This window comes from Leptosomus discolor, chromosome 8 (genome assembly GCF_034619465.1).
Source record: "Leptosomus discolor isolate bLepDis1 chromosome 8, bLepDis1.hap2, whole genome shotgun sequence".
NCBI classification, from domain to species: domain Eukaryota; kingdom Metazoa; phylum Chordata; class Aves; order Leptosomiformes; family Leptosomidae; genus Leptosomus; species Leptosomus discolor.
The window spans coordinates 41,686,268-41,796,815 of record NC_141398.1 but is presented as its reverse complement, the minus strand read 5'-3'; the positions used below and the strand labels follow the sequence as shown (position 1 = coordinate 41,796,815).

The window sequence follows — 110,548 nt, the reverse complement described above, 5'->3', positions numbered from 1 at the left end:
ACATAATGGCAGATTTAACAGCTGCTCCTTACAACCGTTAGATGTGGGCAGGAAGAAACATGCATTAATCGCAGGCAAGATTTAGAAGAAAATGGGAGGAGAAAAAAGTATCTGCGGATAGTTACCCATTGGGTCTGTGTACCCCAAAAGATCATGGAATCTCCATCAACATTCAATCTGGGTCGTATATTCATTCCCTTTCCCTCCTCCTCAACCCCCCCAAACCCCTTTATAGGTCTGACAGACATTTTGTACTATTGCAAGTCATACAAGCTGCTGAGGTTGTGCCCAGCCCCACACATGCTGCAGTGCCCCTGCCGATACCATTGCCCCTCACACTGACAGAGGCTGTTCCAACCTGCGAACCCAATCCATCCGCCTTCACCATTTGCTACGTCCTCTCTCCCTCCTCCCTCCTGACCCACAGCCTCTTCAGGGTGGAAGACTGTCACCATCCTGTCTTTTACACAGCACCTAGTATTACATTGCCAAGGAAAATGGTTCTTAGGCACCAAGAATGATCTAAACAGTGAACTAATCAAGGGGAGATTAGCTACAGCCTTCCTGTGTGCTTTAAAGGATGAGATAATTGAATATGATCACATAAAATAACGGGACATTTTCCCCACGTTCTTATTAACACATTCACTTTCAGCTGGCTTTCCTGTCTTTAAATGGTGTAATTCCTAGAAAACAGCACTTGCTTACTCTGTTCCTCTGCTAGTGTCCGTAAGCTGAAGCTTCACCTTCCCTCACTCCCCACATGAGCATCTTATACTCACCAACACACACCTGCAGTTTCCACCACTGCCAAGTCCTCTCTTTCCCTTTTGTGAGTAAACCTTGGACGTCTCCAAAGCCAAACCCAGCAGAACAACTCCAAACTGCTTCAAGTGCCAATGCTACAGCTGGAAAGCCCAGTGTGTCATAACATCCTTTATCTGTATAAACACTGCAACAAAAGCCTGAAGCTTCATAGTAGTTTGCACTGTTACACTACATCTGTTACAACAGGTTTTCTGCAAAGCTCTGCTAAAGCTCCTCAAGTCCCAGCAGCCTGTGTCCAAACCAGCCAGAAGCCTTAAAAGTACCATTCCTATTTGCGAATGTTTTGACTCTTCCAAACCCCAGCAACAAGATGTGTCAGCCTGATGAGCTCAACAGAGGCCTTAATGTGATCCTGAATGCCGCAGTGTCATTAGTATATCGACTGTTGATATCTCTGACCGCTTTCACCCTGCTAAAATGGAATTTGCCTCACAGACACATACATTAAACACTGTATTAGCTAGTAACTGATATAAATCCTTCTGCCTTAACGATACACAACGGAGGATGGTGGCTAAAACATTGCAGCATTAGACCAGAGAAACAGAGTTGCCTGTACAAAGGATAGCAACATGTTTGTAAAGCGGGGGGATGCACACCCTACACATTGAACCTGTGAGCTGTGACTCCACGAATGCCTAGCAGGATGACTCACACAGAGTTCAGGATGCAACTAAGGTAAGAACCGCTCTATTCCACAACCATACTTTGGTAATTTTAAGATTCTGGATGATGCAGTGAAAACAACTGAAGAGGTTTCCAATGCTGCCACAGCATCGCACGCTACGGCACCTGCACAGGCAGCCTCTGAAGACTTTGGTATTTGAAAGAAGTGATGTGGGAGTTCAGAACCTGAAATCGCCCAATTGCAGTATATTCCGAACAGATCCCACTGCAAGGAATGGAAAGAGATGAGCATGATGAGGGGAAGATGACGACTTTCCACATTACATGTAATTAAGTACCTTTGTTCTCATTAAAGAGGTTCATGAACTTCTAAACTAGCAGAAGACTGTGCGCTTGAGCACCCTGGCCATGCTACAATTTGGGTAACATCCTCACTACCTTTTCGGATCTAACTTGACAGAATTGTTACCTTCTCTGCATTTGACTACAACAGCTTCTTAAATGCCTTTCAAACGCCAATCCAGAATTTTAAATACCCAGCAAAACACAGCCGGACCTTTCTCTACAACCAAAAACTTCTCCTGAAGTGAACTGCCACACAGTCACCAGCTTCCGCAAAGCCAACACTTCATATTGCTTAGTAAGGACCTTCAGGATACCAAGGAACAAAAGGCAGTTGCAAGGTCTGCAAGACACCAACTGAAAAAAAATCCTAGGCCTAGCATGGTGCCAAGCACTATGCTAAATACGTCTCTAACGAGAGGTGTAGCTCACAAGACAAACTAATGCTCAGTACGCAGCCTGGTCTATTATCTCAGCCCCAAAATAAGGCTGTTATGAAACAGGTATTTAAACTCTATTTTCTGTCACTCCTTGGTTACATGAAATTCCTCTTTTCCACATTTGCCGAGAAAGCTACTTATAGCCACAGCAAACTCAGACTTTCAACAAAACATGTCTTGTATCACGCAATAAGCACATGCTGTAGCTACTTCCTTAATTATTAGATTGGTGTTTTTGGAACTCTGTGGCGTTTCTGAACGGATGGTGCTTACTCTGGTGAGATCCCTCTTGCCCACAGCTGACCTGGAGTGTCCTTCCACCTCACTACAGAAACCTCAGCCTCACCGTTCTGCAGCTGTGTGTTCCAATGTCAGAGCAAATTAGAAGCTGTAAACGTAGCCTTTATCATACACTGACAGAAAGAAACGCTGAGTCTGGTTAAAAGCCGGGCAGAGGCTCCATACCCAGTGTGAGAGGTCCTTGTCCAGGCCTGGATTCCAGGGCTGACAATTAGAAGAAGGTTTGTGACCACAAGACCAAACAAGTTCAAAACCAGCTTCCAAATTACCACAACGGAATGCAAAACAAACAAACAAACAAAGAAACAAACATTCCTCTCTGAAACCCCACTGCTTTTAAAACAGAGTTTGATGTATTTTTAAGGAGATTATATGCATAAGCCCTACCACAGGAAGGGACTACACAGAGCAACCCAGACGGTCCCACCCGGTCCTGCATCTGGTTTGAGGACAGGGGAAAAGTACAGAATTTCTTCTGCTTCTGGGTACTGACTATTTGCAAGTGCAAGCATGATTATCTGTTTGGGACCTTCAGTTTATTCTTTAAAAAAAAAAAACCCTGATATTTTTATTCATTTTTTAAACATGGATATAACTGGCACTTACTAGCGGGAACTGTTCAAGTATGAATAGCTACTGTCAGGGCTCTCTGTTAAGAGGACTGTACTTAAAGCAGGGGAAGGGAAATGGAAACAAAAAAGGAACGGAAGGAGGAGAAAATTGATCTGCAGACATACTATAAAGATACAAGAAAATCTAAAAAAGAAAAAACACCCACAGCAACAAAAAAAGTTAATAACATTAAGAAAGATTAAATAGCCTTTTGTTATTTCAGAAACATCCCACAGTACGTACACTGCTGACCAGTTCTGTTGGTGAGAAGCATGCCTACACCTTGCCTTTAGTTTTAGAGATACTTTTTTATTAAATCTGATTTTAAACGTAATTATTTGATTAGCTGTTGCCCAGCCAACCCAGGGAGTGCAAATACAGACTGCCTCAAAGAGAGAGTCATAGCTCTCAGCTTTTAAGGGGAGGCAAACAATGGAGCAGTGTATCTAGTTCCCAGCTACAGACAGAGACGCAAGTGGAATATTCTCCGTGTAAGCAAAAGGAGACGGGCAGCGGCATCCAAGAAAGCAGCAGGAAGCTGGCAGTGGATGTAAGGCATTGCATCGATCTGAACAGATGATCTCCTGTGAGAAAATACCTTTATTTATTCAATCAGACTACATGACCTAGCTGACTGGCACCGTGACAAAGACAAAAGTGGCAGCATTCTAAATGGGGACATATTCTGCCTTCGAGGGAGGCTTCAAAGAAAGAGAACAGGCTAAACAGCACCTAAAAGGGCTGCGTTGCACCCTTATCGCACAACTCCTGCTGATACCTGATGACCGCCACTGTTGAACGAGGAACATGCTGCCAACTGCATCTGTACATTAGCATATCTGCAACGGATAATTAAAGGAGTTCAACTCTCCGTAATGCGACCCTGACACTAACCTGGTTTAGGAAGAACTGCTTAGACAATCCGAGGTGCTGGTGCCCCTTCTGGAGGGGAAGCGCTACTTATATATACCTCCACCCTGCTGTTTCATTCATATAATATATAAACATCAAACAAAAACCATAGCATGGTCACGCAGGCATTGCAAATGAATACAGTAGGAGACTGGCCTTGAAGAGCCTCCTGTCCGTGACAAGCATAAAAGAAAAAAAAAACACAGAAATTAAATGTTTTCTCAGTATATACCCACGAAACCTGTGGAGCAGAGCGCCCTGCTACAACAGGCAGTAAGCCTATTTTGTAGTGGCATATGAAGACATAGTCTTTCCTAGATTCTTCTCTGCCTTATTCCCTTTTTGGAGACTTTTTTGATGTATATTACAGGGTATGTGCCAAGACAATGCAAGAAAAGGTGAAAACGTGGAAGTTGACCTTATGGTTAATTTATCCTGCTGCGCAACATAGAAGGAACTGCTACCTTTTGTTGAGCAGTACCCAGTACTATGCAAAAAGAGGATGGGGGGGGGCGGAGGTGTCCAAACCCCGGAAATCTAAAAATAAATGTATTTAACGCATGAAGGAGAAGAGATGCAACTCCTCTAACAGGTTCCTACAAAACACATACTAAGCCATCATATCACACTGTAACAGCACAGTCTTCAACACAAGACTGTAACGTATTAACATGCTACCTCCACCAAGATCTTCAATCTTTGGCATGCTATGCCTGGAGCGGGATTAGTGCTCTCTAATGACACACAGGCTGCACGAAGTAACTTTGTTGTAATCTTGCCACACTTTCCCTATGCCTCATCAGTGCCTTCAGATAAAGTTTTGGTTTTATGGATGAGCTCCAGAAGCCTAAACTTTAGATGAAACATTTTTGTAGGCAGAAATACCTTTTGCTGAAAAGAGGTGTGAGCCCCTGCCCAATTCTGGGAGACTTCCTGGCTCGCTTTTCTCTTAAGAGTTTGAAACCTCTGCTCTGCTCTCAGGACAGCCTGCCTGGTCAACAGGGCACAAGGGAGGCTGGAGGAACGAACGAGATGGCCATTGATTTCAAGAAAGGCTGAGGCTTAATGAGGAGTGATGCCAACAGGGTCGCTTACGGGACCATCACTTCAACTCTCTTAACAGAATAAAACTACTAGATTTGGAGTCCAAAGACCACTTTAATCACTCAGATGAGAATGCATTACCAGAGACACTTGGCAATGGAGACAGCTGTATATGTAGGCAGCTAAGGCTAATCTGTGTCACTTAACATAGGAGGTATGATAAAGCTGCTACAAACGTTGGTTTTTAAAATCGGTGTGTGTGTTTTAAAATGAATGAGAGATGACTATGCTTTAACACAAATAACACTTCCCCTGAGTCTTCAGCCTTGCATGTACAGATTACCACAGAATTAATACTAAATTTAACCCAAAACTGGCCTCTGCAACTGCAGGAAACCTACGATACAAATGCTAGCCGTGACACAGAAAAGTATCTTACAGGGGTGTGGAAACAACAAAAAAAACCCTTACATACTGTTTGCCTTTTTTGTCAATCAGCATGGCTTGAAAAATAACTGTTTAGACTTATTTTATTATTTGTAAAGGCGTATCTAGAAGAAAAAATAGTTCACAGCTATATCAGACTTAAAAGCAACTAAATGTCAGTGATACTAAAACAAAAATTAAGCCTGTCATTTTATACCTCTAAAGAAAGAGGCTAAGCATGCTGAAAACATTTTTTCCACTTCATACGCTTTCCACTAAAAGGCTCCACTCACAGGAAACAGGCTATGAGCATTATCACGGAGAACCCTTAAACGACATCGGCTGAGGAGGTAAGAGACCCTAAACACCACTGCTGTTCTGAAACACCGGGGGCTTGAACATTCAATACTAAAGCCACTGTCTTGGTCATCAGCTTACTTGGAACGCCATCCCAGCACACACATGGCAAAACAGCAAGCAAAATGATACGGTATGAGTATTCTTTTCATACCAGCTCATCACCCATGTGTGCGCTTGGTTTCCTCAGTCTGAGAGTCACGCAGGCACACTTAACACATCACCTTTTGTTTCTGCAGCCCCTTCTGAAACACAGCAGGCCCCCGAGCCAGCCAAAGTTCGCTCTCCCGTGCAAACCTGTGGACTGGAAGCAAGTGCCGACACAACTTATTTCACGTAGGAAACCGCCAGGTTCACCGGGAGGCGCTGACCCGCCGGGGCAGCAGGGCCGGCGGCTGCAGCAGCGCCGGCCACAGCCTGGTAGGAATGGCCACGCGGCCAGATGGCCAACGGCCCGCCCGGCGCCCCACGGCGGCAGCCCGCGCCGCCCGGACTGCAAACCGCTCGGGAGCTTGACCCAGGGCCACCCGCCGCCAAACGGCCGACTCACTCACCCAGCCCGGCCGGGCTCGGCCCGGCCCAGGCCACCCGGCCCGGCTTACGGCGGCCTTCCCGCGGCGCACACACGAGCGGCTGCTGCCCCGCCGCCTCCGCGGGAACATGTCCGACCCCCGCCCTGAGGCGGCAGGCGGCTAAAATGGCGCCCAGCCCGCCTGAGAAGGGGGCTCGCGCCCCGGTCAGGTGTGGGCCGGCGCGTTCCCGAGAGAGAAGGGGCAGCGGGTCGCGCGGCCCCGCGGCACGGTGGCCCCGCGGCACGGTGGCGCTGCGAGGCCCGAGCGGCTCCCCGGGCCCGGCGGCCGCCTCCGGGCCTCTCCCTCGCCTCCTGCGCCGGGGTCGGCGTATTGCCAGTTCCTTCTGGGTGCACCCAAGGCCCCTTCTAGCTCAAGCGAGGGATGCGCTCACCGGCCCTTCATTATACACGGCCCTGTAGTTGCCCGTGAGGTAGGCACGAGATTATGCACCTACAGCACAATCACTTCAACCATTCCTAGAAAACACTGCCGTTGAGAAGAAAGAGGAGCTTTTCAAGTGCTGCAGTGAAGGCTGTTCGTGTCTCCCTCCCACCCCATTCACCACCACAGCTCGATTTATTTGCTGATTCTCAGGCCTGTGAATAATTGGTTTCTTAGATACTCTAAGAGGAAGCCAGCAGTCACTTTATGGCAGTACAGGTAAGAGCAGGACTCATCAGCCCTGAAAAGCAGGAGCCCACTTGGTACACTGCAGCACCCACTCTCTCTTGCAAAGCACGAGTGCAATGCTTCACATAGACAGCCACGTGCAAGGCCGGAAAGAGCAGAGGCTGCAGGAGCGAGAGAAAAACCCACAGTAAAGAGGCTGCTGCTGCGGTACGTTATGCAGCTGCACCAAAACCCCGAGGAAGAGCAGGACATTACGTGGCCAGTCTCGTGTGTGTAACTTAAGAGCTGAGATACCCTGGGACTGTGCCCATATCACTGTGAACAGCACCATCAGATCTGCAATTGCAGGGCTTTCCCTTTGCATACAGGAGGATAATCACCTCTCCATCTTTCATTAGTGCCCTTATCCACAAAAGAGGCATCTTTAAGGCTCTCAAATCCTAGACAGAATCCTGCTAGGGGAAAGAAAAAAAAAATTTAAAAAATGTGGGTCATCTTCATGACAGCCTTTCAAAACAAAAAGAAAGCCCTACAGCTTTGTAAATACATATATATATATAATCTATCTTTTAAAAATATAGCTTATACATGATATATAATTATATATTACAGATATATAGACGTTAAAAACCCCATAGTTTTAATTACTGAGGTATCCAAGGATTTGCTGCCTCTGAGCCTTTATCTGCTGTATCTCGGTCAAACCTCATAAGGCTGCATTTGAAATCACGCTGTGCTAAGAAAATGAATGATTAAAGCCGAGCAGGGGAGTCAGGGGATTAGTTTATTCTGCGTGGCCTTGAGCAAGTCATTTTTAGCTCTGAGGCCCTAATCTTATAGTGAGCCTGGGGCAGATGAAACACTTGAACACCCACACAAAGCACACTTAGTTTTTTCTCATCTGAAAAACGGGGATAACACCCCATACCGCTCTCCAAGAAGCATCTTAATCATTAATCTGCATTAAATGCTTGGAAATGTAAAGTTTTACAACGACTAAGTACCAAACCAAATTAACATTTTGCAATGCCATCAGAGTCAATAAGGTAGAATGACAACACAAGCACCCATTGTATTCAGCTCACAATAGTCACTGGAAAAATCTAACACGAGGAAGCTGTAATAGTCTCTTCCCCTCCTACAACCAGCTGTAACTACAAATAGAATACAACAGATAAGTGACTAAATGAATTAGTTCTGAACTGCATCCTCTATCTTGTTAAACACAGGAAGCCTACACAGAGCAGTTTCAAAGGGACTAATGAAGGAGAAAAGCAAGCTCCGGGATCTCAGTCCTTGAATTGCCCAGACTTCAGACAAAAGGTGCCAGTTCTGCAAATAAAGAAACAAATCTTGCAGCTGCCACGACTTAGAAAACACCCGTTAAAATGCAAGACTTGGCCTTCATGAGGACCATGACAATTTCACTGTCTTAAGAGTATTATTCACTCTTGTGTACTCAGCACGAGACACTTTGTTGCCTGCCTGCTTTTTATGGTAAAAAGTGCAAGTCCCTGTCAGTCTTACTAGCAGTTGTCGCTTTTTGTACTAGTTTTCCATTTCAGTGCATTTATGTACAGTGTATCTCATACCATCACAAGCTATTTATTTGCACATGCATTGCAAGTCTCTGCACTTTTCCTTACTAGAAGTAAATGTGATCTGAAATGCGCTAGAAATTTAAAAGTGGATTCTCAGCACCCTCTTGTGGATTTGTGGTGTGATAACCAACAACTATGAGTAAAACTTTCATTACAATTCAGAGCTACAGAAAAGTTATTATTTTTGCAGCAAAACTACAACAGGGAAGTGTGAATGGCAAAACTCTGTAGTTTATTATTATTTTTTATACCTGAATAAAACCTGAATCTTTAGTGCAAGCACCTCTTGTGCCACATTAACAAATCTGCCAGTTAAACACTGGCCCTCATGCAGTACATGCAATACTGTTAGTTCAGTGGTGGCAAGGGATCCTGTTTCTATTAAATCATGCATCTACGCCTGCAGGCCTAGTCAGGATCAAAGCTGTTGTCATTTAGAAAAAGAACTGCCTGTGGTGGCTGCACAAAGTAAGTTCCCTCCAAGAGAAAACAGGATTCTCACTCTGCTTATTGAGACGCCAGTAGCAGAAGCTGTTCCAGCTCAGCACATCATTGCAATGCTTCTGTAGGTCTGGGAACAAACAGGAGTCCGAATGCTGCTACTGGGCAGATGTGTTTTTCCTCCCCCCTGTGCGGTAAAATGCCCTGTGGAAGAGGGCAGACAGAAGTACTTCTTGTTTCGTTTTTGCATACATGCGTAGGGAATGGCCAGTATCCCCCTAGAAGCAGCTGTTTTCCACATGATTTACAGATCACACTAGGTTTTTACATCTGACCTGAAGAATCCACAGCAGCCAAGGAAGAACCAATACATACACTAAATACTCCTAATTAAACGCAAACAAGTCTTTCCCCAAGTCACCCATATTCGTATCAAAACAGCTGTGTTTTCTATGCACCAGAATTTAATGAGTGGTGTGACTTATGTGAAAACATTCAAAGCACACATGTAGTAAGGGTCTGCATCAACATATCAGCTTCCAGCATGTTTTAACCAAATCCTCAAAGCAGTTTCAGCGCCTGTCTAAACGCATAACCATAACCAGCAAGCATTACTAAATGCTGATCACACTCACAGTGAATTAAAACATGCATAAGATTTCTTGAGCACATCCATCAGATTTTGTTCCTCTAAGGAACCCACAGGTGCTAATACACGCCCATCGTTACAGCTTCCCAGCCTTTTCATTTTTTTGGACAGCAGTGATACAATTACTGCTCCGGGCATATTGAAATTTAAGATGTTTTTCCTCACATGTAGATAATATGACTCATTAATTACCACAGTTCAGTTCTGGAAGTACAGTTCTGCAGATATGCCAGCTACTACATCTAGCCTATGCCCTTCACTTTCGCTACACTCACCCCCGAGAATCTCAATAGTCTCAAGTCCAAAATACCAAGAGGGTTTAAAAAGGACACGTCTCACTCACCATGCCTAGCATCTACCGCACTGCCCACATCTCTTCAAAATATACAACACTGATAACAAAATACAAATTCCCATCAATGTGGATTTCTTCCCTTTGGCATTTTAGCAAATTTACCTGTTTTATTTTTTCATAGAAGTATGATGCAGGTATCTCTGAGAAAGTTAACACTAGACATTAAAATACTGTAAATTCAGTTGTGGTTTTGCTCTTACTTTTATTTTTCAAACATATAAATTCGAATATATTGCTCTCTGTTAGTTCTGTGTTCCCTTTGGAACATCGTATGCTTCTCTTTGATGCAGAATCATTTGTGCCGTTAACTGCAAAGCACCTTCAGAAGCCCTTCCTACTGCAGAAAGAACAGCAGCTCATGCTTTCTGTGTCAGGCCATGAGCAAACACAGGAGGCAGCATCTAAGTTTTTTCTGCTGTGTTATCTCCTCCAGGAGAACAGAAGCTATACAATGCAAGCCTTGTGCATTCAGACTTGCACAACTGTCTCTGTGTCTTTTCTTTTTTCCTTTTTTTTTTTTTTTTTTTTAAAATAAAGGGCCAAGCCTGTACCATTTAAAAGGTCTGGCCATATTATTGTTCTCTTACAACTGTACAGCTTATGTTCTCAACATATAACAGATTTGTGCCACCATACTTTCTGTGGGCTAGGCGCAGTGTATCAAAATTAGAAACAATTGTTTAATGAACAGTAACCTGTATGTTCCAACAAAGTCTGTGAGAAAGGAGAGTCTGAAGTTAAGCACCTTAAAGGCACAGTTTTGAAAAGTGAAATCCACAGATCTCAGTAGGAGCCGCGGGTTTCTGTTCTAAACATTGGTCATGTATTTCATTGCTTCCTTACATTGATTAAGCAGGTCTGAAGATCTTTGTCAGGAAAATAGTTCTGAAATATTTAGGAATTTTTCAAAAGGCTTCCAGGTCTATAAATACAATCACACTTTTAGGAAGAGAAAGAGGAAAAATTCCTACTCACCAGAATTATACATCATGGTGACCAGGAATGCAAAGCAGCGTAGGCTCCCGCTCCCACACAGCTTCTTTATGGCATTCCCTTCACTTTGCTGAAGCTGCTGCTCGAAGGAAACAGGAGTAGCTTTGGTAAGCAGTTATCCCTGCACCTGGCTGACATAATTTAGGACAGGCAGCACTCTGATCTTCTATTTCCCTTAATAGGTCACACATACAAAACGGACAAACCAATTGATTGTTCATCTAAAGCAGAAATAATTGCACACACATGGTCACACGCTACAATTTCTGCCAACGTGATGCGGAATGCAACTAAACCCTCAGTTGTAGACATGTGCTATTGCAGAACAACATACAACTTAGCTAAACTGGCAGATACTATTTAGACCTCTGACAGAGTAAGGCCACATTTTGATCACAGAATGCGTATTACATATCTCCCGAAGATTTGCAAGGGTTTTTTTTTGACTATAGCTCTTTTCCTTTTGTTTCTGGTCAGACTACCACCAGTTTGTCACTTCCAATTCATCTGAATACGTACATTTTCTCATTTCCAGTTACGCCTTTCCAGACTTTGGTCACTGTTTGGCAAATGTCTCTTCAGAAACACAGCATCTCAGACTCCAGCAGAACGTCAGTGCACTGACCATTTCAGTGTAATACTAGCCACAACTTACACAAGTCTGCCAGCAGCTAAACCGTCTCCTTCTCCCTATTAAGTGTATTAATATACATATGTAGCTTGACTTGAGATTTCTTTTTGTGCACTCTGAAGATTATTTCCCATTTCACAGTGACAAGAGCAAAGCCCAGAAATAGGAGTTTAACTCACTTGTATCTAATGTTAGCCTCAGGTTTAGTGTCTTCATCCACTGCTACGCCATGCAATAACCAGTAAGTCAGTTTTGTAGCTCCATGTTATTCAAAACCTCAAAATACCAGAGTTTCACACTGAAACAGAGGATAACGACTATGTGTGCAGATGTAGATAAACCCTGTCAGGAATACCTGTTCTTGAGAAAAGGTTCCTCTTCTCTACCTCATGATCTTTCAAGATCCTTCCAACACCTAACATTCTGTGATTCTGTAAACTACGTATTTTGAAAACAAAACCACAAAACTTTAATGCATATTTCAGAACAGTCAGTTTGCTCTCCAAAGCACAATAAAAAAAAAATCCCTCTGTCATACAAAAAAATACTATATATGTTTATTATAATTTAGGAACATGAGTAAAAGTAGAGTATTTTACAGTAGCTTAAAATCCATGGCAATCTCTCCTGTCTTCGTGTTGAAATTTATCGTATACATGACAGCACTCGGAAGGCCTGACAGAATTTCTGATTCAATAACAGAACTGAAGAAATAGACAGCTTGCTTGCAGTGGGGATTCCATTCACAGTTTCCCTACAGGAGAGAGTTAAAAGTGAAAGCAGTCAAAACTCTACAATATTACTACTAGACAGTAATAACGCAGTAAGAGTTCCTGTTCCCAGTTCAGTATACATCAATCAGATAGTTACCCCTTCCATCGCCATCCGTTCCATTACAGGAATATGCAAGTTGAAATACCACATGCTACACTGCACAGCGAAGCCGTAGAGGAAAAAATGGATTTGGTCACAACATTTAGACAAAATACCAAAAATACTTACTCCTTCCCCCCAATATTTTTGTTAAACTGAGAAAAGTGATTTCTATGAATAAATTCTAATTTGAGCTAGCATCATATTGAAGTTCTAAATGCAGTTCCAAACTATGGGAGCATTTGGATCCAATTCAGACTCTCCTATTTTAAGGTACATCTCCTGCTCCCCCCAAAAATATGAACACACAGTTCGACTAGTTCTGCCTACATAATATTCAAACAGCGTAACAAAGAGCACTACATAAACCAAGCATGGCCAACAGAGACTCATTTTTCAGCACTGTAATCCTGTAGATTTGACATAATAAATTAGACTGAAAAAATACCTTTTCATTTGAAATTTGCATCAGTCCTGTACTAACGGAGATATCAGCAGTAAGATGATATTCCATCCACAGAACTGCTCCATGGCTTGCTCCTTTCCTGGGGAGAGGCGGAGGATCAAAACCTGTTACTTTATACAATACTGACAGCTTAAAGGCTGCACCCATTCCTCACAGAGCTTAGGTGGGAGCTGTAAAGCATGAATAACTTGTTTCCTTGAAAAAAAAGTTGAACAGCTGAATGATTTGGTAAATGTGTAGCAACTTTTAAAGTATTTGCACACAGGAAAACTAAAAAAGGCAAGGAAGAGGAGAATATGTCATAACTAAATCTGCTCAGAACCAGAGTCTTTTAACAGGCACTTGATAACATGGCATGAATTATATGCCACATTTGGAGTACTTCTTCCAAAGACCCCAGCTTCTATTGTCCATGAATTTTGAGGAGATCTTTACCACACATACCATCTCACTTCAAGTGTCTGCTCCTCAAGGGGCAGAGGTCATGCTAGCTTGTTGCCTGGAAATACAACAACTGGTGCAAGGGCACAGAAACCCCACACAGATGGTTCTCCATTTTGTGAACCCTTGAATTTTGTTTCACAAAGAGAAATACATAATTACAGCAGTGTTCGAGTTACATAAGTTCTAGATAGCTTAAAATAACTTTCCCCTGGTTTTTATTCTTAACAGCATTTCGAGTTTGAATAGAATTAAGTACAATCTGTAGTGAGATTATACTGAAAAATATCTCAGAAGACATGACAACTATCAAGATTGTCAGAATTACAGTTAAATGGAAGAATAGCATACACTTCAAAGCTATTAAACAGAATAATCTAAATGGGAGCTTTTTCTGCTTTTTCAGCAACAGGGAACAAACAGAAAAACATCCAGACTGGTTTATTTTCTCTAAACTATAAATTAACCTATTTAAGTTTTAACTCATGGTAACATCTAGAAAAATGTTATTTTTGAAATACAGGCATATTACCTAAGAAATTAGCCTTATTGTTATAGCTTATTGAGAACAGCCACGGGAAATTTGTGTCAAGAGCATCCTCCACAACTTTAGGTCACATTGCTAAAAACTGTCAAGCATATTCCCCCCAGTTAGCTGTAATACACAAAGAGCTTGCACATGAAGTAAAAAAATGGATGACAAGAGTATTTATTGCTATGAGAAAACCCACCGTAAAAGATTTACAGAACCCTCTGTGTTGAGACAGTGTTGCGGTACAGTCTTTCTGAAGTCAAACGTCAAAACTTCCTGGGGGTCAGAGAGCGACTTGCAAGGATATTCCCACAGAGGGTGAGGTTCTGCTTCCTTGGATTCCCTAAAATTTAGAGAATTCTGAAGAAAGAGAGTAACAAAACTATCTGAAAACAATCCAAAGGCAAGCAATCCTTGTTTGCAAGTTAATTATATGTCCTGAACCCAGAGTATTTAAGCAATAAAGCTGCAAGAGGACAGGACTGCACTTCTTAGGCACAAGAGAAAATATGTAGTACATGCATTAACTAATGGCTATGATTGAAAGCCCTCACTTGTGAAACAGGAACAGGCAATTTCAAAATACAATGCATTTAACTCTCCTTCTCCCTTGAGATGCATTCTACCCTAGAACTGCCTGTACCCCTCCACAGTGACTATAAAGGCAATCTAAATGGCTAACTCCAATACGGACATTGACAATACAGCTCCAGAAATTGATACAAATAAATCTCACCCTTCGCATCTATTTCTCAGAAGTCAAAAAGCCTTTCTCTCTTTCAGAAGTTCCTGCAAGGGCGCCAAGTAATGGCAGTGGGACTCATCTATGAACAACTCCCAGATTTGTTGATTTCAAGCTCAGAGTAAAATTTTGAGAACAATATTTTTCTTTTTCAATGAACAGAAGTATTTTCCAAAACAGTGCAAAGTACTGAAGAGCTTGACAAATGAGAAGAAACATACAACCCCAAAACCCATGCCACAGAAGTTACTGTTTTGTAAGAACTAAATAGCCACCATATTTATGAAAAACTAAAACAACAGTGTTCTGCCTAAGATACAAGTTTTTCAACAGTCACTAAATGCGAAGGTGAGTTTTGTTCCATTTTGCTGAGACTTGTGCTGAAACTATTTTCAGTTTTCTTACTCTAATCATATCATCCATAGTCTGGACATCAAAACCTTCACAGGTGCCACATGGACTCCGGATTCTCCATAAGTCCTAAAAAAGAAAAAAAGATTTTGTTTGGCTTTACTAAAGGAAGCAGAAAATGTTACAATAATTTAGCTGTAGATTAGACATTTGATAACAACACAGAAAAAGACTCTTTACTATCTACACATTCCTAAACCATTAGAACTACCAAGAATCAGAAGGCACTGTAATTCTGGGAAAGTATTTTGCAAGTCAATTAATGCTTTAGCCACTGTTTTCAACTCCTTTAAAGAATCTACCACATTTCCTACCATCTCCATGCATAGTTTACTTTACAGCAGGTATGGATTTGCCACAATTAAACCCTTATAGCCCCCCATTTCCACTACCCAGCACAGGTGAGTGCTCCCAGCTGCATCAAACATCTTGCAGCCTACTGGACTACCATACTTCCCCTTAGCACTCCAAAGATTAGTAAAATCATTTTAGGCACTTCACACTATGTCTCTCATTGACTTCTGCAATCCACTGGACAGATGACAACTCAGTTCAACTTTTGTCTTTCTCAGACCACATTAATGGTCTCTTAAAGAACATGAACATTCCCATGGATATATACATTTTATTACCTGTTCATTGTTGCACTTAGCAGTCCCTAATGTTCCTGCTTTACAAGATGGCAGCAGGACTACTACTAATTTAAATAAATGCTGTCACAATTTATGCCTGAATACAGTATGAACTAGAGTGACTATAAAGAATCTCTGAATGGTATACCTGATAGAACTATCAAATCAGATAGGCAGCATCCTGCTCCCTAAATGCAACTATGGATTAAACAAGTTTGTAACTGAAGTAATTTCACCAAGTTCTTTCTGACAAGACAGAACAGCCTACAGAACCAGTTCTGCAGAACACCTTACAACACTATGTCTGTTCCTTCTAAACAAGAACTGGTAAATGCAGAGGTTATTTAAAAAAAACCCACAGATTCTAGTCTTAAGAGTTTAGATTCACCACTGAACAAAGAGGAAAACATAAAATTAAAGCAACAACTTTTGGAATAGCTTAATGGAACAAAACACAAGTTAAATGTCCCACCAAAATAGCTCTGTGGAATCATCTCTGAACACAACCCTGTACATAAAAGTGTAAAACTGAGGTTCAGGTGACAGGAATGTTACCCTACATTCTGCTACTGGATTGCTGAATAATCTTAAGTCATCGCTCTCTATGCTTCAGTTTCCTCATCCAGAACATGAAGAGAATAATGCTTTACTTCCTTACAAAATGCCTTGAGTTCTAGAGAAGTAAATCCTCTAGATAAGAGCACATGGAATTAAAATTAACCGCTTATTTCAATCTGATTACTGTTGATTAGCCTTAAACATCTGCTTCCTATTGTAAGATTCAGATTTACATTATTTACTCAGTATATATTTAAATTCTCTACATTTTTGCAGAAAACTAAAAGGCATGTAAAAAAACACATTGTGGTTGGTTAGTTTCAGAGGGAAAAAGAGCATACCTATTTTCATATGCATAAATCAAAGGCAGAAGTAAGAGAACAAGTTATAGAGCATTCAAATAAGGAAAGTGTTAAGGGAGAGAAGGCTCAGACACAAAACTACACAGCTGGTGAACCAGAGGGAAGAAAAGAGAGTGAAAAGACCTGGCATTTTTAACAGATAAACCAAAGGTCACATTTATGTGAAAATTCATTAGATTATAGGCAAATTTTTTTTTTATTTACAGTTATGTATAGTTTAGTTACACAATTTCAAACTAAAGAGTTTCTTCACTTAAGCTACCGGAGAAAAACTTTGCATATTAATTATGAAAGTACTTATTTAATTTCCATTGTCATTGTAGATGAACACTTCACAATCTTTACTGACCAAGTCTTAGTAACTGCAAAAAGTTTATACCTTTGTATAACTTCTGAAAGATGACTTTTCAAAGTATTTTTAAGATGTGACCCCTATCATGCTCAAATTTAGAACTGTGCACAGCCACAAGTGGTTAAAAAAAATAAGAACATGCAGTTATGAATCCTGCCTACAGTCTCAGACTCATAGTATCATTTTAAAAACTGGTATTTTGCAGAGTATCTAATTTATAAATAACCAGAATTCTCACATACTTCAGCAATATCTCTCTAACCTAAAGAAATACTTTAAAAACATTCAGCCCTTTCATTTAAAATGGTAAAATTACTTGAGTTAATTTTCTGACAAGAAATGGCTGAAATAGCAAAACTCATCTTTAAGATGTCAAATACTCATTTCTCAGGTGGTCAGTGCAAAACATAATGAAGTGGACAGTATTAAGATGAGATAAACTGTTTGTTAAAAAGTCCTGGAAGATTATTCAATTTTAAGTGGATTCGTGTAAATAACAAATGGATAGTTCTAAACAATCTCACCTGAAATTCCACAATCATCATGTGTAAAGAAGCAGACTGAGGTAGGACAGTGACATTGTTGGTAAGGTGACTGGTCACAGCCGTCCTGGCATACCAGAAATATAGATTATGCCACGGCAGCAAACTTGTAGTAAAAAATGGCTCTCCCAACAGAACGGAAATCTTGGCAAAAAAAGGAGGAGATAAAAAGCATTATAATAAAGAACAACAACTTGATTACACAGGCTGTTTATACCTTCAATAGTTGACAAGACAATGCAACATAGCAAGTGAAGTCATCTAGATAAAAAACTTCTCCTGCTCCATAAAGATTTAATTACTGCATACTGCATATACTGCACAACAGATATCTTTTTGTGGTTTTAGTCAGCAAATTTTAAAGTGAATTTTCCTGCCACAAAGTTTGCGGGAAAATATTGCAGTTTTACGTTGGAAGGCTTTGTAGTAAGACTCATAACATTTTGGAATTTTTAATTTAAGGATGTTAGTACTTCCAAATCTCCTGAGCTAGGTTCCACATTAACATAAGGAAAAATTGCTTCACTGTGAGGGTGACAGAGCACTGGAACAGGCTGCCCAGGGAGGTTGTGGAGTCTCCTTCTCTGAAGACATTCAAAACCTGCCTGGACGCAGTCCTGTGTGATCTACTTCTAGGTGGTCCTGCTCTGGCAGGGGGGTTGGACTAGATGGTCTTTCCAGGTCCCTTCCAACCCCTAACATTCTGTGATTCTGTGTGAGTGGCTTAAGGAAGACGAGCTAAAGCCTAGTAGAACATATGCAGTTAAAACAGTTCAACTGCCCTTACAACTGGTGTAGATTATGCAGGAACGGAAAGTCATACCCTTTCAAAAAAAAGTGAAAAACCTCCCACAGCCTTTTGACTAAGCCTCATTTAGTTTCAGTGGGACAAATTCTGAACCATCCACTCATTACACTTTACATGAACTGGGATATAATGGAATTAGTTGTGGTTATAGTAGCACAGTAGGAAAGCAAGATTCATTTTCACCTTCTGCTCCCCACCACACCACTGAAATTCAGTATTGCACAACTGTAACATACCTTTTTATCTTCCAAATGAGAAGACGTCAGCAACTCAGGACGTGATTCTATTATTTTAATTTTATCCTCAAGATGATTTGCTTTAAAAAACTAAAAAAAAAGTAGCATATTGTCTTTATCGAAAGCTACAGCTGAGATTCAAACCTATACCAAAATAATAATTTTATTAAAAATAAACAAAAAATAAACCAATAGCCCAAAGAAATTTTTAAAAAACGGCCTACCATAACTCATCAGGATGATACAAGTCTGTTCTTGAAGGGTGCATGCACTTAGAGCCAGCATGTCACCCCTAGTGAACTAAAGCACATGCCCTATGCATTCCTTCAATTAAGTATATGAAAACACAGATAACACAAAAGTTGCTTCATCTTCATTCATTTGTACCTTGAAACGTATGGGAAGGACAGTCAAGAAAAATAAAAATTACTTCAACTATGAACACACTGTGTATTTGGCTTCCATTTGAGACCAGGTTGGCATCCTAATTTGCCTGCTGTTCATGTTTTTGTACTCCTAAGCCACATGCTGAGATAGACCCCTTTCAAATGCATAGTGCCAACTACAACAGACACGGCTGGACGGTGACTTCAGGAAGCTGCTTCCAGTCACTTGTTAGATGTTTATTAGCTGCCTCTCCTGAACAGCTTCCACTCCACGGGCAGGGCCTTCTCTGCTTTACCCCAAGGAAGCAGCTGAAACATTGCTTGAAGTTAAGACCCACTACCTACTGTCTCCAAAGAGCCAAACAGCAGAGCAGGCATCCCCAATTTGTCTCAGGTGGAAGACAGACCAGCTAGATGCTACCCTCCAGGCAAGACTGATGTAAGCTACAGGGTGCTCTCACATTCTGCTAATCCTCAGAAACAAAGAGCTTGGCTTTTATCACCAACATAATGAGGGACCAGAGCAGCAGGTCAAGCAGACAAGCCAACAGGCATCTGCAAGAAAAGATCAAGCATTGGCAACCTTAATTCCCACTGCTCAGCTCAACTTCCCCAGTGGGCTATTCAGCTTCTGGCTAAAGCTATGAGATTGGATGTATCTCCAACAGGACATATTCCTCCAAGTATTTGCATAAAGCTCTGTACAAATACCAGGAAAACATAAGAACTCCTCCCCTCCAACATATCCCACCTCCCACAGTCTTGTCAAACTGTATGGTCAAATACATTCACTAACCGACTTGACCTCCAAGCAGCTGATACGACGACAATCAAAGGCATCAGCTCTGGCCTTAGAAATGCTGTGAGTTCATTTACTGCTTTAACAGAAAACTGAATACTCACTTTTTCCATGACAGAAAGGGACACAGCAGAGTTTTCTAATGTAAATACCTAAATAAAATACGCAACAGTTAGTCAAACTAGCTTTATAATTTTTAACTAAAAGCATCATGTAAATGAACAACAAAGGAACTATTTTGATGCCCTGGTGAACACAGCATGTAAGAACCATGCACCTATTCCACAGCCCACCGTGGAAAACAAAATCACCCCCAGTAACTACAGGCTGAATAATGCTGTTTCCACAGCCATACGAGGAAACACCCAACAGAATGCAAATATTTATTTTCCATTTTTAAGATGCACATAGCATATTAACATTGACTCTAGGCATATATATACTCCTGAACTAACGCAAGAATATTGCCAGCATGCTGAATCAACCTCCACTAGTGCTTACTCATTGTGAGCGCTGTTTAACATGATCTCACTGTATCAGCTGGGAAGAGCTCAGGTGTGCAATGCAGCACACCAGCCTTTTGAAGTAAGAAGACAAAACAGGTTTTATTCAAAACTGGTGAATAGTTAGGCAGTGTGCTGCTACAGGGCTAGGAAAATATAGAAATCTCTGTGTCTGCCCAATTAATTTCCACTCTCCTGGTCGTCTGTGACTAGCCACTACTAAAGGCAAAAATACAGAGGCCATGGATCACTGGTTTAAGTCAGTATGTTTGTTTATCTCTATGAATTGCCTAACATCTTCCTCAGGATTATATTACATTACACATTCACAGATATTCAGTCCAACTGTAACAGATTTTAGTTTGAAGAGCCCCATGAAAGAACACATCAAGTATGGTACATACGTAAGTGAGACAGCCAGGCAGCTCTCAGCTTTCATTTACATAGACTTGGTATTCTTACTGCTTCCTATCTTGCTGTTACAGACCTTCCACTTCAGACTAGATAATGAATGTAATTATGGAATTTGAGACGTAAAAGAAGAAAAAAAGTTGCCGGACATTTAGGTCGGTAGAAAGAGTATTTCCAAGCACCAAGATACAAGATGGCAAAAAGGAATCAGCGGGGAATGAGGAACACTACTTTCATTCAAGGCTACACACTGGTAAACATCAGAACTGGTAATTATTATGTCCCTAGACTTCAGCTTGATCAGAGATTAATTTAACCTCCACTTCAACACAATAGGAGCCTCTTTCTCATATGTCACTAACGAAGCACTGGAATTAAATAGTGGTCTGGAGATACTGAACTATGAGAGAACCAAAAAAACCAAGCTAAAATGCAAAGATCAGAAAAACAGAAAGAAGTACTGTACCTGCTTTGCTCCAAGATAGTGAGCCAGCACAGGCAGCAGACTGCCATCACTGATACAGAGGCAAACACTATCTGTTTTCAGAATCTGCAGGAATTAAAATAGTCATTGTTACTCCTATCCCAGATGAAAAAAATTTCAAATTCTAGACATTTTGGGGGCGTTTTTTCCCATTTTATACACTTCCATATCAAAAAAGGACTGTGAGACATAGCGATTAATATAACCACTGCAAGCAGAACAGAATAACATAAATGTTTATGTAATCCCTTTGGTTTAGGTCAGAAAAAGCTTGCACAAAAATGTATTGTCTTTATTCAACTACCAATGCTCCTTCAAACACAGCTGCTAAACGCCTATGCAAAAATGGCTGCTTACAATTTGAAAAAAGTAATATCAAAATTTTAATGACAAAATGTAACTTACATCTGCTAACGTAAATAAAATATACTTTGTGAGCAAAGTCCTTTAGGAATGAAGAAAAGAATTCCATAAATAATTACTGCAAATAAAACAATACACACATATATCACAGAAGCCAAAAGCGCTACAGGCAACATGCACTCACTTTCATCAAAGCCTTCATGTATTGGCGTGTTCGGTTCTGATCATTTAATTCCCCAAAGCGCGGTCTATTCCAAAGAAGATGAGCCTGACATCTACAAACAGGACTCTCCACACGAACATCTGCTTTATTCTTCTCTCCTCCTCTGCAAAAAAATTTCAATGAAGTATTAACTACAGCATCAGTAACATGTTTTCGCAAACAGGTACATTTACACATTTTAGCTTGTATGCACATCAACACGTACGGACTCCACTCTTACTTGGTCAAATTTACTAGTTCTGTGGAGACCTTTCATTTAGCTTTGCATTTCCAAATGAAAAGAAAGGCAAATTTTCATTTTTTTTAAAAAACAAAACCAAGAACCCCCCAAACTTTCCCAATGACTGTGCTGGTTTGGTATTTTAGGCTTTGACCTTACGGAAAAGGGTTACTCGTTTGGACTCCTAAGTGAGAGAGGCACATAAAATTCAGGCATTAACTTTTAAAGCTGGCATTGATTTTTAAAATGTCGGCTGCTTTTTTGATCGCAAACCAACATGATTAAACTCCTTTTAATTTGAGCAAAAGGCATTAATCTCAAAACCAGTGCTGACTAAGAAAATAGAAAATGAAGAGACAGAATGGCAAGTATTTCACCCCTTTACCTACAGGCTAGCTCAGCCGAGCTATACTTCATGATTTCCAGGAATCTACCATGCGTGGGTTTTGTGTCTTTGTCACAGAATGCCACCAAGTATAAGGAAGGAACCTGCGGTCCAAACCTCAACTGTGTTTTTATGTATCACGTTTTTTTCACCTGTGCACTGCCCGTGAAGTGGCTTTTAATCATTTTCTAGTCTTTAGGTTCTTATTTTGCTCTTTGATAAAAAAGCTGCTCTAAGAGCAGCAAATACTCAAGCTTGGAATAAAATACCACCCTTTTTCACACACAAGTATTGTTACCTGGCTTTCTGCAGCTTATACCACACAGAGTACTCATCACGACAGGCAGTCAGGTACACTTTCTCACCCTGGAGAACTGGCTCCTCATTTGGAAGAAAATACACACATTGCATCCAGTGATCTCTCCACTGAAAAGGGTTGATAAACAAAACCTTAGGAATTAACTCATAAACAGTAAATGGAAAGTAAACAAATAGCAGGAAATCAATTAGTAAGAATAGGCACAACTTTGAAGCACTGGTACGACTAGTTGAAAGAATCGTTTTCACATCAGGAAGGCTGAATAATGACTAATACTGTTTATTGAATAAACATACTTTATTATAGATTTCTTACAAGAGAATAAGTCTGAGACCACTGGTTTACTGACTAGCTACGCTTGCATTTTAAACAAATGAGAAACAAGTCCAAAATATACTTTGCATTTATTAATGCAGTTTCGCCTCTATAGTTCACTTACGTTAGAAACCTGTATTGAATTGCTGACAGTGATCAGTGGCTGGAGTCTTATGCATCAAATGAGGTCATTTAGTATCGCTTTGATATGACAGCACAACTATTTACTGTTTCAAAAAGCTATTTTCTGCACTGCAAATATTCCAAGCTGATTGGTCATTCCAAGCAGACTGAATGCCCTGAAGCTTGACAGTATTAAATTTTAAAAACACAGTAGCGCAAATAATCACTTTGTAGCTTCCTTTTGACTAAGCTGATCCTACTAGTAAAAACATTCATACAAAAACACAAGATCTGATTCAATAGAATCTCCTGTTCCTCTAAATATCCAGTATCAACCCCAGCATTTTCCCACACCAGCCTTTTTTATGGGAGTATAAATATATTACCATAAACTTAACATTTATTTGGAAATTTAATAGAAGAACTACATTGAAGCAAACCACAGAGTAATATTTTGACCAGGGACAGAGACAAGTGAAGGAAAAATATGTGGAAATCTTTGGTTTATTTCTTGAAAATAAAATAAAAATGTCCTGAAGACAGCTTTTTAGGCTTTACATTAAAGCTTACATTTAAGTTTTACATTAAAGAGAACCTAAACCAGATGCATACTAAAGTTAGCATTTCTATGATTTGCTTATTTAGCATCTTCCAATATATAAAACATTAGCAAAGTTCCTACACAGTTTACGGGACAGCTGCTTAAAACACCCAGTATGGTCTTTACTCAAAATAATCACTAGTAGTCGTCTGATGACAGTACCTGAAGGCTCAGTATTTTACCTGCAAAGCAGAAGTGGATTTTGCCCAGTATGGAGCCATCGTGCAATTTATCATCCCAGAGGGGTCCATGTCAATATCCCACCAGGAAAGCACGATTTGCGCCTTGCCAGACCTTACAGGCTCCAGCTGCACTTTATAGTAGGTAGAAGCACTCCTTACTGGCTTACTGAAATCCACACTGCAGAGAAGCATCAACATTGTAAAAAGAAATAGTTCAGCCTTCTTCGGAAATTCTCACTAGCTTAAGCTTAATACACAATTTACATAAAAGGCATAACAGCAAAATTTTGTTTTGAACGAAACAACGCCTACCTTACCTGAACATTGTCACCACATCACTAAGGATAGTGAAGTCACTTGAAGGCATCTGGTTCAGCTGGATATCACAAACAGAAGGAACACCAGGACAATTCTCCATTTCTGAAGGGGAGACAATAATTTTTTCTCCATCCTCTGCTTCAACATGAACAGGAAACAGTTTGTTCCAGGACCACATTCTTTTGGACTCCACTAATTGGATGTACACCGTTGCCCTGTGAGGCACTGCCTCACATCCTTCCTGAGTGTTCAAAACAAAGGGTAAATGCATTCAACAAACCTGACTTATTAACGTGCATGAGAATCAAACCAATTGAAGTGCAAACCTATTTAAAGAAAAGTTGGACTTGGAATTCTGAAGTCTTAAACCAAATTATTGCAGAGACTTCTGTAACATTAGAGCACTTCCACTTTTTCTATATCTGTGAAATACAGCACACCTATCTGTCCTGTTCAGTGTGGTTCAGCAAGGCCACATTACTTTACTGGCCATGCAACACTATCATTTTACTGGCCTCAGCTGAACATCTATTTCCACTCTCGTTCTGAGATGAGAGCTCTACCTTGAGCTTCTCAAGGCAGGTAACTACTAAACTACCAACATTAAACCAGAGTTTGTGATTGCAATGAGTAAGTAAGAAAAAAATGGCTCAAATCTTTATGCAATAACAACTCTGTATCCATGTTTAAGAAGTAGAAAACATCTAAGTTGTTCTAAAAAAGCACAGTGAACTAAGAGCTAACTGTGAAGTCCAAGAAAAACACTTTTACAAGAAAAGACCAATTACAACTTAGAGTTCCGTATGGAGAGCAGGAAAAAGTTATGGAGTGCTATTATCTTTATATGTAAAACTAGTGAATTGAAACTTATAAACCTAAATAAAGTTTTGCCACCCACATTTTAAGTAAAGGGAAAAATTAGGGTAAAGGAGAAAGTCCTAAAATTATACCCATAGATTATGTGTCAAAAACCCCACTGGGTATTAATTTGGTAACAGTATTTAAAGTATTTCCACATGCAAAAAAAAATGCGGAGTAGCAAGAGCTCCTCAGAAAAAAAAAAAAAAAAACAACCAACAATCAATGCCTGGAAGGTAAGACCATCAAATTTAGGAAGAGAAAAAAAAAAATATTTTTTTAAAACATCTTGGGACCTATTTGCCATTAGAACAAACTCCTAAGGAAAGCTCCAAATCAGAATTGGATGCCTTTCTGAAAGACACTTGTTAACCAGCAAGTTATTGGTTTTAACACGAAGCAACCAAGTGTACTTTCAGAGCCTGTGATTTACAATATGTACTCCGATAGCTTTATTCTAGGAATGAATCTAGTAACTTATTCACCGAATAAGAAATCAGCACTTTTGATGGCGTATTTACAAAGGATACAGAAGCCTAAATCAAGTATAGTATCTATTCTACTCCAAAAAAGGCAAAAGAGTTTCTAGAGAAATAAATCTGACACGTTATCAATTTGTGCTTTCTTACCTGTACAAGGTATTTGTGTGCATGCTCATAGGTTGGTAAAGCTCCTTCTCCTATCAGCTCTGTATCAAATAATTCCGTCACCAGGATGTTTGCACGGCATTGCATATCTCCATCTAAAAGACACAATTTAACACTGTAAAATTAAGACTTTATGTAAATCTTTCAAGAAGATGCTATGCTGCAAACACAAGTTCTTATTCAAATACTTATTCCTGTTAGATAACCTGCTGAAGACTGCCAATTATTTTCCTTTAGAAGTATACTATGAAATACAAGTAACTACTGAAATACTATTACAACACTTCCTCTTGAAGTAAATCTCCAGTTAACTTTCTAGAGAGTAAAGGATTTGCTTGTTTAAATTAAAAACATTCAGAAAGTAAGAAAAAGACATACTCCTTCAAGGTTTTGAGGTACTTGACAATTTTTTTCACCCTAGACTATTTTACTCACCTGGGCCAATTGTGACTTCAGTGGAGTGCTTGTTGATCACCTTGATCTTGTCACGAAAACCATTTTTCTCCACTATCTTCACAGCAGCATCAGCCATGGGCTTGAAAACCTGTAAATAGCAAGTGTGTAACAAACTAGTAAGCTAACGTTAGCTTTCCAAAACGAAAGGGCACCAACACAAAATGCAGCATATTTAGTCCTGCAAAAATTTTAACATCTTCTGTATCTTTTCCTATGTTTTAAGTTCATTACCATGAAACAAGACAGCAAGCCTCACTTCGAAAGTTCATGGAGCTCCAGTGTCACTGTTACAAACTATGAGCTGTCTCCAAAAGCTACTCCAATTTAACTTTTGAAAGACAAGAATATATGTTAAGAATATTTTAGCTTTTACATTAAACAAACTTGCTATTTTTAAAAATAAATATGCACCAACAGAGGCCCCAAGAGACTTATATGTGCTCAAGCTATAAAACAAATGAAGACAGAAGAGAATCCAAACAACCAGCACTGAAATGGTCACCGAAGAATGCCAAAAATATGCTTTTATTAGCAGCATAACTGTGAAGCTAATTTTGATTTCATTTAGAACGAAGAGAAGAATAGAGAAAGTATATAGCTTGAAAATAGCAGAACGATGACGAATGCGTTTAAAGGGCTTAACATCCATATCCATTTTTTAAACTCAAAAATTTTAAATATTCTACTCAGCCACACAACCTGACTACTTAAGAAATCTGTGGCCACTTTGGAACCTAGCCCAAGTGGCAGAATGGGAATAATGTATTGCAACTAGAACTCCTATAGCACTAGCTCTCAGGCTTTTCAGATTAGGCTTTTATTTTTCATCACAGGCTTCCCACAAGCTAGTGATCCTCCTCTGCCAGAGTGGTCAATAAACTACTAAGCAGAACATAAAAGACCCCTCCTACCACATCACTTCTGATACTGTCTCTTCCCTATGACTGGCTGTGAACAGATTTATTCTGGAGCTTATTGCTTCCTGTGCCTGTTTGAAAGATGATCGTCCCTGAAAATAATCATAGGACAAAATCCTTGATAAATAAAAGGTAGATTTTTACTTGGATAAAAATCACAGTGCACTCTTTCAACTTACCTACAGACAACTGAATCTTCTCTTCGTTTCTTTGAATGTGTAAAAAAAAAAAAATTAAACTGGCCCAAATGTTCCTATTATCCTTAACTTAAGTAATGACCATCAGCACGTTTCTTAACTGTCAGTGGAACAGGAGATGCTCTATCTAATCACGAAGAGATGGAAAAACAAGTTTATGAGACAGTCTCTTTATCAAGATGGGGTCCACATTATGACTAAATGGTCTGAGAAACCACCTCCAAGAGCAATATAAAGATTGCAATATGAAGATGAAGATCAGCAATATAGTTTCAGAATACTCGTATTTTTCAAAAACATTAATCAAGTTTTCCATATTACACTTGAGTTTTGATAAGCAGAAAGACAGAATACCATAAAACTTGACTCAGTACTGTTAATCTGTACATCTGGAGAAGCTATCGCAGGATTGAAAAATGTATTATGCCTTTTCAATGACATTCCTGTAAGTTCTAAGTCTTTTTCACACACATAAAACCTCAATACAAAATAGCAAACGAATCCACAGCACTGATCACTCAGACAGAACAATTGCACTAAAGCTCTAAGAAGAGCTTTATATGCTTACGAACACGCATGCAAAAGTATGTAACAAACGCTCACCTCAACTGCATAGCAGAAATCTGCACCTGCTGAAGCTGCCATCATAGACAGGAGTCCCGTGCCAGTCCCTATGTCGAGAACAATTGCTTTCTCGCCTCTGTCTTTTACTCTGCTCACTGCAGCACGAATACCTTGGTAATACTTCGTGTTCTGTGGAGAGGGGAAAAAAGAAAAAAAAAAAAAAAGAAAAAAAGAGGAAAAAAAAAAGGTATCAACAACCTTTTATTTACTTATATTTTTAACTGTTGTGTAGAAATCTTGCATTTTCAGACTCTGAGTTTATAATGAGAAAAAAGCCTCCAGACATTCTTTATGCTACAGTCATACCAAAGCCATTTTCAGCAAAAGCAAGTGGTTTTGGAGGGATCAATCCATTTAAAGCACAATAATTTTTATCACACCATTCATGACCATTTGGGTCTGGTATCTTAAAGGGTACAAATTTGATTACTTCATCTTTCAGAAACCTGTACAATCATGCAGTGACAGCCATTCAAGAGAAAGGAAATGGGTACTTTCTCACCATTCAGAAGTTTTTTGCTTCCATACTTACTCTGTCTTTATCGTGAAGCATATCTGCATAGCGTGACCTACAATAGAAAAAAATTCCAGTCAAAATACTACATGCTGCAAAGCACAACAAAACTGGTAGGTCTTATATAGCCTCCTTTGTTTTTTCTTACTAAGGCAACTGGTCCCCGTGGCTCATAAATGCACAGACAACCGTCATGCTCTTTGAGCATCTGAACTGTTTCCCAAATCTAAGGAATAATGTAATTTCAGTGAATCGGCATACAAGTGAATTTATTAACTGCTGGCATGTGGCCTCTCTTCAGCAATGGACCCAATTCATAGACCCATGGACAAAGAGCTGTGAAATAATAGGGGGACAGACGTAAGTTCACACAGAACAATACACAGCAATGAAAGACAGTCTGCTAATGGTCTATCATTTGTTTACAAGATTTAAATTTCTTCAGTCTTCATTTCTTCACAGGTCACACTACCTAAAAATACCCCAAAATCTAATCTTCCCAATTTCTCTGGCTGTTATATTAAGCTCTTAAAAAGTTACTACAGGAGCAGACAAATGGCAATTATTTGTTGCACTGGGACTTAAAATAAGTTTAGTCAACGCATTTTGCCACAACTCTGTCACTGTCAGTATTGAAATCTGCACCTCAGAAACTCTTTAAAAAAACTTTAGAAGGAAACTACTTGGAGAATACAAAATTCTACATTTACAGTTCTGCCCTGTACAACACTGCAAAATTTAGACTGTCCTACAGCCTGTTCATCTCACGCCCTTGGAACTTCTACAGCCTGGTGATAAACCCAAAATTTATCACAAAAACAAGCTGGGCTTGCCCCTTTTTGTAGCTTTAGTGGAACACCAAACTATTTTTTTCAGCATACCTTGCTATTTCCTGATGGTAGTCATAGTTCTCATCCTCTTCTAACCACTCCATTGCACCAGTAGTTGGATTCGCTCTTCCACAAAAGGTCTTCATGATCAAGCTCAGTTTGTGTTACTTATGTATTCTGTGTAGTTTTGCTCCTTTGGCTTCAGTGGAACACCCAAAACACTGTCTGTGAAAAAAAAAACAACAAACCAAACCAAACCCCACAAAACTTCAAGTGACAACAACAGACACCACTTTACCTATGGATACATATATATACACACCTTCCCTATTACACCTGCCTCGGCCAGAAGCACTGGCCACTGCCTTGCATTTTTTTTGTAAGAATGTTTTAAGCTCAAACCTGTCCCCCGGCCCTGTTGAGGAACTCAGCCCAGAAAAAAAAAAAAAAACACCAGCAAACTCTCAAGCAAAAACACCTGTCCCCAAGGCGATGCACGCCGGCCCGAGGGAAGCCAAGCACCCTCACCCGGGGGTCCCCGCACCCTGTATGAGGCGGGACCTGCAAACTCGGCAGCGGCAGAGGCGAGTAGTCCGGCGCCCGCAGCGCCCTCCCCGGCTGGGGCCCCAGGCCTCAGAGGGGAGTCCCAGGCCAGAGCCACGGACCCGCTCGTCGCTCCCCGCGCCCGGGCAGCGGCAGTCCTGCCGGGGCGGGCGCCACGCTGGGTCAGGCCCAGCCGCGAGCGGATCAGCCTCGGCCCGGACCTTCGCACACCTCAGGAAGGAGCCGCGACAGGAGGCGGCGAGAACGCTCTTCGCTATCCCCTGCCCGAAACCAGCGCAGCGGCTCCGGGAAGCCGCTGCCTCATCGCCCGCGTACTGCCCCACGCCACAGCGGCGGCACCTCCGCACCCCCCAACATGGCGGCAGACGTCACCCACCCCTCAGGTCGCCCCACGGCGCGCGAACCGCCACCTGACCGGCGTGCCCCGCGCGGAGGGGGCGGGGGCTCCGAGAGGGCGAGCCACCGGCCGCGCCCGCCCCTTCCTGCCGCGCCGCGCGGGCGCCATGGAGCGGGCGGCGGTGCTGCGCGTCAAGCGGAAGCGCGGCGGGCCGGAGCCGGCCGAGGCGCTGCTCCTCGCCTGCAAGCGGCTGCGCACGGAGGGTGGCGACGCCCCGCCGGTGGAGAGGAGCCTCTTCAAGCTGGTGGCGACCGTGTCCTCCAAGGTACCGAGGCCCTGCCGCCGCGCGTCGGGGCCGGGGCCGGGGCCGCACGTCAGGCGGACGGGGGCGGCGTCATGCAGCCGGGGCATTTCGCCGTGCTCCCGAAGGGGCTTTTGAAAGCAGCGAGCTCTCGGTAGGCTCGCGGTGCGCCTCCTTTGTGGATGGGAAGTCCTTGCCGGTAGCCTGGGGAGTAGCGTCCCGGTGCGAGGCGCCGGCCTGTCCTGGTAAACGAGGGTGCGGTGGTTTCTCTTCCCCGCGGTCTGCCCGCGCGAAGCAGGCCGTCAGTTAAGGACTGTAGAACGGAGTGACCGCCGTGAAAAGCTGTGTTCAGCACTGGCTTTTCTGTACTTACAGCCTGTTCTTCGCTTACAGGCTATGGAATGGTTAGTAAGCGAAGCCTGAATTACTGTTGTTTGAGTGCTGAAGCTCGGCTCTACAAGGCTAACGACGTCCATCCACCGTACAGCCTTTTATATGGAATAAAACTGGTCTTTCTTGGGAACTTGCCTTTATGGGAGACTGTAAAGGATATTATCTCTTAAATTTACAGCCATCAGTCTTCCAAAGGCATGTGTTACAGTTTGGAGGGTGATTCTGTATCACAAAATATAGTGTTTAAAAATAAAATTGAAACAGTCTTACAATTTACAAGTATCTTAATTTTTTTTCCCTGTATCAAGAGAATATTATGATAGTTGTGTTGCTTAAAGCAGTAACAGAAGTTAGTTGAATGTAGGAGCATTGTTACTGCAGTTCTCAAATAGGCAGCACCTGTAATAGTAGTTATTAATTACTTCTTGGAAGGAGTATGACTTACTACATTGATGGTGTCATTATAGTCCTCCTTGGTTTTGTTCCTCTACCCAGAATGAACCAGTTCAGAAATACGTTCAAGAAGTGATCACTCGAGACAAAGCAGCTCAAAGTTTGCGACCCTCTTTAGGAAGCACTCAGCGAATCATTCAGGAACTCCGCGCTTCGAAGCAACTGAAAAGGAAGGAAAACCGTTACCGTGTGATAGCCAGCCATCGACCTAACTGTACTGAGACAGTTGCAGCCGTCATAAATGGCGAGGTATCAGTTGATGGTGACAGATCAGACTCTGAAACAACGGAAGATGCTTCACAAAAGGAGAGTGGTGCTGTCCATGAGAGTTCGGGCTGCTGTGGGAAATTCCAGTTGTTTGATATTGTACAAGAAGAGGAGGTGGTGGGAGACTCTGTAACTGCTGCAAACGCACAGGTCAGCAAATGAACTTAGCGTACTTGAAGCACTTTGGTATCACTGTTGACTGGTACATGTGGGCAAACTGACTGCTGTGGAAGTTTTTTTGCATTGTAAGTATTCCATTATTTAATAGGAGCTTTAACTAGATATTTGCAAGTTGGAATACTGTACAGGGAGTAACTTTTCATGAGGATCCTTAAGTGCACTAATGTTGTTGAGACAGACAGCCGTGTGGAGTTGGCTGCTACAGGAAGGGGTCATACCACCCTATTGTTTCTGTACCTGGTTCTGATGTGTAAATTCTCATGTTCAGCTGTTGGGTGGTCTCTGAGGGTTTTTTATTAACTTCTTCTCTACATAGAAAAGGAATAATCTAACTCAATGTCTTCTTATCTACCCAGATGCCTCGGAATGTTGCTTGTAGGCAGGATTCACTAAAGGAAAAGATACTTTTTGACCCTCCCCTTCCCATAATTCCATAAGGTTTTATTGCATATTTTGCTTTTAGCAGAACTCTAGGTCTTTGACCAGCTGCTTAAGCCCCTACATCCTGTTTTCATTTGCATTATGAGTTTTCAGTTGGAGGAAAATCTGCTCAGTATCTAGCATGGTTTTAAGTATGAAGAAGCTCTGCCTTCTGTGTAGGGTTGCCCTGCACACAGTATTAAGAGGTAAGAGGGCTGTGTACGCTTTCTTTAGTAGTTCCTTCACTGTATCTAAGTACATGTGGCTGCTTTACTTACACAGCCCATCACAGCTCTGAGTAAAACTTAAATGCTTCATGTTAAAGAAGATACCTGGGTGAGGAGGAGCCCAACCAGCTGTCATCCTTCAGCATTTCTTACAGGTTATCAGGGCTCTGCCATCAAACTTTAGTATGAACTCTTGCTTTCTATTAAACAAGTAGTTCAAACAGACATTTGAGATCTGTTAAGTGTTACCTATCACTCTGCTGAGCAGAAAAGCAGAATTGAAACAGGTAGCATCAGAATTTCCTCTTACTCTTCTAGAGCTCGCAGTAAGTATTGAAGGCAAGAAGTAAACTTTCTTTTTCATTCTGTAAGTATTTAGAAGTGAGTGAAAGGCTGGTCTGTACCTGTTCCTCAGAATTACTTAAGTTGTTCAGGAGACACCACTGTGGATTGGACAAGATATTCTTAAAAGCTTTGGCAGCAAAAACCTGCCTGTGTAGACCTTCAAGTGCAGGTCTCTAAAGCAAATGCATTGCAAGTAATTTATTAGAAGGGAGACAGCAGAAAGAAATTTCTTGTGTGTTAATGCTAAAGTAAGGAATTAAAGGAAATAAAAAGCGTATCTGTAGGGCCTGTCAGCCTTTTCCTGTTAATGTCACATTTTCATTCTTTCATCTGCCCACTTTGTATACTGTAATCCGCTTGCATATTGTCCACGCTGCTGTATGCACATCTTTCCTGCAGTGTTGCAATGCTCTACAGAGCACAGGCTGTCTTAAAACTTGTCTTTTCAACCAACATGTCATCAGAAACAGATGAACAGTTCTATGGGATTAGACATATCCCCTTCAGTAGTTTCTAATGAACTTGTTCCAGAAGTTTTATTGTATTATCTGAAGCAAGGCATGGCTGTACAGTATGACGGTAATTGGAAAATTCTTTGGTGTCTTTCTGTTCTAGGTTGCAATGTTCTAAATATCAGCATTCCAATGGGAAAGTGTTTTGGTCCAAGATTTCAGAATGTCATCCTTAGCTAGCTGTTGGCTACTGTCTACAAAGACAACTGTGGCTGTAACTAAGACTTTGTGTGCATGACTTCAGTGGAAATACACGTCTTTTGTTTTTTCTCAGCAGAAGACTGATCCAGATGTGATTCTTTGCAATGCAGTAGAGATGATACGTGAGCGTTTAAATGTTTCTGAAGATGGTAAAAAAGAACACCATGAGAAGGAAGATGAGTATGTTTATGACATCTACTATATGGAAACATCAGTCCCTGGTTGGATCCAAAATATCCTTTCTGTACAGCCCTACAGAGAAGAATATGAACTGGTGAGGGCACAGGAAAACAGATATTTTTTAAATAGAAAGGTCACAAATAAACATGCTTGAAGTCCTATCATTAAAGTTGCCATGGCAAGAAAGATCCTTTGAGATACAACACATATGCTCAGTGACTTCTGTGTTAGCCTTTTTGTAACTGACAGTCCCCTGTTCAAGCAAACTATGATATAACAATGAAAACTGAAGGGATAGAATTTGTCTGGCTTCAAATTGCCAAATAAACTTTGGCATGCAAATGTAAACCTTGAGTAATTCAGGTCTCATTTGTGATTAGGAGGTAGCAATTAAAATGTAATTGTAAATACACTTGAGTGAAAAAAGAAGCAAGGGGACACACAAACAACTTCTTCGGTATTTGAGGACTTGACTTTAATCTTAATACAAGGTACTTTCTTGTAATAGAAGTGTCCTTCAGTGACTGGAGTCAGAAAGTTAAATGTAAGCTTTAGTCTTTCATTGTGTAGATACTGTGATCAATAGACTTGTGTATTGGGAACCTGAAGCTACTTTTTCTTTATCTATTACATTAGTCCTGAAGTGAGTAGATTTAATTTAGATGTTAACCTCAGCATTTAAATGCTGAACTGGAACATGTAAATGCGTGACAACTGATTTTTCACCTAAAGCAGATTGCTATGTTATGGTGAATATGCTGACAACACAAATTTTCTGCGCTGTGTTTTGTGCAACTGCAGAATTACTTATGTGTGCAGTAGCTAAGTATTTCTTGTCTCTATGATCTGTACAGTGTACAGGTGGATGAAAAACTGCTTAATGCCGAGTGTCCGTATTTATAGTGAATGTTTTGTGTCGACATGCAGGTAGATGATGATCGTGTTCCTGAGGAAATATATGAAGATGAAGACGATGAAAATGATGAAAACAACTGGCGTAATGATTATCCTGATGAAGATGAATTCTTACCCGAGGAAGATGGTGATGGAGAAAAAGGTATGCCTGTCATAAATACTGTTTGCTTTCATGCTATGCATATATAAATCCCATGATTTTTACATGCCATCTCTAATAAAGCAACTGAGTGCTGCTGGGGTAGTGTTTTGCTCTTATAAGGGGTTAAACCTGCTTAGAGAAGGATCTTGTGGCTTGGAACTACAAGGGACCTTAGATCTTAGAACTCCATTTCAGGCTGCTGCAATTGCAAAGGATTGCGTTTTTGAGATGGAATAGATGACTTGGTTCCACGTGCTTGTGAAACACTGCCTCTGCTTTCTGAACTGCCCATCCCAGTGCACTCCAAGCACAATTCAAACCTTGCCTAATATAGAAGTTGTTCGGACTTTGCATTTGTTAGTTATTCAAGAAGCTTAAAATAGTCTGACTAACCTAATTGTTTAACTAAAAAAAAAAAGGGATAATTGAAAAGTGTTGATGCTTTTGCTTTAGAGTCTGAAGAGAGCTTCAGTGATGAGGACCAAGGTTACAGGAGAAGAACATGGAACAAATACCAACAGGAGGTTCTACAGGAGTTTGGATATGATGAGATCCAGGATTTGGATTCTGACTAACAGCCCTTTTTTGAAGATGAAATGCATTCTGAAGATGAAATTCTACTGTTGCAGTAGAACTGAAAATCCAGACAGCTGCTGATAGCTATTTTTAAGAATGTTGAACTAAAAAAACCCCAAACCCCAAAACAACCAAAAAACGCCAAACAAAACAACAACAAAAAAACCCACCCCAAAAAACCCCTGGAAAGCCACTTTCTAGTGAAAGTTGTGCTCATTGGGACAGCAGGAAACCAGTTTTTACATGGATGAGCTTTAAACTAAATTTTTGCTTGTCTGGCCTTCCGAAACTGTTGGTGGCTAGCATGGTTCACCCTCATGCTTTACTGACTAGGCTTGAGTGTTAGATACTAGATTGGGACTCCAGTAAATGCTGAAACCTTTTACTATCATCTTAGCTGTTACTGAGCAGCCAACTTCAGCTGGTAGGTATTAAACAGATGGGTGTGAATGTGGCCAATTGACAGTACAAATTTTTGTTCCAAGCAAAAGTTACTATATGCTTTAAAATAAAATTTTCTGCCCATGCTGTGATGCTGAGGTTCTGAAGGAAATTTTTGTTGTTGTTGTAAAACTGCATGCCCAAGCATTTGTACCTGTACTGACAGTACCTCCACATTATATATGGAGGCACTGTTGGCAGGAGCCCTTCTGGTCATGACCAGTGTGTCAAGTTTCACAAGATCAAGGTGTCTGCCATGATGGCAAGTGGAAGTCTTGGAAAAAGGCACCCTGTCCTAGTGGTTTCTACTGTATTTGTTCCTAAATTTCAAGTTACATTCTTTTCAAGTGTTTGAGCATATGAAATGCCTTGACCTGTCCATTCTATTGCTGAATCTGTCTCCAGTAATTTTACTATTGGAGTAGAACAATATATGTGCATTTAAGTTGTAAATAAAGCACTTTTGACTATGTTTTCCTTACTCTAAAATTAAAGGTCATAGGAGTTGGTACAGCTGAAGCCATGTCAGCATTTTAAATTTCATTCATACATGTTTAAAACATTTTAGTCTTACCTGCTTGGACACACAAAGTATTTCAGCACTCTTGTTGAGTCTAAAAAAATAGCTAATAGGCTGTTAGATCAACATCATTCATGAGCTGTAGGTTGCAGCAGTGACTTCGATCAATTAGTTCTGGCTGGTGATGTCAAGGTAATGAAGTATTTTTTTCCTTGGTTTCACAGAAAGGTTAATAGGGCTGTTAACCTATGCCGCAACCCTAGCCTGTTAAAGCTATGCTTGCCCACTGGACAGATATCTCAAGACACTGAGTTCATTCTAATCATATGTAAGATTAAAAAGCTCTATTATAATAGCTAAATGCTCATTTTCATTAAATACTAAAAGACCCTACAGTGCACAAAGTTCTTCAGCTAGAATTTAACTATCTTGAATCCCAATGCTGCTTCATAAAGGTAGCCTAAGACTCCATTTTATGTTAGTCTTCACTATCTACTACCATTTGCCATTATCTGTAGCTTTTTGTGTAAGGTAAACTTGGCCAGAGTCAGTGCAAGAATCCAGATATTCTCACTATTATTCAAGTGGCTGATGCAAATGTGGTGTAGCATTTGAAGTATGTTGCTTCAGCCATAATCTTGTGATTAAATGCACAGAAAACTGCATGTGGACAAACTCGAGTCAACTGAGGTAAACATTCTGAACTAAGATAAAAATTCCTGGTATGTTTTTAAAGTACATCTCACTCTGCTAGCCACACAGGATGGCTTCATATTGCCATTTGCTGCACCAAAATTCCATATCAAAGCATCCTGATGTTAGGTTTACAGCTTTGGAATTACAAATACTACTAATTAGCATCAGTATGTATTGCAATACTACTTTTTATTTCTGTTTTTATTCCTATTTTCTCTCCCTGCTACTTGGCTTTCAATATATAATTGCTGCCAGAGAACTTTACTTCTGCTATAGAAGACAAAAAAAGAAAGTGGTTTGTTCTGTGAGTTTTCAGATGGTCATTTTCCTGTGAACAGCACTGAAATTTAGAAAGAGAATTTTCTGACAGCTGAGGTAACACTGCTGTGTGTTCACTGAAACAGTTCAGAAACAAATGCTTACAAGCTTCAAACTGAACATTTTAATTTTGGAAGTTTCATAAAGCCTATCAGAAGTTGAGCAAGAACTAACAAGCTAACAGGAAAGAATCATCAAATGTTAGTCAGATCTTTAGTGCCCAGGTGTTTTGTGATTAAATCCTTGCCACAGTCAGATACTACATTTCCACATAGTGTACGGAATGAAATACTTATCTTTAAGGAAGAAAGGTTGGTTCAGTCTTTAAATAATGTAGCACAACTTTATTCATTTTTCTGATAATAATGACAAATTAGGTAATTTGTTGTGACCAGTTTTCTGGGGTAAGAACTGAGATAGCACAGCAAATCACTTCATGCAAACATCCATGAGAATTAAGCTGGCAATGACTTCTGGTCTTTTGAGTCAAAGTGGTTTTCAGTCTAACTTAAAAATGCATTACTTCACTTCCTGGTTCTGCAGAAATCCAATCTGATCCATTAGCTCTTACCATTTTAATACCAATTCTGAAGAAGGAACAGTACTGATGCATAGCTTGTGTGCCTGAAATGAGTAGGTAATCATTATCCAATGAAATCATGCCCTGAAAATATGCCACAGTTTGAAGGGTGATGAGACTGCACGATCCGTGTGGGAATCCAACTGCAAGTAAGTACATTTTCAGTGTTTCTGAAAGACCACTGGTAACAGTTTGCCTGCTTTTTCCAGTTCCACCTCTTCCTTTTGTTGTCATAATTGCTTTATTCTCCCTCCTGTTTCTTGTAATGGCTTTGACATTTTAGTTGGATTTGACTTCTAACTTCTTTTCTTCATTTGTGTCTATCTCTGTTAAAACACAGTAACAGAGCAGCTGCATATTTCGTGTGACTGCACCTGCATAGGAAATTGGAGATTAGAAGAATATTCAGATTAGCCACCTATCTCAACCCTAATTACACAACATGCATGTGACTAATGAAAGTTGTCAAGAATGCTGCCACACTTCTCTTAAGGGAAACAAATGATAAACAGTTAATACAAAAAGTGTCTTCCATTCAATTCTTTTACACAGATAATGTTTAAAGCTTCTGTTGATATGCAAGGGTGTTTTTTTCTTAGGCACTCTGCCAAGTAACTGAAGCAAAATCTTTTCTCTCTATAATTAAGCGTGTAGAATTGGAAGAATAAAAAAATAAATAGCACACAGGAAAAGTGACAAGATTACTGAGTATTTACATATTCACTAGCTGCTGCAGTACCACATCCTGTTGCATTCTAAGATTATGCTATAAACCTGCTGGAGAAAAATGTATAATTTAACTGCAGCAATTCAGTAGAAGGTAAAACTCCTGAATGACTGACATAAAACCTATCCATCTTCAAAACAACTGATTCAATAAAGCAAAACAGTTAGTTTGCATTACCAAGAACATCCAGCCCTTTTACAGTCATCAACCTTGCTTAAGAAAAAGACTTATCAGGTGCTTGATTAAAGAGAAATGTATAAAACCAGGACATCAGCTGTAGAAAGTGGATGGTCTTTTAAATACAACCTGGGTGTAAAACCATATATATAAAATCAGATACCCCTTTACTGGGTCTGGCTGGGATGCAGTTAACATTCTTCATACCAGCCCATATGGGCTGTGTTTTGGATTTGTGGCTCAAACAGGGTTGGTAACACACTGAGGTTTTGGCTATTGCTCAACAGTGTTTGCACAGTAACAAGGCTTCTTCTTGCTCTGACCTCCCCACAACCAGCAGGACGGGGATGGGCAGGACATTCAGAGGGGAGATGGCCAGAACAACTGACCCAAACTAGGCAAAGGGACATTTCATCCATATAATGTCATGCTCAGCAATAAAAACAGGTAGAGGAAGAAGTGTGTGCATGTGGGAGGGTGTCTTCCAAGGTAGAAGTTGCTTGGAGACTAGTTGTGCATCAGTCTGCTTGTAAGAGGTGGTAAACGGTTGCCTTAGCAGCAGCAGGGCTTTTTTCCCCCTCTTTCCTTCACTTATTAAATAGTCTTTATCCTGACCAACAAGTCTTCTCACCTTTTTTTCTTCCTCATTCTCTCCTTCATCCCACTGGGGTTGCTGGTGAGCGAGCGGCTCTGTGGGTACTTAGCTGCTGGCTAGGGTCAGCTGACCACAATGCTTTTCATCAACAAAATGAGATTCACTTACTTAGTTTTCCTCTTTCCTAACAACATCTCCATCTACAAAGAAACTTACCTAAAATCTTGTTGATAAACTGAGGTCTTCTTGATGCAGGTAAATAGACTCCCAATAAAAAGACTGGAATTCCAGATAAAGCAATGGCAATTCCAATCAATGAATTTATAGTGTCACTATAGAGTGGCACTACCACGAGAAATACCGTGCATATACAGAATATTATTGGGAAAGCCACACTCAGCTGGAGACAGAAAAACAGAACAGAATGTTATTGAAATATTTGTTGTCTACAGTTACAAACATTTTGGTGAGAGCCTTCTCCCTCTCAACCCCATTTTGTGAAATTATCTGCTCTTCCTCTTACACATCTGGCTATTTAGAACCATAAGCAAATTGCAGAATTATTCTTGAAAGAACTGCTGCTAAAAATTGCAAAAGTAATCAAGTATGGTAACTGTGCTGTGTTGAAAGAAACCGTATAGCAGCAAGAAGTGTTTTTAGACAAATCGAATATGCAGAAAACAGGAATGACCTTTTTGTGTACAATATCAACTTACAGTGTGAAAAGGTAGTAAGAGGATCAGATACTGTACTGAAACACCATCAGAGCTAAATGTGGCCCACACTGACAGAATTGACTCAAGCATTCCTAATTAGAGATTTCTAATCCAAGAAAAAAGGTTAACTACTATGTTAGCCTATTGAGATATTCTCCAGCTGACAGAAAGAAGGAATACTGATTGAACTAATGTACAATAAAAGAGTATACTATTACAACAATCACTTATTCTTATCTAGCAGACAAGCTAGCTTTCATGGTGCAACAGAAAATGGAAGCCATGTTTTATGTCCTGATCAATTTGTAACCTTTAGACATAACATGTATGGTCCAGAGTTTAGACAGTACTTCTTACATTATGTGGAAGACAGCAATTTTAAACAATTCTGCAGTAAGTGTTACCTTAAGAGGCCTGGGTCGATCTGGTTCCTTCCAACGTAGATATAATTGCCCGGCAATAGACAGACCAACAAAAAACCAGTAACTGAAACTGAAGTAATTAATAAGCTTGAAGACATCTTCCACAGCCAGGTAAATAAGGGTCATAGCACACTGTCAGAAAAGAACAAGAGTGAGATGAACAACAGAAGTTTGAAACTTCCTGTTTACACTGCTTTTTGCCTTAAAGTAACACCTTACACTCCTTGGTGTTTGGCATGATTCTATGCCTCAAAAATCACTCTCTCAGAAATCACCTCGATGACAGTAAATCTGAAGTTCTCTCTTGTGATTTGTTAAAACTTTTCCTTTAAAATAATTCATATAGTCACATCTAACAGCTGAAAAGAAAAACAGTAACTTACATTGAAGAGCAGTGCTGGCACAGGTGTGAACCTCCCTATGTGGATCATAGACAACAGATCAGGAAGGTGACCTTCTCGAGATCCTACAAAAAATAGCCTGGAAAAAAATATAGTCAGAAAACAGATGTTGAGAATGTATTACAGTAAATCAAAGAACAATACCAGTCAAAATAACTATTTACACCACTGAATTTCCATCCTTCATACTGGAACATGGATTCAACCCTTCTTGTAAAGGTGTACTGTACAACAACCAATAAAAGATATATAAGCTTTTAGAAACATGCTGTTAACACCCATTTTTAATAAAACAATCCTACTGGTAAATAGAAAACAACTATTGTAAGTGAAATAAATTTCTATTGTTTTAAAAAAATTCCAGAAGCTAGCACTGAAAACTTTCCAGCTTATAGCAGAATAGTTTTCAATGCCAAACAGAAGAGACTGCCAGGTCTCTAAAGAGGTCACTCACCCAACATGCTCCAAAACCAAACTCACATAATTTTATTATCAACTGCAGATTGTTCTATATTGACTGCTTCACCAGATTATGTCCATATTTGTTCTCAGTACAGAGGCATTACGCATACATTCAATGGACAGGAAGGATGTTAAAGTGCCTGAATAAATCTATTTAAAACTTTCACTAGTCACATCCATAATCAGTACTCAGAGGAAAGCTTCTGTACTGTATCCTAAGCTTTTTGACTGCAGCTTAATAGCAGTAGCAACTTTTAAAACTTTTTACTTGGAAAAAATGTTAAAGATACTGATTTTTTAAAGTCACTAAGTTTCAAGTAAATACATTTGAAAACAAGAACTTGCTGGATGTATTGTACCAAGTAAAATGGAAGGTAACTCAATCTAAATAATCAGAAGACTCACCACAGAGACATCATTCACTTGATCTTTAATCATCCTCTGCATACAGCTAGGAACACTTTGCGGAAGTGAGGTAGTGTTAAGGGTGTATGTACACACACCCAGAGGTTTATTTTATTGTGGCTATTCATTATAGGTTCAGTTACAAAAGTATTTTTGCCACCCTCATAATAGATGAGCATAAGAGTAACATGTAAAAATACTTATGAACATTTGCCAAACAGGAAGAGATATGCACTACCTTGATGATGCTAGAATTGAAGCATTAAGTCCACCAAAACAAGAAAAGGCTACAGCAATGGGAATTGTCCAGCTGAAGATACCAAATACTCGGTCAGCAAACGTCTGATGAAAGGGAAAAGAAAAATCAAACATGAAAATATCTGCAACAAAGCATATGTAAAACAATGACATCAAAGCTTTTGTAGTAATTTTGTATGGAAAAATAGTAATATAGTAAGGACAATCCACAACGCAGCACAAAGAAGCACACAGCTTTTTTATTTATTTATGGATTCTAAATAAGCACAAAATTCTTCAGCCAAGCACCTGAAGTCACATTTTCTGCTCACAAAGGAAAACAAAATGGGTTTAGAATTTTCTCATCAATTCTAATGTATTTTATTATTTAACTGAACTACAGAACTCAAGTGCAACATAGTGACTACAGAGAATATAGGACAAAAATATTATTACATATCCAAAAAGGGAAGTGCCATATTGCAGATGATAAACATAGCCACTGTCAAACCTACTGTTTATAGACACTATTCCAGGGGTCTATTTTATCTTCCTTCTTTTTCAATTTCCTAAGCAACATCATCTTTTCCTTTAGCTCCACCAGCAGAGCCTCTGGGCTCTACTCTCACAACATGACAAATGACAGAGCAGGTATCTTATTAGCAGTCATTTGTTAATGTTGCTAGACAATGCTGCAGGCCAACTGTGGTGACTTTCCATGATAGAGCTCTGAAACCAAGAAACCAGGAGCATCCAAGTTTCACAGCAAATGGTAAGAGCCCTCAATTGTCAGTGAACCGGGACCTATAATAAAAACGGGTAATAATTTGCAAGATACTGTCCTGGTCAATTCTGTTCAGCCTCCTGGATGGAGGAAAAAAGGGAGAAAGACAGAATATCAGACAAAATGGTTGAAAAATCTAGAAAGTTAATACATGAAACCTGACAGCTATTCTAAATCCCATCTCGGTCCGAGAACTGTTCATGTCTGAACATTAGCATATTTGGAGTTAAGCAGAAGTCTGCTCATGCTGTGTTCAGAGGACATGGGTGGAAGCCTTCCTATCCCAATTCTACCTCCTGATAGGCTAAATTACTTCCATGATTTCTTTTACAGAAGCAAACTAACAGTCATAGTAGCAAAAGGATCACATCTATGTTAGACAGCACGAAATCACTATTAATAGAAACAGAAAGGTACACTTATGTGTAACTGGCATTGAAACAAACCCCAAAGATTTTGTTGGTATTAGAACATTTTACAGCTCAGCAGGTAGCAATAACCTAAGCCGTTTTACGAACCCTTCTCTAAATCACTTTCTTAGTTCTCTCTTGCTTTATCAATGTCAAGGTCTTCAGAAATAAAAACCATATATACTAGTTCAGCTTTCTGCAGGTCTGTCTTTTCTATTAAAAACATTTTCAATATTTTAGTATTTTGAAACCTCCCCTTTAACTACTGGTCCTCATCATAACATTTATGAGCTAAGCAGTTTGGTCAAAGTGGATTAACATTCAGAACTGGCCTTTGTTTGTAGCATATAAAGTTATCTGGATTTAACAGTGGTCAAATTTTGATTTAACTACTCCAGGAACAAGATCACCAAGAGCACTGCATTATGATCTGTCTTCTGAATGTTTCTGTAGGTCAAAAAAGCCTCAGTGACTTAATATAGATTTTGGTTTTTTCATTAAATGAGTGATTGATTTTCATGAAGCAAGACCCTGCACATAATGTCAATCTTTAATCCATAAAATGCAGAAAAAATTACTCACATAAAAAAAAGCTTGGCCAGCTAAAATTTCCTGTTCTTTGTCTCAGCTGACAAAGTGCTTCATTCAGCACGTTATCCAGGTTAAGGTTCAGAACCCAACTCTGCTTAGCTCTATACCACCACCTACACTAAAAAGCAGGATTTATTCCATCCTTTTGTGTAATTTAGTTGAGCCTCAGCAAAGGCAAATAGGATTTCCTGCTGCTAAGGGACAATGCAAAAGCATATAATCACTTCAATGGGAACCTTGCCAAAAGGTTCAAAGTCAATGGACCAACTGTGTTAGTCACCCTGACTCTTACTAAAGTACCTCTCTTCCTGAGCTCTTTTGGTTCATATGTATTAGCACAGCTTCCCTCCAAATGGAGCTTCAACACAGGGGTGGAAAAATGCACACACACATATTGCCACAGAAATTACAAAAAAATCAACACAAATATAAAAGAACTAACCCATGTATGAATTCTATTCCATGCTGAAATCAGAACATCAATTTAATAAAAAAACATGCCATAAGAAATGTGTTCTGTATACCATGGATCACCCTTTTTCAGTCAATCAAAATTGAACAACTACTAATTCACATCATTACATATAAAAGATTGCTGCTGCTCAAGAATAAATAATTACTAGAACCCACAGTGCTTCTCCCAGATCCTTATTGGACCTAGATGCAGTTCTGAGAAACCTGGAATCCCAAAGCAGAATGTAATTCATAACGATCCAGTGCATGAATTAAGACAACTTCTCTAGAACAAGTAAGAATGAGGACAAAATTCTAATAAGCAACTGTTTTAATATTTTAAAGGATGGTTTAAACTGTTGATTTCCGAAGCCAAACAGTAAGTGAAATTACTAGGTACCAAACTTAAAACTGCTAGAGGATTTTATTTTTTTTTTTAAATATACAAAGATAAGATACACAACTCACTCAAGATGTTAGAGAATTAAGATGTTTAGTATGGTTGCCTAAAGGGTAAGCATTAGGTAAGTAATATTAACAGCTAATATCAAAGAAGAGAGAGAAAACATGAATGTAATCTTATGCTACACGATGCAAATCAGCTAATACGTCATTTGGAGAAACTTTTTCGCCCAAAAGGCAGGTTGGCATTTGTTCTTTGCAAGCATTCCCACTTCCTTTCAAAACATCTAATAATGGGTCAGTGTGGAATGCCAGATGTGGGACTAACTCAAAGGCCATTTCCACCCTAGAATGTACATCCAATCTTTCTAAGATATGCTACTGTTTCCCACAGCCTAGAAAACAGCAATCATTTGCACGAGCAGTAAAACTCACAAGAGTTAAGGCAAAGCTACGGTATCCCTGCCACAAACTATACACAGATCAAGACATAGAGTCAATGTATCCTGGATGCAAACTATATGATGTAGAACAACTGTTGATTCAGCTCAAAGTCTAAATAATTAATTTCCTTAGATCTCTACAATTTAGACTCTTCAAAAGAGAGAATAACCTAGTGTCAGCCTTTACCAAATCCTGTTATTTCCAACGTACTTTCTAATGTTGTAGTTGGGATTCCTGAGAGAGCAACGGGTGGAGCATTAACTTCAAGAGCTTAACTTCTCCCTAAGAGAGGTAATGCAAAAGAGTATTTTAACTGGGAATGATCTAAAAAGTTCAGCTTGGTTTGCCAAGTAGATCTGCCTGCAAAAAGATCTTCTAGCAAAACAACGTTGAAAGATACCTGAAGTTCGGCTAAACTTTCTAGTTGTATTAACTAGCTGAACATGACAAGTATAGACCCACCTGCCTTTATGCATGTGTTTTCTGACAGGGTTTCACCCTCATTTCTAACATAATAATCAGCCAAGTTCATATATCACTACTCAGACAATAAACACACTTTTATACCTCAGAGTACACATTTATAAATCCTTCAACACTCCCATTTTAACAGATGCCAAGAAATGTCTTCTCCAAACCTGAGCTACATCCATGTAAACAATGACAAAACCAAAGGTCCCTACAGTGTTTCTTGCAGAAAGTGTTACTGAAGTGTAAATAAAAGTGGCAACAATAAACATCCAACTGTGTGCCTGTATCAGAGGGTTATTTTGCATAAGAAAGAAGGGCAGAGAAAAGTACAAAAAGCAATCAAGTTATCAAGCACATACATCATGTGCGCTGTACCAAGAGAAAAAAAAAGGGGGGGGAGGGAGAATAGTTAGTAGCTGCTTTCTGCTAAAACTGCCGCTGTACAATCTCAGATCCTCCACAAATGAGCTAGACCTGGGCTCTGAGCTGAGTACCTGACCACTTTAACTACCACTACTTCTGGGAGTAGCGAAGTGGATTTATAAAACAAATGATCTGGCAACAGGGGAAAGAATGGAGCATTCGCAAGGGTATGCGGAGGATGACAGAGGAGCCTACCTGGAGGCAGCTATAGCAGAAGCATTTAGTCCACCATAACAGGAGAAAGCCACCACTATGGGGATGGATTTCTTCTCAGGTTTCTTCTGAGAAAGTCTAAAGAGCAAGAAGGATTAAGAGATTAAATTGTCATCTCTGCTACAGTCTGACAAGTCCTGTAGTCCAGACTTGAACTATAACTGCTTCTAACAGCTAGGAAACAGCAAGAGAATTCAGTGGCTGATACAGCACTTGCAATCACAGACAAAGTCCTTTTATGCCCTCCCATCCACTGGACATGTAAGATATACATATATATACACACAATGTAGAAAGACATGCACCTGGAATTGTTCCCTTTAGTTCTGATTTTTTTTTTCCAAATCATCATCAGGGAATAATAATGGAGGAAGAAGCTTCCAGCCATGCACTTCTCAAATGAACTGCCTTTATTTCGTCATGAATAAAATGTTACATTACTCCCGGAAGAATGGTCAAAAACTGAATTACAGCTTTGTTTCAAGACGTGAATGACTGATTTAACTATATTTTATTTTTATCTTGTGTTAGTTTGATCTTATGATCATCAGCTAGTAAGTTGTGACTGGTTTGCAAGAACGCTTCTTTGTCCTTTTAAAGGTCCAAACAGCAGTTCCATACAAACAGGTTGAATTAAAAGCAGTGGGAATTGCCCTGCCTAAAAAGCTGCCACAACAAACACACTGGATAGTGCCTCACACCCAGTAATTCAGGCACACAGATGATTAGAAAGACCCACATACAGGTTGCACATCACAAGCTGAGAACCATTTCACCACACTTATCTGTACATAAAAAGTGCGCTTAGAGGTGCACAAAATAATGTCAGACAACACTGAGAGTATACGGTGGTGTGAGCACATGCTAGGCTGGCAAAGCACTAAACAGTATTGATCAGATGGATAAATGCAAAGAGAATATAATCTATGTGAATAAGAAACTTATACGAAACTATACCCAAAGATTGTGAGGCATTTCTATTAGGAAAGATTAAAAGCTATCTACAGAGCCTCTTTATGTAGCTCATTTCAAGATCCTATCGCACATGCGAGCTTCTCCAGGCTCAGTTCTGTAACATTCTTACCCTGGAAATCATAGAGCAGTAAGGAGATTAATATATATGAGCAATTTGACTAGTATCTTGGAAGTGCAATTAATTCTGCTTCAACTTTTCTCTTGAGGCAAAGTACAAATACATTGCCACATTACAAGAAGATTTGACACTCAGAACTACAGTCTGTTTTCTCAATTTTTAGCTTCTCAGGCCTTTCAGGAGCTATTTCATAAAGGAAACAAAGAAACTCTGATTTATGGCAATCAAGAAGCCACACAGGCAAAAAAAAAGCCACTGAGCAGATGAAGTTTTCTTCCACTGCCATATATTAAATTTGTCAAGATACTGTGTGACATCTGTTCAGTTTGACCAAATTAGATTTAATGTCACATATATTGAAGACGGGAAAGAGAATGCAATCAACTGAAAACAAGAGTTGGAAAACTGTAAAGGTACAAAAGAAAGCAATTTAAATGCTCAGGTTTCCTGTAATTCTTGTTTCAACCACCATTCTGTTGATCAATCCTATTCAGACATCATTCTCTCCTTGTATTATTGGCAACAGCTTTTCTTGGAAAAAAAGGTACCAGTGCAGTGCAAGGTCTAGCATGAAACTCTTTTCATCTTTACGTCGCTCAATATAATCTCATGGTAAGAGAAACCAGCACTGCTCTACTGCATTAATATATTGCATGTCTACTGCATCTAACATGTCTCTTCTGCATGGCCCACACAAACTTTACAGATGCCAGCTCCAACAGTAAAACAGTTTCACTTATGTCTTCATGGAGGGTGCAGAAGATACTTGAACTAAATGTTCTCAGGTGTTTATCCTGTTCTTAACATTTTTAATAGCCAGCTGTAGGGTTCAGTTTTCCAAAGCCTCTTACCTTTCTCATACTGAAAATAACTACGTAGCACTCTTTCAAATTCTGGCTCAGTTTGTCTTCCAATGCCAGCAACAGGAGTGCTGCATTGGTAGTGAATTACAGCTAGCTCCAAGAAAGAAGGTAAATTTCTTACCAAACATCTCTCTCCTAAAAGAGCGCCTGGCTCTAATGATGAGTTCTTCCATTATAAGGTACTGAATGTGCATTTCATCCAAAGAAACCTTACTGGGAGGTGCCAGTGCAAGCACAGAAGGGGGACATGACACTGGCAGCCAAAGACAAGCAGATTTTCCTCTTCAGAAAAGAAGCCAGTGACTGGCCAAATGAAGGAAGAGACGTAACACCCAAAACGTCTAAGATTTCTGACTGAATTCAGTTAAAAGAAAGAGCCTCATCATTTGTTAAACTATACACCAAAGAAGAATAAACAGCTAAAACACACAGCCTCCCACATTCCTCGTTCATTGAGGGAGAGGACATGTTGAAGTACAGTAAGTCTGCTCTAGCATATGAGTACACCAGGGTAAATTGAGCTGATCAGTGCTGGACTAGCCAGACAGTATTCCAAGATGCAAGTGAAGTCACCATCTTTATCCCAAATCTACTAACAAAGTTGTACAGCTCCAAGAAAAAAAGACAGCTGGCTCTGCAGGACAACCAACTATTTGCTTCAATCAGGAATAATTTTTAGCTTTTCCAAGTAAAAGTAGTAAGCTGCCAAATATCACCTACCGTATGAACTCAAATCAAAAAAACGCCAAACACAGGAAGCAGGTAACAAGGTATACACAGGCAGCCAGGATGTTCCTTCCTGTTAGAAGATGAAGCAGCCCAAAAAGTGCTTGTGGAGCCAGCTGCCCAAACAAAAAATACAATGGCTCTCCCAGATGCAAAAAAATAGTTGTTCAGTGACAGGGGAAGGTGAGATAAAGTTTCTGCTTTCATTTATTTTAAGTGTGTTTGTGCTACAGAGTAACTGCTTCATATGTATAAAACTTAACAGTAAGGGTTGCGATGGTTTGCATAATGAGGTAAAATAGAAGTCAACTGTGAAACTGACAGGAATCTTTGAAAAAGGAAGTGATTTTTACATGATCAGCAACTGTCTGAAGAGCATTTGCAGAACTTCTAAGCTAGCTGTTGCTGTAGTACTTGAATTACTTCAACAAAAAAGAGCTTAAAAAAATAAGTTTCATAGAATCATAAGGTTGGAATAGACCTCAAGTCCAACCATTGACCTAATACCACCACGCCCACTAAACCATGTCCTGAACAGCCACGTATACATGTTTTTTGAACATCTCCGGGAAAGAAGCTAATCATCGGCTCACATCGTTTCTTAGCTCCAATACTATACCACAATGAAGCTAATACTGAAGTAAAACAAGGACATAATTTTGTTCCACATCAGCCCTTGGTAAGACTTCTTTCACCTCCCAGCCACCAAGAAAAACAGTATGCAAGGTGATGTCCAAAGATACACTATTACTAGTATTTCTTGTACTTAAAACTTTTACTCTCATCATTTAGAAATTAGTTATTTCCAATTTCTATTCCCCCATCTTTCCAGCTCAAATCCTCTTGACTGAAATGGAGAAAGCTACTCCATTCCTTCCCAAATTAGGAACAAGGAAAGATTAAATTTAACTGCTGCTTTAGTTCACAAAAGACTCTAAAATGCAGCAATATTACTGCCATGTTTCTTAAAAAAAAAAAAAAAAATCATTATCATAATTTTCACCCTATTAACTACATAGGGGGTAATAAGGAAACTACAGCATTCTGTATCACATGTAGAATATGTGAGCAGATCAAAGTGGGTCATTTTCATCTGATTAGTTTTTCGAATGGCTTAATTCTTATCTCCTCTTCATTCATCCACTGATCACAATGACATACGACTTCTTAAAGATTCCACTAACGATAAAATTCTCTTCCACTACCCAGAGAAATTTCACCATGAAGATTTTTACATTTCTGTATTATAGGAGGGTTTTCAAATACAGACCATTACAGTCATTAGCACTTTTTCATTCCCTATTTGCTAGAAAACTATGGGTGCACTATGAGTGTTTCAATTTGGACTGCAAGTGCACTTTTGAAGCAACTCTCCCTATTATCGCCACTTACTGCTTTTTGGTTCACATTGTTTAGCATCGGAGCTAATCTGTTTTAGAACAGGTTAAATTGAAAGATGAACTTCAAGAACATAGCTACTGCATTCCCACCACACATAAGCATTCGGTTCATGGGAGCTCATTCGAGGTAGTCCAAAGTAAAATGCACCCCTGAAGTACGTACAGTGCATGCGCATCACATCCCCAGTGCCAACTGTTCCACTCTACAGACATCCTTACAGAGGTCCACATTACTTGCTAAAGTATTAGTAGATCAAGCTTAAAGTTGGTTTCACAAAGCTGGACAACTAAAGTCATATCAGCGATGACAAGAAATCTCTAATGAGTCATGTGTTAAGTATTAAATCTCAGCTGCACTTTCATCTTATCGTTCTAAAAGGGATATAAGTAGTGGCAATCAGAAGACCATTGTTTGCCAGCCAATGAGTCATCTCAGTAAAAATGCCTTTAGACAGAACATTAGTTAAGTTTTTAAGTGCAACATTTGGCAATCCTGAGATCTAGTGAAAAAGCACAGTTCTAGACTTCAAAAGTCATTCATTCACTTCAGTTCCACTAAAACTAGCACAAGAAGTAAATCCACTAATAACTTTGGAAATTGCAAACATTTTTTCATTCTTATCCTGGTCACCCAATATCTCTGCATGCTATTAGACTGACTAAGGACTTCATATTATTCTTAAGTCTTCCTTTTTTCTCCTCCATGTCTGGATGCATCCTATACTAGAGAGGAAGACCTGATATGTCCAGTTCTGAGTATTACAATTTCATGTAGAATTACACAGCATGCATATATACACTAATGTATACACACACAAATAAATGTATACTCACTTTTGGTCAAGAACAATGTCAAAGAACAAGTAAATGAAGTGTATATAAAGTCATAAAAATTTAGGCCTGGGTTTCACATGCGTAGGCATCTATCATCCCTCCTTTATCTGGCCACCAATTGTTGCTGCAGTGCTACCACTTGCTCTGTACAGCAACACAAATTGGACAGACCCACAGTGAATCATTCCCTCAATCTCCCAGGGCAGATCAGTTTTCCTCATCCCATTCACCTAACAGCTGTATAAACGTCTGTGATGACAAAGGGCAGGAGCAGTAACAGTAGAGCAGGCACAGAATACTCTTAGGGAATAGGCTGGATTGGAGAATTTCACCACTGTCAAGGAGTGTATTTTCTGCGTCTTTGTTAGACAAAAAACAATAGTGTGTTGCTTTACAGATGTCAGTATGGACAGTGGACTCTGTATCGGCTTTTAGTTTTGTCTAGATTAATTAATTCTAGACAAGAATTAAAACTTCCATTATCAGTAACTGGAAGGTACTTCATATGGGATGCTATAGCCTACAACAGAAATAAATATTCCTGGAGATTTTATTACCCCTTAGCATGTGCTTATTCAAAATCAAGTATTTTCTGTCCTTGTTTTGTTTCATTTTGAAGTGTTTTATCAAGTTTTTCACAATATATTTTATGACAACTTTGTATTTCCATATTCCATCTAAAAAGAGGCAAAGAATTAAAGTTTACTTACTTTCAATACATTTTGAAATAACCATCTGCATAATTACACTTGAAATAAGTTACAGCCCACATTTACCATAAATTATTTTGAAAATTTATATTAAATATAAATATTTCTCAAGTTTGAAAAAGTCAAGTAAGTGCTTCTGCGGAAACCTGAAACAAGAATCTGCTGATTTTCTAAGCCAGTTTTTAATCATAGTAATCCTCTGTGGGAACAGAGCGAATACTTCCTTCGTTTGGATGTATTTAAAATTCGGTCCATTGTCTGACTACTTAAATTTTAGAAGCCAATTTGGAATCTAAAAGGGAGGAAATCTATTTCTTTTCCTCCCATTTAAATAACCAAAAAGAAGATTAAATTTTCCAAGTCTCAACTCTAAAGGATATAGTAGCCAGAACTATTCAATTTATTCACTAGCTAGAGGGCAAAAAAAAAAAACCGAAACCAAACACCCTTCACTTTTGTTTAATGATTAGCTTTAAGCATAAAACATGTTTTGACGAGCTTTTACTTTAAAAAGCTTACATATTTCAATGGATTCAAACTTCCACCCATATACAAAAATAATGAATTTTAAAATATTAAAAGTTGTTGGAATTCATACAGGGTTGGGAAGAGAGTGATTTAAGTTATTAAAAAGGAGCTACAAGGCTAAACTTTGTCATAGCTGAGCTGCAACACATCCACTTACAGACATGCCTTGCACTCATTATTAGCCCAACAGAACACAGCTCAGTTCAATGCTGTTCTGTATACTGCTCCAGCTTTCTAAATATTGCAGCATGAAGAAACAGAGAAGACAATTATGTACTAATGAGGCTAATTTACAACCAGCTCAAAGTGCACAAGTCTAATTAGCATCTTTGCAAAATACTTAACAAGATGCACCTGTGCTTGTTTTAATAAATCTGATAATATATTATTATTCTATGTGATTTCATTAACCACTTTTCTATTTAAGATTAAATTATTCGTGATGAGTTGTTCTGTCCTCCTGTATTCAGTGAAGTACTATAATAAACTAGGGATTTTTCCTGGTTTGTTCCTCAAAACGAAATGCATCCCTAAAAGGTGAAAAGTGAGTAATTTAGCAAAATACCACATGGTCAACTTACCACTGCCACAGCATCACTAGAAAGAATGGCTTCGACATCCAGCACTGTATAGTAAGCTATATTGGTCATAATATAGATAACAGTGACAATCGGCATAGACACTGCAATAGCCAGTGGCAAGTTCCTGTAAGAAAAAAAACAAAAACAAAACAAAACCCACAGCCCAGGGAAAAAAAAAATCCATTAATAACAGAATAAACTTATTTATTTGCATCCTTCACCTTAGCAATAAAACATATGAAGACAGAATAGAGATTTCAAAACAGGTGTCTCCGGTTCCTTTTAAAACTAGAAATTCTAATAGAGAATACTGGAAAAAATATATAGTTTTTTGCAATAACTTAAAACCTAAATTATGTGTAAAAACGGATTCTATGTAACTGCTCTTCAAGTACCCTAACTTCAGGGTTTCTAGATCCGTAATAATAGCCTTCAAATTTACATGCTTTAAATTATTTCCTACAGGCCAAGCTAATTACCACAACTAGAACCCAAAGGGGCAGAGCTCAGAGTCACTGCACTCATTCTCCCTGGGGAACGCTGCTGTTGTTCTAGCACCTACTTCTAGAACTGATGCAGAGACATCCACTAAACCAAACCAAACCCCTGATCTTCTCATGTGTATTCATCAATGTAGAGAACGAACTAACTGGGCTGTGTAACTGCAGAAAGTAGAGATGCAGAGGGCAGATCCAAAGCAGCTGCACAGCTGTGAATCTTGGGATGTGTTATATCTTACTAGCAAACCCATGTCTAGAAAGTAATATGAAAAAAGTCTAGAGTAACATGGAAACAATGAAAACCTCTAGATGTAAACAGATAAGATTTAAAGTTGAGATGAACTCACAGTCCTGAGCCTGCAGCTCCACAGGGAAAAACTCTGCAGAGCAGAAGCAAACTTTTAATATTAGGCTTTGGCTTTTCTCAGCCTTACTCTTTTGCCAAAGCTTGCAGGGATATTCAAATGTCTCAAAAGGGAAAGCAGAACTGAGAGTGTTACTCTCACATTTACCTGGTTTGAAATCAAATACAGCACGGTGACATGGACGAGCATTTGCCATGAACATGGTTTTCAATAATAACAAGGAAAAAAACAACAAAAACCCCACAAAGCAGAAAAATGAAATGCACTTTTGAAGTTTTCTCAAAAATTTCCCGAGGCACAGAACTGCAGCTGGGTCTGTCTGATGCTGTGGAAGCACAAAAACCAAACACACATCACTACCCCCCATATAAATCAGTAAATTAGTAACTGGGAGTTCTGACTCTGCTTCCAGGTTGCACACTCAGGAGTAAGGGACCTGTGAACCTCAGCACAGAGAAGAAACAGAATTAGAAAACGACTTAGAAATTAATTCAGAAATGTTACATAATGTAACAAAAAGCTGCAATGGCATTTTAAGGACTTTGCATCACCTAAGATTAAAGCCAAGGGACTATTTCCAATTTAACTTGTGGATTGCAACTTTTGACTAGATAAGCAGAAGGGCACTATGAATCAAGTGAATATGAAAAATATGTAATTCTTGGAGTAATTTTATAGAAGTCTGGAACATCTCATTATTCCCAAGAATTGTCAATGTAGAAAGCTAAAATTTAAAGTTCACTTTATCAGTTGCAATGTTACCAAGAACAAATTTTGTATTAGGCACTGATGCCTACAAATAGCAAATGAATCTAGAGAAATTTGTGTCATCTAAGATTCTGAGTGAAAAATTATTTTTGAAGACAATACATCTAATACAAGAGTTATCCAAGTGACAACACAGAACAATACACTAACTGTAAAAACATGAAAAGGCATTGCAACAGCACTCAAAAGGGAAGCTCTTTTTAGCAGAAAAAAAAACAATGCAAAGGACCAAATGACTGATGCAAACACAAAATGTATGTCTCTTCTGAATACGCATAACAAATCTTTGCAAGACAATTTAAAGGAATACTGTCAATCTGAAATTCAGACTGACTAAAAATAGCTATTTTTAGAGTTAAAATACTTATCCGCTATTTTATCTTTTTAATAGATAACTTTCCTGGTTAAATAAATGCACAGCATAGAACTCGGGGCTAATGGAACAAATGCAAAAGTCAAAATCAGTTGGGAGAATTGAAAAAAAAAAATCTATAATTCTTTATCTTTCGGTTGAAGCAATCTGAGCTGTTGCTTATAATAGGAAGTAAAAATGATCAAAGGGGATTCTATTTTTAACATAAAGGTGTCTGCTTACAGACTCACAACTAAACAAGATTAGTCAGTCACACTTTTAGAGCATACATTCATGGAAAAGATAACATTCCTAATTATGAAATCAGAATTATTGCACAGATAAACACAGCACAGACTACACTTATGTAACAAGTTTCACTGCAATATTAACACCTACTGTAACAAATAGTAGGAACATCTTGAACTGAAAGCTTATACAGCATCTTATTTTTTTTAAACGTTTTTTTTTTTTTCCTTTTCATTTTTAATGGAGTTTAAAACTAAATCTTTGCTAGTGGCTGTTCACAGCCTTACCATCTAAGTATAGAGCAGTTCTGTTCATAAGCTCAGGACTCACTAGTGAAAGACAGCCACAAACCAAGCAACTTGGGAACCACTCAGGTTTAGAAAGCTCAAATAATTTACCTTTCTGGGTTTTTGATCTCTTCTGTTACGTAATTGAGTGTATCCCACCCAGAGTAAGAGAACAAGGCAGAATAGAGTGCAAGGGAAATGTCTCCAATATCAAAAGAGGATCCCGCAAAGGAGTTCTCAAAGTGTGATGAATATCCTGTGTGTGGAAGAGATGCAATGAAGTACAGGATAATAAAACACAGCAAGTCATTTTTTTTTTCCAATTGGCACACAAAGGCAAAAACCCCACCGAAATCCTAATTCCGTCAAAGCTGCTTATTAAGCCCTTTTTCCAATTCTACTCTGTGCTTCAGCCATGAGAATAAGCATGGCATCTAAGCCACCAAAAATTATGCTCTGTGGATGATACTGTTCTATAATTGAACACCTAGTTTGTCCACAATGGAACAAAAAGTTCAGGAACATTAAGTTCAGACTAAGCTACAAACCACTGGCAATGACAGTACTCGGGCTAAGGGTATTTTTTATAATATATACGCATAAAAAAATCCACTCTATCCTTCTATATCCTTTTAAATTTTCAATTATTTAGCTTATGCAGAAAGCAGAGATTACAGTCGGTTTTAGGTAACTGACCAAAAGAAAACCCCAACCTAAATGGATTTTTAAGTTTTAGCTATTAAAAACAGAAAACAATTAACAGAACATAAAATATTATTGTCATTTGAGATGAAATTTTCCCAAGCTAAGAGAAAAAGTGTATGGCTTTTTTGCACCAGTTTTTGTGAGAACTTGTGCCATCTTTTGAATTTAAGCAAGTCAAGACAAGCTCAGCAATGGCAGTTTTATATATTCAGACTGTTTTACATATACACACACACGAACACTGAATACAGAAAGGTGAGTTACTATATAACTCCAAAATGTGCCCTGTACTTGCAACCTGAAACGTCTAGACTTCATCAAATCTGGTCAGGCAAATATTTGAGGCCTCTCAAATATCTTCACTTATTTCTCTTCCCTACTTTTTATCCTAATCAGACATTGCTGTTCCCTTGGCACAGACGTTGGCAGAGTAACTGCTGAGTTAGAAACAGAGAAGGGAGAAAACATCAATGAAGTCAGTAGTGAATGAGCTCAGTATGAACAAACCAAGAGATGGGCAGATGTGCTAAGGATTAAACACTCCAGCATGGTGCTCACATATGTGTATTCTTGTTCAGTTCACAATAATTACCTTGCTCATGGACTTTCTACAATAATTGGTTAGAGCAAAGGACACAAACTACCAGACTGCCAGGGAAAGACTTTTATTGCAGCTTTGAAAGTAGGGTGATTTTTCTTTTTTTAAGCTAACACACCAATAAATTCTCCCCAAAGGAAGGGCCAAGAACAAAACTAAGTTCAAAAGTTCCTCTAACTTGAAGGCACAATGCCCAACACAGACAAATTAAAAAAAAAAAAAAAAGTAAAAAATCCAAAACCCCAGCAACCTTCTAATTCTCAACAGCTATAACAGAACTCAGGATGTGATCAAAAAAAGAGCAGCTGTTTCACAAATCTACTTACATGTTCTTACAAATCTATTTTTGCTTTAAGATGCACAAAATACATTTTGTAAAAAAAACATTCAGTTGATCTCATTGTGAAGTAGTATGCTCCTTACAGAAATTTACAGCTTTCTCCGCTCCCATTATATTTTGCTAGCTCTGTATTTTGCTGTTTCCATTCCCTTTATTATTCCATACTGCAGGCCGTAAATTGCACAACATTGCTGAGCAATCAGTTATCTTCTTTTATGCAGTTCAAAGTCAACTCAGATAGGGTAGCTTCTCATGATATAATACCATGATAATGCCCAACATTGGTATTATTGGTGTTTTCAAAGTGCCTATATTATGCACTGAGGCATCGGGTAACACATACAGAGGTATTTTACAGTCTTTAGACCAGTTATTCAGTTTAACTGATAAATACAAACCTTTGTTTCAATTATATAAGCTTACCCTGGCATATTTTAACAAGTCCAGTTGTGATGATGACAATAAGAGCAGCAACTTTAGCATAAGTAAATACATCCTGCACTCGTGTTCCCCATTTAACGTAGGCACAATTTATAAATGTTAGAAGACCTGGGGGGAGCGAGAAATGAGAAAGAGAAAAATCAAAAGATTATTTGAACAAAATTCAGTTTAATTCGTTTTTCAAAGATTTTAAAGCATAAGCTAAATATGCACTTACCTGTTATACTAATACTTAGTTAAACTAAGCAGAATACACTGGTACTGAAAACACACTGGTTTAAACAAAACAGTAGGAAACAGATGTTCTAAACACACTGTTTCAAAAGATGGAAGGAAAGACCTTCCCCTTCTCTGGTTACATGCCCATTTTCCTAATGTTACCCCTCATCAGCTGCACTCTGCAACTATCCTGAAGCTATTACTTGAAATAATTAATTTCAATGTATCCATATTGTTCTGATAAATGAAGGATTATCTAGAAATTCCTTTAGGCAAACATTAGTGTTTGAGAAGTTTTTTATCCTTCCTTGTTAGGTTGAGGATGAGTTCAACATTCATGGAGTATCTGCAATACTGAATACGGTCACAGGCAATTCAATACTCTTTCCCAGTTGTGACTGGAGTTTATAACAGATCTGACCAAATAACATATGCTTTACACCTAAGGCAACATTAATCTGGATTTTTAAGAACTGGTAGTAAGCAATGAGTATTCTGAGTATATTTTTCCCCTCTATCCAAAAATAAATTAGTGTCAGTCGTTTTTAACCAGATTGTAATGGAACTTGAAATGAGACTTTAGATTCCACTAATATTTTATTAATGGTGGCTGACTAAACTTACTCATATGATCAACAAACACGTTTCAAGCTATCATTTAAATACACTGTTCTCATGGCTGTCAACATTTTGCTTTTGCATTTATTACTTTTTCCTCAAGAGCTAGACAACCTCTGTCTGAACTCAAACGCTGAATATTGAATAGGATTCAGTACCTTCAATATTCTTTATTGTACAAAATAATAATTCAGTGCATATTTTTCTTATCCAGACTATCGTTACATTATTGATCCCAACTCAGAAGTTTAAATATTTCCCCCAAATCTCACTTTGTTCTCTAGATAGTAAAAATAAAAATGTGGTTTTCTACTGTACTTTTTATCTCCAAACAATTTCCCTGTACTATTTATTTTAAATATGCATATAAATAAAAACTAAACTTGACTGTTTAAGGGGCAAGGTAGTAGCAAATCAAAACTAAATGATGTGACAAATGTTTTCCTTTCCCATAATCCAAGAATAATCTGATACCATTAAGATAAAAATGTACTTAGCACAGTTACCAAACAGAAAAGTAGTAATTTTTAAAAGATAACAAAAGAAAGGTAATGATCTCAAAAGCATGGCACTAGTATACTAGACATTTGGGCTAAGTGGAATAGCTGAACCAGATTCCACTGAGCTTGGCAAGACGAGGGGGGAAAAAATAGTCATATCAAATTTCAAGTCAGAACTGCTGCGGCTCCCAAAGAGCCCTCAGGAAAAAAAACAACTCTGCCTGTCTCTGCTCTTTAGTATTAATGATCGGTACTACCCATGGACTATTTGCTCACAGGGTTTATTTTGTCCATTTCTATTTTTTTTAAGCAACTTCCATTGGGAGTAATTATTATTAACTCCTTATCTTAGTGAGTTAGGGCTTGGTCTCTACTTCAGATAAAATGCTACTCTGTCTGTAACATTTTAAAAGGAAAAAAAAAGATAATCAAGAATCAAAATAAGCCACATCCCCTCCCTCTTTCTTTTCCTAAAATTATTCTCTCATGTTTTCTTCAACTTAATTATCGTTTAGGTTCTTAAAGTTCCTGAAACTGTCAAGTTTAGTTCTGTAGCACTAGATACCACACCCATTGCCAAAATGACTGACAAAGGAATGCTGTATAACAGTAAGACTGATTTCACATTAGAACTAGTAATTACTACAGTTTAAAAAAAAAAACAAAACAAAGCAAAAAGAAACCCCACAACAAATCCACCCATTCTCACATACAGTCTGTACCTAACCAATGCTCAGACTTCCAGTCCCAGCAACTTTATCAACAAAGTATTAATCGTATCCAGAGTTAAGGATTTAACACATAACATCAGCCCTGCCAGGCCAGGGAGAAGTGTAAGCTTTAACAGGAACAACTAACTGAACTTGTAGAGCAGGGGTGAGAGTCTCAGCACTGATACCTAGTGTAGGGCAAGAACAAGCATTAAAACCATAAAATGGACAGTTCAAGTTGTTACACCTACATGAGAGCGAACTTGATGTCACATGTCTCCACAGAAGAAAAAGGTGCCAAATCCCCTCTCTTAGCAGTAAGTGTAGAGGACATCACACTGTCTTTCTACATCTACTATATAATCATTATATTATATACTATATGTAATCATTCTTGTCTCTAAACTGGAGAGACATGGATTTGACGGATGGACTACCCAGTGGATCAGGAATTGGCTGGATGGTTGCACTCAGAGAATCACAGTCAATGGCTCGATGTCCCAGTGGAAACCAGTGACAAGCGGCCTTCCTCAGGGGCTGGTATTGGGACCAGTGCCGTTTAACATCTTTGTTGGCAACATGGACAGTGGGATTGAGTGCACTCCTAGCAAGTCCGCTGACAACACAAAGCTGTGTGGGAAGGTCGGCACGCTGAAGGGAAGGGAGGCCATCCAGAGGGAGCTTGACAATCTGGAGACATGGGCCTGTGCGAACCTCATGAAGTTCAACAAGGCCAAGTGCAAGGTCCTGCACCTGGGTCAGGGCAATCCCACAGATACAGACTGGGTGGAGAATGGATTGAGAGCAGCCCTGCAGAGAAGGACTTGGGGGTGCTCGTGGATGAAAAACTGAATATGAGTCAGCAATGTGGGCTCGCAGCCCAGAAAGCAAATCACATCCTGGGCTGCATCAAAAGAGTGGCCAGCAAGTCGAGGGAGGGGATTCTGCCCCTCTGCTCTGCTCTGGCGAGACCCCACCTGCCATGCTGCATCCAGCTCTGGGGCACCCAGCCCAAGAAAAAAAAAAAAAAAAAAAAAAAAAAAAAAAAAAAATCGACCTGCATGAGCGGGTCCAGAGGAGGCCACGAAGATGATCGGGGGGCTGGAGCATTTCCCCTGTGAGAGTAGACTAAGAGATTTGGGGTGGTTCAGCCTGAAGAAGAGAAGGCTCCAGGGAGAACCTATAGCAGCCTTCCAGTGCTTAAAGGGGGCCTGCAGGAAAGGTGGGGAGGGACCCTTTATCAGGGAGGGTAGTGACAGGACGAGGGGTAATGGTTTCAAACTGCAAGAGGGGAGATTTAGATTAGATATTAGGAAGAAATTCTTGGTGGTGAGACACTGGCACAGGTTGCCCAGAGAAGTTGTGGCTGCCCCCTCTCTGGCAGTGTTCAAGTCCAGGTTGGACGGGGCTTTGAGCAACCTGGTCTACTGAAAGGTGTCCCTGCCCACGGCAGGGGGTTGGAACGAGATGATCTTTAAGGTCCCTTCCAAACCATTCTATGACTTTAATTGAATCACTTTGTCTTAATTTCTTGCTTTTTGATAAGCTGCTTCTTAAAAGGGCTAACTCCTCTCAGACGTGAGATACCTCAAACGGAAGAGCAGATTCCCCCACACTTCTGAATCTGTGCCAGGATACCCTAGGACACTATCTATTTAAGGAATGTCAACATGACATTACAGGTCCCTCATTTCTTTCCTGAAGCTGTCACAACAAAACGTGGACACACATTTGGAAGGGAGGAGGGAGACTGAGGGAACAGAACTGATTAAGCTGACAGATTTTTTGGAAGAAGTTTGTGATTATTCTTCCCACTAACTGGATACCGACCAGACATTAGTGCTTTCCCAACAGTAACAAATTAACTTACAAAAATGGAAGGGGAAGCTATGTGTTCACAACTAGTTACAGAGGTAAAGTATTTGAAGCACACACTACTGCTTTCTCTGTCTTTTCCCTCTTCTAGTCCTACACAGACAACTGTAATAGGAACATTAGAGCTATTTCAACAGACTCCCTGTTGCGTCAAAAAGGAACCAGGTAGGAGCAGTACATCTCCTCCCTGTAAGCATATAGCTGGCAGTAAAAAAGCCCAAGTTGTGTATCAACTTTATGATAAAAGCTTCACGTCAATAGGAGTGGCAGGCTCCACAGCACATGGTGACTGATCAGTACATGACGAAGGACTGCCATACAGACTTTCTGAAATGTATTTTTCACTGTTTACTGGAAATATAAAATAGGTACATAAACACTTTTAATAGGTAATACCTAAAATTAAATAAGACACACAGAGTACAATCGTACAGTTTCATTCTCCTGATACAGCAGAACAGTCCTGATTTGAAGCAAGGGCACAGTTCTTCCTCTATATTGATTAAACAGAGCTGGCTATCTGATTACAAACATTTCATGGGGGTTTTTATGTGCACACAGCATTTACACTTCTCAAAACAGCTTTACAACAGGTACTGTTGTACTGATGTTATAGTCAATCACAAGCATGAAGAATAATCTTTAATGAATGATCTTTCAAAATCCTACCAGAGTAATTACTTCAGCATGTCTACATTAAGCTATTGGAAAATAAATCACACCAGAATTTATAGCTTAAGAGCTATTCTGCAACAACTCTTAGACCATACCAAAAGCATCTTGAGGTTTGATTTAATATACCTCTCTGAAGGAAAACAAACTTTTTCCCTCATTTTTGCCACATAAGTAAACTTGGAAAACACCTTGTTCTGCTTCTGAATGAGAAAATGCTAATTCACTGACTGAATACCTGCAAGTTATTCATGTACTGGAAATAGTTTTCTTCCCCACTGTAACTTCCTGCAGTGTTCTTTTCCCCAACTGCAACACTGCAGATTTAGTATACAACAACTCTGGGACTTGGTAATATTTGGTTTAATAAAACTTAAACCTGGGTAAAAAAAGTACCACAGTAAATTTCAAGAAATACTTACATTCACAAGCAGCTGCTATGAAACGGCAAGCCAAATACGGAGGATCACAAGAAGGGAAGAAAGGTTGAACTATGTAGTTAGCAAAGGTGATGGCAATAATTGCCTGGCTAGTTGGCTCAACAATTAAGAGTGAGGTCCACAAACGAATAAAAGCAATGAAGCTCCCAAAAGACTCTAAAATATATGCGTAGCTGGCTCCTGACTTTGTAATAGTGGTTCCAAGTTCAGCATAGCAGAGTGCTCCAAAGACTGAAAAAATCCCTCCGATTGCCCAAATTACTAGAGATAATCCATAAGATTTGCTGTAGATGAGAACTCCTTTGGGAGAGACAAAGATACCTGAACCAATCATGTTGCCTACTATAAGGCTTATCCCATTTATCAAAGATATTTCTTTCTTCAGTTGCATTGTATTTTGGTTTCCATCCTGCGTTTCACAGCTGTCACTTGCATCTGTCCTGTCTGATTTACTGACGGGGCTGTATTCAGCCAATGAACTATGTGATTTCGTACAATCTGTCCTTTCTCCCATTGTAGAAAGACTGTGAATTCTCCACGACTCCAAATCACAATCTAAAACAAAACACAGACAGCTGAAATAATTATAAAATTTTTTATCCCAGGACTTTCTTGCCAAATCTTCTTTCCACCTTTTTACCCTATGATTTACAAATGTCAATCGAGAAATTCCCTTTTGTTGCTTCATATGTTTTCATACACAAAGGTAAATTCATGCATAGTTAAAATAAACAGAAAAACCAACACACACAGAGCAAGAGACAAATTTCAATATAACTTAAGCTGAGAAAGGAATTTCTACCTTTAGGGGAAAAAAAGCCCAATGAACAAAAACCAAACAAAAAACCCCACCAAAACCCAAAAACATAGGAAGGACAGAATTAAGGGATTCCAATGTTGAAAAGGAAGAAAGAACAGATAGAAGTAAGGTGAGACAGAAAAGCAAGCACTGTAAGAACAAGCTGGAAGTTCTAAGCATGAACATAGATTTATTGCAGTACTAAAAAAATTAATCAAATCATTCTAATTTCACATGTAAGTTATGAATGAACTCGTAACAAACAGGGCTGCACATGTTGTTAATGCAGTGTGGGCTCTTGCTAAGGGCAATATGAAGAGATACTTACTCCAGAATCCGCTTGATCCAACTCTTGACTTTTACTGCTACTATAGTACGCTCCCTCCCCAAAACTGTTTCCAATTCCCACTGCCTAATTTCTTGGACTTATCTAAGAGTGCAGGCTGTACATAAAAAAAAAAACCATAGTACTTTCAATCCAAATTCCTCCATTAGCAGCTGTATTTAATAGTACCTAAGAACACAGACACGAAATAGACCTTTTCCTCTGCTTCAGAATTGACCATTTGGAAAGGAGTCACCTTCTTCTCAAGTCTCTAGGAAATTCTCCCATTCCTTCCAAAAGCAAGTTACTGCTAATAACATTTATTAGCACAAGAATATACTGATAATTAGCAGTAATTCTGAATAAGGTCCACTTTATAGAAGTTCCAGTAAGAAATAATCTATTCAATGAACAGTCTTGTATGAAAACCAGCTTAAACTGCAAACATACCTTTGATTACTAGTTTATCAGCTGCATAATCACTAGAATGCACTACCATTCCTTTGCCCTGCCCCTCATTAAACCCTCAGTGTATACTTCAGCCATTTACTATAGAACAGAAAAATTAAAATGTCTGGGTCAATTAGAACAAAGCAGCTGATCTAGCCGGGGGGGGGGGGGGGGATATAGTTTTTCTGCTTTTTTGGGGTATCACCAATTTTATAGAGCATTTTATTATTCCAACAACAAATTTGTTAATTAAGAGAACAAAAAACCTGAGTACGGGGATTTTGAAAGGTCGGTATGCAAGCACCCAAACTACTTATATCTGTGCATCTAGTAACATAGGAACGTACAAGGTTTTGCTCATGCAGCTAGAGGCATACCTTTTTGGAGGGAAAACTTAATAATCATACACGTCCTTCATTATAAAGCTAACACCTGTATACTACAGTACAGAAAATCTGACTTGATGTGCCTGAACTAAAATAGTTTTAAAGATGTGAAAATGTTAAAAGATTATTTTCAATCAGTGAAAAAGCAACTTCACTGAAATGGAGTACAACTCATTTACTGAAACCCATTGCATTGTTCCTCTCCAACTCGTGAATCTTCTAGCTTTTTCCACTTTAAAATAGAGACAGTGTTCTTTTAGATAATGTAAAATGAGATCCTCAATCTGTTTAGTCAGATGTCTTCTGATTTATTTTCTCCTCAATATTTCAAAGATGGTTAATTACTAAATACATATTTTATCTTTTATACATGAGTCAGCATCTTATCTAGTGTCACACATACATCACAAGCCATCTAATTTCACACTTTTAATTAGACTAAAAATTTTCAACCTTCCAGAAACTAAACGTCTGCTATTTCAGAACTTAAAAGCTTGAGTGTTATAATAAGGCATCTCCAACAAAATTAAACTAATTAGAAGAGAGGAATCCACACAGTTTCTACAGATGAGTGTGCTCAAAACTGCAAAGGAAAAGGAAAGCAAATTCATCTCACCAGTAGTTACCGGTTCTCCTTGTTATTTACTCTTCCATCTATCTTGTGCCAAATTCAATTGCAACCACATACTGACTGATTTTCTGTTATTGGTGTAGTAGAGCTGTCTTCAAAAGGACGTGTGGCCTATGAGCTTGTAAGATTATTTGGTTTGCTTTACAAGAGAAAGTTCAGTTATTACTGTGTAAATGAATATAAATTATTATAATAATCAATTGCAAACATGACACAATCATCAGAAAGCATAACTGCATAAAACAGCAGGACAAATAATCAAAGCAGATGTCTTCATGACTAATTTGACTGTAAGAAGTGGATTTAAAGAACACTTGTGACACATAAAAGCAACATGCAACTCCAAATTGAGTCTTTTCATTTCTATTTTGAATCTGACAGGACACTAGTTGCAAACACATTTCAGAATGCAAATCACTCTAAACAAGTATCAGTGGAAAAAATAAGAATACTACACCTATTATTATGACATCCCACTGCCAGTCTGAAAATGTCATGTTCATCCTCAGCCCTTCCAGCTAAAGGATAAAACCGAGTAATACGTTAAGAATTGACTCGTGGATGTAAAACATCGTTTTGGTGCTAACTACACAGCTTTCCGATTCCTTACTCCACATATCCTAATCACCATTCCCATTTCTTCCCAAAACACCTTTCAAAGCACAACTTGCTCAGAAGCATAAACATTACCTTGAATACTCACGCATTTCAATGATTTGATTAGATGCAAATCAAATTAATCATGCAAATCAAATTAATCATTCAAATCAAATCAAATCTGATGTGTTCACACACAGGCAGTTTGCACTAAGAGTCACCATGATTTACCTCATGGTCTGAAATTCAGAGGTACTTTTAATCACCTGTAACTACAGACCCTGTCACTGTTCAAATGCCTCCACCTCAATTAGCAGCATGTGACTGCAGTTCTATACAATTTTCTTACTGATGACCTTGACTGTTTCTTGCCCTACTGTACTCTACCCAGGAAAGAACCACCACAGTATCTCTCAACCTAGCTTGTTTTGTCCCCGAATACTCTTTCTTCCTCTCTTGAGTCTGCTTTTGCTATTCCCAACTTCAGGTATCTGCTGACAACTACGATTTGCATGAAGGTGCGTGCAACAGCTCACACAAGATTTGGCATTTCATTCTCTTCTCTAACCTTGTTTGGTTTATACCCTCAAAGCCTTCACGGCAGGAATTGTTTATTTGTCTGTGTCGCATGTCTTGTTACACCACCTCTATGACAAACAAAACTATTGGCAGGTTTTTTCCTATAAGCACTTCATCTTAACTGGAACTAAATTCGGGAGCTTTGACCAACTGAAAAAAAAAAAAAAACTACAAAGGAAGAGAGAGAGCAAAGACTAGAGTAAACTGAAGCTATGTCAAAACTAGCAATATAGAGAAAAAACCACATATTAAAAACCATGATTTTGTCACAAGACATTACTTCTCTGGAAACAGAAGACAGGCTTGGAAGAGAAGAACCAGAGATGAATAGTATATATTTTCTAACATATGATAATCCTGTGATACTGCAGCTGAAAACACTGTTAGAATGATCTCTAACACTGCCAAAGCCTTGCCACATTGCTGCAATGGCTAATGCAGGCTTATGCCTTCTCACAAGCTACCACGTGGATTTCCTCATCACTCACCCTTGTGCAATACAAAGTCTTAAACTCTTTTTTTTTGCTGATTGTTGCAGCCGTGAGGAATCTTTTTGCTGATACGTGTAAGATTTTTAACTGAAATGACACTGCTGTTGATACAGAAAGCTTTGGTACAAAACCAGGACAGAGTGACCCGAAACTAGAGTCACTTCATTGTCTCACCAGAAATACATATTCTGATAAGGCCTATTACATTTTGGCAGTGTACCAAAGGAGCTAACGAAGGTTAATATACAGTTAGCAAAGTACTAACACCACATTACAGAGTGGCCCTCCTTTAAGAGAAGGGGAAGAGGAACCATCTGCCAAGATCCCCTGTCTCCCACTGAGCAGGACAGCAGCTGACCCGTCATTTGTTCAACCTGGGGTGAACCTGCAAGTGAGGTAATGACCAATGTGAAACACCCAACTGCTCAAAGCTTACTATGTTCTGCTTACTCTTATACAATACCTGCTCGTTAGAAAAGATTTCTAGTGTTCTTGCCTCTGTCTTCCACAGTTGTCTTGATTGCATAAAACAGCTCCTGTTGTAACATAGCTTTATATTTATACTTCGACTATTCCTATATACCAGCTGTAAAACTCATATTTCTGAACACAATGATTGGCTCTTCGGATAGGAGTTCAGATTGCCCTACACAGGCAAACAGCATGAAAGTCTTCAGGGAGTTAAGCACCAACAGAGCAAAGGTTGTAGTTCCCAGAAATGCCTATTACTTGCAATGCGTATATTTAGGCACCTTACAGTCTGAACATTTAAGTGGGAAAGGCTTAGAGTTTGTCTAGTACGCATTTTTCTCATTTCTGTTAAGAAAAGAATCACTTCCCTGCTGTACATACAGTTAGACAGGAAGCCCTTGCAACAAAAGCAATTCCCAATGTAAAGATTAGATCCCTGTTCAACCAAGTCTTTGTGTTGCATACACAGACGCAAAAGCCTTAGCACTATAAAAACAACATAAACCTTTGATCAAACAGAACTGTTTGTAACATCCCTTTTTTTTAAGAAATGACAAGGTGTGTTTATCACAATGAGGGAAAGACCTATAATCAGCTCACAGATACTTGGTTACAATGTCTCAGAAGCTTTTCAAAAATTTCAGGTCCCAGTCCTAGACAAATTTACCTCAGTACTCTTCAGCTGTAACTTACAGCCACACATAATCAGATTTGATTTAATGTCTGCCACTTAAAAAACACATAATCAATCAAAACCACTACTAAATGCCACTAAGCAAGGACATGCTCACCTGAGGATGTTACTAAACCCACTTCAGTTCCCTACAATAGCTAGTTAACAGAGCAGTTATAATTACATGCACCCACTACCAAAAACCATCCTGTTATAACCCACCTGAGCACCAACCCTCTTACCCGCCTGCTGGCAAACTAAATAAAACACGTGGATTCAGAAAGCCACCCTCAAGTCTCGATGTGCACATGGCGGGCTGTCGCCGGCGGGAATGGTGGTGTGAGGAGACCGGCCCTCAGGGTCGCACCGCAGAAGGGAGGATTTGGGGTCATTTCGCCCCTCGGTGGCCGCTTCCCCCCCCCCCCCCCCCCCCTTCCGAAGCGGTGTTTACCCTGTTCTCCTTATGAAATAAGCGAGATTCGGACATATTTCACGCCTTCTGGACAGCCCCGGGAAGGAAGCGGCTGGCGGACGCCTCAGCCCTGAGGCGCGGGGCACTCGCTTCCCTCCCGGGGCTGTCAGGACTGAGGCACCCGCAGGTGCTGCTGCTAAGACACCCTTTTTTAAAAAAAAAAACACGGCATTTAGCACGCTGCTGCCCCGCACACCTGCAGCCAGCCCGGCTCGCCAAGGCCGCCAGCCCCGGATGCTGAAGGGGAGGCGACGGCGCGGAGAACCGCCGGAAACCTCCGCACACAGCGCAGGCTGCGCTACCGGCAGCCGCTCCGCCACGCCGGGCTGCTCGCCTTCCTCGGCAGCCTCCCTACCAGGGTAGGAGGGAGACCACGGCTCGCCGCGGTGCCGGCCCCCGGGGGTCTCACAGGACCTCCCCGGCGGCTGTAACGGTGCGGCCGCCCGCGTTACCTCCGCTCCTGCCGGTCGCGCCGTTGCGTGCCCCAGGATGCTCGCTCGTTGCCACACGACACGTGATGGCGGCCGCTCCGCTCTGCCCCGCCCCACGGCCCCGGGCCCGCCGCCGTCGCCTCCCCTCCCCGGCAGGAAACCGCCGCTGCCTTCAGCTTCGTCTGACTGAGGGAGACGCCGCAGGGCCCGGCCTCCCGCCCGACGCTGCCGGGTTTACCTCAGCCCGGCCGCGCCCTGTGGGTGAAGAGGGCGGCGAGCTCTCGTCCTCGCGCGGAATGGGCGATCGCTCCCCCACCTTCTTGCCGGGCCGCGAACCATCGTTCCCCTTTTCCTTAAGCACAAGATGGAGAACAGGTTTAGTGCTGGCAGTACGAGAACGGTGCCTGTTACCACTCCGGGCTCACTGGAGGAGCCGTGGGCCCGGGGGCTGCCATCACCTCGAGGTCCCCGAGGGGAGGTGAGGGCCTCGGGGACACGGAGCTCCTATGAAACCCTGGGGGTGACATGGGATGAAGTTACACACACGTGAGTTTGCTGGAAAATGAGGGGCCTAAGAGGGTCGAAGCCCTTAAATCTGGTCATGTTTTGAGGTATGGCTACTAGGTGGTCAACACCAGCCATAGTGGATATAGAAATAAAAAGGGAACCCCTAAAATGCTACCTGTTAGCATATTCCTGCCCTCAAGAGGGACACAGCCACACCCAACATTTGTCTCCAATAAAATACGTCTAATGGATCTCAAAGTTGTGATCAAACTGCCCAGCTGTGTTTGGAAATAATAGTGAGTAAGCAGTGGGCTGTTCAGCAGACTTATCTGGGGTAATGTAAGGAAGGCTTTCTTGTTGGCCTTCCTCTACCAGGTTAATAGTTTTAGCATGTCTAAGCCAGTGAACTCCAGGCTACAGTCCTCTCTTATTCTTTTGCTGCACTTTTTGCTGTTCCTGTGAGGCAAAGAGAAGGTCAGTGTCTGGAAAGACAACGAAGCTCAGGAGACGTGATAGTCTTTGTCTAGCTCAAAACAATCTAATTATCCCTCCCCCAGTCCATGATTATTATCTGCAGTCTCAAACAGATGAGTCGGAGGTGGATTTTTTTCAATAGGATATACCAGGGTAAGAACCTTAGGAGCAAATAAAAATTATGAGCCTTGTAAAAGAACAGGGAAAGGCAAACTATGCACTGTCAATACCCATAAATGTGCCAGTAAATGCGATGGTGGAGTCCAGTTCTATTGCCATAAGGCTTACATTTCTAATTTCCATACTACTTCCTGTCTCAAAGCTTGCTTGTTTTACCAAGGAGGGGGTTTTTACTTCATTGTCACAGAGACAATTAGCATACAAAGCGACTACTGCCCTCCTCTGTATCTCTAGATATTCCTTACATGGTGTTTGGACAATAATGAATGAAGAAAGTATTTTTTGTTAGAAGTTGGCTTTTTAAGGCCACATATGGGAGAGAACTACATTAGACTTAATTTCTGAACTATACAACAGCATAGCAAAACAAAGTCATTTGCAGGTCATAATCTGAAGGAGCCTGATCGTCTAAGGTCTTTGATTAACTTTGTTTCAACTCTTTGTTTGGCTTTTGTCAGGTTTAGGTCTTGTGTAAGTACCTGTAGAGCTAACTACTGCTAAATCTATTACCTCCTAAAACTACTTGACAATGTTGTAAAGCAGCAGACAAAACCAGTCTGCTGCCTTCTGGGAGCCTAACAGTCCTGACACATTACTTTGTTTTTAAGCCACTTATGCAGAACTGATAGAAGATAAAAATATGTAGAAGACATCCCCGGAATATAACTCAAATTTCTACAATATGAAACTTAGTTGATTGCCCTTATAAAGATAACATGAACCGGAAAGCAATTATTAGATGGTAATAGTGTTCAGTCATTGTGACAAATACCAATAGTGCTGTATTTTCTATAATACTAACACAGCATCTTTCAGGTAGAGGGATACTTACAGCAGTCATCTTGCACATTAATCAAGAAATGGATTGAGTGTGAATGTAAAAGATGCAGCTGATTTCAGTTGTTGCTAGACTGCCATTTAAACGCTCTCATAAGTGGAGTCTACCAGAGATAACATGAATTCCTCCAAAAAATGGACCTATAAAATGTGAGCTAATTATAAAATTGCCTTTAGTTAACAAAAAAGTAGGTGAGACCCTAAAAGACATAGGAAACAAACTTTTAGGCGTATGCTGGAAGTATAGAAGATGATATTTTATTTTGGAACAGTGAAAAAGATTTATTGGAAAAAATGCCCACTTGAGGATTTCACCCTTTGAATTCTGAAAATTTACAATACTGTAGAGGCTGGTATGAGAGACCCAAGTTAGAACATCATTGTAAAGCTAGAGAATGCTTCTAAAGTGTTTGCAAGTGACCAGAAGCAAACTTCAGAATAATCATCCAAATAAATATTTTTGTCCGTTCTGGCAAGGTTCACAACTTTATAAATTACTTCTTCAATTTTACTATGGAAGCCAAATGTAAGTCCGGACTCCTTACTTTACTACTTTTCTTGCTACAGATTACCTCTACAAACTGCATGCCTCATCCGTGATCCTCCATAAATGGCCACTGGTAAGTTATGTTTATTCAGGAGTGTGCATTCTCTAAGTGCTAGCAGGGAAAACCTAAAAAAAAAAAAGACTTTGTTTCCACTAGGATTTTTTCCTGATACTAATGTAAACAAGATCACATCTCTTTTAGCTGGTGGGAACAAAGTCAGACTGAGTTTTGGTAAGTCTGTGAGTTTTGCCCTATCTGTTTTCTTTTTTTTTTTGTCTGACTTAAATACATCTTAGAAAATGTAATTCAACTCAAAAAACTTGAAGAATAAACAGATTAAATACCCCTAAACAAACTGAAATTGAACTCACATCAGACTAAAGGAAACCAAATCCACAGGATATTCATTAAGTGGTTTTAAAACATGACAGAGCCAAGGTAAAAATTGCTGTTAAATCTAAGTGAATATGAAGTCAAATCATCAGCTTTGTGCTTGTTAGCAAGTTAATTCTGGTGTGCAGGGTGAGTTTAAGCATACCCTTACTGCGTAAGTCCTCCAAGAATGTGTTGCTCATGCACTTAATTCATGGAAGAATGAGTATGTACTGAGCTCCTTAAAGGTCAGCATTGAAGGTGTGTTGTGCATATGTAAGTAGTACTCATTGCTACGTGGAACTTAGGCTATTAACTGTCATGGAGTTGTTGCTTCCAGCCATGTGTTTGAGGGTTTATGCTGGTTCCTTCTGAAGTTTTACCATACAGAACGAATCTTGGGATTGCTTTTGTGCTTCTTTTGAAATGTACATTCTGTGGACACAGGAGTTATTTGTAGGGGTCATAAAATGTTTTGGGACGGTAAATCTGTGGCTTTAGCCAGATCCCAGTGAGTGACAATTTGTATAAGTACTTAAGAGCAGAGATTGTTCTTAGTAGTTTTCAACCTTCATCATCTCAAACAACACAGTGTTAACCATGTACTCTGTAGTCTTGCAGGAGAGCAACAGAAACAGTTCAAAAATTAGTCTAAGTGCATCTCTTTTCTTTGGTTAAAGCTGAGTGACTTTGTTTACAAAAACAATTAGCTGATCCTTTGCCCCTTCTTTTTACCTTCCTCTTCCCATCATACAAACTTCTGCTGTAGGTGGTTTAAGCAGAGTAAGTACTACTTACAAATGAGAGTGACTACAAGCACCAAAATGCTAGGCAATTAAAAATAAAGTCTAAATTTAGGCTTCTAAATTTATCTTCCCCTGCTTCTAGCTGCATATCTCCTCCTACTCCACTGGCTTTCACCGTTTGACTGGCACTGGCACTTGCCTGGCTCCCTCTGTGAGGCAATTCTGCTCACTAAGCTGGCAGAAAACAATACTTCTGTGGAAGTTAGTTTTTTACAATCATGATCACAGAAGTACAAATGTGAAGTAAGCTAGCAGCAAAGATAAAAGGAAAAGGAGGAGGTAGTGGAAAATATCCTTTTAAGGACCAGAAACTGTGGGATGGCTCTGTCTTGTCCAGCTGCACTCTTATTTAAATGCTCTGAAGATTAACATTAGACCTTCTTTTATTTTCCATAAAAGTTTTCCACTTGGCTTCTCTATACAGCAGTTTTTTAAAATGGGCTGTAAAATAAGGTTTAACATTCCAGCTTTTAGTTTTATTTTTCCTGTCTGATTCTGTTGCCTTTCAGGTAACCTTTTCCTTTTCACTGCTTCATCCACTCTCATCAAAGTTTATTATTTGCTTATACATTATCTTCACTGTACATGATTACAAGCTCTTTTTGTTCAGTGCTGTCCTTACTGCAAAGCAGAACTGGGAATAGATATCTTCTAAAGTCTGGACAAGTTTTCAAATGTTATCAATAAAGCTTTGCTAGGAGAGCAAAGAAACTGTGGCAAAAAAATGCAAATCTTCAGATAAATTTCAAAGGACTCCTGTATTTTTTTCAGCATTATTTTGATTAAAGCCTCAAATTTCTATTTTGATTTTTTTTTTTTTTTTTTTTTGCTACTGTAATCTTCTCTATTATGAGTGGAATATGCAATACATTGTGGTTTTCCTAGGCAATTTTTGAGGGTTTATTTGGAAAAAATAATCCTTTGTAGTCATTTTTAAATAAATGTTTTGACTTAATTTTTAGATAACTAAATCATTCATCTTGGAGACCCTACGCTTTGAAGATACAAATTGTCTTATCTGGGTTGAATTAACTTCATAAGGATCTGGCTATTTATTAATATGAGAGTGGGTGAATCACTGGTTTCATTTTCTTGGAAAACATTGTTTCTCCAAGACTGAAAAGGCTGCAGGGATTTTTAAAGATAATACTCAAGACCCTGTCCGTGTCTGTTTTGAAGGCTAATAAAAGTGTTTATGCATGAAAACAAGCTAAGGAGGATTTCTAGCTGTACAAAATAGCGTCTTAAGAATATTTTTTCTTGTTTCACGTCCCAAATTAGTATATGGGTATGCGTAGATTATGAAGTCCTTACTGGTAGCATTTGTGACCCAGTTTCACAGTATTTAGGTAAATTTCTTTTGGATGAGGTGGTTTGAAGACATCTGTTGGGTTTTTTTTTAATATTATACAACTCCCAACCTTCTAATACGACTGCTCAGTCTTTCTTCAGAACAGGAAGTTACATACTGTTACAAATTCTGCTATATTATTGTCAGTCCTTTTTCGATATGCTTTCTTCATTGTGGTACCTCTCTCTCTCTCTCTGATTGAAAGCAGGAGTGTGGAAGCTTAGAAGATTCTGATAACACAGCAGTAGGTACATTGATACCCAATTTGCAAGCAGCTAGTTACTAGAGGCTGAAGCCAATGTCATCATGTTGTTTGTAGTATCATGCCGAGTCCAAACTCTGCAATTTAAATTCAACCAGATGTTCCTTAACAGAGCTACTTTGAATTCAGCATGCTACAGTACAACCTCACAGATGCATCTTTGCTTTTAGTGCACTCCTGTTACTTTTCTCCTCGTTACTGAATTACCCTGAAATGTTTGTACAATACAAATAAATTGGTACCTTTTATAAAAGAGTTCCTTCCCATTTTATTTAGAGAACTTACAATAGCACAATACTTTACAGTGGTGGGAGCAATTGTTGGATGAAGAGATAAGGACAGCCTTTATTCCCAAAACTTTCAGACTTCTGCAGCATTCTGTAGTTGTGTTTGCTCCGAATTTTAGGCTGTCTTTAAATTAAAAGGTTTCCAAAACATAAACTCACAGACCTTTCTGTATAGATTCCCACACAATGTATGCAAATCAAATATGCCTATGCATGTTGACCTGAATTAATACATTTTGCCTATAAAGTGAACAGATTAATGTGTACTCCTTTAAACATGCAGAAACGGTGACAATTAAACAAGTTCTAATTCTGAACTTTATATAGCATAAGCATTACTTGTAAAATAAACAAAACGATGTTATTTCACAAATACAAAATCAGGACCCCCTTGAAGTTTTCGCTGGGTACTTGCCCAAGACTGCATGTTCCCTGAGTAAAATTTTCAGAATGCCTCAGTATTTAAAAGTACACCTTAAAAATTGAGATGTAAAATGTTTTAACATTAAGAGAGTCTTGAAGATTAGGGAAATTTCATTTTATAATTTACAGATTTATTGTCAGTCCATTTGCCTTTGCAGTACATAGGATAGCCCTATTAACAGATTTAGTCTTTTGCCTGCCAGCACAGTTGGTCCAATTTCTAATCCATTCTTTGCTAATATTAGAAGGTATTCAGCCCTAAAATTAAAATTATGGTTGGCTTTGCTAACTCTGCAGAAATTATTTCTCAGCAGTCTATTTTTATGTGTTTTGCACTTTGCTCCTTTGTTCCACACTTGGCTCTTGATTACTTGGTGCATACAGAGTCTCACAGAGCAAATCGTAGTGGAGTAATTAAGAACTACTAAGAGTTTCCCAAGTTATGCAAGATCCCCACAACTATGAAAAGCCTTTTCAGCTTACCAGTCACATATTGTGAAGTGCCATATATCAAACTTTTGAAAACAGTCAAAGCTGTTCTGCAGATACTTATAGGTATATTTTAGTTCCATAAGAAAGTAGTTACTTTCGCTAAAGTTTACTGCTGTTTTTTGCAGAACTATTTTTCTTAGTTTAAACCTCTCTCTAGCTAAGAGCATTTTGAATTCCGGTAACATTGGTGTAATGAGTCATCGTCACTTAAGCAGTTTTGGTGACATTGTTGTCTTTACTTGCACATGAATCTGGAAGAGTAAGTGAAGTGAGAGCAAGTACTTGGGCTTCTATGTCAGAGCTCAGGCAGTATGATAAAGGAAACTAAACCTCATGGTTATGGGTGTCATATTACTGCTTGTGGAGGTCAGGGTGATATTTTTACCTCAGTATGGGAAAACTTGGAAGAACTCAACTTATTTTGAAACTATAGGAGATGGCCAGGTTAATTGTTAAGATGGGTCATCAGTGTCATCTCATGCAACAAACTTTATGGTTGGAGTCCTGTAAGCGACCTCGCCTCACACTTAAATTGCTTGAGTACGTAGGTTGCTTGGTGTCACACTACCTGAACAACTCTGTATTTGTCCTTATTGCAAAGGACAGATTTTACTAGTGAAGTCTTGTATCACTGGAGAAATGATTCTTTTGGATTATTCTATGTTGGAATAACATAATTCTAGTTGCCCATAATATTTTGTCATTAAAACAAAAAACCATAGACAGATTTACATTAGGTACTTGTACTGAAACAGTCAGAAGTCAGCTGCATTGCTTGCTCTTGGAGTTAAATCCAGTATGTACTGTACAGTAAAATTACAGCTGTGAAATCCTGGTAATTATATTTTAGTTTGTTCTTTAAAAAGTCTTCCTTTATCCAAGACAAAACATTTGTGATTAAATAGTCAGCTGTAAAAACAGACAAGAAAAATCCTTCTCTACATGCCCAAGCATACCTTAAAGTAACAAACCCGTAGTGAACCTTTTCCTCTGCAGTTGTCACTATGCACAGTAATTGGTGCAGGTAATTGGCACTGTTATACGCAGCAGAGGCCTGGTCACAGTGTGTGCACCTTCTCTTACTACCAAAGATCAACATAAGGAACACTGAACAAGAAACAACAGCTTTCACTGCTGGGGGCTAGTTTGGATGAGAGTTGCCATTGGATTTAAAAAAAAATTTGTCTCAGAGCAGCTAAGAATGTGGTGGCCTTGGCAGTGTTAGGTTTACTGTTGCACTCGGTCATCTTAAAGGTCTTTTCCAACCTAAATGATTCGAAGAACTAATTAAATTGCTATATTGATATACTAGTAGTGGAATAGCAAAAAACATTTGTACTAAACGTATTAATATAAAATTAAATGCGTCAGTGAGGAGTTCAAACTCTATTTATCTCATACAGAAAATGAAATCAAGGACTACCCAATTTTGGTTTTGAAAGACATGATAATATAAAACAGCATTCAAATATCTTCTCTTGAATATTTCATTAACTCTATACCTAAGTGAGAGATTTCTGTAAAGCAAATAAATCTGCAGCGTTGAATACCAGCGTACAATTGATTTTACTGGAAAGAACAGGTTTTAGCCAGAGATGCCAGACTGCATTTGAACCAGCTCTGCAGGAGTCAGAGCAGAAGGGAGGAGACAGGAGTATTGGCTTGTTTTGCAGAAAGCTTCCCTGAGTTGAAATACTTCTTTGACTGTAAATCTTTTTGTCTCATACAGGGATTAGTAAAACCTGTCTGAGACATGCAGTCTATCAGAAAAACAATCAAATGCCTGTGTGAAGTCATACAAGTTCAGCACAAGCAATGTTCTGGGGTTTTTTTGCTGTGATTTTGTTTGTGTTTTAACATTGTATGTCATAAGTTTTTCTTTTCTTTATGTTCCTGTGATTTAAGGCAAAAGGGAGTGAAATATATTAACGTGAAGAAAATCTCATCATAAAGACAGACAAAGGGGACAACAGAAGGTTCACGGTAATAAAAAATCTTAAATAGTTTTAGTTAATTTTTCTAAATGAAAAAGATTACATGTTTTAGTTGTGCTCTCAGCAAACATTTAAAGGATTGACAGAAATCTTGCTTGATAAAGATTGCCTTTTAATAAAGATGGAATTGTATTTGAGAGAAGATGACAAACAATGATCTGCAGAGAAGAAAAAATGTAGTGTCATCATCTTTTCTGTTTAGAATTCACAGAAGCACTGTAGAGGGTGGAAATAATCTCTGGGGCTCCTTAATTCAAGTTTTCTCTATTCCATCTTCCTGGTAGCTGACTTGCTAACAGGCACATGACTTCACAGGTAGATTTTAGTGAATAGCGATTGAGTTACAGGGCAGTTACAAATATTCATGTTACGTAACTCCCAGCAAGGAGACATTAATTTCTCCCTTAAATCACTTTAAACATTTGCATTTTGCATAAATAAACTGAACAGACTGAGGGAAAAGGCTTAGCAAATCACTGTTGCTTGTATTAATTTTGCCAACTAAAGAGCTCTCGTTCAGGTAAAAAAAAGTTCCATGAATATTGGTAATTGTTCTGGGTGTGGGAAAGGAGACTGTTTTCATAACAGCCTTTAAATCTTTCTCAGCACCTGCTTGAAAGCCACTCCAGAATCATAAAGCCGTAAGAACAAACAACTGGTTGGTACCAGGTCCTCTGTTTCATCATTGCATGTTCACTACCTCTGCTCCAGACTTCGTCTTTGCTTTGCCGCGTGTTTGCTAGACCAAACAAACAGAATGTTATCAACTTGTCCTTACATGTCAGGTTTCCTCACTGCTTATCAGTCTTCCTCTGTCTTTTGGGCTCTCCTCAGTCCATGCTTAGAGCTGAATATTGTTTTCCAGCTAAAATGTTGCCAGCATGGAAAACAATGATTACTTCGACACCTTTGCACACACACAAGCAAACATGGGAGGCACTCACCTCTCAGTGTTTTCCTTCTAGTTTCTTATTCTTTTGTGAGAGGATGCTGTCACAGCATATGTAAGTGGTATAAAGACAGTTCTGTTGGGAATATATTTTGCAGCTATTCGCAAAGTCAAAAGACTCATACTTTTTTCCAGGTGTATTCCTTAGTTCTCTCAGTTTGTTTTTTTCCCCAGGTAACATTCTAATGAGCTGAAAAAAAAAAGCTTTGAGCTGGTTTTGGTCAAAGGAAAACAAATATAATGTTGGTAGTCATTCTGTTAACTAATATAAATGCTTTTCCTTGACATCTAAAGAAAGGAATAACTGTACAGAACTTTCTGGAGTACAGCCAGGTTACTTCTGAAAGAGTGAAATTCAGCTGCGCTTTCTGCTTGTATGGGTATTGCTGTTATGTGGAAAATTCAAGGCCACAGTTGGAAATAGGTGTGGAAATATTTTGGAATGTTATCACATTTCAAGGGGTGAAGAAGCTTTTATTCTAAATCACTGCCATTTAATTCAAGCAGGTTGAAGGAGGCCACAGTTTCTTCAACTGATGCATCTCTTCTGTGAAAAAGGAAAGGTCAACCTTAAAGCCCAGCAAAGATGGCAGTTTGAGGCTATAGATCTCTGGAACTCTTGCTTGGGCTGTATTCTTGGCAAAGAGAAATAAAGGCAGGAAATAACAAAATACTGATCATAAATTTCTGCCATATCAGCGCAAGAGCTGGAAATAGTACATCTGAGCTTCTTGTCTACCATTTTTGTCCTGTTGGGTTTAAGCAAAAATGCAATGCTGCAACTACCAGCAGCCTTTTTTCAACACATACTGAATCTAACGGTTCAGTTAATGTATCATTGCAGCTACACTAACTTTAATGTAACACGAATAACTCATTAAATATGTTCTTTTCAGACCTTGTCAGGTAGTTTAATTTATGGTGGACTTAACTTCAAAATCCAGGAGTTGTGTTTAACTCAGCTGACATACCAGCTGTCAGTAAAGGGAATGTGGTACCAGGCAAGGCAAGCAAGGCATTACTTCCTTTGATAAAGAACAAAATCAAAACTACACTAAGGCCTTCTGAGCGCCAGTATAATATTTTGCAAAGGGAACAGGAAAAGAATAGAAGGGAATAGTGCAAGACAAGATTTCTTGAGCATGAAAAACCCCAGCAGTCTTAGAGACCACATATATGTCTGGAGGAGAGCATAGTTAATAGTTGTATAGCACTATAATAAGTAAATAGCAGTAAAGAAACCTAAATTCGCTATGCCTGCCTTGATGATGTTTGGGTCCTTCCCTAACATACCAGTCACACAAGTCCTGTTTATAGATATGCTTAGCCATCCTTAGAAATCTTCACATGAATGGTTCAAGTGACTAAACCTGTGCAAGCATGAAAATGTTTACAAGGTTATATAAAATTCTGACTTGAAACAGTAAAGTAAGAATTCTTGAGGTTTAGTATGTTTTGGTTAGTGCTTTACTTTTTATACATTTTGGATTACTTGGTGGAAAATTCTTCTGTGTATATTAGCAATCCATTAATGCATTTTTTGTAGATTAGTATTTTATGAATATGCACTTCTTGTCTTCCTCTGTTGTTCTGTGGAACTGTTTTTAACAGGCACTGGTGACAACTATTGAGTGGTATTTATAGCTTTGTTTTGCTCTCTACTGGAAGGGCTAATCTCTTAGACGTTTCATTCCAGTACCTCAGATTAATTTCCCACAAATTAACCTCAAACAAATTCTGGTGCAGATGTTCTTACATTGCAGGAAGTATCACAGCTAAGATAAAGGTGTTGTATAGATAGGAGAAAGGGCAAGGGACAGCCATCTTTTTACAAAGTCAGCGAAAGATAGCTGCAATCAGCATCAAGAAGAAAAATATATTACAATGAAGTCAGAAGAATAACCATCTGCCTGCTCACTGTTCCTTTAATAAATCTAAATAGCTTTGTAGAATTTTAATATGACATAATTTTAAACATATATTAATCCTAGTTTTGTCTTTTCTGAGTAACTGCAAGAGAGTTTTACTAATCACATTGCATGGTCAGTCCTGAAATGACTTCTTTTTATTATTCCCTTTGCTGTTTTCTAGAGTTATCCATGTTTTGTATTTCCTTCTTGGAACTCTAGACATTCTTCACATTCAAGCCTTGTTTCTTCCCATAGATACTAAAGAACAGTTTGATTCTTCCATCTTTACTCTTGCTCAGAGTCATTATTCTATATTGTTTTGCAATACCAGGAGAACTGCAGAACACAGAGGCAAGGACAATAGAAATCTTAGCTAATGAACTAGCTTGGGTACAAGCAGAATACCATAAGCTTTAAGCAGTTTGATACTTCACATCAACACATTACATTAATGTCTTTGTTAGATAGCCAACACATTATGTGCCTTATAAGAGTATGTATTTTTGGTGAGACAAAATGATGCTAAATTCAGGTCACTGTATTCTAGTTTTGTGCCAAAACTTTTATATCAACAGCAGTTTCATTTCAGTAAACTAGTAGCATCCCTTCAAAAATACCACACTTAAAGATTCCCAACAGCTGCAACTGTCAACAAACCCCCAAATGTAAATGCTTATATTACACAAGGGAGAGTTACGAGAAAGTCTATGCATTTGACTAAATCACCTTAAGTAAGTTTATAGCAAAGTTTGGCAGTAGCATAGCTAGTTATGACAATGCTTTTAGCCAAAGTGTCGATAAAAAACCCCCCTCAAATCTCAGTTGAGCAAGGTGACAAAAATCGGATTGTGGATATAGTTAATTATTAAATAACATATTTAAAGAATTCTATTCAGGCTGTTTTGAACATAAAGTAACTAATTTGCCTTTCTTTTGTAATTGGCGATAAACTTGGGTTATCTTTTAAAAAATGTGGTAGTAATAGATCTTACTCCAAGGTCACATCCTATTACAAGTACTTAAATTGGGAAGCTAAGTACAAGGAGAACAAAAATGTCTAGAAATACAGATGCTTTCACTTGTTTGATGCCAGTTCTGCAATTAACAGTTAAGTCTAGGCTTAGATCTAGCATCAAATGATATTCTGAAGTAGGCAGTTGTTTCAAAAAGAGAGCCAAAACTGTTTCTGTGTCAAAAACAATGACAAAAAAGTCATCATAGGCTGCCAGCTGGCACGTCTTTCATGAAAGTATAAAGTGTCCAGCAGAATAACTGAATGGAATGATTTTTGAAAGCTGATAATTAAGTTTCAACAATATTGCCAGTTTCTGTCTTAAAAGTCTATAAATATTTCCCACAGGTGAATGATTATGTTTTACTCTGATTATTGTATGCCTTCTAAACAGGTGAAACACTGTGACGGCAGTTCTTTTCCTCACAAGCAAGACATCCTTTTTTAGCAGAGACCGTTGAAAGTTACCACTTAAAGTGTAGACTGAAAAAAATTTAACAGTGAAGTAGATGTTTAGCTCCTTTAATAGGCAAAACTATTGTCAACACATTCTGATAGACATTACTTTTAATTGTAACAATATATTATGTCAATGCGGTCTTGACGTTTAATGAGTTTATGTAAAAAATATTATGTTTCTGGTTCCAGCAACATTGTAGTATGTGATGTAACAAGTTTCTTCTCTCTTAAGTGTGCCTAGAAAACACAACATCACTGTATTTAAAATTGCAACCTGACAAACTACTGGATTCAATAAGCAGTTTGAAACTGCAGAGGGAACAAATGCAGTGTGGGGAAACAGTAACATGGGTTTGCGTTTGAAATACTTGTAGATTGTATAACAACTTCTCATGTTAATCCAGTGCTGTGAAGCTTGAAAGGATCCCACTGTGCCTTCGAAAAAACCAGTATCTTATATAACCTCATTTTCATTATAATTAAAATAATCTTGCTACTTTCCTTTACAGTTCATCAGAACCACAAATTCAAAATGACCAGCTTGGCACCTCTTCTTCCTGGTTTAATCTTACATTTGAACTGCAGACATACTTTGAGAACTTTATGGACATAAGGTATTGTTTTTCCATTTAGTAAATAGTTTAAGCCCCACCTCTCTAAAGCACTGCTATCAGTGCCCCATTTTCAGAGCATATGACCATTTGTGAGTGAAAACAAAATCACTTATATGCGTAATATAAAATTTCCAAGTCTTACTGAAGGCCCTGTTGAAAAAATATTTCTTGATTATCTTAAGCCTTTCACTCTAACAGCTGGCTCAGATATGAGCTCAGTGAAAGGCAGTAACTTTTTTCTCCTTATCCAGTAACCTGTTGTTTGCTGTCCTTACTTGGAAGGATTTAGTAACAGCCGTTCTTCCATAGTGTGACCACCAAAAAGTCATGATCCATTTTCCTCCCTTCTAAAAAAAAATCAAGGAAATAAGGTGTCATCTGACTTGAACTGTATTTGCTCTGGCATATGTTGCACTCTTCCCATCTGAGGTCCAAATTAGAGTGTTACACCAGTCTTGGTAGTTTCTGCAGGTCGTGGTTGACTTGACCTTTTAATCCAGCTAGATTTTTCGACTAGACTAAAATCATAGGCTGTAGGAAGGACTGACTTCAGTCAGTGGGTTATAAGGAATTAACATGAGTCACTGTCATTCCGAATTACCAGTGCTCTGATGCATTTAACAAACTGCAAAAAAATAAATGACAACAGCCTGTTTACCTTAGAAGGACGGTCTGGGCAATGCTGCCTTGTCCCAGAGGATTAGATTTGGTCATTGAAAGTACAGTCACTACAACCTGTGCCGCTGTCTCTCCAAGGCAAAGGCAAGTGTCCAACAGTGCCCGAGCACGTCCAGTCACTGTGGGGCAAGAGGTAATTGTTTCATAATCCATTCGGGACAATGTTTGCTGTGAGCGAAGGACATCAAGGATATGGTTGAGACGGCCTTCTGTCATGCAGCTCAGTATGGTCTGTCTCTGGCAGGCTAGTATTTGACAGCAGTTTCCTTTGCAGCAAGGATCTTGAGAGAAAAAGAAACAAAATGAGATAAACTAAGTTCTCATTTCTTCCAGAAGTTGTTAGCAAGTGATAGCATCAACACCAGAAATATATGAGTAGAGGAAAGGAGTAGGAGAAGTTAGTTTGTTTGCATTCTTTGTTCAAAACTAGTCCAATGTATTTTCATCTTTTGTTTGAAACTCATGAAGATCAGATTACAGAAAATAAGTGTTTCTAAAGATTGTTAAGTGCTCAGAATGTGTAAGAGGAGATTTTCAGGCCTCGTGCTATTCATCTAGCACCTGTACCAAACTTTATGCAAAGCAGCTTGGTTCAACATAGATGAGAAGACTTCATCCTGTAGAAAGTGGAAGAACAGATAATAGGTAGTTCAGAGTACTACGACTGTTTGAAACATGTAGCATGAAACTGGGAAGTTGAATATATGTCAAAGCCAAACTAGTATCAAAAGTAATACTGTTGGCAAAATGGTCAAGAGCTTTGGGTTCTGTCTCTTTTCACAAGCTGATTAGAATACATAGTACTGATGTTAGTGGGTTTAGTCACCTGTTTCTGTAGTCAATAGCTGTTTTTGTAGAGGTATAGAATACACAGCTTAAAATTACAAAAAATAAAAATTTCCAGACTTAAACAACTAATGTATTTCACATTCAATGTGTGCTATATTTTTTGTATTTTTATTACTTTTTTTTCAGAACTGTTCTCAGCCTGAATATGACCCTGGAAAAGAACAAGCCAATGTTCTCAGGGACCAATGCTTGAATTTCTGAGAACACAGGAGCAGCTATATACAGATAGACTCATGAGACATTTGTATCAAGTTTGGAGGGGTTATTACACTAAATACCTGAAAATGTGCACAAAATTTAGAGATCTGTGTCATCCAAACTTAAAACAATTTAATCAGTGAGATCTGGCCAAGGAGAGTATTGCCACCTCAAACTGGAAATGGCGTCTTACCTGTTACTGCTTGTTGAAGATGCATAGATTGTGGTCTGTGTTTGCAAGGCAGTGGTGGGTCATTACGCTGACTGCTTTCTTTGCCTGCAGTTGAACCCGATAAAGGAGTCATGCAAAAGGAATTTGATTTTCTACTGTCAGAGCCTGGCTGATCTAGAAAAAAAATAGAATAAGTAAGATGAGACCCTTGAACAACAACAACAAAACATTATACACATGTCAGTTGCTGCAGAAGACTGGAACTGAAGTGCCCAACTTGAGAGTGCTTACTTATTACTAGCCGTTCTTTGGGCCCTTGTAAATACATCATTATTCCTAGGAAGATTTTGACATATATTACTACACACATCTGACTTTTTCAAACTGTCTGTAGAAATTTGGTTCTTAAGTTATGGAACATTCTATTCTGTCTGTAAGTCTGGTGACTATTAATCAGAACTGAAATGCTCAGAAATGCAGATATTGCTAATTAAATTAATTTATTTCCTATGGCTCAACTTTTGTATCCAAAGGCACAGGGAATACAGAAAAAGCTGTTAAGGAAGTATATCTCTTCTTGACACAAATTTAAACAGTTGATAGGACAAATCCACTTTGGAAAGGCAAAGCAAGTTACTTATATAGGAATGGTGATTACCAGGAATTATTCACATGTTCCTGGCAACACAGTCTTTTTAAAACATATCTCCTTTTCTTATTAGCAAATTACAAAAAAGCAGTTACTCCTGGCACAAGGTAGTGTGGTTCCCAGGAGGTACTTGTTCTGTCAAAAGCAACAAGAAACATTTGATGTGCGAGGGAAAGGCAGCTGTATGTTACAGGTCAGGTTTCTAAAAAAAAAAAAATTAGCAAAAAAGGCTTTTTGATCTGTACACTTAGTCAAAAGGCATTGTGGCATCTCTGGTTTTCTGCGGTGAACTCATGCTTCAGATGATACCAGCAGAGGGCACAGCTGTACTCTGAGAGGGAACAATTTTACATGGGAAAAAAAAATCATATATGGAACAACTGGTAATATTTATCCTTTTCTTTGTGTAGCTGGAGCTGAATATATTTCAAGCTAGAGACCTTTCTTTGTTGTTGCATTCTGTGGGGTAGTATTTGACAGACCCATCTCAAGAATATTTTCTCTTCCTGCATTATTTGCACTGCTATCAAGTAGATTAGTTGACAAGCTTGGCAGTAGAAAAGGAATTTTCTTGCCGATGTAGTGGTTGACTTTTTGTGGACACATAACCTGGAAAAAATCAAAATAGAGAAGGATTAGCTTATTAGAAATTTTTGTTCTGAAACCTTTTCTAAGCAGTTTTCCCTTGGAATATACGGCAGTAGTATTACAGTGCAGGGCAGGGTGGGCATACAACTGTTGAGCCTACAGACATATTTAATCAATTTTAGCCAGTTACCTTGGGTCACTGTGGCAGCACAGATCCATAGGCTAACTGTCCTAGGGTTTACTGTAGTCCTAGATTGCTTCTGCAGCCTGTGCTGCCAGCAGCCATGGTGTCACTAGAACTTGAGCTGTTTAAAACTAGCTCTGATCCAGGCATGTGAGCTTTAGTTCTATCTCTGTATCTTTCAGTACTGGCAGGTCTGCCACAAATGCCAAAATCACTTTGAAAATGGGAGTTAACTGTATTTTGGAGTTACAACAAAGCAGTTGGCCTTGCTCTAAGAAAACTGGTTGAAAAAGCTAGAATTCAGCCATCCGTTTGAACACACTACAAGAAAGGTTAGATTTTTGCAATTTCATTAGGACCTCTTCAAGAAGGAGAGGTTCTAAGCAACTCTTAAGTGGAGGACATTGTATTTGCAAGAGCAACATCAGTCAGCTGCTTGGAAGAAGGTAAAACAGTGGGTTTTGCTGGTTAACTGGATGGAGTCATCCTGGTTAGAGCCAAAAAGGGTTAAGGGCCTTTTGCTCCACAGTCTTTGTATTATACGTTGTGAGGGCTGGCAGGAGAAACACACAGCTTATGAAGTACTCTTGTAAAACTCTCATGCCATGAACTCACCTCTGAATTGCATATACCTGTCTGCAGCGTGTATATTTCTGAACCTTTGCATGCATTGAGTGCTGTCTCCTGGAAAAAATAGCACGGTAACTCTAGTTAAGTATACATACAGTTTGTTCAATTCATAGTTGTCAGGAGCAAGAATTTATACTGACGCTAACAATTTATACTGACAACATATATTATACTCTAAGGTACACTGATATATAGTAACAGTGAATTTCACAGAGCAGTTTTGCATTTTAACACATGTAAGTGGGCATAGAATCTGACACGACTCTACTTTCAATTTATTTTAAAACCCAGTTTTGAGTCATGCAGGGGAAGGTGAAAATAGCCCTCCCTATATTGACAGAGAGAGATGAGGCTAGCTGTGACATGTTTTCCTTTAAGTATCCAAACAGCAGGGCCATCCTGTGTTTGGTATGCCAAACTATCTGCAATAAGGATGTGTCAATACTTGTAACATTTTTCCATTTTGTACATCTGAGCAGATTTGTGAAACTATTTTTTAGTTTCTATACTTAAACACTTAGGAATCAATCAATTTTCAAGAATCTCCAGCAGCATTTTTGCAGTAATTTTGGACATATTATCAGTTCAGTTGTTTGAACAACAAATAGTGCTCTTTGCTAATTTAGCAAATAGAAAAATAAAATCCTGCTCAAGGGAGATCAGAGCATTAGATTATGTAATATTTGGCAGTACAATCCTAAATAAACTTCAACAGTAGTAAAAAAGACTGGGACTATACCTATGCCGCCTATTAAAACACTGATCACGTCTGTTCTGTAATCCCAGAATGTGATTGCAACGTGTCGAAATAATCCAGCATGCATTAACATAAACAACTCGCATAAGCACAGCAATGAAACCAACAACATAGCATGGGTTTTGTAAATCCAGGTGGAGTCAGAATACTTGTTCAAGGGCTGAAGCATGTGTCACTAGTTTCCCCACTATGACTACTTGAGTTAACTAGATAGGATATAGCTATATTTGTGGCAGTTAGATTTGTGCCAGATTTCTCATGGCGACATAGACATACATGGAGTTAGCTGTATCCCTCAGTTGTTGGCTGTTCCCCATCCATTCCTGTGGTATCAGGGAACCCTTTTAGACCCTAGGACAAGCAGTGTCTTGTGCCTGAAGCATGTCAATTTAGAAGCAGTGAAGCATACAGAAAAGTGCTGATACTAGTATTGCTACAAACAGATACAAACACTGTCCAGGTTTTGGACTACATGTCTTCTAACCAGTATGTACAACAAAAATTGCCCTTGGTTCTAGCCCTAACCTGATCTGCTTCAGGCTGATACTTGTTCTCACTCACATGGGCTTACCAGTCTGATTACAGTCAGTGACTGGAAAGAAGTTATCATATTTTTATATTGCAGGTAGCAATTGACATTAATTTCTAGAGAACTTCACAGTATCTATTATTTACAATTCCTGAATGAACCTGAAGTGCCAAAGGGCACTGTCCAGCTCTCTGGCATGTCCAATAAAACAATGAAGACAAAGCCTTTCCTGGTTTTGGACTGTGAAGATTGCAATGGAAAGAATCAAGTAATGTCCTTGTAAGAGAATAAAACTTAACTTTGGACTAACCTTTGCATCCATCAGGTTGTAGATTGCAGTGGAAATTGCGTCCTTATTTATACTAGTCAAAATTCCATTTAGAAGGTCTACACATTCTGCAGGAGTAATAAGGCATTTTAAATACCACATTGCTTGTGAATGTGTATGCATTTAGGCATCAGCGTATTGCAACTAACTTCACTATATGTTGAGTAGTTGGATGAACTAGATGAAATTAGTTTAATACAACTTCCACCTCATACCTCTTCTTGGTTTTCTTTTTGAATTGTTTTTAAAAAATGATTAGTGTCACACTAAAATCACATTTTCTTAAATGTTCATGCAGATGTAGTGGACTTACTTGCAAAAGGTTTACACATGACTGTATATAAATCTATCACAATAAAGCTTTATGCAGATTGCTTCCTCAGCACTTCAACTTGGAAAAATTTCTAAAAAGTCCTCAATTATCACAACTTTAACATTTCTTGGCTATCTTTTTAGAATGATAAGTATAATTCCACTACAGTAAACAATGTTAGCACTCTTCAAAGGGAACTTGTTATGCATTAGAATCAAGACGTGCTGAAGGCATTGATCTTTGTTAAACTAGCATATATAGTTGATAATATCCCTTCCTTTCTTTGTACTCATTTTTACTTTATACTAAGCATGGTTTTGGAGCTAATTAAGCCATTTCTGGTAGGAAGCTTCAATTAGAAAAAACATCTACAGTACTCTGATGATCTAAAGATTACTTCCACTACAGTTGTTCTGTCATTGGTTTAGTATGCTAGAGCAATGTTCTCCAGCAAGATTATATCCATTACAAATCTTGCAAAGAAAGCAAATCCTAAATGTTACCTGCAGTACATGGTCTATAATCTGGTTCATGATGCCAGCACAGAGCGATAAGTTGCAACAGTCTATTCCTCCCAGGCAAATTGCTTGCTATAAACTTTTCTGAAATGCCAGGCCGTAAACTGCTGCAGATTCCTGTCAAAACTTCCAGCAAGGTTGTTTGGCCTGCAATTTATAGGAAAGTGTCACTGCAAAAAATATTAAAGACTGCAGAACTCTTAAAATTATATTCAGCATAAGTTATTTTGTGTATTTTTAAAAAACGACTGCTTTTTTGAAAGCAAAAATACATTAACATTCTTGTAAATAGATAAGCTAACCTTTAACAATAATATAGCTACTTATTGCAACAGGACATTTCAGGATGAAGGACTCTGTCCAAATAATAAGTCACAAATGGGTATGTAAATATGCCTTGTAAGCTACATGAACAAATACCCCATGAATACATGTAATTAATATGGATATATTCTAAGCACACAGTTTTATATAAAGCCTTACACCTGCATTATAAGAATGTAACTTCTGTTATACCAAAAAATCTACTTTGGGCAGCCACAAGATGGCAGCCGTAAACTGCATGAACGTTAAGATACTATTCTGTCGAGTATTTCTAAAAGGTCCTCAGCCTGGAAAATAGTCCTTCAATCAGTTTTGCCATGCAGAATGGAGCCCATCGCAAAGAAGCCTTTCATTGATTCCACCTCCATGAAACAGGGATCCTAGACTGGGACAATTTTACAAACGGTTTGCGAACTAAGTTCTTTAAAACTACTTTCATCTAAGAAAGATTCTCTCCTTTAAGAGAATTCAGCATGAACTGGCATTTCTTGATCGGGTTTTGAAACTCGCAGCAACTTTAAAAATGAGTGTTCTGCTCATCCAGTTAGCTGTCACTAAAATGTTCCCTGATTTTAAGATGACAACTGTCAAATATAAAGTGCTATTCTTTCTTAGTGAAGGTAAGCAGAAAAGCCAAGTCAGTAACAGAGTGCTTCATCAAGCAGAGAGAGATGATACAAGTAGGGTAAGAAGCTATGCCTTTCCGCTTCAGAAAGATCAGCTTCTGTGGAAACACTGAGGATTTGTTGAGGGATTCTAATCCTTTACATCCTAATCCTTTACACGCAAGCTTTGTGCTGTAACTGTAATAGAAGGCAAAGGGAGATCTGAAAAGACAGTGCTGTTTGTATCATAATTTCCCTACAATATGGAAATTTATGGAAAAGATTAAGGCAAGATAAAGCCTGACATGAACAACATAGATAAATACCTTCAAAAGGTTTCCGTCTGCTTAGGCTCTCCCAACACAGTATTCCAAAACTGGAGGGGGGAAAAAAAAAAAAAAAAGAACAGTGAAACACTGGTCATTAATTTGCAATCAGTATCTATGTTCTCATTGCCAAGAGAAAGTTTATTGGTTTAAGACGAAGTCTGTCCAAGTCTTTCCTAATTTGGTGAGTTCCTTTTTCCTTCATTATTTTCAATTTTCAACTGAGCTGTTCTTATAAAATAATAAATCAGAATTAATTTTTAAATTTATTTTTATACGTAGGATCAATTAGAATTACATTTCAGGTCACCACCTTATCTCTGTTTGCTCTTGTGAATTTCAGAATCTTCTGTTCTCCATAATTTTTGTTCTGTTTTCAAGTAATTTTAATAGCAACTGCAAGAGCTGGACTTTCAGCAGGTACTGAGAAGCACATCAGTTAACTTACCAAAAACTTGGTTCTGACCCACTGTGTGTCTATTTTCTTTAGCAAATTTTGATGGGGCTCCAAATACCTTTTGCCTTTTCTAACATCCTAGGAAATATTCCAGTGATCTATGTATATAACCCACAACTCTGATGGTATAAAATAAAGTTATTTGACAAAAAGCTCAGTCTACGAAATCAGATGCAAGGAGAGAGAAAGCAGGCTATGGATGAGTCAGAAGCAGAGCAATCAAAAGGGGAAGAAGTGGTTCTAGGATAAACATATCTGCTTACTCATATATCTTGCCGTAGTGCTGAATTACAATATTTAAAAGAACTCCCTCTTCTGCCTTATTTGCACATAAAATCTGAAAGTGCTTTTAAGCCCTTTTTAATCTGACAGTGCTTTAAAAACCCTCTAGGAAAGTATTAATGTAATGTGGTCATACATGTAACTTACATGTACCTGTTATTTCATATATGACACATACTTTTGTTTTCTCTGTTACACCACTGTCTAGACATGCACCTGTCTCATGCACTGAGTCACATCTGAGCATCTAAAATTATAGAACAATGACATGTTGGAAATTGAGTTATGCTACCTGAAAGTGAGCCTTCACTCTTCCTGCATAAAAACCTTGTGTTTATGAACGACATCAGATTAGTCACATCATTTATAAATCTCCTCAAGCGTATGGATGGTCACTGCCATGTTGGGTGTTGCATGTGGTGTCAAACCTAGTTAGTGGCAGCAGTGGCCAGGCACAGGGACACCCTCCTTGCACCTCCCACGGCCCCTTCCCCGCTCCTCCTGCATGCAGTGCCAGGTCATGATTTTCACATTCTCATGTCATTCTCTCTTCAAGAGAAAATGATTGTAGAGGAACATGTTACAAATAAGCCACTGATATGGAGTCTTCGTAGTTCAGAAACGTTCACAGAAGAGCAAGTAGAGCCCTTTTTTGTTTGTGTTCTGGAATCTGTCTTGTTAAAAAGGGAAATAAACATGATGACTTTGTCTATTAGATGGCAGACGAAGAACATTGTGAAGAATTATTCAGAGGCCGAAATAAAAGTTTGGGAAGCGAGACCTCTAATGACCCCTGGGGCTCCTCCAGTTCATTAATGACTGAAATAGCAGAACTGACTTCTGTGACTCGTCTTAGAGTCTGCCTCTGTGACAATAAAGCAGAAGTTTGAATTTCTTGCTTTCATAAAAGCTCTGAAAGCAGAAGAGTTGTCATGCATAAAAGTTATTTATAATCTTAGTCCACAGGCTCTATATGTGGTTTGTAAAGATGTATGCCCATACAGACAACAATTGCAATTCGAGATTGTCTCATTTATTGAGGCAACTACAGAGCGTGTAACATATCCAGAAGGGACATGTGGTAGTAGGCAATCTTCCTCCTTTGTATAAATCACTTTGTTAAAAAGAATGAATGCTTCAGTGGCTCAGTAAGCTATTCCAGCAGAGATTCCATAGGAACTTAATGGGACACTATTGAGGGAAAGGTCTTATTTTAACCTGGGCCTCATCTAGGCATAAATAGTTCTTCCTGAAACTAAAGCCAACAACAGTTCATGCTTAGAAACTATGTGAAGTAGGTATTAGGTTTCTAAGTGTATATGAAAGTTTTGGCAGCTATGTAACACTTTTTTAGACATTTAGATCCATTATATAAATATTTATATGACAAACTTTGAGAACAGTTCTTAACCTTGATATATTATTCAGCAAGCATGGGGAATTTCAAATTTAATGCACTGATGTAATTGGCCTCACGTGGAATACTGTCCTACTGCATTATGTAGATCTGGCATTTTTACTGCAGTGTTTTTGAAAGTAAGTATTTTGGCAACATTGTAGAATATAGCAAGGGCTAGGTATGACCTGCCCTTAGAAATCCCATTCACCTGTAAATATCAGCTTCCTGGGAAGGAAGACTTCCTTCAAGTATTTCAGGAGCGAGGTACACTAAATCCTGGCAATTTCTCTGATGGCAGTTCTGCAGGTCAGACCTCAGTTGCTGTTTCCTCCAGCTGGTTAGACCATAATCTGATAACTGCAGAGATGGGAGAAAAAGTAAATTTCAGTAACACCTCAAGTCTTGGTATTAGATGTTGACTGTTAGGACAAATACATGCAACAATAGGACAATCACTGGATTTTACATTAATAGGCTAAAAGTAGACTCTCCTACCTTGGCTTTGTACTGCATATCCAAAAGCACATTGGAAGGTTTCAGGCTGCTGTGGCAGAAAGTAGGTTCGAGGCTGTGAAGGTGATGCAGCCCTTCAGCCACATCTGACAGGATCCTTATGAGTAAGGGAAATGGAAGTTCTGGGTACAGTTGATGCTAAGTAACACAAAATATAGGTTTTGGTAGTGTGAAATTGTTACTATTCACATTTTCATTTGACAATAAATGGAAGTACAATACAGAAGCTGAATAACATATTGACTGAATACTGTCCATGATTTACATTCTGATTGTTCTCTGTTGGCTGACCTTGTAATTAATTTTGCCCCATAAAAGATTACTTCTTTTATGTACCTCATGGATGAGCAAGTGGAGGGATCCATTGTTCATCCATTCAGTCACTATCCCAACAAGTCCATGGTACTGATAAATCCCAAGAGAAGGCAGGAGACGTTCAGACTCATAGCATCTGACACTTGCTATATCCTGAAGTAGCAACTTCCACTCCCTGTTAAAAAAATAATAAGGGTTAGAGTGAGGTTAGACTGAAGGGAATTTCAGCTAAAGATGAGCTAGCATAGGATATGGAAATGGGAGATAACCATATGGTTGAAGACAAGCTAATATGATTCTACCAATAAACCCAACATTATATCATGTTAGAATTGTTATTCTAAGAAAACAAAGTAATCCTTGTGTAGTATATTTCTATAATATAATATGAAAGACCTCTGGATGCTTTAATATGAACATAAGAGCACAGTTTAAAGCAGGATTGAACTGTGAGGGCAGAAGAAAGCTGAATTATATGAAATGTAAAAGAAGAAAAATAAGAAAAATAAAGTTTTTCCCCTTACTGTCCCCAAGAACTTGTATTGTATCCTTTTGCTAGGATATGTGAGACTCACATTTACAAGGAAATTATCATCTTCCATGCTTATCTAATGTGACCACATTATATAAATGATATGATATAGCATGTCATAGCATGATATAAAAGTGAAGCCAAATTCAGATTTGATGTAAGCAGTACCACTCTAGTGACTTTGCTGAATTTGATTCAAGCTCAACTATAGTTGCATTGTAGACCTGAGTTCAAAGAGAGTTTGTTTAGAGAGTGACAAAGCTGTGCTTTGATCGTCATCAGAAGAATAAAATTTTATTGTCTAAGTATTTCAGACAGCTACTTCTTCACACATAGGAAACACTGAACTATCAATTCAATTGTGCATTTTCATGGCCATAACTGAATTTCTGCTACAAGTTCAATTTTGTTAATTGTATGTTTGATTTTAAAGATCTCATTGTCTCTATGGTACTTGTGAGCTGGAAATTCATTGAAATTTATTCAAAATTCAGCTGATTTCAACAGACCTGGAGCTCGTTCTCATTATTCTAACCAGCCTTTACATTGAGACTTCAGTTTCTCATTTACTGTATTGATTTACAGCCATGTAAACTAATCACTGGAAGTAATTCACAGCCCCACCTGTTTTAACACGTATTTCCACAAATCTAAATATTCAGTATCAGCATACAGTTAAACATTCTATGATTTTGCAGCCGGAGTAAAACATAGATTATTCTCCCTGCTTTCCTAAACACCATGTGGTATAAACAAGAGATCAGAATGGTAGAAAGAGAGAGAAAAGCAAAATAGTGGCTTTAGTTTTAGGGAGCAAGTTTGAGTGAAGAGATGCCAAACCAGCATAGTGTGTTAAATCCAAAGCAAAGTAAAATGTTGATTCCTGTAACTGTTTTGTTTTGGTTTTTTTTTGTTTGATCTGAAAAAAATGTGGACAGGGGGTGGAGGAAACTTTTTTCTTTAAACAAGCTACCAAACAAATAACATTTGTTCAGATACAAAATTGCTGTACTTGTACTGTCTAAACCCAAGCAATCTTCCCCCACAGCCATGAAAAACACCTTAAAATGTTTGATTGTGCCCAAATTCTGGCAGCATTTGTTTTTTTAAATATCACTGACAATTTAAACTGTCAATTTAAACTATCTATTAAAAAATATTTGCATGAAATACTGGTTTTCCCCCTCTGCCTTTATAATTGAGCAAATTAAACTATATATTCAAGTAGGACACTTTTGTATTTCAGTTTTAACAAAAGCCACTTGAATGGCAGTGTTCTAAGTTAACAAGAATAACTAGTCTGTGGGTGCACATCAGACACTCCTTTTTTGATAAACAGTCAGGTCACTGCATTCCCTAAAATGCTTTAGTCTTGCTTCATCAAAAGTAGCTTGTGGTTATTCTAGGAAACTTTCTGGGGTTTTGTTGCACCCTGAAATTTTGTGGTCAGTAGGCTGACACCCATCAGTTACTGCTCGTTTGTTTTTATGATGAGGACATGAACACATCTCACTGCCCTGTAACCCTGACCATTATCCCTCCCTTCTCCCATTTCTCCACTGTCTCACCTATACATGCTGGTTTACATTAGTTTCAACTGAGATATCTTCAGGGACCTCCAAATAGATGTCATACCATAGCAAGCTGAGTATTACTGGTCAGGGCTAGTAGACATTATTAGAGTAGAGATAATTAATGACTTAAGGGTTGAGCTCTACTTTTATAAAAATTGGTAAAAAACCATGGAGCTTGTTTCTCAGTATAACTGAGAAGTTACGCCTCCAAGTTGCCCCTTGGCTAGTCAGGATTTCTAGGAATTGAGATGTGTGTAGGGATCAGATGATCCTGGGCATGCCACAATTCACTCTGGTGCTGTCTGTGCTACCCACTGCATGGTTAGTTGACCAAATGAGATACGTACCTCTCTGTAGTGTCCTGGCTGGTCAGCAGCTTCACAGAGATGTGAGTGTTCCAAGAAATATGAAAGGCTTTGAGTGCAAAGCCAGAGCCTGTCCTGATCAAGGTAAAGCTATCCAAATCTTCCTGGGCTACTGCAGGTAACATTTTAGCCATTTCTTGGTGGCTGTCTTGGGGGGAAAAAAATAGTGGAAAAGAAAAAAGTTTTAAGAACTACTTTTTGTCACTACTGCCAAAGCACAGTGAAATTGCACCACCCCTTACTTCCCAAATAACTATTACCCTAATACAACAGGCTTCCTTTTACCACTGTGTCAGACTTTCCTTATAAAGACAGTAAAAATGCACTAATTGCAAAGGAGTGTCTGGACCATAACTTGCCATCTGAGGCTGCGAGGTGCTAATTAATTGCTCATTATTATTTCCATCTCTTGACTTTGAAATACCGGGCCATTATTTATAATATAAAATGTGATTTTAAAGTGATACTGAATTATGTAGGAAACAAACTGATGTCTTACAGTTACATGCTAGACAAATATAGTTTCCCCACTTATCATAAAAAAGGCAATTATTCAGTAACTCATGTCAGTGTGTTCTGCATCATTCTTGCATATCTTCTTTAATACATCACATGTGAATGCAAAAGCAATATAAAAGGCAAGTTTCTGGCTGCTGTAAATGGAGTTATGTCTTTATAGCAGCCACTGATTCGGCCAATACTCTATACAGTACCTCTCTAGGGCCATCTGAATGTTTCAGACACATTGCATGGCAATGCATGTGGATTAGAGATAACCTTTGCAAAGTGTCACTGTGTTACTACATGAGTAACATTTTTAATTATATCTGTGAAGCTACATTAGACTAGAGATAACCAAAAGTTAGTGGAGAAAGAGGAAAACAAACGAGCTAAGAAAACAGATGGGATAAACCCATGGGTAAGGATTACTGCAAGATCGGTGGTCAGTGAGTCAGAAGAACTTAAACTGGAATACTCCCTTCAGGGCCCAGTAGACCAGGGCTAGAAAAGGAAACACAAGAGAGAACTGAAGTAACAGGACCAAAAATCTGAAAACAGAGTAAGGACTGTGGAATTGTGTCCTTCTAGAAGATGAGCTTTACAAAAAATGCTCCTGGGACACAGAAGGCCTGAAAGTCTTCTGACTTTGATCAGATCACTTGTTCTCCATAGCTAAAATAGAAACAAAAACCTGAAGATAAATTAGCCTATGCTCATGGCTGAACTGCTTCTAGTTCATGACCAATTTGTTTTCTGTTAATCTCAGTATCTCAGCTGTTCCATGCAGGCATGTTCACAATCAGAGGGGTGCTAATCTCAGTTTTGCATCTAACCACAATCAAATACAAATAAAAATTCACCAGCTGATTTACCGGTTCAGCTTTAACAGTATTTGATTCTGAAAGGAAAGCACAGTTGAACTTTTTGCCTTTTTTTGGATTACTGTGGTTTGAAACCAATAGCTGCCTGAGGTGCTTTGCATAGTTTCCTTAAAGAATACATCCAATATGGTATGAGGCTGAGAGATGGGTTGAGTTTAATAAAATTTGAAAAGATTCCTCTGAATGAAGATAAATTTCCAAATGAGCCATTTATCCTTTAAAATTGCGAAGACAGACCACACAGGTCTACCAATCCTAAATATAAAGGAGGTAATCAACAGGTTGGCAGGAGCAAAATTAGGTCTTGTTTTTATTATATACTATGATAAGTAATCATTTAAATAGCCAAAAGAATTTACTGAAGTCCAAACATAGCACAAGGAAGATCAAACAATGAATACAGGATCTAAACCATTCCTGAAAGTATTTTTATTTAAAATTGAATCAAGCAAAGCTGTAATAATTTATGACACTTAAACACACTCTTTACTTGGTTAAAAATAAAAGCTAGCCATCAGCTCCTATTTCAGATTTGCAAAACCTAATTTAACTAGAGGTTTTCTAAAAACAAAATGAAAACCACCTCAGTCTTTCTGTTACAAACCGTGACATGCCAAGCACCATTGTCCCTGTGTCTGAGTTTGTACATTTCTTTCCATACCTCAACTTAGAGTGATTTGCTGATAACCTCCAAAAGAGTTTAACCCTAAAATGAGAAATCTTTTATTTTTTCCAGCGTGCTACCCAGATTCCTAAAACACTTGGAAGGACTAATCACGTTATACAGTACTATTATGGAATTACAGATAACAAAGTCTATCTCTACCCCCCAGATTGCAAGTTTGGTAGCAAAGCCTTTTTTTCAATAGTTCTGCTTTTCTGAATGCTTGTTCTCCTAGACCCTTCTAAAAACTCACTATCAAACCACAAATCCAGTATTTCTTAGGTGACTTTTTCAATGAAGTATTCCATATTATTTTTTAGTAAGACACTAAAAGTCTCACACAGCTTTATCATCTTCCCCTAGCTGGGCAGGCAGGGGCAGGAGGGAGACTGCTATAAAGCCATTTATTTCAAGTTCCTAATTTTAAAGGTAGTTTTTAAAAAAAGTAATTCATAGCAAAGATGTTTTCCTTAGTATGACAGAAACTATACATTATGTTAATATCCAGATGTCTCAGTAAAAGAAATTTGAAACAAAAATCAACTTACCTCTGGAAGTACAGGCATAAAAACTATGGAACAATGGAGTGAAACTGCTGCAGATACCAAGTAAGAGTCAGCTTTGAGTTGCATTCAAACACAGCTCAAGCTTTCCTGTGTGACTCAGCTGTGTTGATCTCTCCTTTTATTGGCTGCCTGCAAACATCTAAAATTTCCTGTTCAGACATACAAGCTGTAACTCTTAGTGACTGCACAAGGGTTTTCACAGACTGCAGTCTGATTTGTTAACTGCCTGTAATTAATGAGAGCGATTACAGAAAAAAAGGTTGCATAGCTACTTTTTACCACAATGAGGAATACCAAGATGGAAAGCTACAGAAGAATGGAAAACACTATATTGGACACAGCGCAGATACAGAAGCATGTAGAGCTGCTTGCAGATTGTGCAGCTGATGCTTATCTCTGCGTCAGATCAAGCCAACTGCACAAGTGCAAAAGCCCTTTAAACTTTTTAAGTCAACTTGATCTTAAAACAGGATGAAAATTGCTGGGTTTTTTTTTGATTACAGGGTAGGTAAACATGGGGGTAACATTAGGTTGCAAAGAAGTAAGGATCAATTGGCTGTCAAGTAGCCCTGCTGAAAAGGATGTAGGGGTTATGATAGAAGTTAAGTTGATCATGAGCTGACAGTGTGCTCTCATGACAAGCGGGGAAAATTGCATGCTGGGCTATGTTAGAAATGCAGTCAGCAAAGTGAAAGAAGGCATTATGCCTCAAGTACTCAGAAATTATAAGGCTGCATCTGAAATACTGTAGTCAACTTTAGTGCCTTCAGTTCAAAGAAAATCTTGAAAAATTGGAGATGATGCAGTAAACAGCTTCCACAAAGGGGCCCTAGAGCACATACCCTACCAGGAGAGGTTGAGGGAGCCAGTCTTGTTTAGTCAGGTGAAGAAGGCTACGTAGGGGGTCTACTAGAAGCCTATAGCTTCTTGAAGGTCCATTATGAAGACAAATTCTTTTCCATAGTGGCAGATAACAACCAGTGGCGTAGGTATATGTCTCTACCTCAGAGGTTCAAGCCAGATGCTAGAAAAAGTTTTTCACTGTGTGGGTAGTGCAGTACTGGAATGGGCCACTGAGGCTGCAGAGTCTTCCTTTTTTAAAGTTTTCTGGACTCAGCTAGGCAAAGCCGTGGCTGACTTGATCCTCTGCTGGTCGTCCTGCTTTAGAACAGGAGGGTGGGCTAGAAAATGCCAGAAGTTCAGAGTATCTTTAATTTTGCGAAAACTCTGTAAGCCATAATTGTGTTCCTGCTAGGCCTCTGGCATATGCATTCACAATGAAGGTTGATGGGACTGCTGAATGCAGGGTGGTGACTTTAGGAGAGAGCAGTCATTTCAGTTGATCACATTTGTTCCAACTTTCCACTCCATGAAGATTGTATTTATAGTCTGACTTTAAAATCCAGAGTCAGTCAATGAGATTCTATCCACAAAGTTCTGTTGGTTTTAGATCAAATCCTAACCCCCCAACAGGAAGGAAACAAGCAGTGGGGCAGTTAGCTCACCCTGCTATGGTTATGGGAAAGTTCCTTATATCTAAAAATCATGTGGCTAGGGCTCTGTGATCTGAGAGGAAGCACACTACAAGTATAAGCACGGAGTAAACCTTCATGTATGATGCGTTATTTCCTGACAGCTGTAGCCATCTGATCAGCATCAGCTTTCTCTGCTCAGCACACCCCTCCAAAAGTGAAATTAGTATGAGGGAGCTGAAGTAGCAAAGGTAAACAAGTGGCTGTAACAGTGCTGGAGAAGGCTGGAAGCATGTCAAGTTGCTGTGGCTGCAGGACCCTCCTCACCTTGACTTTGGTTTATCAACAATGCATTCATTTGTGTCCATAGTCTACACTTCTGTAAAAAGTACTTTAAAAAGGTTTACCCCTGTTTAAGGTATTAGCCTGCCAGGCTCAGACTGTACTGCAACAGAATCACAGCTGTTCAAAATCCTTACAACTAAAGAAACTTTTTAGGGGAAGCTTTGTAGACAGTTTGAAGGGCTTAATTTTGCAGAAGTTCTTTAACACTGAAAGTAGTTTTATGTACTTCTGTATTTTTAGAATATCACGTGCTGGGGAAGCAGAGTACTAGAACAATCCTTTGTTTCCTCCTTTTGACTACTGCTTTCAGCTTAAAAAACCCTCAGTGTAAAACTATAAAGCTTAATTTTATTCCATATTTGGGAGAAACCAGGAACATACAGGTCAGTTTGCAGTGTAGGTCTAAACTAGTTAAACATCTTTAGTACTAAATGTTAATTAAAAAGAATCAGTTAGTATTTTGCCTACACATAATTTGTCCAGAGAAATTTAAAGCCTCTCATGTAATATGAAAGCTTATAAATAATGGGCAAGGAAAAAAACCTCTATAGGTTCACATGAGGGCTGTCTTGTGCAGTAATGAGACAAAATTAAGAAGACTAAAGTTTAGTTTGACTATCAGTAAGTTGTTGGGGTGTGTGTGGTGGGATTTTTTTTATTTATGGAAAATACTTGGAATAAAACTTTCCAGCAAGGAATAATGGGTAAAACAGACACTGAATCTTCCTCATCTCCTATGTGTAGGGTCCATTCATTCATCGCCAGACAGATACTGCAGATACCTAAGTACATAGATATAGGAGAAATACAGACAGCTCTTGCAAAAACAGTAGCTGCTTGATGCCTAGAGACTGCATGCTATTATCAAGGATAGGGAAAGACTGAGATCCTAGCAGAAATTCCACCAAGTGCACTTCCAATCATACGCAAGGAGAAACAACAATGAACGGGATGGTAATCTGAAAAGCACTTAAGGTGACCATTATGTGAGTGTCTGCAGGATTCCTTATTCAGTGAGTGAATCCATCCATCACAGCAGGATTGGAATTACACATAGCAGACAGTGTGTGACTATATCTGCAGGAAGAATTCAGAGATAGTATGTTATTTCTCATAGGTACATTTACTCATGCTAAATGACAGCACAAGTCTTTCAGAAGATCCGTGGACCTCAAAAAACCCAAAGACCAGTTTTTTATTTCATTCAGAAGACAGACAAAACTCTGAGCTTCTGAGTGTCAAAGAACAGTAAAAAACTACTGTATTTATACTTTTCAGTGTCCAAAGAAGGTCTTTTAAAACCTAACCATAACAACGGAAGAAGAGCAAGAACATTTGCTTTTTCAATCCAAACTTGTCTTTGTGGCTCACTCAGAAGCTAAGACAGTATATAGGGAACACAAACATGTTCTTAACATCTTAACATCCTGAAAGTAGGAATAATAGTGATGCCTAAAGGATAATATGGTTTAAGACGAGCGGTTTATAAGTCTCCGCCTTGTAATAGTCAACTCAGAGTGAACCCAGTTACAATTAAATTTAAAAGAAAACGGGAGCTTTACAAGAAGCAGGATTAAAGGACCACAGCATAAAACAAAACATGAATAGAGCGAGTATGCGTAATAAAAGAATGACACAGTACTAAAAGATTGAATCATTGAAGACTGACCCAAATACCAAAGCCTCTGATGCGTGTTCGATAAATGCTATGCTTTGATATTTCAGAAGAGTTCCCATCATCATTTCTCAATCTGGTTATTCCAGTTGAGCATCTGTACAGGATAACTTTTAGCAAAGAGGTAGGTTCTAAGGTGCTGTTTCTTTGGCACCTTGTGTATTTCAGGAGGTCTTGCAAGAAGTGAATTTTAAAATGTTGCTAGGCTTCAAATTCGTGGGATTCAAATGCTCTGTATTTCACCTTTACAAAACCTAAGCCATAGTGCATGAGTGCAGCCGATGATATAATAATTTTCCCCTAGAAGACAGGACTCCAAACAGGCACAATACTTGCCCACTGTAAAGGGATACTTCAAGATGCAAAATTATGTTGTGCATTTCATGGATTTGCAGTTAAACTAAAGCTTCCTGGGTTTTTTTCTTGGTTTTGTTTTTGGTTTTTTTTTTAAGAAAATTGTTTCCTCAAACATCCATACCATGCTATTTTGGAAAATAGTTGTAACATTCACCTTGTCGTTAATGAGATGACCAAAGAAGTGTATCACAACTGCTGGCCTTAGGTAGGTAGTTTTTGTAAAATGAACAGTGCCAAGCAGCTCTGCTAATGAAATTGTACCACAGAAATTCATTCATTCTTTACCCAACTGTTTTAAATAGTGGAATCTTGAACAGGTATCACACAATTTATAGTTCATGTAAATGTGAACAAGATGAAAAACTCCTGAACTCCAGAGAGCTTAGGGTATCATATCTCAACTCTTTAAATGGTTTGTAAAAGTGCCCTAATCCACATCCCAAGTATTTGTGATCTGTTTTGGAACATGACATACTAAACAGTATTAAGACAGGGTGGAGAAATGCTAAACCTCCAGCCCATCAATTATGTACTTGCAGATAAATAGTTCCAGTAAGCTCATGGTGAAATGACAGAGGCCTAGATTGTATGACCTTGCTGTGAATGTATAACATAGGTATGTAAGAGAATAAAAGCAGGTTTTCAAAGCCTTTACAAAACAAAACTTTACCAAAGCCTTTACCAAGCAAAAAACTCAGGCTTTTCTAGGCAAAGGCACACAGTGAGCACTCCCTCCTTGGTCCTCTAAGGATACATGTTCCAAGGAGAGAGGAATTACAGCCATATTCATCAAATCCCCCAAAGAAGCCCACCCTATAGAAGAGCACAGCACTACCATATCTACCAAGGCCATGCTTGCCTCCTGGATTTTCCACTGGAAAGTGGGCAAGTCTAATTGGTCTGATCCTAAGTGTTGTGTTTTGTCTACCTGACAATTCTGAAATATGAAAATGTGCACGTCACAAATAATCAACAGGGAATTTAAAAAGAAAAAATCTAATCTAAACTAAATGTTTTTTTTCCATTTTGGGGCTGGTTTGGGTTGGTTTGTTTTGCGATTTTTTGTTTGTTTTTTCAAAGTTGTGACAACATGTATGTTAAAAGCAGCTGAAAGATACAGATTGCTACTGACTTCCTTTTAAGTATTGGTATAATCAAGTCTGCTTGTAGGCCACTTGCATTTAGTGACATGGAGAAAGAATTCTGAATTGCTGCAGTGATCATCAGTGGACTTTCAGTCATCTAGGAAAACACTGCCTATGGTGAAACTGTGCTCTGCTAAAATTGACTTCCATTGAGTTCACATTCTTTGAGTTTGGTCGTTAACACACTAAACTGGAATTAAGTCCAACAGTGCTAGAGATGAGTACTTCCTTCCCTTCTGTGGAAAGGAGCCAACTAACACAGAGAACATAGAAGGAGAATTTACTTTGGTTTCCCAACAGTCTTTCCAACCACAGTGTCATTGCCCTTTGAAGATCAAATAAGCCTTTGTCAACTTGGAAAATTTTAGCTGGACTGGAATCCATGAATTGCATGAGTGATGTGAAGAGATAGCACCTTAAAAAAGAGAAAGCAGGTGTTTTTATACAAAAAAATCTACTTATGGAACCTATGGACCCACTTATGGTCCTGTTCAAAATTTATTAATAAAATCATTTTAACAGATCTTGCAGTAATCAAGGGGCTAAGTACAAGTTTCTGCTTTCATTTGGAGGCTGCCAAATCAAAACCCTCTGAAACTCTATTCATTACAGTCCCGAGAATTTGGAAGACAACTAAAAAGAACACAAAACATTGTCTTTTGTTACACATAGTCTCATTGAAAACATATTAGTTTGAGAGGCTGAATTTTTGAATGTTTGAGATGGCAACATCACACACAAACTCTTCAAAGGAGGCTAAACATTGAAATATTTGGCTTTTGCTTAGCACTTTCTTCCAGTAAATTTTTAATTGCTTAGCTCATGGAGATCACTATCATTTCTCCTATGAAAATGATGAGAGAACAGGGACATGCAGCGAGAGAGACATGTAGGCAGCGTCCAAACAGACTAGGGAACTCAAGTGCTGTCTGTCCTCAGTAGTGTGTTGCCTCTTTAGCTATTTTGCCAGCTTTCTTTGGAAGCTATCATTTCATCTGTTGCGAAGACACTTGAGCCAAAAATATATTAATGGTCACATGGTTTGAGAAAAATGTTGCAATAATGCAGCATAATCTTCTTTTGGGACTGATATTCTTACTTTTTAACTTCTCAGTTATTTAACTCTCCATTTTAATACTGGCAAATGAACTTAATTGAAAAATAAACTGTTCTCCTAGTAATACTACCTTAAGTACTTTTTTTGCCTTTGCTTTTTAAAGCTGAAAATAGCAGTGTGGCATGAGTGAAAACAGGCGGTATGGGGTGGACTTTGATCTATTATGTTCTTTCCAGGAAGTAGCAACAAGAAGAAATGACCTGTTGTAAATTCCCCCATTGTACTGCAAGAGACAAAAAACCACCAAGGCTTATCCGTGTCCTGAAGTGACCCCCTTCTTGACTTCAGTAGTACAGGAAAGCAGGCAGCAAAACAGCTGTATGAAAAACATTAAAAAGGAAACATTTAGAAATTGTGCAAGAGAAGCTGATGACCCCTAACACTGTCAGGCTTAGGGAAAAGCTGTGGTCTTTCCAGCTTATGTAGATGCTAGATGTAGGCTCAGGTTCATGATTGTGAGAAGCAGCTGCTATTAAGTATATTTGGACAATAGTATGCACATCTCCAGAAAATATTTTCCTCTTAAAGCAAAATAAACCAGCATACATTTGGCAGTGTGTACATCAAATTTAGTGGCTCTCTGGATTAATAGACAATGGTTGCGCTGCCACTCAGAAGCAACTGAACAGGATGAAGGAATGAGCCTGTTTCTAGAAACCTGTCTGTTGTTACCTCTCAAGTGAAGAGTGGTACCTGCAAACAACATTGTAATAAAAATAATGAAATAAATATGGGCACATTCATGGTTTAGTAACTAAGGGTTTTTTGGTGGTGGTGGCTTTGGCTTTTGGTTTTGTTGTTGTGTGGTTTTTGATTTTTTTTTAAATATCTTTGCTTTCAGGTCTTGATTCTAAAGACTATTGACATAATCTAAAATGGGGATTTCCACAGTTGGCTCAGCTTTGTATATGCACTTGCATCACTAGTTGCTGTCTTCCTTAAACAACGTTAGAAAGCAGAGCCATCAGAAAGATCAAACTCAAAAATCATTTATTAGGTACTAAATATTATATATTATGTCCATATATGTATTTTTAAAGTACTATACTAGCATCCTGAATTTTATCTAGTCTTTCACTTTTAACTTTCCCATGATACGGTATTGTCTAGAAAAAAAAAAGTTCTTTTTCTGTTTTCTCCGGACTATAGAGTAGGATACAGACAGACAGCTTGAAAAGGTTCAGCTAAACATCAGTTTTATCAGTTTCTAAACGTTTAAGTTTTAAATTACGTGTGATAACTGTTGTCATTAATACATAATAAATAGGTAAAATGGACTGTCAACCCAGTTTGAGTTGTTACATGTGGCTTCGTCAGATAAAAAGACCTTAGATAACCTTAATTTTAGTTATTTTTTTCCCTCCCTACAGTATGATGAGGAAGTTGGGGTCAGAGGCTCATATGAGGCTTAACTACATTGTTAAGTCAGATGAGGTATAGCACAACTAGCAGCTTCCCTATGCTCCTGTAAATGTAAAAGCTCAGTTCCTGACACTTTCAAAAAGTGCAGTAGAGTCTCTCTGCAGAGTCATGTTGTGATACATGTGTTATAAGCATACCACAGATGAAAATAAAAGTGAATGAAGGAATCAGAAGAGCTGACAACAATGATAGAAATGTTAAGTCCTATCATTATATGTCCCAGTTTATTATCAGCAATTCTAAGTATAATTGAATTATCAGAATTCACAAGCAAGAGTTCATGAGCCTCCTAAAGCTTGGTCTACAAGGAACACAATGCTAAAGCTATCATAGCACATCTCAATAATTTAAAAATTCTGAACCCAGATGTCTTACTCGGGAAGAAGGTTCCCAAAGTTATTTAAAAATAAGGAGCTTCATAGAAGAGAGGAAGAGAGAGAGCACACATGAAGATGAATCAGTAGTGCTACAGCAAAGGCAAGTTCCTATGAGACTCTGAAGACTCTACTTGTCACTAGGTTCGTGCTGCAGCTTCAGTATACCTGAAGTAAAAAAAAAATATTAGCCACGAGATACAAGTCTTCAGAAAATAATGCTGTATTAGTTTCAACACCAATACAACTACTTGTAACTCAAATAAGTTTTCAGTTCTGGCCATCCCAGCTGCTCTTTGTCGTACCTAACTTCACATGGGCTTGATTCTTCTATTCACAGAGAAACAAAAACCAACTAAGAGAAAGGCCACCATAATGATTTATCTTATATTGATGTTATTCTATATCCATTAGAATGTTTGTTTAACAAAAACAAAATTACTCTGTTGCTTCTTCTAGTCAATGTTCATGATTATTAGTATCAGAGAGCTGCAAGAGTGGGTTGCTCTGCAAGCGAAGGTGAGCAGGAGCCACAGGGGACAGGCAGGGACCATGTCCTTACCAGCAAAGACTGCAGTACCCAAGCAAGTGGTGCAGAACAGAGCAGGCCTAGCAGTCAACACACAAGTCCTGAGTAAAGAGACAGGTCTGAGGACAAATCCCAATCAGCAAGGCTGAACCCAAACACACCAACAAGGTAGTTCACCGAGGGCCTGAGCTTAAATGCAGCTCCTGGGCCAACAGGCAGACAGCATGTGGATGGAGGTCCCAGATGATGCTGATGAGGATGTTTAGGGACTGTTGGTTCTCTCAGGGCCCTGACAGAAGATAAGTTCCAGTAGTCATAACCTATCTTTGCTTATAGGTAGGCCCTTTGCAAGTATTGTCTTTGTATTAAAGGATTTAATGCGGATTTCTTCAGGCTGTAATGAATTTTTTTAAAGGGTAATTTTAATAGTATTGTATGCTATAATGCTACTTTCATGTAGTTCTGATTAGCTATTAGCCAAAGCTGCAGAATTTGATATTGTTATCTCTTCTGAAAAAGTCTCTAATTTTAGTGCTTCAGGTGTCTTCTCCCTTCTCCTTTTGGTGATACTCCCAAAAAGACATGTTTTGACAGACTAATGAGTAAGTTTTTTTTCTTTTAGCGCAGGGACTGTTTCACAGACATTGCAAGTTTCATGTCTGTGGTATCCTTCTAGAGAAAACAGTCATGATTTATTTAGAGGAACTTCATCAGCGGGTGGAAAGCCCTGAGGGAAGTATCAGAAGAAAACAAGTTTCTCTAAATAGTTTCTGATAGGCTTGATAGGAACTAGCTTCTTCCTAAACTAACACATTGTGGCCTGCTAGAGATTTTAGAAGATGAGGGCTTTGTTCTTGTGCATGGTAGTAAGTCTGGTCAGTGTGTAAAATGACAAAAGCACGACTACAATCAGGTTTAATGTGAGAATGGTGTTCAGAAAACACTGCATGTTACTTTTTACAAAAGCTGTCTTCAGGCCTCAATGCTGCTTGGCAGATGGAGAAGGATTATCCTATTTGTGAAGCTTTCTATGCAGTCATACAGTGACTACTCACAGGTATCTACTTACTACCACTTGACCTGTGGTGGTAGACACTAAGTACTCCATGTACAGGTTGAGTATAGTGAAATGAAATATTTAAAGGAGAATAAAGATGTTAAAAATTAAATTGTCCTTGTCATGTCAATATACTATATTGATGTTGACACATTACATACTGCTTGAAAGGTTGCTGCTCTGTTTTTTCTTCCAATAAAATCATAGAACCATAGGATGGTTTGGGTTGGAAGGGACCTTAAAAATCACCTAGTTCCATGGGCATGGGCAGGGACACCTTCCACTAGACCAGGTCACTCAAAGCCGCGTCCAACCTGACCTTGAACACCTCCAGGGAGGGGGCAGCCACAGCTTCTCTGGGCAACCTGTGCCAGTGCTTCGCCACCCTCACGGTGAAAAACTTCCTCTTTACGTCTAATCTAAATCTCCCCTCTTGCAGTTTGAAACCGTTACCCCTCATCCTGTTATTACTCTCCCTGATAAAGAGTCCCTCTCCACCTTTCCTGTGGGCCCTCTTTATGTACTGGAAGGCTGCTATAAGGTCTCCCTGGAGCCTTCTCTTCTCCAGGCTGAACAACCTCAGCTCTCTCAGCCTGTCCTCACAGGGGAGGTGCTCCAGCCCCCTGAACATCTTTGTGGACTCTGGACCCGCTTGAGCAGGTCCGTGTCTTTCTTGTGCTGAGGGCCCCAGAGCTGGACACAGGATGGCAGGTGGGGTCTCACCAGGGTGCAGTAGAGAGGGAGGATCACCTCCCTCGACCTGCTGGCCACAATTCTCTTGATGCAGCCCATGATGCGATTTGCTTTCTGGGCTGTGAGCGCATATTGCTATGCACACTTGGAAAAATAGTGTATATGCTGAATTGCAAAGCCAGTGATGCTTTGGTTTCATGAGGTCACGTGTGCTAGTTTGAGCATTCAAATCTGAGAATTGAAAAGCTTAGCTTATTTTTAAAGACACTGAGTTCACAACTCTGTATCCACAAGAATACAAAGGTATTAAAGAAAATCTATTTTTATTTTACCTTCTCGCACCTTGACATAAATTAATTTTGCCCTGCTACCACATTACCACTACTACTCTCCTCTATCCTTTCAGTGTTGGGAAAAATGTGGTTGAGGTTTTTTCCTGCTATTTCATCAGTGGGATTTTCTGGTAAAGTTTTGTAGCCTGACTTGGAAAACACCCATTTTCGTTCTGAGAATCTGGGAGCTAGTTTTAGATTCACTTTAGAAGGAAAACTATCCCTTTCAGCACACAGTAAGGTAATTGGTTTTCCTTTTCATAGTTTCTGCTTGCAAGTTTAATCTCAAGTTGCTTAGCAGTGCTGCATATGTAAGATAGAAAATAAGGAATATTACAGTTTAAAAAAATAGGATGGAAAGCTGTTGGTTTGTTTCTGGCTCTGAAACAGACAGTTCGTATGTTAAGAATATTGTGTCTCTTGCTGGGTTGTATTGTATAGCTCGTATTTTCTCTTGCTGCCTTTTCCATAAGTTTTCTTTCTCTCCCCTTGTTTTACCTCATTGCTTGGAGGAGTGTAAGCCGTGACTGAAGCACAGCTGATGTGCTTAGCACAAAAAAATTCTGATTATAGATCAGAGAGTTGCTGAATCGCAGCTATATATGCTGAGTGTATAGGTATAAGACGAAATGATAGAGATATACAAATGTTTCAGGTGGAAGGTGCTACCAAAAACAGTGGTAGCAACTGAGATTTGTAGAAGAGTGGGAGTTACATGGTAAACAAGAAGATGGCATTTTCTAATATTATCTGTGAGAGATTTAAGCAGAGAGGCACATGTGAACTGGATTTTGAGCTTACGGCAGAGTTGATAGGTGAGGAAGGGAGCAGAAGCCTTCAGTTCTAAGGTCGTGAGAGGTAATTTTTTAAGGTGTAGGAAAGCAGAAAGGTTAGAGGATTCCAGCAGGGGTCTGGGAGGGTGGTAGGTGTGGACAAAGGGCTGCACAAACAGTAGGAGCCTTATAGGGGACTGAGAAACTCTGGAACCAATGTAAAGAAAGTTTCAGCTCTTTAGTTTGTGTAGGATTATGATGAGAATGTTGCTTTTCCTTCTCTCAATGTTATAACAGGCTTTCTGTCAGACGTAGCTTTTGCTCATGTATTTATGCAAAATCTCACTGTTCAGTGTAAGGATGGAAATTATCCCAGTGTATCCACAACAGAGGTGATGATTGTCTTGAGGACTCAGCTATGCCTTGAACTGAAAGGACTACATTCAAGTTGGTTAGTATAAACCCAAGGTGCTGGGAGGTTGGATGGGACTGCTGGAGAGGGCAGCTTGAACCTGAAAGGCTGTGGTGGAAACTGAGGATGAAGGTGGTATATTACTTCATGTAGTTCAGGGTGTAAAACTAAAAAAAAAAAAATGCTAAGAGAAAAATAACAGGCTTGTCTCATTTTCACAATGGCTCATTCTTATATGGTGGTGGTAAAGTTATTTGTAATTCAGAAATCAGAGCTAAAAACTCTGTATAAATCAATTATTGCATATTGATGACAAAAGCAAGAATTGGATTGCTTGTATAAGATGAGGGTTAAAAATCACTTTAATAGTAAAGTAACCATAGAGACTATTAAACAACATCAGCTGTAAGAAATATTTTTCATTTGACTGTGAATCATATGCAACCAAAAATTCTCCAAAAAAAGTCACTGAAGAGATATCTTGTCTCCAGATAATTAGTTTTGCCAAAACTTAGAGTACTGGTGTTAATTTATTTGTTATCTCCAGAAAGATTTACTGTATTTTTTTTTGTTATTTCAAAAAGTCAAGCAGATAAAACTTTCCAAGTTCACAGATGAAAGATATAATAAGCTGAAAAGCCACCAATTTACCTATTACTCCTGGAGGAGGGATGGTTATCACCATTGCTGCTATGAACACC

The 110,548-nt window shown here is 38.9% G+C and overlaps 4 protein-coding genes across 10 annotated transcripts; 1 reads left to right on the top strand and 3 right to left on the bottom strand.

The window, feature by feature from the left end:
* Window positions 1-12,295: 12,295 nt before the first annotated feature.
* On the bottom strand, window positions 12,296-29,836 carry PRMT7 (protein arginine methyltransferase 7). 5 transcript variants are annotated; one of them, XM_086469214.1, is made up of 18 exons: window positions 29,442-29,836; window positions 28,579-28,615; window positions 28,026-28,175; window positions 26,288-26,396; window positions 25,835-25,947; window positions 24,347-24,588; window positions 24,030-24,207; window positions 22,788-22,915; window positions 22,086-22,092; window positions 21,846-21,977; window positions 21,281-21,364; window positions 20,005-20,052; window positions 18,716-18,805; window positions 17,654-17,815; window positions 15,220-15,294; window positions 14,272-14,432; window positions 13,082-13,178; window positions 12,296-12,514 (listed from the first exon to the last, which is right to left on the bottom strand). In XM_086469214.1, exons 1-18 carry the CDS (start codon window positions 29,534-29,536, stop codon window positions 12,356-12,358), a joined length of 2,067 nt encoding a protein of 688 aa, XP_086325340.1. In that variant the 5' UTR covers window positions 29,537-29,836; the 3' UTR covers window positions 12,296-12,355. The 5 variants fall into 5 exon arrangements, with proteins under 5 accessions (XP_086325340.1, XP_009949116.1, XP_086325339.1 ...); XM_009950814.2 differs by lacking the exon at window positions 22,086-22,092 and having other exon boundaries at window positions 21,846-21,987; XM_086469213.1 differs by lacking the exon at window positions 22,086-22,092 and having other exon boundaries at window positions 14,272-14,405; window positions 21,846-21,987.
* A 621-nt stretch (window positions 29,837-30,457) lies between these two features.
* Window positions 30,458-36,363, top strand: SLC7A6OS (solute carrier family 7 member 6 opposite strand). Of its 2 annotated transcripts, none has more exons than XM_086469263.1 (5): window positions 30,458-30,616; window positions 31,481-31,855; window positions 33,667-33,864; window positions 34,698-34,827; window positions 35,281-36,363. In XM_086469263.1, the coding sequence occupies exons 1-5, from the start codon at window positions 30,458-30,460 to the stop codon at window positions 35,400-35,402; spliced, it is 984 nt and encodes a 327-aa protein (XP_086325389.1). In that variant the 3' UTR covers window positions 35,403-36,363. The 2 variants fall into 2 exon arrangements, with proteins under 2 accessions (XP_086325389.1, XP_086325388.1); XM_086469262.1 differs by having other exon boundaries at window positions 33,664-33,864.
* Window positions 36,364-37,242: 879 nt separating this feature from the next.
* On the bottom strand, window positions 37,243-63,218 carry SLC7A6 (solute carrier family 7 member 6). 2 transcript variants are annotated; one of them, XM_086469639.1, is made up of 10 exons: window positions 62,648-63,179; window positions 57,614-57,739; window positions 55,659-55,803; window positions 53,027-53,150; window positions 42,102-42,205; window positions 40,979-41,075; window positions 40,578-40,727; window positions 39,674-39,857; window positions 38,260-38,332; window positions 37,243-37,276 (listed from the first exon to the last, which is right to left on the bottom strand). In XM_086469639.1, exons 1-10 carry the CDS (start codon window positions 63,177-63,179, stop codon window positions 37,243-37,245), a joined length of 1,569 nt encoding a protein of 522 aa, XP_086325765.1. The 2 variants fall into 2 exon arrangements, with proteins under 2 accessions (XP_086325765.1, XP_086325766.1); XM_086469640.1 differs by lacking the exon at window positions 37,243-37,276 and having other exon boundaries at window positions 38,232-38,332; window positions 62,648-63,218.
* A 19,883-nt stretch (window positions 63,219-83,101) lies between these two features.
* Window positions 83,102-98,152, bottom strand: LOC104343361 (receptor-interacting serine/threonine-protein kinase 2). Its single transcript, XM_086469542.1, has 12 exons — window positions 98,127-98,152; window positions 95,515-95,680; window positions 93,083-93,236; window positions 92,729-92,884; window positions 92,442-92,590; window positions 90,096-90,145; window positions 88,826-88,987; window positions 87,992-88,077; window positions 86,381-86,449; window positions 85,476-85,602; window positions 84,366-84,518; window positions 83,102-83,406 (listed from the first exon to the last, which is right to left on the bottom strand). Exons 2-12 carry the CDS (start codon window positions 95,664-95,666, stop codon window positions 83,102-83,104), a joined length of 1,563 nt encoding a protein of 520 aa, XP_086325668.1. The 5' UTR covers window positions 95,667-95,680; window positions 98,127-98,152.
* Between the last annotated feature and the right edge of the window lie 12,396 nt (window positions 98,153-110,548).

Bases quoted from the DNA above. Each gene is read 5' to 3' on its own strand.
- PRMT7 (XM_009950814.2), bottom strand. From the start codon at position 29,536: ATGAAGACCTTTTGTGGAAGAGCGAATCCAACTACTGGTGCAATGGAG. The intron at 21,988-22,787 runs GTAACAATACTT...ATTTTTTTGCAG, and splicing joins TATAAGCTGCAGAAAGCCAG to AGGAGGAGAGAAGAATAAAG. The intron at 14,433-15,219 runs GTAAGAAAACTG...CTCTTTCTTCAG, and splicing joins CTATGGATGATATGATTAGA to AATTCTCTAAATTTTAGGGA.
- SLC7A6OS (XM_086469262.1), top strand. From the start codon at position 30,458: ATGGAGCGGGCGGCGGTGCTGCGCGTCAAGCGGAAGCGCGGCGGGCCG. The intron at 31,856-33,663 runs GTCAGCAAATGA...GTTTTTTCTCAG, and splicing joins TAACTGCTGCAAACGCACAG to CAGAAGACTGATCCAGATGT. The intron at 34,828-35,280 runs GTATGCCTGTCA...CTTTTGCTTTAG, and splicing joins AGATGGTGATGGAGAAAAAG to AGTCTGAAGAGAGCTTCAGT.
- SLC7A6 (XM_086469639.1), bottom strand. From the start codon at position 63,179: ATGGGAGAAAGGACAGATTGTACGAAATCACATAGTTCATTGGCTGAA. The intron at 53,151-55,658 runs GTAAATTATTTG...TTTTTCTTACAG, and splicing joins GAGATCAAAAACCCAGAAAG to GAACTTGCCACTGGCTATTG. The intron at 39,858-40,577 runs GTAACACTTACT...TTCTGTCTCCAG, and splicing joins ATCGACCCAGGCCTCTTAAG to CTGAGTGTGGCTTTCCCAAT.
- LOC104343361 (XM_086469542.1), bottom strand. From the start codon at position 95,666: ATGGCTAAAATGTTACCTGCAGTAGCCCAGGAAGATTTGGATAGCTTT. The intron at 93,237-95,514 runs GTACGTATCTCA...TTTTTTTAACAG, and splicing joins AGCCAGGACACTACAGAGAG to GGAGTGGAAGTTGCTACTTC. The intron at 92,885-93,082 runs GTACATAAAAGA...TGTGTTACTTAG, and splicing joins TCCACTTGCTCATCCATGAG to CATCAACTGTACCCAGAACT.